Source organism: Thamnophis sirtalis, unplaced genomic scaffold, assembly GCF_051295495.1.
Source record: "Thamnophis sirtalis isolate CommonGarterSnake01/CBP01778 unplaced genomic scaffold, rThaSir2_p1.2 scaffold_7, whole genome shotgun sequence".
Classification (NCBI taxonomy): Eukaryota; Metazoa; Chordata; class Lepidosauria; order Squamata; family Natricidae; genus Thamnophis; species Thamnophis sirtalis.
The window spans coordinates 48335138-48479316 of NW_028261387.1; the positions used below are offsets into that span (position 1 = coordinate 48335138).

Sequence of the window (144179 nt, forward strand, 5' to 3'; positions counted from 1 at the left end):
AGAAAGTGCAAAGATAACCCCAGTTGTTGGATGCCATTAGCAATCCCCTGTGATATTGCCCGTTGAACAACCTCCTGCATCGCTTGGGATAACTCAGGAGCGTCCCCAGAAATAGGGCCAGTGGGAGGAGCCTCCTCCCCCATTAGGAATAAGCTTCTTCCACGTCTACCTCCTCCAGAGAGGAAATAGGAGACCTGGAGGAATGCCCTGGAAGGGTTGGGAGAAAATCCAAAATCCCCTTCGTCCGCTAGAGATGGAGAACAAGGGAATGTCTGTAGGAATTGGAAGTGGAGGTGGTTCGCTGGCTTGCACAGTTTGTGCCTGGACACTAACTGCCTTTAGAAACTGTTTCTCCAGGGCCTTCTCTCTCATTTCAGCCAACCTTTCTGCAGCTTTTGAGACTTTCTTGGCTTGGGGCTGTTTCTCTTTTGCAGGGCAGCCTGCCCTGTCCCCCTTAGCAGCAGGGTTGGGCCTGCTGCGCTTGTTAGCGGGAGGTTCAGTTTGATCCCTGGCTTCAGACACAATCTTGCTGGCCATGGCACTCTTCTAGCACAGTCACAGCTTAGTTGCAATTTTCCCAGTATATGAAATAGTTCTGGAAGTATGCCCCTTTAATTCAGTCCAAGTTCTGAGGAAAACGGGGCTTGGCAGGGATCAGTAACAGTCAGCAATATTTTTGGCGCCAAAATTGGAAGTCCCAAGGTGCTGCAGATCTGTGCTGTGATAAAGCAAGGAATGGCCCAAGAAAGCCAAACTCCCTGCAACCGCTCTCAATGGTCTTCCTGGGGAGGGGGGACCTGCCTGGAGCCCCAGAGCGAGATCCCAAATTAATAAGCCCTCCCAGTGGCGATCTGCTGTGGACAACAGGTTGCAGCAGAGCAAATGGCTTGAGAATAAAGCACGGCACTTTTTTTTCCTCTCCAAAATGGCCACCACAAGTGCACCAGGGAGCTGTCGGCAATTTGGAGAGCTAAGTAGAGCCTCGGTTCTAAAAATAGTCCACCAACAGCGATCTCGGGGGGGGGGGTCCCTAACCTATCTACCTGTCCCTAGAGCTCGCCAGCAGCCGCTGATGAGCCTCCTAGTGATGCCTCAACCACGGTGGTTGCGGAAGGCAGCTGCACTCCAAGCACCTGCTCTGCGCTTCAATTAAGGGGGAACTTTCATTCAGAGGGAGAAATAAAATTCCTAACACTTCCTAGCCTACACACTAAACATAAAAATAAGAAAAAGGGCTACACTAAACTGCTTGGAGAGTCCAACTTGTTGTTCAAGGACTGGAGCTCCCCAACTGCATCCTTTTAGGGCGACTGAGTTTTTAAAACAGAGCCTCTGTGGGAAGGAGGAGGTGTGGCTACACAAAATTTGAACTCAGTCCTTCGGCAGCAAGCTGAAGTTAACCCATGCTTGGATACTCCAAGCAGCGCTAGCTGCGTGACAACTTAGAAGGCCCGAAAAGAAAGTGCGCCAAAATGCGATTCCAAGATGGCGGCCTTTGCGCGCATGCACGCCTGAAAAAACACTGGGGCTTTTGAGGAGCCTAACAGTCCTTGCAATGGGATCCATAGCTCCCTACCTGTCCCCTCGCCCTCGCTAGCAGCCGCTAAGTGAGACCCCGGCGTGCGAAGCTGCAAGAAGAGCCGTGGGCCAGCAGCGCTCCAGGGAGCCTCCCGCGCAATCAGGAATTGAGGTAATTTAAAACGGAGCCAAATAAAGAAGAAATGAAAACTACACAACACTATCTAAGGAAAACACTCAAAATAAAATCTCTAAAATGAGCTACATTGAACTAGCATAAGGAATAGGGGGCCAGCTTGCTGCACAAGGCCTGGAACCCCAAGGAAAACGTCCTGTAGGGCGACTGAGTTTTTTGAAACTGAGCCTCTGAGGCAAGCAAGAGGCGGAGCTACAATAATCTTAAACTCAGTCCTTGGGCAGCACACTGAAGTTAACCCGTGCTTGGACACTCCAAGCAGCGCCTAGGAGAATATTCCTCTTCTTTCCTGTCCCCTTCCCATATCAACTCTCACCTTCTAAATGGCCATAGACTCACATATTTATCTTTACATCTTTTTTTTACCCTTTTGTACATTTATCCTTTTTTACAAAAAAAGAAAAAGAAAAGAAAAGAGAGGAAGATAGGCTTTAAAAAGGCTGGATCTCTCAGCAAAAAAAATAATGCGATAAAGAGAAACAAATCAGGATGAAGCAACTAATTAAAGATTTTCATAAAAGCTGAAGTTAGATGACATAATACTTTAAAATACAAAAATGTACAAAGTGTACATTGTTCCGTTACATAAAGGTCTTCTCATCTGATCAGCTATTAAGTGACATTAAAACTAAACTTTCTGAAACTGTTTCATTTTTCCCTCCAGTATTGTAACTAACATGTTTAATCTTTAAAGAACAGAAAACAAGTAAGACTTTTTTTTTTAAAAAAAATCAGTTTTTCATAGTTTTTCCAATATTTAGATATGCACCAGGTTCTGTTCTAGACAGATGAAATCAATGCAACTTTTTTCAAGATTATTAAAAAGACACTATTCAACAATTAAATCCTGAAGTAACTATTCTAATTAAATATTTATTCAGAAAAAGTCAAGGGAAAAAAACCAGAATTACATTCCACTGATTTGAACTAGAAAGGTTTAAATGGGTCTATCAAGTGCACGTTGAAGTTAAAGCTAAATGGTTAAACTAAAATATTAAGCATAATTTCAGAGAAATAATGTTCCATTGAGGAACATTGAGACAGAATTTTTTCAAACTTTCATGTAGAAGAGCCATTTTTCTCCTATTATTTATACAACCTGATTAAACTGCTCAAATGACTTTTGGACAGCAGAGTCAGGATTTATATCCTAAGACTAAGTGCATTTTCATGATCTGTCAACAAAAGGATCAAATGTCAGAGTGAAAATATGGATTAAAACCTCTACAAAAGCCTAGCAGCAAATGGCATTAGTATAGCAGAAAAAAAAGATTGATAGCTGTAAGGTTCTTCTATTTAGTAAAATCATAAAGAAGCCTTTCTTGGCTAAAGATGAAAATCTGATGCATTCTTCCAAACAGTTTTATCTATTATCATGAGAGAAGATAATGAATTTGATTTATTCATGAAGCTTTTCGCTACACACTTTAATTTAACTCTGTAACTACTCTTTTTGCTTCCTTTCTGTGAATCTTCTGGGAAGTTCAAATTCGGATACTATGAAATACAATTGTCAGCAACAGAATTAAAAAGGGAAAATGACTAAATGTAAAACTAGTTTGCAAATAGTTCTTTGTAGGCAAAGTAAGAAAGGGAGGGGGGGAGTAGATGGGATGTCAGTGCTCACCATCAAGTGCTAGTTAAGCAACAGAATTCACGGCAAAGCAAGATGTTCCCATTGTTGCCTTCTTCTCAGAAACCCCCCAATCTTAACAGGAACAAGTCATTTTATGGGAAAGTCTCTCAAACTCCTAAAATTCTTTAACACTTGATAATGAAATTAAATACTTCCATGAAATGTTTTATTAATGTAATGATCTTCTATCCAGGGTCAACATCTAAAAATTAAGGCATTACTTTAAAAATCAAGCATACCTATGTGACAGATATACAATTGCATGACAAAATTCAGGCATCATGGTCAAATGTTTCAATTAATTATTGACAGCAACTCTCACACAGCAGATTTTCAATAACATTCAAGTCTGGGAAATTTGAAATGTATTATAAAAACCTTTATCTTGCTTTCCAATAAATATTTCAAGGTTGATTTGGAGATATGTTTTAGATCATGATGTCTTCACTCACCTCACATTAACTTTAGATAGATAGATGATAGATGATAGATAGATAGATAGATAGATAGATAGATAGATAGATAGATAGATAGATAGATAGATAGATTTAGCCAAATTCATTACACACAGTATTTTTTAGTCCAGCAACTGCCACAAAAACCCCATAATAAAGCCACCCTGAACATAACAAGCTGTTGGCAAGTTTTAAATGCTTCACTTTTTCGTTCCAAATCTATTCTTTCTGGCTGTTGCCAAACAACTGAACTTTAGTTTCATCAATCCAAAGCACTTCATTCCAGAATGTTTCAGGCTTATCAAGGGTTTGTTTTGCATAGTTTAGACAATGACTTCTATGATGAGATTGGAGAAAAGTTTTCCTTCTGGCAATTCTCTCATGCACACACCACTGCTATATAAGCAAAGCTGTATTGTGACCTGGAGATAGTCCAGTATCAACTAAACCTTTTGGCACATCCTTTGCATTGATTTGGGTTTTATGTTTTGCAGATCTGATCAGTATGTGGCAGTTCTAACAGATTTTTTTAAATCTTCCAGATCTTTCTTGATTTCTACTGTTCAGGTAATTTCCATTTCTTAACAATAAAAATTGCTAACTGGCGATATAAGATTTTTAATACCATTCCTGGTCTATTTAACAGTGAATTAACTGTATTTTGATATGCTCAGACAGCCACATAGGATGGAGATGGTTATGGGCTCTTCTAAAAGACTAAGAGTTTAAAAGAGTCAGAACACTTTTTACCTGCAGAATTGGCTTTTCCTGGCAAAATAAAGCCTAACAAATCAATAATACTTCAAGCATTATCATCATTTTGCTTTCCTTTCAATTTTTTTCATATGCTGTAACAGTTACTCTATATATGTAGTTTAGTAAGGGAAATAACATGTATTGAATAATGGTACTGTATTTGTAAATTCACTGGCAAGGACCAAAAATAGAATAAAAATCTTAGTTTTCCTATGTTATGAAACTACAGTATGATACAAAAATTACAAAAATTAACATTAACTATTTTTAGTGTGGAAGAGTGATATATTTAATGTAGAAAAGTGGGAACACAACTATCCGACTTTTGCATCTGAACAATTACTGAAGACTGCAGAAGAACTCTGATGATTCAGATCCTCCAAATCCTCAGCATGTATTTTTTATATTTGAAACAAACTATTAAAGGCAAGCTTCTAAGACACACACGAAAATTTTATTCTCTTGCAAATTTCTCATTATATGAATGTAAAATATTGCTCAATAGAATAAACCCTTTGAAAAAATTATATGCTGCTAAGATAGTGTCTTAAAAGGAAATGAAAAAAGAGTCATTCTGCTTGTGTTTGAGGTATACAGAGAGTGTAGTGTTTCTTAGCATACAATCTAGGCCTAGAAACTTTTCCAAAGCATTAACATTCCTGAAATGCTACCTTATGCCAGCGTTATCCAAGTGCTAAATACAAAGAGCACATCTCTGTAAATGGTGAACATTCATTAACTTCACAAAGCTAATATGTAGAGCCTGATAATGCTAAAGTTTATATTTAAATGCATAATACTATAGTAACACAAATATTAAGAACTTCTTTCTAACTTAAAATGTTGAAAAAATTAAGGAAAGAGGCTCAAGTCCCTGTCCATTTTTCTGTCAACAGATTAATCTCCAAAACTGAAGAAATAGGATCAAATTTATTGAATGAAAAGAAGCCAACAAAAGATAGGCTGAATCTGAAAATAGGTCTGATCCAGCTGGGGACCTGGGAAAAAATGATTCTAGAAAAAACAATCTTTCAATCTGTCAACACTACGGGACAGGTATTTCGGCAGTAGTTTGAAAGATTATCAGCTCCTCTATTCTGACCCATCTCTGTCCTTCCAGAGAGGTTTTATTAAGAAGTCTGAAAGATTCCCAGAACCTATAGTATTATCTTCATGATTTCACTGCCATGTTTTAAAACAATGAAATAAGTCCAAAACCTTCAATGTTCCAGAAGCTCATCTGTAGAATTTCATTAGTAACAACTGAAAAGCATTATTTTGAACAAAATCAGATGACTTTACATCTGCAAAATTTAAATTCACAATATATATATTTTATATCATTTTCAACACAGTAATTATTTTATAATACGGTTTGGCCTAGATCAGTAGTGTCAAACTCACATCATCACAGAAGCATCACGTGACGTATTAGGACCTTTCCCCCCTTCACTAAATTAGGCGGGGGTGGGCCAGCACGTGGTGCATCCGGCCTGTAAGCCGCAAGTTTGACACCCCTGGCCTAGAGAGAGATATAGGTTTTTAACAGCTACTTAAAAGATATAATAATTGGCACATTAGTTCACCAATTTCAGGGGGAAGCACATATTAAACCTAATGTGCCACCCGAGAAAGCTTACCTATTAGTAAGCAAAAGATATTTTGCATTTAAAGTACACACAATACGTTTTCCCACTAACAAGCTCAATGATCAATCCATACTGCAAAGCAAACCATTAAGCATCTGTTGTTCAGATACATTATTAGGAAAACCTTGAACCTGCCATGGTATAAGGATTATATTGCATTTTACATTTTCTGTAAAGCACCTCTATTACAACAGTTATATAAAACCTCTTCTTTACAGAGGTTCTATTTCTAGAAAACGTGTTCATTAAGAGATTAGCAGGTTACTTCACTATAAATTCTGGAAACCAATCTGTTCTCTCTGGCCCTTCGTTAAATGATTTTAGTATTTTTAAAAAAAAATAATATTTGTTGTATCATCTTTTACTAGCTATTACTAGATTATTTATTAAACAAACATATATGGTCTCTCAATTCATACACTGTGACTCCAGGTGGCTTACATTATTAAAAATCCACAGTATAAAATACCTAAATGCCTCTCCCCAACAAAGGCACTCAACTTGAGAGAAACTCAAAATTTATTATCGTGTTCATTTTCAAGTTCTTTCTTTAAACAGATTTGCAGTTAAAAGGACTATCAATTAAAATTAATTGATACACTTATTTTTAAAATGCCAAATTTGCTCAGTCATGTGTTTCTCTACAGAATTATAAATTATCATATAACACTTAAAATCATTTCTTTCTGGAAATGCCTGCCTGTGCACAGCATTCAGTATGCACTAACTACCTACTCATGCCAACTGAAGTGCAACAGATGCTCAGTAGGAGTAAGGCATTTTTTTGTAGCGATAGCAATATTAAACATGTCCTTCCTATAAACTATGGAATTAAAAAGTTTCTGGAATTACTGATTTATTTTTCTGTTGATGAAATCAGAGTTATTTTTCTACCAATCACAATACTATTTTACCTATCTGATAGTATTAGAACTATATTTTCCTATTACAGATTTTCTATTACAGATCATTTGGTGTTTGTCAATCCTTATCCCAGTTTTGTAGTTTAATAATTATGGTGAAGAAATAATACATTCCTAGTTAATTGATAAGTGGTATTTAAAAAGTTATATTAAAACATTTTAAAGTAATGCTGCAATTTTTAGTTTATGTATATCTAAAAAACTGTTCTGGATCATATCATAGGATTATAATAAATTCTTTCCAGTGACTTAAAATTGAACATTAAATTAAGTCCTATTAAGTTCTATTTATTACTTGAAATAAATAAGACAATAAATAACACTAAGTGATTCTGCATGTCCTCAAACACTATTTTCCATTTCATTCTCTATCTAATAATTAATTAATTCTCTTTCCTTTTCAATTGTAAATATAAAATAATAAACTTAGACAATAGTAATTTTTACAATAAAAAACAACACTTGCAACCTGTAATCTATTAAGGGTCCATGCACCATATTGCACGTGCTATACACAGGAACAGAAAGCTCCTTTGTTCTCCACTATTCTGCAGTGCCATCCTGCAGATAACCTCCAAGTGAACAATCAACTTCAAGCTTCTGAATTCAACCTGTTGACACAAGCAAAGTTGCTACAGATTGCCCATGAACCTTCAAGAGGCTACGGGTAATCCTGGACTTACAACAGTTCATATTTAGTGACCATTCAAAGTTATGTTATTGAAAAATGTGACTTATGGCCATTTTTCACATGTATGATCATTGCAGCATCCCCATGGTCATGTGATCAAAATTCAGATGCTTGGAAAGTGACTCAAAAAATTTGGGCTCAATTGTGGTCATAAATTGAGGACTATCCATACTGTTCTTTCTGCTCCATTTCTCAACACAACATATATTTACTTCTGCAAATGGTATAATAGATGAATGAAATGCTATAGGGCCTTTACACAGAACTTTCAGGAAGAAAGTTCCCTCTACTATATGATAAAGTCATTATATGGTCAATGCCAAGGTGCTCTTTTTTTTCATATCCCAAAGTACAATGTGGATATAACAATACTTGATCTATTTTATAAAGTTATTTTATAGAGCAGGGGTGTCAAATTAGTGGCCTGCAGGCCGGATGCATCAGGTGTAGGCTATACCCACTGCAGTTCCATGAATGGGAAAAATGTCACAAAATGTTACATGATGACAACACGACGCAGCGAGTTTGATACCCATGTTAGAGATTAATAAGACACAGTGCTTTACAAACAATAACACACATTGAATTATATTATATACACACCACAGAATACTTTTTAATTTATAATTAAATAGTATCATTTTTCCAAACACATTCTTCTAAGAAATAGAGGGTTTTTTTAGTGAAATATTGTATGGCGCAACTGCAACATGTTGAATTCCAGTACTAATCAAATATATGAATGTATTCCTTTCAACAATCATAAAGAAAATTGGTCAAGATCATGTTCCTTTCAAATGTTTCTATTGGGAATTTCTGACCAGTCTTTTTTGACCTATTAAATCCAGAAATGTTATTTCTTGCCATCTCATGTAATATGCGCAAATGACCATGGAAGCAGGAGAGCTGTGCTAAATTTCAGATATTGTACCATATACATCTGTTTATATCAGCTTCCATTGCTATATAAGTAGTCCTCAGCTTATAACCACAATTGAGCTCAAACTTTATGCTGTTAAGTGAGACAGCTGTTAACTTTTACCTGATTTTATGAGTTTTCTTGCAGTTAAGTTAGTAACACGGTTGTTAAGTGAATCTGGCTTCCCCATTGATTCTGCTTGTCAGAAAGTTGCAAAAAGTGATCACATGAACCTGGGACACTGCAACTGTCATGAGTCATCTAAAGCAGTGGTCTCCAACCTTGGTAATTTTAAGACTTGTGGACTTCAACTCCCAGAGTTCTTCAGCCAGCAAAGCTGGCTGAGGAACTCTGGGAGTTGAAGTCCACAGGTCTTAAAGTTGCCAAGGTTGGAGACCACTGATCTAAAGCATCTGAATTTTGATCACATGAGCATGGGGATGCTGCAATGGTAGTTAAGTGTGAAAAACGGTCATAAGTCACTTTTTTCAGTGTCGTAACTCCGTAAGTTACTAAACAAACTGTTGTAAGTCAAGGACAACCTATATTTCATTCTGCAGACTTTTATCTTTTATCTAAGAAAAACTCTTATTAGTATACTAAACTCATCAACTTTCTTAACTATAAATTCAAAAATAGCTCTACTTGAAGAGAATTTATTTAGAAAGTTCTGGAAACAAAGATATAGTTTCTTTTTTCCTGTTATTCTTAAACTAAAAACCTTATTCTTACTCCATCGAAAAGTGTTTTGTTAGTGGCTATTGCTGATTTGTAACAGCTATAAGCAAGCACAACTGTACTATAAAATATTGTGCATCTGATGGAAACAATTCCTTTGATGTTTTACATAATTTTAAAAGAAGTATTCCTATTCCTCATTCAAGCAGTCTTCACCATCTTTCAATCTACCTGTGGCATGTGTGTAACCAGTAACATTTAACAATTACAGTAACAAATTAAAATGTTTTCCTCTTCAGCAGTTTTTTCTATGAATCACCCTTTCAGACTAGAACCAATTATGCAAACATATTTGGTGGAAAGTCCAGCTGAAACATATGGCTTACTGCAATCATAAATAATCATACCACATATAAAGAATCCAACCGCCTATTTCTTATTGGTGCTAAAGAGTATAATTAAATGTTAAAGAATATAAAGAAAATAATATAATTCCCTGATCAATGCACCTCCTCCCTTATTTCTTCTGGGCAGACGTGTGACATTTCTGAAGAAGGGTGTGCACTTATAAAGAAGTCCTGCTTAAATAATGTAATGTAATTAATGTAATGTAAAGCCATTACAGCATTTTAGCATTAACCCAGTTATCTCACTGTACTATAGAGGAGATCAATATCGTCTACAGTGCATGCATTCCCGCGATGAAAAAAAAGGGGGGTGGGCAAACGAAATATATACACGGTCTTTTTACACAGAGCGTCGTTTTTAGGCCAAAAAGTACTTGCACCTCCCACAAACGATTCACAAAGGGGAGAGAGCGCCAAAGGACTGTTGTGAGTCACTTCTCGCCTAGTAACAGCCGCGTGTTCTCGTACTATTAGCCGCTCGGGAACTCCGTCCGTCACGCTCTCTCAGTAACCGCAGGTGTGCATCTGCAAGAGCCCAGACGGGGAAATGGGAGCCACTAGTGAACTCGGGCCGCAGGGGCACCGGGGGACCATTCCCAGCCTCGCTTCCCGTTCGGGCCGACTAATTCTTCGGGAGCAGCCACCCTCCCAAGCCCCGCCCCTCTCCCCATCCTCAGTCGAGTACCACCCAGCGTCTCCGCCCCCCCATTTCTCCCCCTTCAGAGCCCTCCAATTCGTCACACCTCTCCTCTCTCCCTCCCTCCCCTTCATGTCGGGCGTCCCGTTCCTGCCCGAAACCAGCGCTGCCCGCCTCTTCTCCGCCCCCACCCCCACCTCGGTTTGGCAGCACCCCGGCCGTTTCTTTCCTCCGGCTCTCCCCTTTTTCCAACCTAGCCCTCCTACAAGCGCGCGGCTCACCGACCTCCTCCTCGCTCTCGTTGCGGAAGCAGAGGCAAGCCGCCCGTTTCTTGTACCCGTCCCCGTCGTAGGTTCGAGTCTGGTTGGACTTGAGCTTCATCATCTCCGGTCGGGGAAAGGGTGGGGAGGCCCACTAGGGAGGCAGCAGCGAGATGATCCGAGAAAAGGGTGTCGGCTCCGCACGCGGGTTAGGTTGGAGGGTCTCCCTGCCTGAAGGGGGCGGAGGACCCGCTATCCCAGAGAGTCTCTGCCTCCTCACACAACAGCCGAAAAGGAGGGGAAGCCCCCTCTGCACCGCTACTTGCTACAAATACTGTCGCCGTCCACCCGCCGCCTTGTTCCCGCTCTCTGCTGCTCCAGGGCTAGGACCGCAGCTTCTGCCAGCGTTTCGGCCACCGCCGCCAACGACGACGACCGCGGCGCCATCTTGGGGCATACTACGTCAACGGCGCAGAGGCAGCGGGTGGAGAAAAGCGCTGCCCGGGATTTCTTCTTCGGCGCATACTACGCAAGCAGCGTAACCGAAGATTGGGAATCACTCGCCCCTTTCCGCTTCGGACACCCGTTGCAGAGAGCGTCTCCCAACGCGAGGCTTGAGCCCAGCCGCACTACTGTAAGTCAAAGAGTGTCGAGAACACGGGGAGGGGTACCGTATGTGCTCCGCTGCCGTCGCACTCTTACGCTATCACCGTATACGAAAGCCACAGTACTGTAAGCGAGACGTCTGGCGTAGCGTTTTGCTCACGGCCTCGGGCTTAATCGCCGGGCTGCGCAAATCGCGTACAGTGAGAGGAAACAATGCCCATCTTGTGGGAGCAGCGGCACGCCAAAAGCGTAGAAAGAAAGAAGTCTTGTTGCAAGCTTCGATAAAGAGAAGGGAGGGGTAAGACGGCTTCAGATGGACAGAATAAAGGGTGTCTCCTCTAGGATGACAAGGAAAAAACGGGAATGGCGCATTTGCAGTTACTCTCAAAGAAATGTGTACTTCGTATTTCGGCCAATGACTTAATCTGTTAGCTTTCGTGGGAAATCATATTTTCCGAGCATTAAAGCTGTGAAATTTTGTCACTCATTATGTACAATGCCCCACCATGTTCGTCTTTCATCTCTTTTACCTTAAGGATATTCTGAAGCAAGTGGACCGATCATGATGAATATCATTGATAGGGCGGCATGTCTGCATAAGGGGAATTAGTTCCTTTATTTAAAAAGTTGCCTCGACTGCCCCCCCCCCCACCAAAACATATGGCCTTTCTCCTTCCTTGACATAAGCTGCTTTTCTTTCTCAGGTGACAGGAATAAGAGAAAGAAAACTTCCTTCAGAGTTGACAGGAATGGGCTCTAAACACAAGATGTCTGCCAAAAGAAAAGAAAAGCCTGTTTCCTCAGCAACAAAGTTAACCTCTGCCCTGTAAAGTTGACTGCAAGGCAACTTGCCTCCTGACTAGCACTATGAATAACATGTATAGCTGTTGTTTTATTAACCTGTAATCTGTGATAGTTTATTGTATCAAAATTTAATGAGAACTAGTATTTTACTTAGTGAGAAAGAAGCCTTATCTGACCAAAAGATAACTAGACCTTGAAAATGTTTGGCTTCTCATCCGAGAAGCGTCTTCAGTTCTGATTGGTCTGATTTGTCACTAAACCAATCCCATATACACAATATAACAGTTTGTAACCTCGCTCTTTTCAGAGTCTCCAAGGCTGCTGGAAAAACCATGTTTTAAGAGATTAATAGGTCAGTAAGGTGGGGACAAATCTTACCTCAAAAACGTTCCAGAGGATAGATGCTGTGGCAGGAAAGATCATATTCTGGTCCTGTCAGATGGAACCCATAACATGTTTCTCCTGCTAGACCTCATAGGATGGGTAGATATAACCAGGAAAAGGTAGTCACTGATCCCATACTATCTAGGGGTTTAAAGGTGGAATCCTGCATCTTGAATTGAATCTGGAAGCAAACGTAACCAATGCAATTCATGTTGCAGAGGTATAATTTGAGCAATCCTAGGGGCATGCATAATTGCCACCATATTTTGCACCAGTTAAGCTTCTAGATACTCAAATACCTGGAAGCTTAACTGGCAAGTTCCATGTAGATCACATTACAGTAGTCCATTCAGGAGGTGACCAAGGCATAAATAAATATGAGTAGAGTATCATGATCCAAGAATGGATGCAGTTGGAGCACAACACGGATCTGGACAAAGGTCTTCTAGCCACAACTGCCACATGTTCACCCAACAGCTTTATATAGATGTTAAACAGGAGTGGAAACAGTACCAACCCCTACAGGACTCCACATAATAGGGGTCAAGAGTGAGAACTCTCACACTCAATTAACACTGACTGGTATTGGTCCCATAGAAAGGAAGCGAACAAGAACATTAATACTGCCCACTCCTCCCCATACAGCTAATCTCAAAAGATACCGTGTTTGATGGTATTGAATGCCAGTGAGATATCAAGAAGAACCAGGATGGCTGGACTATTCCTATCCCGCTCATGCCAGAAATCATCCAAATGTCCAACCAATGTCATTTTCCTTCTAATGCCCAGGCTTGAATCCTGACCTAAGCGTCCAGATAATCCAATTTACCAACTGAAGACTTTGTGTGACCACCCTATTCACAACTACCAAAAGAGAGATTGGTTATTGGATGAAAATTATCCAATATGTTAGGGTGTAGCAATGACTTCTTGAGGAGGGGGCAAACTAATGCCTCCTTAAGGGGCAGAATATTTTCCTCTCTCAAGGAAGAGTTCACCAGTGCTAAAATCTAACTATGGTACATGTCATCCCCAGGCAGCCTTAACTAGCCAGGAAGAACGTGGATTTAATGAGCAGATGGTTGAATTCACATTCAGGCCGACTCTATTCAAACTGTTCCCAGATAATAGGGAAAGACTGGTCCCTGGGCATCTCAACTGGTGTCAAGACTGGTGAATACATTTAAGCAATTTTATCCAATAGATGCTCTGTAAATTCAGCTGCATGACCTTGTATTTGAACTTCCAAATCTTTTATCTAAAAGGGTTCGGGTCACACTAAATGGGGCTGCCAGGTGGTTATCTACAGACATAATAAAGAGTGGAAAAGTATTGCCATACTTGTATGGTTTTTTTTAAGTATATGGTGGGCATGCTGTGAAAGTTGCATGAACACTTGTTGGGATCTAATTTTTAAAAATTGTAAAATACAATACATTATTGTCAGCTGAGCTGAGTTCAAGAATCAAGGTCTAGGGTTAGGGTTAGTATTGGAATTTCAATTCCAAACATGAAACATACTGGCTTCAAACATGTTTCACATGATATGACAAATTGTTGAATTGGCATATAATTTTAATTGCCTGCACACCTCTATTTATTTGAAAATAAATGTGGGTGAACTACAAAACAGTTTTGAGTAATTGCTTTTGTAGTAAAAATAGAATCACATTAGAATTCTACAGAGTTTATGCTGTTGCCATGTGCACAATGCTAACTACCCCATGTACAAACACATATGCTCAATCGAGGAGTATGTTTAATGGGAGAAGATGGAAAAAGAATCTCTGAAATTTTACATATAAATCCAGTGTTGTATTTAATTGTGTGTTTTTTTCAAAATACATCTCTACTCTCTCTTTTTTATTCTGTATAAGAAAATATATCCAAACAGTTCTATCACAGAGGAATTTCCATAGTATAAACAGTTTGTTTCCCATTATGGGCCTAAATTGTACTAGACCAGGCGAACTGGTGGCCCGCAGGCCAGATACATCATGTCAGGCTACGCCCACCCCAGCTCCGCAAAGGCAAAAACATGATACGTCATGATCTGGCCGTGACACAATCGAGTTTGACACCCATGTACTAAACTATTACAAAATATCAGCAGTGAATCACTGTTAAGGGTCCTGAACTAACCATGCTGCATTTATTATTTTTAAACAAACTCTGTCTCAAAAGAGGCCTTCAAGATTAGTACTTACACCTGTTCATGGCAGGAATCCTCATACCATCCCATATAAATGGTTGTCACACATTCAAAAATCTAATTTATGGAGCACCTAGAACTCAGGAGGCAGACTATTCTGCTCTTGAATAGCTCTCTCAGATGGAAAATTTTCAAGTTTGGGTCTCCCTCTAAAGATTTCCATTCAACGGCTCCTGTCCCATCCAGGGACACTAGAGGATAAATACACAACCAGTGTACAACTGTTACTGTGTCTCCACTTAGCTTTTTATCTTTAGCATAAATGTACCCAGTTCTTAAAACCATCAGAATTTAGCTTCTAAGTTCCTCACCATCTTTATTGTGCTTCCATGGACCACATTTTCTTTTCTATCAAAAAAAATCAATGCTGCCAAGAACCATTGGACAAATTAGGAAAATTATAAAAAGGGGAAAAATGAGATGTGCGCTTGAAATTCATGAAAGAAAAATTAAAAAAATTGAAAGGATTCTGCTTGCTGGAGGTGACAAAGAAAGTGCAAAGAATTTGGGGAAAGAATTCCAACTAAGCCAAGTATGGATTCATAAATCTGGCATTTATTTTGAATCCATTTTTTTCATAATTTGCTTTTTAAATATTTTTTACCAGCCCCAATATCAAAGAAATAACACTAAAATATTCTTTGTTTGGATAAGTAAAAATATACTCAGGTTATACTTCATTAATTTAGGGGTAAGTAATTCACCCTCTTTCCTTGATTACAAGTAGTATGGAAAGTTATCTCCTTCAAGATTTGAAAGTGGGATAGGAATAGGAAATTTCTGAGATTTAAAACTTTCATTTTCATGCTTAAAAATACCAGATTTGAAAATCTGTTCCAAATGCCAAAATTCAACCTCAAAGTGTATAAATTATTTAAAATGGGGCATGGAAGGGTAAAAATTCAGTTTGTCTCTCGGTGGCCTCTGACTTCCGATTATATCTTCAATTGAGAAAATTGTGCTGCTGGAAATAAATCATTTGCTTGTTACCCATGAGTTGCCAGCTGTGAATTGCATTTCTAGCTTATTTCTGCCTAGATGTCCAGAGAAGGCTGAAATATCATTTCCGAAATGGATTGTACAAACTGAGATTCTTTTCCAAAATTAGCAGGATATTTCCAGTGCTGTATATTATTTAGGAGGAAACAGAGATAACAACATACAGGCAAAAGTACAATAATGAAGCTTTACTTGAAGATACAGAATTGATAATCCAATTTCTTGTGAATAAGCGTTATTCCATTTGAATAGCAAATAAAAATATTTTCTATTGGAATCATGAATAATATATATGAATATATAAATAACAGTATTTACTTAATACTATTAAAAATAGAGCTGCTGTTTTAACATTAGATTCAGTGATTCAATATATACCTAACTAGCCCAAAGAAATCAATACACCATCAAAGGAAAAATCCATCTGTCCAAAACAACTGTTAGCAATTATGTCAGAAAACAGACAAATGTTGATACTGTATCTGAATACAGGTAGTATTCAGGTAGTTAATATATACAGGTAGCTCTCCTTTAGCACTGCATTTAGCGACCATTCAATCATGTAAATGATGAAAAAGTCACTTAACAACCAATTCTTGCGTTTACTATCTTTGCAGGTCTATAAATCGAAAGCTGAAACATAAGGTTTCATTTGACAGATGCTTCCTCTAACAACTGAGTTGAAGATCCCAATTGTAGTCATTAAACTAGGACTACCTGTAATTGAATAATTGTCTAAAAATTACTATAACAGTTGTAGTTTTTGATTTATAATCGTTCATTTACTGGCAGTTCGAAGTTACAATAGCATTGAAAAAGGTGACTACCAACGATCACACTTACAATCATAGCAGTATCCCCATGGCCACATGACCTAAATTTGGGCCCTTGGAGACCAGCATGCATATACAATGGTTCCAGCATCCCGGGATCATGTGATCACCATTTGCAACCTTCCCAGATAGTTTCCAACAAGCAAAGTCGATGAAGGAAGCTGGATTCCTTAACAGCTGCAGTAATTTACTTAACAATACAAACAAGAAGAAAAGGTTGTAAAATTGGGTATGACTTACTTAACCACCATCTTGTTTTGCAACAGAAATGCTGGCCCCAATTATGGTTGTAAGTTGAGGACTACCTGTACTAAATTAATCTTGTTAGGAGAATGCTGTCAAGTTTTGCAATACTTAACTCCCACTCAGGCATCATCATGTTTTGTGACTAGGCAATGTATTCTTTATGATACCATATTCTGATACAACATGCAAGCTTATTATTTAGCCATTCATAATCACAACGATTAGGAAAAAAAAGTGGTTAAGCTGCAAAAGACATTAGACCACCCATGCCCTGTTGAGTCATAGAAGTACAGGTAGACCTCAACTTACGACTGCAATTGAGCCCAAAATTTATGTTACGTGATAAATTTGTTGAGTTATGCCCCATTTTATGATTTTTCTCACCAGTTAAGTGAATCACTGTTCTTAAATTAGTAACACAATTGTTAAGTGAATCTGGCTCTCCCGTTGACTTTGTCAGAAGGCTGCAAAAGGGGTCAAATGACCCTGGGGCACTGCAATTGTCAATGAGTCAATTGTTAAGTATCCAGTGTAAATCACATGACCATGGGGATATTACTATGGCCATTATGAAAAATGGCCACAAGTCCCTTTTTTCAGTGCTGTTGTAACTTCAAACTGTCACTAAATGAACTGTTGTAAGTTGAGGACTGTATTTATTTACCTAAACTCACAACCATGACCTAGGGAGGACAAAGGAGGAGTGGGAACAAGAGCAACTTTTGACTTCCTGCCAGCTTCCTCATCTGTTTCCTTGTAGGAATCTGCCAGGGGGCATCAGAAATATCCCTTCCCAGCAAACAGGTTAAGTGGTTGCTGCTGGATGGGGGAGGGAATGATTGATTGCAAGACTGGCTGGAAAATACCATGGAAAATTGAAAGGGAAGATCATGTGACTGCAGTAGCAGCCAGAACTGAAGCTGTCACAACTTCCCCAAATTTCACTCTCTTGGGAATCATGGGTCCCAGATTTGGAGGCATGCTGTACTGTAAGCTTATTTGGGGTACCTTGGTTCAAAAGTTGTTGCCCTATGCTGCACTTTCACTCAAAGGTCGTGATGGGAGTTTTGGTAGCATATAGATTATAAGCATTCAGCAGTTATTTTTAGGTTAAAATCAATTCCAGGAACTTATTTCAGCATCCAACCTTTTGGTGTGTATGCTCATGACAATGACATTTCTCCAGAAGCCACAGAAATCCTACAATGATCCTCTCCAGTGACTCAAATTTATAAAATATCTTGTAAACTAAGAGCCAATGCAGCGCTGCTTAAAAGTATAGGTACAGCAATGAGGAGATTCAAGTTTAAGCTTCCTCGTCAACCACTGAAATTCATTGGATGACTCTGAGTCGCACTCAGCTCAGCTTTTTTTTTGCTGTGCCATCAGTCAATGTTGATTCTTGGCAACTGCCTACATAGCTAGTCCCTGCAGTGTGTCCCAAGGTCACCCAGCTGGCTTCATGTCCAAGATAGAATAGAACAGTTCCCCAGTTTTTAGCCTAACATCTTAACCACACCAAACTGTCTCAAGGTACTGACTGATAAAAATTATGAAACTGAAGCCGAGATTGGATTTGCTAATTGTTTCGAATATCTAGGAATTCCTTAAGTCAGAAATAACAATTATTAGAAACAAAATGGAGTGAACTATTTTGGGTAACAATACCCAATTTAGTGCTTTTGGCTGATTTTGAAGAAATTGAAAAAAAGTACCCACAAATATTTTACAAAAGAACTTTAGGTCGGTTCCCATCTCTATTTCCCAGTAATACAGGTAGTCTTCAACTTACGATCACAATTGGACCCAGAATTGTACGACTTTTCTTGATACAATTGTTAAGTGAATCACTGCAGTTGGTAAGTTAGTAACAGTTAAATGAATCTAGTTTCCCCATTGACTTTGCTTGTTAGGTCACAAAAGGTGATCACATGATCCCTGGACACTGCAGCCATCATGAGTCAGTTGCCAAGCATCTGAATTTTGATTATGTGACCATGGGGATACTGCAATTTTCATGTGTGTGAAAAACGGTCGTGTCACTTTTTTCAATAATGTAACTTTGAACGGTCACTAAATGAACTGTTGTAAGTCAAGGACTAACTATATAGAAAAGTAAAAATCATCAGGCCAAACAATTAACACCAAGCTCTGAACAACTCTGCAAGACAAATTTTGTATCAAGCCTGGAACCTATATTTTCATTTTTCAAAAAAATAAACACCATTTATCTTATTCTAGTGTTGACTAAAAATGTATATGAATAGGTTATGCATTAATTAACCAAGGATATCACAACTATTCTTCTGGGAGGGGAAATGAATAGCTACATGGGATATTTCTAGAACTGTTGATGCTTTGTCATCATAATCATCACCTGAAGTCCAATATATGTATGTATGTTTGTATACAAAATAAAGTGTTTATGTCCATACTGTATCATAAACCACCTAAATCTCCATATCACCTGCAAGAGACTGTAAGTCCAGCCACATGCTTCATCTGGACATAAGAAGCCATTAAGCACAACGTATATATAAATTCCAGTATTAACATCATTATTATTGAACACTAGGCAGAAATTTTTCAACGGTCTACTGGTAAAACGAATAGTGAACTATGACACAGTTATGATTAACAGCTAGAATTGCGTATCAGAGATCGTTCCCAAACGTTCCATTTTCAACAGTTAAGACCTAGAACAGGAAAAGTGTAGTTATTCAGTTTTGTGACTGGGACCAGGTTTAAACCCTCTCTCAAAGGTCCGAGCTCGACCTATACCAGTATTAAGTTGCCACTCACTTGGAGGCTAACTGGCTTTATTTAGCCAGACTCTGGCACATACAGTTCTAGCAGCAGCAAAACAGCAAAAATGCAAAGTCAGCACTGCGAGCGTTCACCTCCCAGCGTGTTTTATTTAGGCAAGCCATGTCCTTCCGCCAGCACTGGCCTGGCCCAATTGTCAGCTATGCATTGGCCTGGCCAGCGGGATATCGCCCAGACATTCCTTGACCTGGAACAGCTGGTCATCACCAGGAGTTCCGAATCTCAGCAGGCTGTTTGCCTTGCGTCACCATGCCTCCCTGCTGCACAGCTGATCTTCGGCTTGCCCTCCATTGACCAGCTGGTCCCTGGCAATCGTTTGGCACACTGCTGCTGCAGCCTCTCCTGCACCCATCACCAGTGCTCCATCGCTGCAGTTTCCAGCTCTCCAACACCCCCATTCACCAGTGCTCCACCCTGCCCTAGTATGGCAAACGCTGGGCTTTAGGGTTTGACACCCTCACTTAACTATAGAGCTAACTGAATGACTTTAGACTAATCACACACTTTCTTAAGCCCATCTCACTTCACCCTGATTACTGTTCTAAGAATAAACCTAGCTGAGACCAACCTTCATGTGGGCCATCTTGGGTTCATGGGATGAAAGATGCTGCAACATACTGAAACAATAACATAAATCAAAACCCCAATGAAATGAGTCAAGGAAACCCACATTCAGGATCAGAATAAATTATACACAGAATTTGTTAATTTGTACACTATATTTCAGCAAAGATAATGACAATATCAGGACTGGTGCTATATGGCTAGGTTAGTAAGATCGGGAAATAATGGCTCCTACAAAGTCTTAATCAAATTGGAGACCTTTGCACCCATGAAAATTTGGAATGTACCTTTAAAATAGCCAACATTCCCTGTAAATCCACGTTTGGGGTATAACTCCCACATATGAAATCAAGAATTAGAACCTTGCAGCTTATAAATGCATCCACATTTCAGCATGTTAATGAAATGATTCAAGTATGCAGTGATTTTTTTCACCTTTTTATTATACACAAGATGCAAATAACAGCAACAGTTTTCTACTGAGGGGGTTGACCACGCCCACGTCCAAATCCACCTCTCTGTAAATTAAAAAGAAAACATTACAAGTTTGTTACACAATTACCTCATGAGTCAAAGAAAAAAAGAGTTGACAGAACTTAAAAATAACTAGGAACGCAGTAAAGTAGGGTAGTGAGTAACGTTTAAGTAGGGTAGTGATGCCATCATTCAAGCTATAGGGCATTTGGACAAAAAGATTCTTAAGTTAATACCCCAAGTAGAAAAACTAAAGGACAGGAGCAAAATATGTCATAGCTCAAATACTCAAAAATATTTCCTTTGAATCTCAAGTATTTCAATCATGGTGCAACTTGGTCAATAACTAGCTAAATTAAACTTACTAAAACTCCAGGTAGCCTTCATATTATGCTTGGGAAAAGAAGGCATCTAAAGAGAACCATAGCTCACAAATAAAAAGAAGCAATTCTTTATTAGTAAATATTTCATCTATTTAGTTGCCATTATTTGTATGATGAATGAAGCTCCCTAGGTATACCACATTATCATAGCTGAAACAAGCCAAACACACAAAACAATATTTTACACTTACTGGCAATTAATATTTGGCCCTTTCTACCTGTACAGATGATACTCTAAATTCTATTAAACCAAACAGTAATATTTTTCATACAACAAGATGTTTCCTCTAACGAAGATGAACACAGCTACATTCTCATGATTAATGCTTGATAGGATTTTGAATTACCTAGTCATCATGGCATGCTGTTCTTTCACTTTTATATTTAAACTACAGCATATTTTTAGCATGCATTAAACACAGTAAAATATGTCATACTTACAAATTGAAATTCAGTAGCTGACCCAGCACCAGCTTCTGCCTTTTTGTCTGCACCAGCTGATAGCAAAAAAATATTAAGGTAAGAATGTGGTATATGAAGATTTCTATTTATATGTAGATATGCCTAAAATTTATTAGGATACTAGAAGTCCAGGTACAACTTATAGTCAATTATGCAATTTTATTGCTGAAGTCAGTATATGTTCCTAACCTAGCAAGCATTCCTTTCCCTGTTTGTTAAGAACAACAAAGCTTGGATGAAAACTGTTTTCCATAATAACACTGTCCTTCTAAGCGCAAAATATTTCCAAAGCACAACAGAACAGGACAATTCTTCCTTTTGAAAAAGTTCATGGCCTATACTACGGAACATGAAAACAATGGCAAAAGCTAGTTAACTCTTCAGTTCAGCAATGAAGTTAATACTTACGAGGAGCTGCGCTTCTTCTATAGGTATCCCTATCAGCTTCTCCTCGTGTAAGACGAGCTGGACGTTCACCCTCTAAACCTAAAAAAATAAAAATGAAAAACCTCACAATTTAGTCTGAAATTGCAAAATTATCAGAATCAGATTAACAGAGTTGTATGGGACCTTGTAAGATCATCTAATCCAAACAGGACCCTACCTATACCATTTCTGACAAATGGCAGTCCAGAAATGGTATAGAGTCTCCTGCTTGGGTGGGGGGTTGGTTGAATTATGATTCAGCTTGTATTTATAATGACACTAGATTCATTACTTTTGAAGAGAGATTTTAAAAGGTATGATATCAATTGTTTGATTAATTGATTGATTAATTAATCAGTTAGATGCAAATATTTTATCTACATCTTTCATAGAAATATATATATATATATATATATATATATATATATATATACATACATACATACATACATACATACATACATACATACATATACATACATACATACATATGATTCACTTGAACAAAGTGCAAATATAATGATTCTAGGCAGTTATTTTCTCCTCACATCAACCTTATTGATCATTATTTTAAGTTGCCCAAAAGCTATTCAAAGTGAGATTACTTAAAACAAGTGGCTATAATACAAAAACCTGAAAAAAAATTATATGCACTGTACTCTGTTCACAATTATTAATAGTTCATGAGTCTTTTGAAACTGAAGCAGTACACAACTGAAATAGGATAGACAAACACTTACCTACCTACCCTAAACATTAATTGAAAGTATCACTGATATACAAATATTTTACATTTAAAAAAATACTGTTCATGTGTGTTGCTAGAATTAATGATCATGGACAGTTCTTCGAAAAAGTGAATTTTAGTATTTTCCCTAATGAACTAATTTTAAAAAATTTAGAGCCAGGGAATACAAAGCTTGGTTGTCAATGTATGTCAACATAATCAAAACCAGAAACATTCTAGACAAGAGAGCATTATTACACTAATGCAATAAACACATGCTACTTTCTTTCTAAAGCAAAGATTAGCACTATGATCAGCACCAAAAAGTTTGGTACTACAGGTAATCCTCATGTAGCAACTGCAATTGGTTCCTGCAAAATGGTCATTAAATAAAGTCTATGTGTGCGCGCGCATGTATGAGAGAGGGAGGGAGGGAGGGAGGGGGAGGGAGGGAGGGAGGGAGAGAGAGAGAGAGAGACAGAGAGACAGAGAGAGAGAGACAGAGAGAGAGAGAGAGAGAGAGAGAGAGAGAGAGAGAGAGAGAGAGAGAGAGAGAGAGAGAGAGAGAGAGAGATGCATGAAATTGTACAGAAATATATATAGGTTAAATCCAATACTCTCTTTACTGAATGTGTAGTGTAAGCATTTGTATTTTTGTTTGGGAAATAGATCTCAAGGATCATTTAAATTTTTGTCAACTATTTTACAACTTAATGCATTAAAGAATATTTTAAATTAATGATTTGTTATTATATGTTTTGAACTCTTAAGACATGCAACATAAATAGTTAAGTAAAATTAAAGGACCCTTCCAAAATATTTCTTTTCTTGGCAATAAATACCAAATCCAGAGAAGAAATCAAAATTTCACTAATAAATCAAATTATCAAAGTGAAATTCTAAATTTCCAAAGCAAAACTCACCTTTGGGCCTGGGTCTGCCTGTTTCAGGACGGCTGCGACGCAAAGTGGCAGGCACAATTTCAGGTGGTAGATGGAGATAATCCCGCAGGTACTGAATGCCCTCATTGGTCAAATACCAATAAAAATGCCTCCAGGCAAACTGTTCCTTCACGTAGCCACGAGATTTCAAGGACTAGGAAGACACACCAATTACTTGTTGCAGAAAAGAATAATGTTTCAAAGACACAATTAAACCCAACTAAGTTTCTGTCCTGAACTGTTCAACCATGCTTCTATACATCCTGCAAAATTATAAACAGGTAATACTTTCTTTCTTCTCTATATATTTAAGAATTAGAAAAATACTGCTACTTCACAAAGTGCAACTTTTTCAAACCTAAGGTCTGTTCTTAATCCCAACCAGAGCTAACAACAGAAAAGAGTATAATGTTTGCATTTTTAAAATCCCACTTCAGAAGTTTTCTCAGGATCAGCTTGCCATGGAAGATTAAGACAGTATTGTACCTCCTGGAATTATTTCTACAGTGCTACTTAAATATAAAAGCCATGCCCTATTATTAACTTTTATTTCTTAAAATGAAAGATGTAGACTAAATGCCTGTGGCAATGACAGGTATTCACAGGTATTTATTGAAGGATGGTTAAGGATATGAACTTATGCACACTTTAGTACGTAAATAATGCTATACTGGTAGCTGAGATCCTGCCAAGGTAAACTATACAATGCAAGAATGCCTAAACATATTGAAGAACACAATAGGAAAATAGGAGAAATTTCAAGGAACTAGTATTGGCAGAAAAGTGGTTTCTGTAGTCTGCAGCAAGGAATGTTTGTCCAAAAAAAGTGAAAATGGCTACATGTTAAGAGTATAATTGTGCCCACTTTGCTATGTAGAAGGAAGAACTAGGTATGTTAGAAAAAATATATAAATAAATTGAATTAAGATGTATGTGTGGTAAAATAGACAAGATATGATCAAGAAAGACTGAGTGCTGAACGAATGTGAATGTGATCAATACAAAAGTGAATTCCAGTACAAAATAAATATATTGCATTGGTTTGGCCATAAAGAGAATGACAACAGCAAAACAAATATAAGACAGATGGAAAGGCCAATAAAGTGGGGAGTTTATGAAACTTATGAGCTACTCCAAAACAGTTTAAAGAGCAAAAGAGAATATATGTACCACTGTATGGCCATAGTGGAAACAAGAGGGGTTTGCAAGGGCAGAAAGGTTTGGACTAGTATATTGAAAAGTGTTGGTGTAATCTAAACAATTGTGCCACCAAGGCAATTCAAAGATCAGTTTAACTGGCTGGTAAGATAAGCAATAGCAATAGCAGTAGACTTATATACCGCTTCATAGGGCTTTCAGCCCTCTCTAAGCATTTACCTGCATTGCTTTCATGACATGGAGGTTGGGCACATTTTTGTCTGCTAGTTCTGGATGCTTAGGCATGTGGACATCTTTCTTGGCCACCATCACACCCTCCTTAAAAAGGAGTTCATAGATTGCAATACGATTTTTCTTAGGCATCAACATCTGTGGGAAATAAAGATTTTGTTGTCACCTGCAGTCTCTTTTCCAGTTCAAAGTAGCAATAGTTGTCAAGAAACACCACACAGGTTAACTTATTGCTGTGCCAAAAACCTGAAAGGTAAAGTACATACTTGTGTATCCCAACCATTACAAAGTTAAACTTCAGAGGAAGACCACCATTAGTTTAAGATTATTTGACCAGTGGCCAGTATAATCTGCTGTGACTGGATTAGTCTCAGGAAGACCCCCGTTATGTCCCATGTTTTAACCGGAAGCAGAAATAATTACATTTCAAATCACCAACACGGAGACCTATTTTTCTCCCAACAAGTAGCAATAACTAGAGGATGGGACATGGATGGAAGTTTCAATGAAACTAGAAATGCTTGGCAGTTTCTATTCACCACAAAACATCAGGCATAATAACATGTATCTTTTATAAACTCCAGCATACACTCGCATAGGGATCAATTCTCTTTATAGTTGGCCTCTAGTGAAGTTTTCATCTTTATTCATAGCTTTTAATCATTCCGGGTGGGAAAAACCTCCACGCAAACAGGACCACACAAACTGCAGATAGGCCTACAGTATGTTCCAAAAAAGAAAAAAAAAGTTGCGATGCAGGGGACGAACTGTATTGCTAGAGCCCCACAACGTTCCCACGTTCTCTCTCCAGAAGACACGGCCTGGATTAATAAAGAGCCCGCCTTCCAAACGGCGCATCCCAATTCCACCTTTTTTTCTCGAGCCTCGATTCTCCCCGACCAATTCGAGTTCAACGAAAATAAACAACAGGGTGCCTAAGAGCGCCAAGGAAGGGTACCGGTCAGTGCAAACGTAGGATGCGGACGATGCACGGCGGATAGACTAATAAGAGTCAGGCCTTACCGTGGCGGCACTCTCAGGACGAAAGCTGGAAAAGAAAGAGCATGCGCAATACGATCTCTTCCTGCCTCGGAAGGACCCTTCTAGAGTTAAGGAGTCGGCTAGTCTACTGCCTTTCAGCAAAGCCTCTAGTACTGTAATCGAGCAAGAGCGTCAAAATTAGCTATCCTTCAGAATCTAGTTTCATTTTGATTACTTTTTAAAATTCATTTTATACTACTTTGTTTTGTTACATAATTTTATACAATGAGGAATGAATTTGCTACACATGTTGTGCATAGCCAGCTTTACAAAAGTGGTACATTTTGCTACATTGCACTTTTCTCTTTCTTTGTGTCTTATGACTACCCATATTTCTTACCCAATGGTAGTGAGACACATAATGTTTCTGACAATTGCAGGAAATATATAGCCATAATTGATAAATTGAGTTAACACAGTTTGATTTCCTGGGCTTAACCCAAAACGTGACGGGTTTGAGAAGCTCATAAACAAATTTAATAGTATTGGCTTTGGGCTTTTTTCAATTGATGCGCTCTGTGTCATGGCCCTCATCAGCTGTTCTATTTAGAATAAAACCATATTATCTGCATCTGCATAATATTTCAGGTTAAAATAGGTTTGGTTAGTTTGTGTTTGAGAAAAACAAAGGGTCATAGAATAAATTGATTCAGAGTTCTCTCTTGAGACAAAAATGACCAGACTCAAAATTATCAAATTTTGGATACATTATGCAAAGACCTGATCCCTTGTGAAATCCATAATCCTGGGAAAGAAGAAAGGAAAGAGAAGGAGCGAACAACTTTATTGTACATAATTAATGTCATACCCATGTGCAACATGAATTTGTATCTAATACTATAAGTCAGGGTTGTCAAACTCGCATCATCATGGCAGCATCAAGTGACATATCGGGACTTTCCCCCCCCTTCATTAAACTAGGCAGGGGCGGGGCAAGCACATAACACATCTGGCCCGCAGGCCACAAGTTTGACAGCCCTGTTATAAGTGTACAATACATGGAAACTATGAATGTCAACTGAGCAGTGATGGACTAAATACAAGCTGAGTTTTGACAGCTGAGGGAAGAAATAAATACATTTGCATAGGCTTGTGGTTTGGGTTAAACTTAGCATTTAAAGCCTATTACAGTTAAACATGGCCCCCTTTGCAAGCATCTCACTTTCTACCAGAGATTGTCCTTTAAACTGGTTACCAGATCTGGGCTAAAAACCTCAAGATGACAAATAGCAGCAAAAATATACAGAAAATTTTAACTGTTTGCTTATTTCTGGATATTTGTAGCCAGACTCATTATACTAAATTCAAGGCTGAGTCAACCTTGAACTGGTGAGAATCGAACTGCCAAACTGCTGACAGCTGACAGTCAGCAGAATTAGCCTGCAATACTGCATTCTAACCACTATGCCACCATGGCTAATGGTGCAATTAAGGCATTACCCAGCATATCTGTATATGCTAGACAAAAGGGTGGGGCTTTGATTTAATCTTTGCACTCATCCTGACTTTTTGACTTTTTGACACACACACACAGACACACACACTGAAGGAGGGAGAGGAAATTCAAGATTATATAAATTATAATCCTCATTGCTATCTATTCACATTTTGGCAACCCGGATCCAATACACCTAGCCTATCCCATAATAAAATCAGTATATAGTAGACCTGCGTACGTGTCATCAGAAATAGTGAAATTTGGAGCAAAGCTAGCTACAGACAACTGACAGAAGCGATCTCTCATTCCCAATTTAACACTAGGCTTTTTTTGTAAATCAAGACTAGCACCCCTTTCAAAAGATTACTAAACCCAAGTCTAAAACAGTTTAGTGCACTTCCAGATGACTACTAAACCCAGATATATAAAAAATCTGTGTAACACCTGGTCAAGTATTATGTGAGTAGTTATGGAAACCAGATTTCGATCTTAGCAGTAGTCCAAGCCAACATGATCATGGAGGACAGTGTCCAGTGATTGGATGTGAGGGGTTTGCCTGCAACAGCCTAAAAATCCAGTAGCATGAGAAATCCCCAGTCCTTAATCATGTTGCCACTGACTTCCTAAATGAGTCACCATCACAGATTGTTAAGAAACATGATTTATTTCAGAAAATGATGGAAACCCCAACTTTAAAATTAGGTAGATAAATACAACAGTAGAGTGGGTATGTGTGGAAGCCAATATCATGAAGATGTGTCAAGTAAAAACTGAGTAATCTTCATGCCATGGTTAATGAAATTTGAGGAGGAGCCGAATGGTTGGATGAGTGTACAGAAGTTAAAAACCCCAAGGAGACAACCTGCACCAGTTCTCTCTGACTTGAAGACCCAACACAAAACAGAAATAGGTAGCTTATCTTGGAGAAGGAAAAAGCAGAACAAACAATAGTTCCTGAAAAAACTAGTTATGCTATTATACTAAAAGTGGAAACCCTTCCTAAAGAGAATTGATTTGGTGATTTTACAACCTTTTTTGTGGCAGTTGTAAAGCAAATGCAGTGATTGTTAAGCACACATCCCAGTTGTTAAGTGAATCCATTTCCACAATAGGGAATTTTTTTGCTGGAAATTGGAAGTGCATGCCAGACACTGGCGAAAATGTCAAAAATCAGAATTATGTGACTGTGGAACACTGTAAATGACTGTAAATGCAAGCCAGTTGCCAAGTGCTCAAAACGCAGTCACTGATCATGGATTTATATGGCCATTAGAACATTGAAAACAGGTCATAAGTAATCAGTGGGGATGTCCATTGTAACTTTCACAGGTCACTAAGCAACCAGTCATTAAGGTGTACCTGTATTTTTCTTTCTTCCTTCTGCAGCAAACTTTTATAAAATATCATACATTAAGAAGACCACTGGGAGGCAGTATGCTTCCTAATATAACATTTTAAATGCTAGCACTTCTCACTAGGATTGGCCTCAAAATTCTTGAAAGGCAATTCTGGAAAAAAATATGATCTGTTTCAGTTACTCTACACAGTTTTGTGTCTTGCTAGTTTCATTGGGTGAAGGTGGTTGGAAGGGCCGTACATTCTTTGGAAATGATTTGGTGGCTCCGATCTCTTATAACAACTCCAGCTTACTCTCCCGATTGACTAGGCATTCTGGTTTTTGTGGGAAAGTCAATCTGCAATATTATATCTTCTGCCTATTAGGAGCCTCAGCTCCCACATTTCCTTGCTTTCACTGCTGAGACATATGACCTTGTGGATACCGATCACTATATAGGGTCCTAATTAAGAACTTCCTTGTTTTTTAGAAAATAAACATTCTGGATCTTTAGACTTTGATTTCAGAATTAATAATGAGTATTTCTGCTTACTTGTTAATTGGGCTTCTTACTATCTACCTCAAGAACTACAACATAAATGTTGCATTGTATACTACTATTATTTATCACATTTCTACAATGTCTGTCTCACCTAAGTAACTGTGGGTGGTTTAGAATAAAGACATCAAAAGTGGTATAAAAGCATAAATAAAAACAAAGATAAAACAGAAATAAGAACAAAAAATATTAAAACTAAAGCATTGTAGGAAGCCCCCCTTCTAGAAGAATGAAATATTTTGAGGAATATTAAAAAGGCAGAATATTATATTTCCCTAAATGAGAAATGGAGAAATGTTTTTAGAGATGCTAGCACTTAAGAGGTAAAGAGCTTGTTGAAAGAAGAAACCAACTGTCTAGATGGCTCTATTCATAAGCAAAGCAAATACTGCAGGCAAAAATCCATTCAAGACAGGATATTTCAAAACTCCTTGCAGTAAAGTTTGATAGCTAACAAAAGCAGAGTGATAGGATTAAAATCAGCCCCTCACCCAAGATCCAACACAGGACAAAAGTCATTAGCCACAATAGGAATTGCCCAACAGCCTTTCAGAACACAAGCTCCTTCATTGTAACATCTCAGAGCAGTCCAAACTTCAAAGTCACAGAAACCTTGGAACTGATCAACAATAAGCCAGAGGTTGACCAGATTTGCTCAGACAAACACCTAGGATTTGCATTTCCCCTTTTGCTTATAGAGCCAGCTATAACCCCTACATGACCCACATAACAGCCAATAGAATATTAAAGAACATGTTCTTGCATGGGAACAGGAAGCTCAAATACAAAGCACAAAGAAGGTATAACCCCCTCCCCTCAACTTCATTTTGTCAGCTGCATCAAAACCATAGACACTTCTGTTCATTATTAAACCATCTTCCCAATCAGCCTCCAGTTTCCAGTGTCTTTCTCCCAGCTTGGAACTGAACCAGATGGATTTTTCTTCCAACAGTATTACAAATTTTAAAAGGCTAACTGAAGTTCTTAGTCCAGTTTCTCCTATATTCTTTTAACCTGTTCTTCCTCTGTTTTAAATTTCAACAAAATTTATACATTTTAGCAATTACATGTTCATCATCAGTATACACACAATTATAATTCACATATTATCTTACTTTGCTCCATACCATAAGTCTTTGTGTCCATTTTGAACCTTTTTAATAACTGTAAATGAAAAAAAAACACTAAAAAATGTCCTGCTATTAATTGCTCTTTTGATTTAATTTTAAATCCCCCTTGTTGGTTTTCCAATAATCCCAGAACCTCAATCAGGTTTTATTTGTCTGCTATTTCTCTTCTATTAAATGTTTCTTGAGCTCAGATCCATAAAGATGTTTGGGGGCATAATTTGGTTTTATATCTGTCATACATATGACATGTCAAATGAAAATATTTTTTGAAATTCAAAATTGGGATCAAGGTGTGCAGATGGAGAACCTTCCATTTTTTGCCTGGGATCCCAGTATGACCTGGAACTCACAATATTAATACTAAGCAGCCTGCCACAGGCAAAAACTGAAGTAAAAGTCATGATTCCTAGTTTGTCTTAAAGGATTAGGAAAGGATGATGGTAGGTCAGACTGATAGGAAAGTAAAAATAATTGAGAAAAGGAGAGAGAAAGCTAGAAGATGTGGGGAGGCCACGTCCAAGGTCAGAGAAAAGATCAAGATGGCAATGGAAAAGGAATGAAACATAAAGGAAATCCCAAGAAAAGGAGAACACCCCTGATGCTTTAGCTTATTTTCTGCTTTCTCTGCAGTAATGTGTTCACCTTGTGCTGTCAGCAAGTCATTACTCAGAGCACGGCCAGGGATTGGTTGGCTAAAAATGCCTCCCTAATCTCTGGGTTGATCTTTATCCCCCCACCCCCCACCCCATCTGCTGTGACCTTCCTTCAACGTGCACAGGCTGAGAAAGAAAAGGAAGAATCTTGCCAGGCAACTGGCATCCTAGATTACAAGTGAGCCAGGCAAGGTACATTGCTGCCAACTTGACCACCCGTGGGATACTACTTTTCTGCCAACATCTGATGGTCACTGCAGCCCCTCTAGAGAGGTACATAATGAACAATCCTCTTATCCTTTTAGGGATGGCTCCATTTTATGTCATCTTGGAATTGTACTCATGTTTTGCTAGATGATCCAGAGGACATTTGTATGTAGTTTATGCTTTGTATGTTTTAGGTCAATCTGCTATGCATTTTTATGAGCATTAGGCCTATCATCTTCTATCAGGGCAAGATAGCATCAGGTAACTGCTAAACATGATTACACTTTTAAGATTCTGTTTCTTATTACTATGCTGCATTGCTCTATTTTATTCATGCTTCATGGAAAATATATTGTATGGAGGCAGTGCCACTTCACACAAAGATCTCTCTTTGGTTTCTGTAGCATAAAGTAGTCTTTTGTTTTTGAATGGTTCCACTCTCAGCAGTTCAAATTACTTGAAATGGCTATAATTTCACTATTTCCGTTTCTGTGCTGTCCTCCTAACAGGACCAAAGTGCAGGTAATTCACTGCTATCAGATGAACAGAGCAGCATCACGTATATTGAGACTTGTGGACTAAGAATAATGTTAATGGATGAATTGTGTTTGTAGCATGTTGGGAAGTAACCATCAGCCAAAGTTGTTATAACACGCTGTGTGTGGACTGCAAAGTGGCAATAGTACATTGATGGCATTATAGATGAATATGTATGTATGTGGATATATAGCATATATATTTAATGTTTGTTGAAATCCATTATAATTATTGAGTGGCAGCTCCATTGGTATAATGCTTGGATACAATATTTAGAGAACTATTTTGACTTGTCACTCTGATTTGCTCACTGTCTCCCTGGAAATAGACTACTGGCACTATCCTAAGATCAGCTGTTCCATAGCTTTAAAGCTCTGGCCCATTTATAGTACTTCAACACTATCAGCTGGAATCCTCTTGGATTTAGCTTTATACCTTTTTATATGGCCAACTATTTCTGAAGTGGAAGCCCAAAGGATTGAAAACAGATTATGGTAGAGAGAAATGGTCAGCTGCTAGATTGTTTGCCCCCATCTCCCTCAGGACAATCTTCCCAAGAGTTCTTTATATAATAAGGCTGCTCAGTCTTACTAGAGTATAATAACAGCTCTTCCATCCTGAATTTCAGTTATTTGAAAACATGTAGAGAACCTTTAACTATAATGTGCTTTAATCCAGAAAAGTAAAGTAAAATTATTGTAGTGTTCAACAGAACTATTCCTTAAATAATGTTAAATTCTACAATGTTATTGAATTTGTTTTCGTTCAGTTTGTTTCCCCTGCTAGTATTCTATGAAACATATTTTATGTTATTAAAACAAATTAAATAAAAGAAGAAAAACTCTATGTGTGTGACAAAGTATTAACAACATAATTATCCTTGAAGTTAATAATCATGATAAAAAAGTGTGGATATCAAAACAGTATGTTATTAAACAGTGCAACTCCAAAAGTGCATTACTGTATATTGATTAGAAGTCTTCTTCCTTGCTTCTTCATCAAAAATATACACATAATTCAAATGTTCACAGACAACATGTAACAAAAATCTATTGCTACAAATCAGACTTCTCTTCCAATGTTATATTTTTTAAATTAACCCCATATCTGAAATAGTTCTTGATAGACTCCAAATATATGGAAAATAGAGAAGAGTAACATATACATGCTTAACATATAGTGACTGAATCTTAATAACTATCCTACTGATTTCAATCCAAAATGTGGCAATTATAAGGCTTGTCTAGAGAAAATGAGTTAATGTTCATAGTACAAAGTTTATCCTTATTTTAATTCAGGCAGCCATCTTCAATCTTGTGCCCTAGATGGTTTGGGGATGCATCTGGCTGTAAATTCTGGAAACTGCAATCTTATCTGCAAAGCATCGTGCTAATCTGTGACAACTATACACATTTTTTAAAGAAAAAAAGTGTATTTTTCATTAGTAAATCAAAGCCAAATAAAGTTGCCTGGCACACGTCTAGAATACACTTGACTCTGTTCACTTCTAATCATGCTTTCCTTCATATCTAAACCTTAACTTTTCTAGGAACTGCTACAACCACATGCAGATCTAATTTTTATTATAGTGCCTAAGCTATGTATCTCATAATATTTGCTTTCCTTCTGGTATCAAGATGCATATAGAGGAAAGCATCTTTCCAGACAAGGCAATTTTTTTGATCAACCATACCTTACAGTTGTCCATCTCTTTTCATGAAGACAGCTGGACAACTCCAGATGCTGCAACTAAAAGCACAAATGTGTGAATTGGTGTCTGTGCAACTGATAGTTTTGTTTTCTCTATTTTGTCATGGATTAGCTTGGCATTAATTCTGTAGTCCCATATGGTGATTGCCAATCTGATTTAATGGTTGAAAATGTGCACACATATCCAGACATAAAAGAATGGATAAAACCATGTTTAATTCATTCTCTGAAATGTTTTTAGAAGTCAGTGAACAATGGGAAAAAGAAAAAAAAGGAATGTCTACTACCTCCTTAAAACCACCATATTTTGGTGGGGGATTGCAAACATTTTTCAGAGAAGTAGCCAGCTGTGTGTGAGAGGGAGCGAGGGAAGGAAGGAAGGAGAGAGGGAGAGAGGCACAGAGAGAGAATGAGTTTCAACATCTTAAACACTACAGATTTCTTTTTTTCATTACTTTTTTTTCATTTTCATAACATATAATCACATGAATACTAATACATAACCAACATCATATTGAATTATTAAATGTTTTACATCAATTCATCTTACCAACAACTCCCAAAAACCAATTATTGGCTCTTCTGCTCTCCATAAACCATATTTGTACTTTATCCATCACGTCCTACTCCCCTTCTCCTCCCCCTCCCTACCTCCTTTTTCCCTCTGTCGTCCTTCCCTTCTCTGCTTCCTCTTCCTCTCCCCTTCTCCTCTCTTCCCTTTCCACCTCTCCTTCTCTCCCCACTTTGCCCTCTCTCCTATTTCTCTCTTCTTCCCTTACCTTTCTCCTCTACTTCCCACTCTTCATCTCATTTACTTGGTGTATTTCAGCTTCTGAACGAGCTTCATTTTATGTTGATGGTATTTATAATTCCTTTTCGATATACACATTTAATTTTTCTCCTTTTTAGTAAAAAATATATATAACAGAAATATCTCTATCTCTATCTATCTATCTATCTATCTATCTATCTATCTATCTATCTATCATCTATCTATCTAGTCATTGTGCTTTTTAAAAAAAAAACAGCCACATTTTCACCGAGATGTAGCCCTGATTACAATTCCTCACTATTCTCATCATTATCTTTATATAATTATACATCCTTACATGCCCCCCATTAGTGATTCTGTCTTTTTATCTCAATAGTTTCCCATTGTAGGTATATTTCATGTTCCCTCTTCATTTTTCCATATCTTGGATTGGATTACCCTTAATTGTCTCCAGATTACAATCTTCGCTGTTCAATGTTCGTTACACTTCCCTTAATCTATTATATAAAATAACGAGTGGTAAACATATTTTGACCCATGCTTAGTTGTCCTTCTATTGTCATATTCAACCAGTTGGCAACTCAATTTAATTATCATGTTAAAAAGTTGGATCACAAACCTCTGCTTTATCACCTCCCCATATTAGTTTCATATTTATCCATATTCCTTATATTTTAACCTTTATTCAGCTATCTTTCCACTATCATATTCAACCAGTTAGCAACTCCATTTTATTATCACAGTTTAGGAATAAAGTCCTTATCTTAACTTTATATTTTCCCATTTAATCGTTTCTAATTATCTGATTTTTTCCTAGTAAGTCTTTTGTCCCGCTTCTCTGTTCCTGACTTCACCCTTTTCTTTATTTTGGCACATCCATTCTCTTCAATTTTCCCCAGGTCAAAAAAATCCCGATCTGACCATCAATATTATTTATGTTCTCAAGATTTCTTTGCCTTTTCCAGGTTTGATTTATAGTTGTGGATTAGATAAATTTTCTTACCGGTCTTTTCTGTACCCTCCTGTACATTTGCTTTGTCAAAAAAGTCAGCATCTTATCAGCCATGTTGCAGACTGCCGCTCCGACAGTTTTCATAAGGCAAATCTCCAACCTGCGAGGGACCAGTTGCCTCCCTCTGGGTCTGATGAGATGCTGCCCTTCTTCGCCCGCACCTCCAGTGGGGGTTCTGACCCAAAAAGGATCTCAGAGACGGTTTGTCAGACAGTGTTAATGTGAGGCTCTTAAGAGCCCACACCCCTCACATCTGTCCAGATGAAGAACTTCCTGTCGACTCTCTGACTAACAGATTTCTTATGATATCAACCTGCATGAAATATAATCCAACCCGTTTTAGGGAATTAGTGATTATTTTTTTCAAATAAGTATGTTAAAGTGCCATAAAAATATTTTCTTCTTTTTACTGCATCTAGCACTTAGTAACAGGCAGCTCTGCCTCCCATTTTAATTAGACCCTTAGTTCTGCTTTTATTTTTCAGGGAACAGTCTTCAACTGACATTCACACTGTGTGCTTTGTTTCAGTTAGCTAATACCAATTTTTTAAAATTAAAATGAGTAGCTGAAGCCACATGAAAACTCAGTGGAGTGAAATGGTCCATATTGTTAGGAATATAATTCTAACGGTTGGGTTGGTAATATATAAATCATGTAACAATGCTATACCTGTTTCTTTAAAGCATACTGTAAAATGTGATTGGTTGCTGTTTTCCTCAATCGGCCATAAGAGGGAGCCAGAATGACTGTTAGTTCTCTCACTGTTTGTTAGATGCTGGGCTGATCTGATCTGAGTGCCGTGAGCTATTGTAGGTTTTGCAACTGTTAGCAAACATTGATTACTGGACTGATTATGTTACTGGACTATGTTATTCGGATTATCCCTTAACTGAAAGACATTGATGACTGACTGTCTTATCCGTGTATGACTTGGACTGTTTGATGGACTCTGATACCTCTATTTCCACAAAAGTAAAAGCCTATTTAAACTGCAGTGTCTCTGTATGCTGGTTTGTGTGTTCTCCAACACAACTCTCACAACGCTTCGCTGAACGTACTTGCTCTCCCAATGGGGAGTTTACCTAACACATATTAAGTATCTTATTAATCACCTTTTTATAAATTTGGATGTTGTTATACTTTATATAACTTTATATACTTTATATGAGGGACGCAGTGGCTCAGTGGCTAAGACACTGAGCTTGTCGATCAGAAAGGTCAGCAGTGGTTCGAATCCCTAGCGCCGTATAATGGAGTGAGCTCCCATTACTTGTCCCAGCTTCTACCAACCTAGCAGTTCAAAAGCATGTAAAAATGCAAGTAGAAAAATAGGAAGCACCTTTGGTGGGAAGGTAACAGTGTTCCATGCGTCTTCGGCGTTTAGTCATGCCAGCCACATGACCACAGAGACATCTTCAGACAGCGCTGGCTCTTCGGCTTTTTAACGGAGATTAGCACCACCCCCTGGAGCCAGAAATGACTAGCACATATGTGCGAGGGGAACCTTTATCTTTATACTTTATATAATTCTAACGTCTACTTCATAATTTATATTGAGACTGCACCCTGCTCTTATGATCACCCTTATGATCATTCACTCACAGATGCTAGTTAGGTTGTTTTATAAATGTATTTTAACTTTATCTTACATTTTATTTTGTTTATTATCTATAAAGATAGGTATGTATGTATATATGTATGCATATGTATGAAAGGAGAAGTACCAGGGCCTGAGGGAGATGTGGAAAGTAGAAGCCAAAATTGTCTCAGTGGAGATAGGAACACTTGAGACTGTTACTCCTAAACTGACAGAGTAGCTCCATCACATCCCAGGAGCAATGTCAGAGCTCCCTGTCCAGAGAAGTACAGGTAGTCCTCAACTTATAACAGTTCATTTAGTGACCATTCAAAGTTACAATGACACTGAAAAAAGTGACTTATAATCATTTTTCACACAGCATCCCCATGGTCATTTGATTTACATTTGGATGCTTGGCAACTGGTTCATATTTATGACATATTTTGCAGTGTCTTGGGGTCATCTGATCCCCTTTTACAACCTTCTGACAAGCAAAATCAATGGGGAAGCTAGATTCACTTTGCAACCAGGTTAATAATTTAACAACGGCAGTGATTCACTTAAGAAATGTGGCAAGAAAAGTCATAAAATTGAGCAAAACTCGCTTAACAAATTTCTCCCTTAGTAACATAAATTTGGGGCTCAATTGTAGTCCTAAGTTGAGGGCTACCTCTATAGTTTAGAAACAGCTAAGATTCTGTGCAGAACCCTCAAACTTCCAGGCCTCTAGTACAGGTTTGGAGATTGGTAGGAAGAAAATAGAAGTGTGATTGTTCTTATCTTTAAAAAAAACTTGTCATTCTTAGGATTTGGGATTTGTTTGTTTTTACAATGTCAAGCAATTTTGCATGTGATTAAGGCTTCAGTTAAAACTTCCTTCTTCAAATAACAAAGTTATTAAACATCATTTATGGAAAGGGGAAATTTCATTATTTGGGGAAAGGAGAAAACCAAAATAAGCAACGATCACACATAGAGAATTTCCAAATTACAATCAATAAAGTCAATTTAACTTATTTAGCTACTTATTTTTGCTTTTAATACCTAGAATAATGGGGAAAAGTCTGTGAGAATGCAACTTAGCCTATTAGGAAATCATAGACTGAGAATAATCTTGCAAATGGCATGTTGCTAAGCACCTGAATCTAGAGGTCATGTGATTGTCATATGTGACTTTCCTAGCTGACTTTTAACAAACAAAGTAAATGGGGTAAGCTGGATTTACTTAATGGACATATGATTCACTTAACAACTATAGTAATTCATTTAACCATAGCAAAAAAAGTTGTAAAACCTTTTAGGCAACTCACTGTCAGGAAAAAAAAGACCAACTTCACCCTTGGAAATCCAATTAAACTGATTTATTGCTAAACAGCCTATGCACAGGAATCTTCTCAACTACAGTTAGCATATGCTTGGAGTTAGATAAGGGTCCATTGAATTCAAGGGGGTTAGACATGATCCACTTGTGGTACTCTAGGATGATCCTCTTTTAATTCCTCTGTAAGTTTTGTCACTCCTTCTCCTACTCTCACTGAACAACTGCCTTACTTAGCAATGGAAATTCTGATCCCAACTGTGAACATATGATAGATCTGAGGTTAGGGAATAATGCCAATAAGGTTGTTTGGATCATTCCCTGCAAACACTGGTCCAGCCAACTTCAGTGGGCAATGTCAGTTTGGCAAGACATCTCTTAAATTTCCTCTATTTCTGAAGATACAAAAGAGGACTATAGATGTATCATTGTATTTTATAACGTGGCATTTTAAAATATCATTCTTCTATTGTTGAAGAGAAAAAGAAGAAAGAGTAAAAAAGGACAAAATAACCTTGCTATCTGTTTTTTGTCGGATTTCAGAATGCTGGCTATACTTAGCACTTTTCTCAAAGGGCAATAGTTAGCATTGTTTGGAGAAGCATAAAAACAGCTCAAAGAAGAGGAATAAGAAATCTCAATACAGACAGATAAAGCTTAATCTGGCTATTAATGTTCTTGCAATACTTTATAAGGAAAATATAACTGGAGTAAAATAATTAATCTATGACTGCTGGGGCAGAATGAAAGCATAATTTGGAAAATCTTTGCCATTGTCACAATTACTGAGAATAGCCATCCATATATCACCCTTTTATGTCAATGTGGCCATTTGCCAAACATCTTGCAGCCATATCTTTGAAGAAAAGGAACCAATATAAACACTTCAGCCACTTCTACATAAATATTTGACTAATCTGTTGTTATAAATCTTTGACAAAACTTCTGCAACTAAACTCAATAATCTGAGTCTGAGTAAAGTATGGAGAAGGGAATGGCTGTGTCAGACTCCACAAGTCTATGTGCACAAGAACCACTTTTTAAATATCTATGAAACAAGATGAGCAAATTAAAGAGTTGGGAATTGGGTGGGAATGGTTCTGGTTTAATATTAACTTTTAGAAGAAGCTCTGATCAATCTTGTGCAAAATTTGCAGCACAAGCTTTCACAGGCAAAAAGTCTTTCATTCAGATTTTAGACCTAGCATGAGACACACCCTTTGTTTTTAACACACCAAGATTTATTCCCTCCCTCTCTGAAAAATAAGATTCACTTCAAAGAAAGCCAAGAGATGTTGTACATTTCATTAGATGTTGTTTAATGTTTAATGTTTATTTCATTTATATGCCACCCTTTTCCCCCCCGAAGGGGGACTCAGGGCGGCTCACAACTCAAACCAGGGAAGGGGGGATACAGACAAATTAACAACAACACAAAAACAATACATGATTTAAAAGCACACAACAATCATACCATGTCTTGGAAGTAGAAAGTAATCTCCTCTGGCAAATACTTACTCATTCCCACTCGTTGTGATGACATAGGTGCCAGCAGGGCAATTGCAGAGCACAGCTGTTCCAGTCTTCAGCATAGCCCACCTCTCCCAGTCTTGTATATGCAGTCTTATAACCTGGCCTCCAACAAGGCTAGCCACTACCTACACAATCCTAACAGCACTGCTAGCAAGCTAAAATATAAAGTCTTCATTAAAATACCAAATTGCTAGAATAAAGCATAAAGATTACATCATAGTTAGTTATGTAATACAAATAAATAGTTCAAAGTTCAGTTTCAGATAAAGGTCATCATTTTCATCCTTACCCTCCTAATTCTATTATTATTAAGTCAGAGGTTTCTCATGTACTTGTGTTTACAAAGCAAAAACTGGCAGGGAAATGCAGGGAGAAGGGACAAGATCAGAGAAGATGGGACGGGTCTCAAATAAATATTTTGTTTTTGGACCTCTTAGCCTTTCTGTGGATGGTGTCATACAGCCCCAATAAAAGGAAATTAGCAGTTATATTTCTGATAAATTACTTGTTTCCGATATTGTTTTTCTTCTTGAATTTTAAAATGATAAAGCTCAAGCTTGTGGTATTGCAGGTTCAACAATGTCAAACTAAAATAATCATTCCGGAGTAAAAAGAGAGATTCCTAACTAAAGGCAATCAAAGAAAGCATTTGGGACAGAAGCATCTAATCTACAGTTTTCATGGTTGTCAGAAACCTGTAATTCTGTTCTTAAGTACAAAGTTGGAAATAATTCTAATTAATTGAATAATCTGTGGAGAATACTGTAGGGTGAAAACAGGGTTGAATCCTTGTGACATTATAGATTGTGCTCAGGATGAAAAGAGCATAGGAAACAACACTGATGTTTTTTAAATAGTTAAATGCTTGTTTCAAGCGTTTCTATCTTGAAATGAATATTTATCTTCTGATGAAAAGGTTCCCTGAGCAGTTTATATAAGGTCAATCAATATAAGCTGGTCCCACTAGCAGGTTACCACTTGAAAGGTGTAACTGCAAAGGAAAAAGGGCTAAAGAAGGAACAGAAAAAATAAACGCAGGCAGTTAAGAGTCTTAAAGTTACACAAATAAATTTTAAATGTATAAAAATAAGTGGAATTAAGAAAGTACATTTTCCTACTTCTGCTTGGGAAAGAAGACCAGCAAAAATATCTTCCAGAATGCTTTCTATTACAAAGCATTCAAAGGAAGGATTGCCTATATTTTTTTTGATCTTTTTCAGTCTAATGTTGAATTATATGCCTGTCCTATTTTTATGATACATAAACTTGTGTCCAAACTTTTTCCATTTAGGAATTACAGCACTTTAAAGAATGAACAATTAAAATTACAAACATACAGTAATTATGAATTATGTATGCAGTATGTGAACATGGCTTAGCAATTATACCAGTTAAATAAGGAGTTGGTAGTTATTTTTACTAGACAGACATAATGTGTGTGAGGGGGGGGCGGTAAATGGCTTATCAGCACATCAGGGAAAGTCCACCCTAAAGAATTTTTAAACTGAAGACTTGCAGGCCTTTGCAATACTGTCTGGACTTTCTCCTGCCTTTCTCACAAATGCCAAACAGATGAAAAATGCAAGTGTGATCTCTTCAGCAGAGTTTTATGCACCGTGACATAAATGATTCTATGTACCATCCTGGGAGGTCTCTTGAATTGGACCCCAACAAAATTAACAAGGCTGAGATCTTGGGAAAATAACAAGGCCCTTTTCCTGGCCTCACAAACAGTATCTTCTCACAAAGTATCATGCAGCTTGCCAGCAAACTGAACCCTTCATGTCAGGGTCCATGCCCCTACCCAGTAAAGGTTTCCGGAAGAAGCCTGAAGGTTTGGAAATTAGCAAACAAAAGCCAGATTGTTTTTTGTGGAACTGAACTGGGGTTTTGTCGGCACCTGCACAATGCCGTAGCCTTTCACAATGATTCCCTTTCTGAGCAAGCAACTGCAGAGGGTCCAATTATTCTGTACTTCTAATTCAAGGCACAGATAGCCAAGCATTTGTATTCCCCAGGAAGTGGAAAAGGGGTTTTGGGATCAGCAGCTTCTTGAGTCACATCCTTATTCAAGTGAAAGTAGCAATGGGAGGTCCAGAATCAGCAGTCAAGATCTGCTAGCTTTAAAGATGAAGCAAAGTTGTAGGTAACTTTGGGAGCAGATAGGTGAGGAAGTATCTTATGTGGTACAGCCAAGCTAAAGTGAATGCCCAGGGAGATCAGAAGAAATAGAAGTAGGCAGGAAGCATCAAGGGAATAATGCAGTTGGAAAGAAAGCTTTCCTCATCTAATACCCTTCAGATAAGTTGGACTACAATTCCCAACATTCTTGATGTGGTAATCTCTACTTCAGAGGTCTTCAAATTTGGTAACTTTAAGACTTGTGGACTTCAACTCCCAGAATTCATAGCTGGCTGGAGAATTCTGGGAGTTGAAGTCCACACACATCTTAAAGTTGCCAAGTTTGGGAACCTCTGAAGTAGAGAACCCCTGCTCTACTTCAACATATCTGTACGGAGATTGTTTTAAAGTATAGGCCCTGGGAGTATGTACGTTATACTACTTGGACCTTTATATGGGCAGTAGAAGGGTTTTTTTTTAATTGCACTGGATGTCGTCTTGGCTCCTGTGCAATTGGCTTAGCCATAACTGCAATAGTGCTTGTACCAGTGTGCCAAAGTCCCATTGCTTTGGCTCTGGATCAAGGATATGAGACTTTACAGGAGATAATTTTTATATACTGCTGTTATAAAAGTGCATCATACCAATACTGTTTGGAAGAATGGGGCATCTGTGTAGAAAGAGGATTTCTATGGAAAGAAACCATAGTTCCCAATTATACAAACATACCTTTATGGATACATGTATGTGTGAGATTTTACACACGCACATGGACACAAAATGTACCATCGATTGCTGTTTTCTACTTCAAGCGACCACATAGAAAGATATTCTCTACGACGATCTATACCCACAATAGTATGTGAAAAAGCTTTTCAGAAATGGGGTAAAGAGAAACTGCCTGGGGAACAATCAGATGAGAGAGTACAGCTCACAGCGACCTAATGGGCAGTGAAGGAGGATGAGAAGAGACCCTCCCTAGTTTCTCAGGCTGTAAAGGAAACAGTGGGAGATTTGTACTTTTAGATTTGCAAGATGGTTAATGTAGCCTTACAATACAGTAGAAGTAACCCATCTGGTCAGTTTCCTACCTGGTATTCCTGGGAAGGCAGACAATTCTAACTTGGTTTTTCAGGTTTTCCAATGGTGTACTCATCACCACTGCAACTGAGTACATCACCCTTGCTGTTGATCATACTCTTTCCTGGGATTAAACCCTTTTTTCAGAGAAAATTTCCCTTTTCACATAATGTATCCAAAGTAGGGTAATCTGAAACACAAAGAAAAATAATAGCAGTTTAGAAAGGCAGTGAATCCAAATGTAAGAATGGCAGAGAAAGTCTTTTCCTCTGTAACAATTTTTCCATTCAGAAGAATCCCTTTAATATGTTTTTCCATGAAGAGAAACAGGGTTTGGTTAGTGACTCTGGGAAGAAAACAAACTGGCTCAGAGAACTTGATAGCCATGTGGATACTTTTTGGCTTAAATTCCAAGAGTACTTGGGTTGATTTTTATTTAAAAAGTATGTTGGAGGGAAACCTTTCTCAATCTGTGGGGTTTCCCTTCATTGCTTGTGCCTCAGTTTGGTCACCAAGTATGGTTTATCCAAGTAAGGTGAACAAGGCATTGTCTTGCATTTCATCTTGGGATACTTGTGGAATTTGAGAGGTAGTTCGACTTTTCCACATGATGAATAGACCCACCCCTTCCTGGTTTCTTCCACAGTTGAATGGGGCATGTATGGCCCACTCAGCTAAAGAAGAATTTATTTAGGAAGTAATAAATGCCTTTGATGCTTCCTTCCTTGAAGGAAACTGTAATATGCTCTCTCTTGAAGAAACTATTTTAGTTCTGGTATTTTGCATAACATTTGCTTTTCGGGGAAATCTGTTGAGAAAAGGGAAGGAGATTCAATTAGAAACAAACTAATAGCTGGATACCCATGCTTTGCTACGAAACTATGTGATCTGGCTTGATAAATCGACACTTACAGTTTGAATATTAATGAGTAGTTACCATTGGCCTCTCCTCTCCCTCAGGCTGGCCCCATTGATCCTCTCCTATCCCCTTCTCTCCCTCAGGCTTGCCCCATTGTTTAAACTCCCAGCCAGCAGGCCGGATGAGTCATGCTCTGGTCACACCCATGCCCAAGTGGCAGTTGGAACAGAGTTCTTTTCAGGTGGGAGGGAGTAGAATGCCTAATTCCTTAGCATCAGAGCGTGTTAATAATAATATAAGAAATACTAATGATCTGATGGTAATTTCAAAAAATCCTTTCTTGGTGAGCACTTAGAAGGCAAGAAGAACATATGTGCCAAATTTCAAGTTTGTAGGCTTTACAGTTCTGGAGATTTTATGACATTGCATGAGTGGTATTTCACTTATATATATATAGATTTGAAGAGAACAAATTATATAGATTTCTTTCAAACAGGGTTCAACTCTAGTCTTAGGACATTGAACTTTGGCCACTCTAGTCAATAATCTTTGTCTTGATTTGAATGGGGAAGTCCATTAATCTCTTGGCAGCTTTTGTTAATGCTGGTCACGATACTCCTTGATTACCAGCAAGGTTTGGGAGTAAAGAGCACCATATTATGTCAATGATCATGGGGGAATAGTGGTCAAATCCTTCGGTTCTCCAAAATGAGATATCACAAGACTTACCATCTTGTTATTTAACACCTAGATGGAGTTTCTGGGAAAAGTCATCAATTAGTTAGGGATGAGATGTCATCAATATGCTGATGACACTCTTAGGGTCTGAATAGGGACCATTGCTTTTAATTGTTGACATATTCTGTATTCATTGGGTCATCTGCACTATCTAGAATCAGCCCAAATGGGTGATCAATAAATTTTGTTCTTAAATAAATACATCTGACAGATACGAGTAAAGCAATGTTAATGTGGCTTGTAGTTTATAGCTGAAACTTTAATTCTAAGTGTCCTACCTTAGAAGAAAATTCCATTAATTTTACTGGGAATATCTTTAAACTGACAAACTGAAAGTATGGATCTTTTCAGGCCTAAGAAAAGGTTCGTATACTATTTTATAAATCATATACATGATTAAAAATATGGATCCTTCTCCCATTCTTGTTTGTAACCTAAGGCCTTACATTCAAGGAAAACAAACCTAGATGGAAATGGGTGGAAATAATACAAATGGACAGAAATATTACACTTGCAAAGTCAATGTGATGATACAGAAGAATTATCTGTGGTGCACAACAAAGCTATTTTTTGCATTTTCATATGCAACAACATTTTGACCTGGACCTGAGAGTGCTAAGTGTAAATGAGAATGAAACCACATGCTGTGAAATTTAAAGAACTTTCTCTCAATTATGACTTTTAATAGGAAAGACTGTTTTCATTAACACATCTATATGACACCTAAATAATGGGGCACTTATCCACACTAGGTATTTACAGATGTTCTGTTCCCCGGGATTTTTAATAACAAAACCTCCACTCAGATCTGCTTCAAAATTACTAATTTTATAGACCTAGAAAAATAGTCCACATCGGAAATCAAAACCAACACATTCAAGTTAAGTTTATCTAAGAAATTCAGCAGTTGCAATCACAACAGAAGCCCCTCATTATTTATGACCTTTGAGCATAAGAAAGCATCACTTACTTATATCTATTAATTCATCAATAAATTAAACTGGCACAAGGAACTGTGTAGCAAATGCGCACACAGAACTTATGCAGTGCCTGTATTATACAATTACATTACCAAAGCAGTTCTTTTCCTCTTTCCCAGTTACCTGAGAAATAGAACATTCTGTTAACGTCCCTTCTCCTCCCCTCCATGTTTTTTTTTGTCTTCCTGCTTAAAGCACAGTGGCTTATCTGAAATGAAAAATCCAAGGAAAACCTCTGAGATTTTTTAGAAAGGTTTTTGATTAAAATAATAGGTAGGCAAGATGTGCCACAAGAATGAAGGAAGAGGACACCAGATGTAAGAAATTACAGAAGGAGTTTTTAATTAGCAAAGGTACAAAGCAATGGAAGGCAGATGGTGACAATATTTTTCAAATTCCTGCCTCGGGAAATATAAATATATATATATTTGTATTTTCACAGCCTCTCCTGCTAAACTAGGAATCTGGAAAACAAGGAGATAGAGGAAGACTGAATACCCCATTGTGCTTCATTAGGAAGACAAATGAACTCTTTAGAAGAAAGATGAGACTTTACCTTAGACAGAGCAAGAGAGGAAGCCACAAGGGATATGGTGTATGTTCTTAAAGCAACTTGATCTTAGTGCTTGTGAAAATAACCCTCCTTAAGAGAACTGCATCATTACTGCAGCTGATTCTAAGGGCAAGTTTTATAGCTCTGCCTGATAATGACATTAGATCTGTAATCTCACTTAGCTAACTGAAAGAAAAGGGTGAGAATATTTGTCAGATGTTCCCTTAGAACAAAAATGCTTTTTGCTCACTTTCTAATTTGTAGAAAAGCTGTAACCTTTAGAGAAGATGCCATCATAGTTGTCAAATTCTAGGCTGACCTTCCCATTTTTGTAGCATCATAGTGCAATGGAGAAAGGATAGCTAGCTCAGGAATTATGGAATGCATTGAAACAGCTTTTCTAGCATAGAGTTTTTAAAACTTGAATAAATTGTTTCCAAGATGTCTTTTTGTCATCTTAAATAATTTTAACTTATTGTATTTGCTCTTCTATACAAGCAGAAAAGTATGTCACCAGTGAACAGGTTCAAGTAACAATTAATGATAACTTTGGCTTGGATGCAGGAACTCAAATTCAAATCTTCAAATTTATGTGTTATTGGATGAATTCCATGCCAGCACTTATAATACTTTGTGGTTTGTTTCAAAGGGACAGGGAAAACAATGATAGGCAAATTGTGTGATAAGGTGAGTAAAAAGACAATGGACAGAAATAGTCATAGTTAGGAGTGGAAATAAAGGAATACAAAGAAAGGCAGTTCCACAACTGGTGGCAATAGTTATTATAAAATAAACATGATTAATCTGAACCACAACAATCACTCCAAAATAAAGAAAATATAAGCTTTTGTGGTGCATATCACACTGATAGCTGAAAGTGATGAAAGGAAGAAAAGTGGTAAATAAATTAATAAAATAAATAATCAAATACAAATCAGGATTTAAAAAAACTAGATAAAGTAGTTCTTCACATTAATATCTATGTGAAACCAAAGGAATGTCTGTACCAGTTGCAAAACACTAACTCAAATCAAACACCTGATGATGTGCTAGAGCAGGGTTGTCAAACTTGCGGCTCACAGGATGGATGTGTTATGTGCTGATCACGCTCACCCCATTTTAGAGAAAGGGGGAAAAGTCCTGATACATCACGTGATGACAACATGATGGCATGAGTTTGACACCCCTCTCCTAAAGCATTCTTATTGGGAAAGGGGCTGGGCAGATTGTTTTATCATATTTTATTTCTGCTGTTTGCTTTAAATAAATGAATTCATTTGTACAGCTGAAGAGCACTTGGCCTTTAATAATCATACATACATACATACATACATACATACATACATACATACATACATACATATATATATGTGTGTGTAATAATGTTATATTTGTGCTGATAAATAAATAAAGGGAGACTAGTATAGATCTATTTCAAGCTATTTAGCTCTCATCAGCTAGCCATACCCTTGCTGGGAATCGAACCTGTGCTCTATTGCCTCTTAGGCAGATGTGTTAACCATTGAGCTACAGAGCTTGACTCCTTATCAGCCAGGCCAGGGTGAAAGGTATATATTTAAAGTCACAACCCCTGGTATGCCCAAATATGGGAGGAAGGTCACACTTCCATTCTCTGTCCTTCGGCTCGTCACAAGAGACCATCAGAGAATGGAAGTGTGACCTTCCTCCCATATTTGAAATAGATCTATACTAGTCTCCCTTTATTTATTTATCAGCACAAATATAACAAATGTAACAAAAAGGCAACAGTAAAAAATATTGGGTTTCTGTCTGGATGGTCTCTTGTGACGAGCCGAAGGACAGAGAATGGAAGTGTGACCTTCCTCCCATATTTGGGCATACCAGGGGTTGTGACTTTAAATATATATATATATACACACACACACACACATATATACATACATACATACATACATACATACATACATACATACATACATACATACATACAGCTAGCCCCTGACCATAGTTGGAACAGGAATTTTGATCTCTAAGCAATGACCAAACCCAATTTTACAACTATTTTTACCCCAGTTGTTAAGCAAATCCAGCTTCTCTAAGTGACTTTGCCTGTCAGGTATCACCTACAAATCGCAATCAAAAATGCTGAAATCATCATAAATATGGGCCAGTTGCAAGATGCCTAAATTGCAACCACATGATTATGGGGATGATAAGATAGTGTAATTGAGAAGATGGGTTGTAAATAACTTTTTCTAAGGCCATCATAACTTTGAAATGAACTGTTGTAAGTCAAGATTTACCTGTACTATATTTTTAGAAGAAATCTTTATTGAGTGCAATGAAACATACTTTAAGTACACACATATAGCTTTGTAGCAATTTAAGAATAAAAGCATAAGAATCTTATAAAACAAATGATTAAGTGGACCTGTGAAAACAAGTATGGTTTTAAAAGCCAAGGCCTGAATCCCACATCTTGATTCATATCTGTAATTAGAAAAAAAGAATTTCATTAAGTTCCCTAACATTTCCAAGTTCATTTGATTAAATCCCATTGGGTACTTCTTGTGGGGTTAGGTTACATCAAATAATATAAATTCACCATAAAGATTGTATAGCTATATCATTATTATTTGGTTACTGACTCCTGTAACTGAAAAGGAAGAGGCTATATTTTCATTAATCTACTGAATTAGCATCTATTTTGCACATCATTCTCCAAGGACAGCAGCTATTATCCTCACAAATACAGAAAAGAAATTGAAATAGTTAGCATACTGTACACAAATAGCAACAAGTTGACACAAACCTATAGTATTTCCATCTGACAAATTGTTTTATCTGTTTTCCCTTCAGAAAGAACTTTCAGAGGAATTTTTGCACATTTTTTGCACTTGCAGAAGATATCTGGAAGGTTCTGTTCAGCTTCCAATTCTACTTCAATCAGGCAATCCCTCTGACTGGTTTCACCAATGAAAGCAAATATATGTGTCCCAGGATAATGTTGCAAGGTCCAATCCGACTTGGTCACCAGAACAAGAGGTTTAGTCTTCTGAGTTTCAGACTCATGCTGGGGATGCCCTCCAGCATGAGTCCGAAAGCTTGCAAGACTAAACTTCTGACTTGTTTATCCCCCCCCCCAAAAAAAATCTTGGATTGTGGGTTTCTGCAGGAGTATCTGAGAAAGGGCAACAGTTCTATAGAAAAGTAAATAGAAAACTTAAGGAACAATGTTGGAAATGCTTTAGGGTACAATTTTGTGTCTCTGAGTATCATGGTTGTCCATTATGATGTCCCCTGCCTGTGACACTCTTCTTTGGGAGATAAATATTTTCCCATTTCCAATAATGCAAGTATCTCTGTCTCTTCTGCTGTGGTACTATCGTGCCCAACTATGAGCAGCAGCGAGATGTTTCATACCATTGCTTTTTTGGGGATGTCAACTAGACTCTAATTTAATTCCTTCTTATTTTGCAGGAAATTATTTTTGTGGCCTAGAATTTTGTAGGTGCCTTAAGCCTGTCTGGACCACTGCTAAGAGACCCCACGATCTTCACTTTTCTTAAACTATCTGCAAAGAGGATCCTTGAGGGTGCCTAGGAACCAACCTGATTGTGAGGCTGGGGGGGGGGGGAGAAGAGGGAGGTCGACCCTCCTTTTACAGTCTTGTGGAGGAAGCGTCCTTGGCAATTTGGAGCTTGGATGCGTTGGTACCCATCTGAAACGGAAACGTGGGGAAAAGGGTAGGCCGGGACGAGTAAGACCAATCTGACCCCTCAGACGCTTAGTCCCCGGAGAATAAAAGCAGGTGCTCTCGGTTGGCGGAACCGGGACGGGGTCCTTGCAGGTCATTCGGAGGAAGCATCGTACACGTGTCCCAGGCCTCCCTGTAGTCACGCGCCCACGCGCGTGTCACGAGATCGCGGTGGTGGGGGGAGGAGGGGAAAATCCTCGGGAGAGGATTCGAACGGGCTGCCTGCTGCAGCCGCCGCCGCCACCACCACCCGCGAGCCGGTAAGCCTTTGCTTAGGCGAGTCCCTTCCCGGGCCTAGACGGGGGCTCGGATGTCCGCGTGCACGCGCGCTGGGATAGCGGGCGGGGGCGATGTCCCCGCAGGCAGGATGCGCTGAGCATTACCTAGTTGCCATAGAAACCAGCCAAAAAAAAAAAGAGGTTGGCGGCCGGCCGGTGGCTAGAAGGAGGGTGGGAGAGGGGAGCGATTTGCCTGCAGTCTTTGCGAAGCAACAGCTTTAGCCGCAGCTTCGCCGGAAGAAACCGACGGCCCCGCTAGAGCGCTTGAGAGCGGGGAGTGGAGAGGGGGCGAGCGGGGAGTGGAGGGGGGCGGACGGAAAAGAAACCAACACCGCCTCGGGTCTGACTCCTCGGGCTCTCTCTCGAAGAGAGGGGGGACGGTCTCGCTGTGCCTCCCACTCTAAGGACCGGCCGGGCAGAGCCACGCAGGTAAGCCCTCCTCCCTCCTTCCTTCCCTCCCTCCCCGGCGAAAAAAGAAACGCAGCAAAGGACGTGCCTGGGGCGGACCTTCGGCATCTTCTCTCGCGTCCGTCCGTCCCCCCCCCCTGCTCCCGGTGGATTGAGGCTGGAAAAGAGGGAGCCAAAGTCTGGCTGTTTCTGGATGCCGTGTAGGTATACGGGCACGTCTGAGAGGCAGTCGGGGTCTCCTGGAGCTGGCATTAGTGGGGAACTTGTTGGGCTTGTGGCTTTCTGGCTTCCGATCATTGCATCGTTATTGTTGTTCATGCTACCAGTAGTATTGCTACTGATATTATTTATTACCCCGTTCCCCCTGGCATTTCACTTGGCCTGGGCTGCATCCCGCAATGGGCAGGTGCGTTGCCCTGACTGGACTGGACTGAAATGAGTTCGGGCTACACCGCTCTCGCCTGATGAGGAAGGAGAGGCGAGCGTGTGGCCGAACAGTTGTTTCTTTCCACCTCACATGTAGACTTTGATGGATTGAGTCGATCGCTGCAGAATTGACCCTCCATGGGGCAATCAGGCAAACGCTATCACTCCCCCCACTCCCCGGCTGTTTTGCAACTGTGGTGACGCATTGAGACTGACCTTTCAGGCTTTAGGTGTTTGCACCATTCTCTCTTAAGAAGAAACTGCATTGCTTTTTTATGGTGGTGGTGATGTTTTTTAAAAATGATTGGTTGGTTTTCGTTTAAGAAAGGTTGTTGGGCTGTTTGATGTGTCTCATCACCATGAAAGGGAGGGCATTCCATTTAGCTTTTTTTGTTGTTCAAAGAATAGTATAACTATTGGGGGGGGGGGCAGAACATCTTGCCTCTTTTCATCTGCCTTCCAACCTCCCTTTTGAAATTGCTATTACCAGAGCAGTCAATTAAAATTAGCAGCAGGGGAAATCAAGGCTTCTATCTATCATTTGAGTGTTATTTTAGGGATCTGCAATACTTCCATTATTAATCTAGGGTTAGAGTTAGGAATTTGGAAGTCAGCATGGACATAGAACCAAGCAAGATCAGTGGAGGCCTAGGGCGCAGGGAATGCCAAAATCTTTTTAGCTAAGCTATATTTCTTGCTTCACAGAGTACTGAACCTTATCCAGCAAGATGCCCTCCAGGTGTCTTAGAATTGCAGCTCCTAAAATTCCATGCTGGCTAGGAATTTTGCCAACTGCAATACTAATGCATCTGGTGGGCACTAGGTTGGGAACGTCTAGTGTAAAATGAATGGTTCGGTTAGAGAAAAACCTATGGGTAAACATCAGAGCTGTCCTTTTTCTCATAAACAACAATCTGGGATTGTGATTAAATGTGCCCTGTGATTAAAAAAAGGCTTTAAAATATAGACTTGATTTAAAGGAACAAGCCAAAATAAAAAAAGATGAACTGTGTCTCAGATTATGTAGCATTCTTAGATATATAATCTGAAACCAAGATCACTTGTCTTTCCTTATGCTTTCTTGCAGTTTGATTCATGCAGGGCTATTAGGAATGTCTTGAAATCATGTTTCTGAAATTATAACAACATATAGGTTTTATACTAATGATGATCAAAATGTGACCATTAGGGCATGATGTGACAACCATAGGCAGAGAGCTAATACAGCAACAATATGTTGAGATGATTGTGTGCTCAAATGGCAATATAAATGGATCTCTTTGAACCCCAGTGGTTTTTTTCAGTTGCATTATTTTTCTGGATTTTTGAGCTACAATCTTGAAATACCATTTTCTAAACATCACTGATGCACCTAATGCAGTCAGCGAATCTTAATCCTTTGCTCCTTTATAAAAACTTCAAAAAAAAATTAGAAATCAGGATTATTTGAACTGATATATTGTCCTTAATACATTACACACACTCCATTTTGAACTTAATGTTGTCTGACTTTGCCTGCAGCCCTGACTACATTCTATCCAGTAACCAGATCTCTTCTTGGGCTTCTTGTCTTCATACTCTCATAAATACATTTATTTAACATTAGCTTGCTTCCCCCTGCCCCACACGACAATTGTCTTCCTCCAAACATCATTTTACAAGTCCTTACACAACAGAAAAAACTAAGTGATGTCAGTACAAATTAGGACTTGTCAATAGGATTTCTTTGGCAGAAGTGGCACCCTGAAACAGCTCTTTGCATCAATTCTGTATTTGAATAAAGGCCAACAGATTCAGCATTCTGCTTCATCAGTTGTTAATGAAATCAGCTGAAGATATCAAGATATTTCAGAAATTTATCTTTGCCATGACTGTAAGCACCCCCAGGCAGGGATGTGCTGTACATAAAATAGAATGAAGTGAATGAAGTTCAGTAATGAAAATATTTTAGGGATCTATGTGGTGAGATGATAAATATTTAGAATGTCATTCTAGTTTTCTCAAAGTGGAGAAGAAGAATACTGTATATACCAGAATACAAATAATGAGGAAAATGGAGGTGTTTTCCTTTCCAAATACTGCATTAGGGCATGTCCAAATATAGGTTCCAGGGAGATTGCAATGTTTTATCTCTGTCATAATGTGGCTAAAGGAGGATTGATAATCAGTTATGTGTTGTGAGGATAAGTGGGCATCTGAGGTCTTGTCATGAAAGAACAAATGTAATAGCTACAGTACATATGCTTCTGAAATCATTACATTGTCCTATACCCATCAGGTTTCGCTGACTAAGAAAAATCTCTCAATCTGGCAATTGTTTTGTTGTTTACTTTAGGCAATATAGTCATCTAATGGTGATTTTTAAAAAAATCAGTCTGACTCAAAATTGGTAAACAATACTGGTTTTTGCAAGTTTTCATCTTTGCTTCATACCCCAGAAGGAATGAGAATGCATCAATAAAGGAAATAAAAGATAGCAGGAAATATATGGAGATTTTATTAGAATAATTTTGCATCCAAAATGCTGAAAAGAAAAAGGGGAAAAAAAGGTTAGCTTAAAGCAATCAGCATTTTCCCCTATATGTAAGGATAAATAAAAATTGATGGTCAAGAAATAAGAAATCACAAAAAGTTAGATCATTTGAAAAGCAGAAACTATGATTATATAATACTGTATAATGCATAGTGTTGCCCAGAATTATAAAATATTGGGGTGGCCTATAAATCTCATAAACAAATACCCTTATTGAAAAGAATATGGTATTGACATATTTTCAGGTTATTTATATTTTCTCTTTTATAATGTACATGGCAAAGGTCCAATGACTGCCAAGTAATACAAGAGACCTTGAGATATTAAATTATGATCATCCATTTTGAATGGATAGCTTCCTTAACCTATGATGATTTTAGTGGCCAGTTGCACAATGAAATATAAACTTTAAACAACCCACAGCTTTTTCTATTGTGATCACTTCTTAACCCGTGTTTGTGTTTGTGTGTGTGTGTATGTATGTATATATTTGAATAAGGGTATTTATTTTATTGTACCGTTATGATTAATTACAAATTAAACTTTCATTTTATATATCAACTGAAAGCATTCACATATATAGTTTGGTTGTAATCCTTTCAACAATTCTGTTAAGGAGGTCGGGAATAGGTTATCACATTGTGTTACACTCGATTTGTTTTAACCATAGTTTGTTGACTAAGCTACAAATTCTATGTTTATTGAAAGCATAAGCCATGGCTATTATTATAGAAATCAGGTTATGATTTCATGATAGTTATTTTCCTACATAATAAAGATCTTGCGACCAAGGCTGAAAAAGAGCAACCTGCTTTAAGATTACAGAAATCAACCATGAACTACATGAATCATTGCACAATCTTTAACTATGGTGGTGTATCTTCTCTTAAGAAGAATCATAACTGATTCGAGGACAAAACATTTTGGTGCCTGAGGTAAAAGAGCAAATAATACCCTCACCAAATGTCAGTGAGAATGCATAGTATACAAAATAAATCTTCACTAATAAAGTTGCTATGTTAGGTACAAGATAATTTGAATAATAATGACTAAACAGGTTGTGTGAATTCTCAAACTCTCCACTTCTCATATAACTTTTTAAATATATATTTTGATACAAAAGCTTACAGAAGTTCAGTAGGACATTTGGTTCTCTATTGGACTTTGCTGTTTGTATCTGTATAACATTTTTGCTCATGAATTATTGAGGCAAAGATGTGCTGGTATGTAGAAATATGGGTTATGCTTGCTGTTTATTACAAATAGCGGTAAAAAGCATTAGACTTTTCTTGGCACAGCATGTGAATTAACCTTTGTTCAGAACTGTAGTACACAGAAATACATATACAGGACCAAGCATAGAAGTTGCTGATGCTTAAAAGCAAATTGGCTCGGATATCTTATTTCACTCGCTAGCTTAATAGGGGCTGAAGCAGGAAATTTGGTGTTGCATGGCACCAAAAATACAAGTGTGGGGGCTTATGCATATTGCCTGGTGGTCCTCTTGTCAGAACAGGCTGGCAACCATTTCTAAAGAGAATTAGGTGGCAGATAAATTAATAAATTAATCCTTTATTAATCCCTCACATGTCAATGTTTTGGGGGGGGCACACCTTTCTATTATCTCAAGTACTCCTTCTGTTTTGGATATCTTACCTCAGTTTGTTGCAGGCTAACCTAAATACTTCACTGGTGACTTCTCAGAGGCAAAGGCAAGAAGCAGGGGTGAAATTCAGCAGGTTCTGACAGGTTCTGGAGAACCGGTAGTTGAAATTTTGAGTAGTTCGGAGAACAGGCAAATACCACCTCTGACTGGCCCCAGAGTGGGGTGGGAATGGAGATTTTGCAGTATCATTCCCCTACCACGCCCATCAAGCCACGCCGACAGAACCGGTAGTAAAAAAAAATGAATTTAAACACTGGCAAGAAGTCCCTTCAATTGAGTCACTGCTTACAATATCTCTGTTACATTTTGGATCTACTCTTACCAAGAAGAGTAACCAAGCTCTAGTAGTACAATAGTTATAATGCTTACTACAGGTAGTCCTGGACTTATAACCACAATTGATCCCAAAATTTCTGTTGTTAAGTGAAACATTTATTAAGTGAGTTTTGCCTCAATTTATGACCTTTCTTGCCACAGTTGTTAACTGAATCACTGCAGTTGATAAGTTAATAACATGGTTGTTAAGTGAATCTGGCTTCCCCATTGATTTTGCTCATCAAAAGGTTGTGAAAGATGGTCATATGACCTTGGGACACAGCAATGGTCATAAGTATGAACCAGTTGTCAAGCATCTGAATTTTGATCACATGATCATGGGGCTGCTACAAAGGTTGTGTGAAAAATTGTCATAGGTCACTTTTTTCAGTGCCATTGTGCCTTTGAATAGTCACTAAATAAACTATTGTAAGGTGAGGACTTCCTGTATAATGCTTTGTAAAAAGAAGGCTGTTTATCTGAAACTTGGCAGAAATATTATTTACCAGTCTGTGGCTGGAAAAGGAATAAATAAGCTTAAAATAAGCAAACAAACACAGGAAAAAGTAGGAAATTCAGAGAAAGAAATCTAGTAATTTTTAAAAACTGCCAGTTTTTAAACCAACAGATTACCATTTACAAGGCAAATACTATTATCATTTATTCTGTTATTTAGTATTCATAATAAATCTGCAAAATACATTAGAAAGCATAAGGGTACTAAGAAGGTGTTTTTAAAGTGCTTGCTATGTCTACATGAAAGTGCATTTAATACCTTAAGGTTGTGTACATAAATCCAATTAAATTATTGTTATGTTACATTGTGTTGTTATGTTATGTTGCTATGTTTAGTGTGCCAATTAATATATTAGCATTGCTTTCCTGGAAATAAAGATGGGAAGGTACATCGGGTGAATTGTCCAATGGGAGGGCTTAGTCGCCTGCTATAGCAATAGCAATAGAATTTAGACTTGTATACCATTCCATAGAGCTTTACAGCACTCTCTGGATGGTTTACAGTGTCAGCATATTGCCACCAAAAATCTAGATCCTCATTTTACTGACCTCGGAAGGATGGAAGGCTGACTCAACCTGCTATCTGGGATGATACCTGCAAATTGTTCTGTGGAGAACTTTTTTTATTTTTCTTTAAAAAAAAAAAACACAAATATGTCATCATTTGTCAATCATTAAGACATTGAAGTACAATTTTTTTTTGTTGTGTATACCCCTCCCTCCCTCCACCCCCCCATCCCCCCTCCTCCTTCCCCCCCCCGACTTCCCAGAACCCATACACGGTATGGATTTTTAACTAACACAGTCTAAAATCTATTGAGAAAAAAGAAATAAAGAAATTAATGACATTCTAGATTGAACTTAGCTTCTTCTTACTGAACTGACTTTTAACAGTTTAAATCATTTCTGATCTTAAGCATAGGCTAACTGGAATTTCTTAGTCCCGTATTTATTTTGTATATAGTCAATCCATTTTTTCCAGTCTCGTTTATATCTCTCATTTGAATGATCTTTGAGATATGCCGATATTTTAGCCATTTCAGCTAAGTTTGTTACTTTCAATGTCCATTCTTGGATTGTAGGCAAGTCTTCCTTCTTCCAATATTGCGCCACCAACAGTCTTGCTGCAGTTATCAGGTGCAGAATCAAATTGGTCTCTACCACTGTAAAATCAGTACATATACCTAGTAAAAATAACTGAGGAATAAACTTTATCCTTCTTTTAAAAACATTTTGCATGACCCACCATATTTTTATCCAAAATGCCTTAACCTTTTGGCAGGTCCACCATATATGATAATATGTAGCATCGAGAGAACCACACCTCCAACATTTAGGCTGTACATTCGGATACATAGAAGCCAACTTTTTAGGATCTAAATGCCCTCTGTAGAACATCTTGTAAAAATTTTCTCTCAGATTTTGAGCTTGTGTAAATTTCACATTTCTTACCCAAATTCTTTCCCATGTATCCAACATTATTGGTTCCTCAATATTTTGAGCCCATTTTATCATACAATCTTTAACTAATTCTGTTTCCGAATCCATCTGTATTAATACATTATATATCCTCTTTATATGCATTAAGCTTTGATCTCTTATTTGTTTAAACAGATTATCCTCAACTTGAATAAAACCAATTTTTTGATCTATTTTCCACCTAGCCTGTAATTGCCCATACTGGAACCATGTTTGAACTACCTTCTCCTCTTTTAATACCTCTAAAGATTTTAATTGTAATACCCCCCTTTCCGAGGTAAGAAGCTGTCTGTAAGTAAATCTGTCCTGTTTTTGTGCTGTATTCATATTTTCAATTGCATGTCTAGGAATTGCCCACATGGGTATCTTGTCATTTAATTTATATTGGTATTTCTTCCAAACCCGCAATAAAGCATTTCTTAAAATATGACTTTTAAAGTTCTTATCCAATTTTTTGTTGAATAACAGGTAAGCGTGCCAACCAAATACCAGATCGTGTCCCTCAATGTTCAATATTCTATCATTGGTTAAATGAATCCAATCACTAATTACAGATAATGCCACTGCATCATAATAGAGTTTTAAATTAGGTAGTTTCAGTCCTCCTCTCTCACGTACATCTTGCATTATTTTCATCTTTACCCTCGGCTTCTTTCCTGCCCACACAAATTTGTTGATACCCTTCTGCCATTCTAAAAGGTTCGCATCTTTTTTAAGTATAGGTAACATTTGGAAAAGAAATAAAAATTTTGGTAAAATGTTCATTTTCACTGTCGCTATCCTGCCCAGCAAAGATAAGTGCAATTTCTCCCATTTTTTCATCTCTGTCTGTATGCTATGCCAAAGTGGTTCATAATTATGCTTATATAACTTCCCATTTGAAGTTAAAATGTTAACTCCAAGATATTTGACTTTTTTAACTACCTCACATCCTAGCATCACTCCTAATTCTTCCTTTTGTTTAATATTCATATTTATAGCTAATGTTTTGGTTTTTCCTAAGTTTATTTTAAAGCCAGACACTTGACCATATTGATTAATCGTATTCATTAAAACCATACTGGATTCCTGCGGTTGTTCCAATATTATGACCAAATCATCCGCAAAAGCGCGGACTCTATATTCTTGCTGCCTAATCTTGATCCCTTTTAAACCATCCAAGCCCCGTATTTTATTCAACAATACTTCCAAAGTTATAATAAACAATAATGGGGACAAAGGACAACCCTGTCTTGTACCTTTTCCAATTTGAATAGAGTCTGTTAAACTTCCATTGACTATGATTTGTGCTGTTTGCTGTTGGTATATTGCTTTAATTGACTGTAAAAAATTATCTCCTATCTGCATTTTTTGCAATATCTTCAGCAGAAATTGCCAGTTAACTCGATCAAAGGCCTTCTCAGCATCCAAAAATATAAACGCAGCAGGGATCTGGTTGTTCTTTCCCAAATATTCTAATGCATTAATAATTAATCTGACATTACTTTTCATCTGTCTCCCTTGTATAAAACCTGTTTGGTCCGTATGTATCAATTGTTGAATGACCAACATTAACCTATTTGCTAATATTTTAGTAAAAATTTTATAATCTACATTCAGTAATGAAATGGGTCTATAATTTTTGGGTTGAGTAGTATCTTGATCTTCTTTGGGTATCAAAGATATAAACGCTGTCTTCCAAGATGGAGGGACTTTACCTTCCGTTTGAATCATATTAAATAATTCTCTAAGAGGTTCTACCATTTCTAACTGTAAGTTTTTATAGTAAACCGCTGTCACGCCATCTGTACCTGGTGCTTTCCCTGGCTTTAATTGCTTAATTACCTGCAGGATTTCCCCCGAGGTTATTGGTTGATTCAATTTTTGCCTGTGTTCTTCTCTAACTGAAGGTATTTTCTCCTTGTCTAAATATTTGTCTATGTCTAAACCATTAATTTTATCCCCTTTATACAGTTCTGTAAAAAATTCCCAGAAAGCCTTTTGAATCTCTTCCTGTTGGAACACCTCCTTCCCTCTGTAAATCAGTTTAGGTATATTTCGAGTTTTCCTTTTTTTCCTAATCTGATAAGCTAACCATCTGCCAGGTTTGTTTGCATTACAAAAAGTATTGTGTTTTGCATATAATAAATTAGTAGCTACCTGGTCAGAGATCAACATGTCAAATTGAGATTTTAATATGTTAATAGTTTCCTTAACCTTTGTATCGTCTGGTTTCCTTGTTAACTCCAGCTCTTTTCTCTTAATTTCCTCTTCCAGTTCTGTTCGTTTTAACCCTTGCTTATTTCTATGTGTTTTATTTATATTCATCAAAACTCCTCTCATATACGCTTTGCTTGCATCCCATACAAATTCCATAGATGTACCCTTATTCATATTCAAAACAAAATATTCAGATAGTAATTTTTTACAATCATTAATATAGTTTTCATATCTAAATAAATTTTCATTCAGTCTCCAAAACCTTCTTGCCTGCACTACCCTTCCCAACTCCATCCAAACTGGGTTATGGTCCGAAAGGACTCTAGCTGCAATCTTTGTTTTCTTGACCCTAGAAAGCAAATCATTAGTGGTTAGAATAAAATCAATCCTTGAAAGGGATTGATGCCTGTCCGAGAAGAAAGTGAAGTCATATTCCTCTGCATTTCTTTCTCGCCAGATATCTCTCAATTCAAAATCATCCATAATGTCAAAGAAGGATTTGGGTAACTTTGCTCGCATCTTGGTATTTAGGCGGGAAATCTTCTTATCTCTCTTAGTGTCTATCACTCCATTCCAGTCACCCAATAGTATACAGGAACTATAGTCCCACTGTACTAATTTAGCATGAAGATTTGTATAGAATCTATCTTGCTGTTGATTGGGTGCATAAATTCCCAAAAGTAATGTCTTTTTCCCTTCTAAGATTAAGTCTAAAGCAATATATCTTCCGAAGGGATCTGCTTCTATTAATTCAGCTTTCATATCTTTTCTTAAGTATACAACTATACCATTCTTCTTTTCCATAGCAGAAGCTGCAAAATGTTGACCAAGTTTTGAGTTGATCAAATATTTTTGATCAGTTGACTTGATATGAGTTTCTTGCAAACAAATTACATCGTTCTTAAACTGTTTAAGATAATGAAATATTTTCTTCCTCTTCTGTGGAGAGTTCAGTCCGTTGACATTCCATGTTAAAATCTTAGTTGTCATCTTTGGTTGGTTGAAGCATTTTTAGAGCTTCCTGCACGGCCTGTTTAACCTTAGGTTTAGCTCCTCCCACTGCTTCCAGATTTGTTGTTGTAGTTCCTTGATCGATGGCCGATGATTGTTGATACTGTTGCTTCTTAGCTTGTTTCTCCATACGTCTAGTAGTCATGCGGCTAGGTCTTGGTTCCATAGCACCTTGCACTTCTAGAGAAGAGAGATGCTCCATCTTGTCTGGTGGTTGTGTAGTTTGCTGTCTATCCTGTCCTTCTTGTGGTCTTTCTCTAGGTCCAGATGGTGCAGGGTGTCCGGCCTTCAATATATTATAATAAAAATCTCGGGCTTTCCATACAGAGTTGAGGCGGTACCTTTGCTTATCAAATGTAAATATGATGCCGAATGGTGCATCCCATCTATACTGTATCTGACGGACTTCCTGGGAGGAGCTTACTGGTGGGGGCAGCAAAAAATCAGCTGCCTCCGAATTCCTGGCTACGTACCTGTTTAGAGGATCTTCCATCTGACGTCTTATCAGGTTTTCTTATCCTTCAGGCAAGAGGGAAAGAAGAAACTGTTTTGCTGGCAAATGCTCTTCGATTTTTGCAGCTTTTGTGCTTGCAAGGAAAGGGGGGCTAGCCCAAGGCAGAACGGCTGTCCGTGTTGGGAACTTCAAACTGCCTTGTGCAGGACAAAGTAGGTCTCTCCCACTCTGCTCTAAGTTTTGTTTGATTTAATCTTATCACGAGCTGAATCCGTTTACTGCGAGGACAATAATTGCTTATCAACATTTTAGCTTCTTCTCTTTTTCTCCTCCGAAAAATTATTTACTCAGAGGCTTTTAAAATGGCGCCGAGCAGGCTGGTTTCTCCGGTAATAACGAACACTTTTTGCTAATTCTCACAAGACTTCAAAAGAATTCAAAACAAAAGAGATAGCTTATCAAATGTTTTGGTTTCACAATAGAAGAATTTTACTCCTTCATTAACTTTGCTTATTTGGAAGTTAAATGGTGATGAATCTGTTGAACGGTCTTGTTACAATGTTTACTCACTGAAAGTTTTGCCAAGCCTTAAACTTCAAAATAAAAGCCTCTTTACTTAAAGCTGCATATTTAGGCGATAGAGTTTTATTAACTGCAGGCAGACAAATTTTGAAATGGCCTCAAAACCAAATATTAACTTGAAGTCGTCACCCTCTACTTCCAGGGGCACATCCTCAGTGCCTGGCACAAAGCTGCAGCCTCCGCTTCCTACGCCCCCTGCTGGGGATGTGTTAACGAAAGAATTTTTTCTGAGTAATCTAAGCGAGGCTCTTAATGCACAGACAATTAAAATGGAAGATAAATTTAGAGATAATAGAGAGGAGAGAAAAGAGGAAATAAAAGAAATGAAAGAAGAAATTAAAAGTGAAATTAAAAGTGAAATAAAAGGACTTAAACAGGAGTTGTATGAGAAATTTGAGGCTAAGGTTGATAAAATTAGAGACGACATGCTGAGTCTTGTAACTGTATTAACAGAACATATTTCTGGAGTGGAAGATACTCTAGAGGTTCTTAATGATGCCAATGCTAACTTGACATTGAAAACAGAGGTGGTGGAACAAAAAGTGGAAAATGCTGAAAAAGAAATTATTATGATACAGTACCGACAAATGGAGCTCGCATTAAGAGTAAGGGGGCTGCGTGAGGAGAAACAGGAGAACCTGAAACAGATCCTATCGGAAGCTTTTGACCGCCTGATGGGAAGACCAGGGACCAACCAAGGCTGGCAAATTGACAAAGCTTACCGCGTTAACTCCTGGCTGGCAAAGCAGAAGCAGCTTCCTCGAGACATCGTTATATATTTTACTACAAGAGAGTTCAGAAATATGGTACTGCAAGCGTCTTATAACACTAAGCTTCAAATTGGCGGTCAAGACCTGGCTGTTTTGAAAGAGATACCACCTCAAATGTTAAGAGCCAGAAGAGACTACGCTTTTTTGGTCGAAGATACCTGCAAATTGTTGACACAGCATTTTAACCTGGACAATTTAAGCAGTTAATGCAAATATGTCATTAGAATGTTTCAGAATGATTTTTTTAAAAATGCACTTCCAGAATGTGATTCTTGATATGATGTTTAAACATGTAATACATGTTGTAAATATTTTGATCAACAAGAATTTGGCTTCAATTTTTGCTCAGAAAGGATCAAAATTAGTTGATTTTGAGTTGATCACTATGTCTCAGCCTAATTTATCTCAAAGAATTATAGTCAAAATAAAAAAAATGGAGCATTGCTTTTGAGTAGAGATTGCCTGATTTTAAAAAGTGACAACATCAGTTTAAGATCATCTAGTGGTGATTAATCATGAGCAAAAATGTAACCTATATCTTACGTTCCTCCACATACCCATGATTTAGAGGGCAAAAAACTAAAGAAGGCAGCTTTTGGCTTAATGTTTTTTATACACATGCAATTTTTTTTTAATGTTGATTAGATAGGATCCATGTCAAATTCCGCAGGACTTCATATAAATAACGTCTAATGCAATGAAGGGAAAGAAAATATCTCAAGACATTCAGATGCAGAAGAGTTAATCAAATCTAAACCTGCCAGTCTAGATAGTGGGCAGAACCAGCAAAGTCTAGTGAGACTCAAACGCAGCAGGAAGGTTTCCATTTTTCTCTGATGAATTTTAAAAAGGGATGGAGCTAGCTCTATTTTTCCTTTTGCTGTTGTTGTTGTTTCCTTTCTATCATGGGAATACAGCATCTCAGTTTGACTCCAGCCAGGTAAGAGTACGTTATTACCCTAGAAGAAGGTGGGAGAATCAAAAGAAGTTAGAGAGGAGAGAGAAGAGAGGAGAGGAGGAGAGGGAATGAATCTCTTTGTGTAATGTAGTAGTTGGAAGATTAGCTACAAAATGGATTCATATTTTTTCTCTTCCTTTTCTCCCACTGCTTTGAATTTTCAGTTCGGTCCTTAGTCGTAATTTACCCTATATAATAAACCACTGGAATCTGCTTCTGAAATCAGCAATCCTATTCTGGCAGGGAGACAGAATACAATCTATCCTAGCCACTTTGTTCATTGAAATAAGGCTAGTAGGCTGAATAAAGGTAAAGAGAGGGATACATAATTCAGATGAACACAAATTGGTTTTATTTGCAGATGACATTCTTCTGTTTATTTTTAAGCCTCACACTACTGTCTAGTGTTGATCAAAAGATAAATGCCTAGCAGGTTACTGTACTAACTGATCCAAATCAGTTGCCTATAGGTGAAAGTTTGTTATCCATCCCTTTAAGGAATATCAATTCTGATTTCTATCGAATCCATTAAATATCTAAGTATGTGTATACTAAAGGATCTAACTCTTTTAGCAACATGTAATGCATAGTCAGATTTCTTCAGATATTGATAGATGGGAGTCATTAAACCTTATCCTTTGGGGAAAGGTGAATCCTTCCAAAATGAATATTATTCCCAGTTTAATTAATATTCTGTGAGGAATTCCAGTTTATATATCTGGCAAAGATTTCCAGAACATACATTGTTTAAAAATTTTCTATGGGATTATTTAATTCCAATAATTTATTTACAGAAAATGCAATTGCAATTAATGAAAGAAGATTCAGCTTTCCAAATCTCGATTTATAACATCATGTTTACCTATTGTTAATTTTTAAATATTGATGCCCAGCAGTTGGTGTTAATGTTCTGATTTGGGCAACTTTGGAATGGATGCAGAGCAGTAGGATCTAAATATATTACAACTCCATATGTTTGGAAACAAATACTTCACTTAAGAAACTATGAAATTGAACTTCTAATGAAAAAAGGTTTCTCATGCTAAAATGACTTTATAGAATGGATATATATTTGATATATATAGAATGGATATATATTTGATATGTCTGCCACAGTGGTAGGTTCTTTTTTTTTGAAAATTTTTATTTTATTTTAATTGAACAAAAACACAAAAAAAGAATCATCCTTCATTACATCTTGTAGAAAGTGTGTCAATTGGTTACAGATAAATTTCGTGCATTTCTTCCACAGTCATTACTTATAGTTCATATTAGATTATACACTTTAAATCAAAAATCTTTGTATATCTTACTATCAGTGTACCACAATTCTCATTTGACTACAATTATTTGAACATGCTTTTACCTCAAATCATTCATACTTAAAGACATAACCACATAATGGCATTCATTAACTATTCCAAAAAATCCTCCAATAACATTACACCTTTATAACATCTTTATTTTAAATAAAAGTCAATTAATAAAGTTTCTAAACCTTCCCCCCTTTTATCCAACTCACTGTTTAGAATTTATATCCAAGTTACTTTTGCCAATACCATAGCATGTATATATTGTTAAACAATGACCATTAACATTTCCTTGTTATTATTATAATTGGCTTAAAATCATTTACTTTTTATGTCCCATCTCCTCTCGTCAGACCCCCCCCTCCCAAAAAAACCCTTACACCTTTATAACAAGATCTAAATAAAAATTTGTTAATAAAATTTTATAGGTCTTTTTCCCAAGTCACAATTTGCAATTTACATCCAAATTTATTTTACTAGCTTACCATACATGTGTATATCATTAAGTTGTATCCATTATCATTTCTTTATTGTTATTATAGTTAATTGTTAGCGAATAAACATTTGATAATAATCTAAAACAATCTAAGAGTTACAAATTCCCACTTATTAATCACCAAAATCAACTAATTTTTTATTATCAACTTTCATTATCAACCTGTATCTTTCCAGTAACAAAACAGTCTTATCTCTCTTGCCAATTGTGATGTCAGTCTTCTTTTTATCTCCTTTATAAGGTTTTTATAGACTTCTCTCCACAGTTTGTTGTTTGAAGGGTCTCTCAGATAATCTCGTTGCCCACCAGTTGCTACTAAAATTAGCTTGTCTTTGGTTGTCAATCTTGCTTCTGAAAAATAATTCTCTTCTTATGTTTATCATCATTAGTATTTTTTTTCTTCTGTGTCCTGGAATCTGGGGTAGAGCTCCAATTTGTTGAATTCCCTTTTCCATATTCCCTTCTTTCCACTTTCACCCACATTTGCTCCATTAATAAATTCTTCTATTGTCTTATCTTTATCTTCTATATCTTCATTCTCCCCTTTAATTTTGGGGGTTCCAACCCCATCATCTTTTGCTGTGAGGAAGACTATCTTTCCAACTTCTTCTCAATTCTCCCATATCCTTCCAATAGATTTTGAATTCTAGCCAAGATATTTTGGAATTTTAAGGTTTCCTCATCTGAATATTGATCCATGTTTCCAAAACAGAAGAAAGAAAGGAAAATAACTAATAGCCAGTGCTACTCTAGCCTTCCAGGCCTCTTTTATTTTTTATTTTAGATTGACTTGAACACAAGTTCTTTTATGATCTTCAAAGGAGAAGGGTTCTGTTTCCCCCACCTTTCTTTCCCCTACCAAAATAGTTCTCAGAGGCACCTGTCAAAACAATTCGTGCCCCTGGCTCTTTATCAGTTTCTGTAAACAAGTTGCAAACCCTTCAGCTATAAAGTTAGTGAAATCAAATAAGGAAAGAAAAGAGATATGTTGTTTCAAAAACCCCAGCCTCCGACCTCCAAGTGGCAGTGTGCTAATTTTTCACCTTCTAATATTTATCTCTGGCTTATAGGAAAAAAAGTTCTTTAGGTTTCTTTTAGTGAGATTTAATAACAAGTAATAGGAAGAATTATTAAAATAAGAATCCAGAAGTCAAAAAATAAAGCAACAAAAAGCAGAAGAAAAAAAAAATCAATCCGTTCACTTTAAGAGGAAAAATGAAAAACTTTGCGAGCACTTCAATCCACAAAGAATAGTTACAAAGAAAAAAAACTTTCCACAGCAATCCAATTAGGGTTATTTTTGCTGCTCAGTTCTTTTGCTTAAGGATCTAATTTGGCTTTAAAGAAAAATTTGGGCAGTCTTTAGCAAAATAGAAAAAATACTTCACCAGATGGACTCACTTTCTCTTTTCACTTCCTTCCTTCTGAAGCGTCCCAATTTCATCAGCCTGGGGGCTGCCTGTTTACCGGCGGCTTGAACCACTTCCCTTGGGTCAATCAGGGACTTTGCGATGTCCCTTAGACCAGCAAAGCTTTGTATTCCTGATCACCATCTCTATGTGATGGTTTATGTCTCAATGGACCGTCCAATGGCAAAAGTGTCAATGGCGGTCTCGGAGTATCGAGACCGCACATTGTGACATTTCAACGTGGCTCCTCCTTCTCTACAGAGGTGGGTTCTGGGCAGTACCATACTGGAACAGTGTTCCAGTGGGTCCACCTACCGGCCTGCGTTCCTTACTTCTTTTTGAGGGAAACAGGCTAATTGCGCACATGCGCACACCGTACGGTGCCTGTGCGACCTCGCCAAGCAGCTGGGGCATGGCAGGGTGGTCATATGCACACGTGTGCACAGCGCGCAAGCCCCGAGGTAGATATCTGGCCCCATCGCAGCGTGCCGGTTGCAACGGGATCCAGAACCCACTACTGGTCTGCCACCTTGCATTATTTGTTAAATTAATAAAGGTGGGATGCAAATACCTAAACAAATAGGGAAACCCAACTTTAACAATTGAGAAAAATATGATGATATTTTTAAAAAGGAGGAAATGGGGATATTGACCTTAAATCAACTATTAAATGATAAGGATGAATTTTTATCACATTCTATGCTAAGAGATGAATATAATCTATTCAATATAACCCAGTGCCAACATTACAGTTACAACATTTGCTAACTACATTGCTTTGACCAGCAGCATTTTCAGAAGTAAATTGAATTCTACAAACATAAAGGATTCTTAGCAGAATTTAAAACTATTTTTCCATCCTATCAGAAAATGCTATTTATATCGGTAATAAAATCTGTAGCCCATGTTTCATGGGTGTGGCCATATTTTCTGGAGTGAGAGACAGGAGGCTCCAGTAGATGGTATTAACATGCCCAATTGGCCCAATTGGCCACGAGACTGGGATGAAGCTGAAGCCCCACCTCTGTGCTCCACCCTTTACTTCCAGTTTCATCTCAGTCCGACCAAAAAATGAGACCTATTATATTTTTTCTCCTGTATTTTTACCATTCCTAGACCCTCCTTGAAATTGCATCCTCCTTTGGAATTGCTCTCTCCTTCTGCCAGTAAGTTGCCTGGCTGGGGCATTCTATTTCTGGCCTCGAGGGACACTATTTGCCTTGCTAAAGGCTTGGAAGGCTCTGTTGCCATTACGGTGAGCTGTTTGAAGCCGCGCCAGCCATATGGCGGCAGCTCTGGTCCCTGAGCGATCGGGAGGCTTGAGGGCTCAGAATTTCCAGCTCCACGGCCTCTCGTGCTCTAAATTGATTGCGGGAGGGTAATCACATTCTGGTCCTCACCTGCTACAGCAGGTCATTGCAGATCGTTAGTTCCCCGCCCATGAGACTTGGCTTTGGTAGGTCCCATCCACTGGAGTCTCCTGTCCCTCACTCCAGAAAATGGCAGTTGGTCTTATCTGAACTACTATTTTCGGGGCTGGGACAGGAGGCTCCAGTTCCCACCCTAAGGTAGTTAGTCTAGCCGGGGTGGTGGGAGTTCTCCTTTGTGCCTTGTTTTCAGGTCTCAGGGGAGCTCGCTTCGATGAAACTGGAAGTAAAGGGTGTAGCACAGAGGTGTGGCTTCTGCTTCATCCCAGTCTCGTGGCCAATTGGGCGTGTTAATACCATCCACTGGAGTCTCCTGTCCCAGCCCCGAAAATAGCAGTTCAGGTAAGGCCAACTGCCAATTCATTTTCCAGATTTGTCTACTAGCTAAATACTTGTTTATTAATTTTGTAGATGTTTAAATAATATATATGCTTTGGCTTTTGACTTTTGACATTTAAACAAAAAAATATAAAATGTTGTTTTATAACTACAGTATAAGAAGCTGTGTCACAGAACAAGGAAGCCACACAGAAAGAGGCTACAGCTTAAAAGCATTTGCATGAAAAAATGGTCTAAGCAATTAACAAAACAGAGCTTATCAGCAAGAGTTATTTTATTTTAAAATGAATCCTTAGAGGTCCTGGTGTGCAATGTAATATTAAAATACATTTAATTTTAATGTGCTTGTGCTGAAGTCAGAGAAGAAAAATACTTCAATTTTCCAGACATTGGAGAAGCATCAAACAGAAATAGAAAGTAGATATTCAAAGAATCAACATGAAAATGTAAACCAATGAACAAGCCCTTCAGATCCAAGCATCAGAATCTGAATATTTGTATTACAAAAAAAAGATATTTTAAGAATCCCCAGCCTCTTGCTTGTTGAATCAGCTCTGATATAATATTAAAGGTTATGACAATAACTATAATTTTACTCTGAATTTGGCAAGAAGCTTTTTCCAGGTTATACTGAAATCTGAATTTATTCATGATTAAAAGACAATTACTTCTGCAGAATAAATGTACCCACTGCTTTCCTCATTAATATTCTGTCAGTTAAGGTTGGGCATTTGTAATGCAACCAAACTGCATCAAGCATGTATGCACAATAATAATTTAGAACTCTTTTGAGTGATTTTTATTCTGTTAGAAAATTTATGTTTAATGTATCTGATATACTTTGGAGGGTATGATTGATATAATCTAATTAACTAATCTTGAAATCAGTGGATAGTGAGGAATCTCTTGGTTGTTATTACTAGGATTAAAGGCTTGTAGAGCCCTCAACACCAGTGAATGAAATATATATGGGGATGACTTATTTATTTTTATCCTTTTTTATAAATAGCTCAATGCAGCAAATGTATATAAAGTCCTTTCTCTTTCTAATTTTTGCACAACAACTCTGTGAAGTAGGTTGGTTTGAGAGAGAGGGACTGACCCAAAGTCACTCAACCTGCTTGGATGTGTATAGTCTCATACTATATACAGTAAGCGGTCTTCCCTTTGCTAGATATGATGCATCTTTAATTTGACTCAGAATGGCTTTTCCTATAATCTGAAATTGCTCAATTGCAGTTCTCCTGATCATATAATAAGTTCAAGGACCGCATTATTCAGTGGTTTAGAGAAGGTCCAGTGTATTTTCTTTACTTTATTTTGCAGTTGAAGTTCAGGATAAAGTAGGATGAATATCTTCATGTATCTGTTAAAGCAAATTAGTTTCTTTGTGCTGCCATTTCAATAATAATTCAGCTATTTAGATAAATATCCACTACTTCAGAATTGTGGAAGTCAACAAAACCATATGGCTGTAAAATCTGTTAATATCAATGCCAAAGCCACATTTTGCTCAAATCCAGGCTCACTCTGGGATTAATAGTCTGGCAATCTCACCCTCACCTTCCTTAAAACTTCCTATGTTTTGGGAAAACATACTGGTGGTTAGGTATTAAAGAGGGGCAGGGTGACAAATCTAGTGACACACTACAGGGGAGTGACCTTTTAGTTGTCTTCTCCTCCGTCTTTGTTAGCTTCCTAGGCAAACCAAACAGGAAGTATGACCACATAATCTAATTCTACTTTATTGCCAGGCTACACTGGCTGAATCTTGCAAGTCTGGACAGAAACCACAAATCTTTCACTGTCACTTTTAACAGTCTTATACATAGGATGGGTCTTTTTTAAAGTTTCTTCACCCGCTAAGTAGTTGCAAGCTCCTCCTCCTTTTATCTTATCATTTTCTAGGCAGAAACTCTTCCCTTCTTCCCTTAAGGTCATTTCCACATGGCATTACACTCTTCCAACTGGAACTTCCCATTCAAGAAAGAGCAGAATAACTGTGAAACAGTATCTTCCACTCTTAATTCTTCTAAGGAGCCCAGGAGAATGGCATCAAAGACTAAATGGCATTATGTCTTAAATTTTCATCTCATGCTCAGAACTAAACCCCAAAATTGTCCAGATAATCTACTTCATTAAGGATGATCTGTAGTTTGAGATACCACTTTTTCAACAACTTTCTCTAAGAAGAAATGCTGCCTTTGAGGACCACTCAGAAACTTTAGGTGATGAAGAATGCAGCAGAATGAGCAAAGATAAGCATGCCTCAGTGTGTCTATGTGACACCATTGTTTTGCACATTCCATTGGTTATCCTTATGCTTCCAGATCTGATTCAAGGAGCTGGCTATGACCTATAAAGCCATCCATGGCATAGGAATCAGTTATCCGAGGAATTGCCTGTCTCCTGTGGTGTCTGCCTGGCAGGTACCATCTGCCAAGGTTTGCTTGTTCCCAGTTCCTTTTACTAAACAATGACATCTATCAGAACCCACACAGTGCTTCCCCTGTAGCTTCTGGAAGGAGGTTCCCTTGAGATCTACATGCTCCCATCCTGATGTTGTTCCAGAAGGCTTTCAAAACCTGGCTGTTCTCCCAGGCCCTGTGCTATGATGATTAGGGTTTGTTGGATGTGTGGCATGTGTTGGTTTTATCAGCCAGATATGCCATCTTGTTCTCCATCTTATTCTGTTTTGCATTGCGTTTTATCTTGATCATTTGATGAGCCACTCAGAATCAATCTGAAGCCAGCAAGCACCTAAAGGGAATCAAATCAATAAAAGAAAGAAAGAGAAGATTGAAGGTTCCTGTAGACATTTATTGTGTCTTAATTATTTCAACAAAAAGGGACTCTTCTGGAGTGAGATTGCCCCTCCTCTTTAAAGGTATTCCCCCGGAGAGGCCCTCGTAGGAGGTAAAGGAAGCAGGCGGGGCCTGAATCAAGCCTGCAAGTGGTGGAGCTCCTACCACTGATCACTCAATCCACTTCCTCAGAACTAAGAATGTTTATGAGCTATACTAATTCTGTGTAAAAACTCATACAATTAACATAGCTCCTAAACATCTCTCAATTTAAACATTATATCCTGCTATAAGCTTAATATTGGTCTGGTATATCTGAGATACCAACTTTGGCTTGTAGTTACTCATGAAATCAAAATCGCAATTTGCAGGTTAGATGACAAACTATGACTTTTAACAAAGGATACTATAATTGTTTCCTCATCCAGGGAGCACTACCTCAAGTGACTTAAATATAAAGGTAACTAGAGATGAAAGGCAAAGTCTAAATCATAGTTTTCCTACATATATTTGAAAATTCAGGCGATGTTTTAATGTAATGCCTGAACAGTCACTAATGAGAATAGAGCTGGCTTTAAAAAGTGCATTTGATTTTCTTGCTATTTGGTCAACTGAGCACCTGATTTTTTATACTATTCTGTGTTCATGGCAATTTTCCAAGACCCTGGGAGTTTACAGTGTGGAGAATATCAATTTGAAATCAATGACCATATGCAAATATAGAGTTTTTATTCAATAGAAATGATTAACTAAAGATTAGTTTTTAAACTCCCTACAAAATTCACATGGAATGTTGATGCGTATTACTTGCCAAAGAATAAAAGGTTTAAACATTTTGGGCATTTTGTCAAAAGTTAAATATTATTTTCTTAGTTTAAAAACAATTAGGAATTGCAAAGTTAACAAATTTCCATAGAACAGAGATCCCTTCCCGCATTCTTTTGAGCCATGTTGCAATACAGTACAGGTAGTTCTCAAGGTATGACAGTTCACTTAACAACAGTTCAGAGTTATGACATCCCTACTAAAAGTACATACAACTGGTCCCAAAGTTACATATGTTGCCACATCACAGCAGTTGTTCACCCTTATAACTGACCACAGAGATACTACAACATGTTCCCTGCTTATTTTCCTCCCATCCTGCCCTGCCGGGTCTCTGCAGGCACTGGGCCAGCTTTGTTAGCCCACCACATTTGCCATTCTCCTCCTCACCCCTTACCGAGTACCTTTGGAAGATCTTCAAAGTTCAAGATGTCAGTGCAAAGCTGCTTTCCTTAGATCTTGCATTTGTACATACACTTCTGTCTGCTTTGGAAAAGTGTTTTTGCAGGAAGGATGGAAGCGTATGAAAGAATGTGAGATCTATCATGTTCCTGCAGGCATTGTTTCTTCCCAATCTGGGCAACCCCACTTGTGCCATCTGCATATTTTCAGCAACAGTCCCTAAACAGCCAAAATAGCAGCGCTGTTGCTGGGGATACCTGAGCCCTCAGAGTGGGCCAGATCAAAGCAGCTGCTGGGCATCACGGCTACAAGTCCCACACTTGCCTCCTGCGCTGCTTTGGGTGCCAGAGCCCTTGTCCATCTAGGCGGAGAAGCATTGGCCCGGCCCCTTCTCTTCTCCGCCTAGCCCCAGCCTCTCGCACAAATGGGCATGACTGTGCTCCACCACTTGTTGGAGCACCAAATCCATTGAAGTACACCTGGCAAGTGAGGGGCGCAGGGCAGCCGGCACACCAAGTTCTCCAGTTCCGCAGTGGGGAGATCCAGGTGAGTTCAGCACTCCAGTAAGTGGCTGGGCAGAGATCAATGGCCACTGAATTCCATTGAAATGAAAGAACAAAACTCTTTGTAGAATTCAGTAGCAATTACTGTAGCTGTCCGTGCATGCTACAGTTACATCTGTTATTAGCTACAAAAAATGGAAAACAGCATTTGAAGAAGCTGCCACTATGTTCTCAACCAAGTGCAATATGGTACATTGTAATCTTAGACAAATCAGATCTTGAAAAATTCTGTATAATGAACACTACTCAACATTCCATATTTTGTTATTTTAGAAAAAATGGACCCTATAGACTCTAAACCTAGCTCTGAAATATAATTTGACATTGAGACATATTGAGCATTCCTTTGTTCATTGACCTTTCCCATGAGTGACATAATTTGAAGCAAAACCATCAACATTATACTATTCCCCACTTACATAAAATAGCTACTTTATTTCATTATGTATCTTTAACCTGTGAATAACTGGAATGCAAATAATTCCAGATAACTTCAAAGAATCCAGAGGTACTCATGCCTTAATCAAACCACTAAATTTTAAAAGAGGACATGGTTATTATGTGCCTTCAAGGCAGAGTTATCTTGTTTCTGAAACATTTTTGTTCATGTTTAAGCAATTTTAAAAGATGCAACTTTTCTTTTTCCAAATTTTAATTTTCATCAAAAAAATGGTTCAAATGGTATCCCTTTAGACATTCAATAAATTCTTAAATTTTATTTGGGAATATATTTTTCTTCCAACCAGCAGAATGATTTCTCACTGTTCCTTAAATCAAGAAACTAGTTCTCCGTTTGTTTTGCTGCAGCAAGCTGCACTTTGCCCTTAGCAAAGCCCCAAGTCTACTAGAATGTCAGTAACTGTTAAATTCAGCTCATTTGAGATCAGAACTTAGATGAATGAAAACAAACATTATATTATGCCAAAATGATGTCTCCTGGTGAAGCTCTTGCAATTGCCTTAAGGACCTCAAGTACAGAACTGGAATGACTAAGTGCTAGGATTTTCATCCTCCATTGCTTCCCTCTTGCAAAGCATCTCTTGTCTATCTCTCTCATATACCCTGACACCCCCAGAATGGATGACTCATACTATATGCAAAAAAAAGGCAAATTAAAGGTCTTATTGTGATGGAGATTTTGCTTTCTTTCTGTTGAAACTGAACTTAGAGACACAATCATATCTTCAGGCAAGAATGTAAGATGGGCTTTTAAATCATGGGGAGCTAAAAGAGCAGCATCCCCAAGCAGGCACTTCTTAATCCTCAACCACAATTCCTTTAAGAAGCATTTCCTGTTGATAAATCAGGCTTAATTTGCTGAAAGAGCTGGTTTTCAATTTTCTTTCAAGGGGGAAGAAAAATGCAGTGAAATTTTCTGGGATGAAATGTGTCACTTTTGCATTTTATTCAAAAGGTGATCAGGGTGTGCAAATATCCCTCAGTTATGTATTTCACAGTCCAAACTAAGCTTTCATTGGATGTGTGAGGTAAGTTTTCAGGTACCATTAGGAAAGTGGAGCAGATATCACAAACAGGAGAAAAAAACATAGCAAGAAGGTATTTTTCTGTCATAAAATAATGGCTGGTTTGGGGTACTATAGCAGTGAATTATGGAAAATAGATATTCTTTCCCTATTTTAGTGTATATATTAGGTATGAGTTCCACATGTTAAAAAAACTATGGATCATAGGAATGTTGGTTCTAGATTAAATAAATTTTATTGATAAGAAAGTTGAATGGAAAACTAATGAGAAAATTGTACTTTTTATACTTCAATTAAACAAGATTACAGTACAATCATTCTAAATGTAAAAAATGCCATCTTGGTTCAAATTAGCTCAACCTAAGTACATACACAGAGATTACACTGATATCATTGTGTTTCCTAAATAGCATTTTTTCTCTTGATGCTAGAGGCCCTCTAGTAGCTAACAAGAAAAGGCCTGTGACTTTAGTGCAGCTGAGCTTACCTGTACTTCAACATCTCTGATTTCATCAACCCCCTGAGGATATTGAGCGGTATGGGAATCCTACCCTATTTGGGAAGCCTACCCTATATTTAACTAAAGCCCTGGGGGTCATAAATATTTTTGACCTGCCAGAGAAATCAAGGCAGGGGGAAAGGTTGCGTCATTCCAACACAGCTGCATAATCATTCCTCCCAGCTGCCTTTTCATCATTTGAGAGTGAAGAAGGAATTCATAAAAAAGAGCATGGAGCCTTCTGTCTCCCCTGTGAGCTTTCTTGAAGAGATGCCATCTAGCATCCTACTCAAAGCTGTATACTCAAAGCATTTCAAGAATGCAAAGCCAGAGGTGGGTTCCTATTGGTTCGGACTGGTTCAGCTGAACCGGTAGTGGTTTTCCAGCCTGGGTCACCAGAACCAGCAGTGACCCAGGCTTGCCACGCCTCTGAACCGGTTCCCCAGTCAGGGTAGCATGTTTTTTTCCCTTTTTTAAATGTTATGTGCATGCACAGATCTATTTTTGGGCAACTGTGACCTTGCATGGAGCTCGCGTCTGGCGCATGCATGAGTGAAGCGAGCTTGCACGTGCAAAATTGTGTGTGCACTGAACTGGCAGTGATGCCAGCAGGAACCCATCCCTGTGCAAATCTCAGTTTAAGACAGTGGTGAGTTATGACCAGTACGCCCTGGTACGGGTGTACCGGTGCCTGCTGGGAGCACCAGGTACCATTCTGGTATGGTGCTCCGGAGGGCCCGCCCGCCCGCACTCCTTACCAGTATTTGAAGTTTTGGGCTTCCGCTCACATGTACGGAGCGTACAGCGCCTGCGCGACTCTCCGCCAAGCAGCTAGAGCGTCACGGAGGCGTCATGGGCAGTAAGTACGCATGTGCGCGCTGTGTGTGTTCATGTGGTGGGCACCCGGTGCCGTTGCACCGTACCGGTTGCACTGGGATCCAGAACCCACCATTGGTTTAGGACTGCATATAGGTGAAAGTGGAAACAATAAGGTGCAAGTTGCATTTTTGCTGAGAGAAGAGGAAAGTCTGCCACCCCAACTCATAAAATTCATGACTCTTAAGTTCAGAATGAAAGCTAAGATTTTTGTCTGTTGCAGCTGTGCTTTGGGGCTTTAGTTGCTTTTTGTCAGGGCTTTTTGCAGGGCTTTCTGATTATGCTTCATCCCTGCTTCCAGAAAGGAAGACACTAGTGTTGAAATTTTTAGTACATGATAATAGTTGAACCATTGCAGGCTACTATTAAATTAACACTTCGCCTTCATTCTGTGAACTGACTTTGGATTTTTTCAAACTCCTCAGTTATGATTTTAGAGATAGAAGAGGTTTTCTGATTTTGAAAAAACCCACCATATTCCATATATGAAGGAGGATGGAAGGGGTGAGACCATACTGGCTAGCAATTCTAAGCATTTTAAATACAACATACTGGAGGGTGCTTAATATAGAAAACAATATATATCTCTTCATGCCCCAGTGATCATGCTAGGAACTTCTGGATGTGATTCTGGTGTTTCTTTTGTGCATGCAAGCCTGTTTTGGATTATAAAAGGACATGTGCCTTCTCAAAGTACTGTGCATTTATTCTATAGGATATTGATTGGGTGATACAATATTTCCTGCAATAGGACAGTTCATGCCTGCTCTGTCAGTTCTATATCCAAACAGATCAATTCTGAAGTTCTCAGTCAGCACTGGACACTTTGTCAATAGTCTTTCCCTGTTGAGGAGGGTAATTGATGGACTTGATTATACAAAGGTCTATATTATGCATAGCAAAAAGAAGAAAGTGAAATGTAACCCATTTTGGAAAGAATGAATCAGCATGGAGCAGACTTTCACCCCTTATAATATCTTTCTAGAAGCTAAGGATTTTCCATCTCTACCACTAGTCCCAAGTTAGAGATTTAAAATCTTATGGAATCTACTGCCATTTCCTTCATAACAATGCAAGAATCTTTTCAATATCTACTGTCCATCTTCAGACTGCTGTTTCCTATCAGGTCAATCAACTTTATTTAGGTTGATTTGAGAGCACTAAGCATTTCTAAGGTGGGAGGAAGTGGGGGCAGAAGAAGAAGGGGGCTACAGAGAATGAGGTCCCTGGATGGAGTCACCGAAGCAGTAGGCGTGAGCTTAAATGGACTCCAGAGGATGGTAGAGGACAGAAAGGCCTGGAGAAACATTGTCAATGGGGTCACGATGGGTCAGACACGACTTCACAACTAACAACAAAGGATTTCTTTTTGTGCATGGCACGACATAACCGCGAACATCAAAAGCGCGCCGACAATACCGCGGCGCTAAAACCGCAATGTCAAAAGCACACCGACAACAGCGCGCTGACAACAGCGCGCCGACAGAAGCGCGATTTAACTTAAGGTAAGGTTTAGGGTTAAGTTTAGGGTTAGGTTAAGGGTTAGGTTTAGGGTTAGGTTTAGGGTTATTTTTAGGGTTATGTTACAGCACGCTTCTGTCGGCGCGCTGTTGTCGCGCGGTTTTGACGGTGTCGTTTTTGTCACCGCGCTTTAGTCACACGCGCTTTAGTCTACCGCGGTTTTGTGGTGGAACCCTTTTTGTGTTAGAGAGATATGAACAATGCTGGGCATATTCTGACACAAAAGTCTACACATCATAGAATAAAATGAGGGACCTGTATTCCTCTATATGCATCTATTGCAGAATATATATGAGGGGGAAAAACAAGATTGCTAGCAACAGCTAGTAATTGAGGAAAGATGGGCGGCCTATAAATTTTATAATTAAATAAATAGTTTGGACATGTGTTTTAAAAGATACTTTTGAAGATAGTACTGTAGAGTGATTTACACATGCATGTAGCTATATGACATGATAACTGAAGAGGACTGAGCATATGCAGTTGTACAAAGGATAGCTCATGTCATTGGTAGGCTAAATTTTAAAAGATCTTCAAAGGAAGACTAATGCTTAGAGAGAGAAGGGGAGTTGGCAGCATTGTAATTTCCCTAAAAGGCTACATTTATGAATACATTATCATCCTTCCATATTCTTAAAACTAGGTTTGCATACCTTCATAACTTTACTGTAAGTCTATTACCTAAGTTCAAATAGAGTAATTTAATCCACCTTCTTCTTTTTTCTTTTTTTTTGTTAAAATGTTTTTATTTTCCATTTTTCATTTTCATACAGTCACATATATACTGTGCATAACCGGGGCCATACAACATTAAACAATAATCACAGCAGTTCCTCTTGTCAGCAATACCCCCAGAAATATAAATAAAATAAAACTCAAACTCAAATAGAAACCCAATATACCTCTTCCACTCTCCATACACCTCTTTCTTCCGCCCCCCTCCAACTTACTATCTTCCCTCCATCATTCCCCTCTACCCTACTTCCCCTCCCCCTCTACCACTCCTCTCTCCCAGTCCACTCCCTCCCTTCCTTCTCACCCTCCCTCCCATCCTCTCTCCCGCCCTCTCTACCCCTCTTCCTTCTATCCCACTCCTCCTCCCCTTGGTGTATTAATCCACCTTCTTATGTATAGTTTGAAGTGCTAAATAAATATGTGGGCATTTATAAGTTCTACAATATTGCTTACAGTTTTCTAAAACATTCTTGCTTCTAAACAGCCTTTGACTTATTACTTGATGACTCAAATGAATGTGTGAACATTCAGTTGCAAATTAGTGCACTTACGGTGATCCCAGGTAGTACAAAATAACAAATACTAGTTTCTGATTTGTGATGCAATTTTCTTGCCATTGTATCACCTGATAATGTAGCCACTGAGATAGAAATCTAGGAAGTCACATTTGCTGTTGATCTATACTTTACAAGATTCAAAATAAGGACTGTTTTGTTACAAGTATTAAATGCAACTTTTCAAGTGGTGAAACATCTACGTAAAGCAAAATTAATCCCGATAGGAACCCACTTGGTATTTAAAAAGAGAAGAGTCACTTAGCTATATGCATGGCGCCATTTCCACATGGAACTTTGTTGTCTTTACTTACATTGGTATCTTGTCCCTTTGATTGTCCCATTATTGTTCTTCTTAGGCAACAATGATGATTTATTTCCACCTTAGCTATGACACAACATAAATTGGAAATGTTTCCAATTTCCCAGCTTGAGCTCTGTAGAATGGTGAGATGACCCATTTTCCTATTGGCAGGAATATCCCAATCCTACCTCCTGGGTTGTCTCTCCCCCCCCCCACACACACACTTTTTTAGCATTATTGTTCTATTTTGAGGACTGGCATCTTTCATTGAGTAGTGGGATGATGATGCAGAAGATTGTCAGCTTTTATCATCACCGCAACTGCATTAATCCTCATATAGGCCACAACAGTGTGGACTGTTGTCTGCTTCAGTGCCATTGTTTCTAATTGGTCAGTTGGAGAGAGCCCTGAGGATTCTTAATGCTTCAAGGTCAGCTGCAATGAGAATAAATGCAAGTCACTTTCAGATGGTTTCTGTAGATTTACTGAGTGAAACTATTGGTAATATAGAGTCCCTGAGCTTAACTAGCTTTTTGGAATTGCCCCAGCATTACTTTACATGAATTAGAACCTATGAATATACTGGTATCTATACTGGGGATGGCTTGTCCATATCTACAATAGCAAGTTGATGAAAGCTGTAATCCAATCTTGGCACTACTAGTGACTACCTTGTATCTTCCCTCTCTCTATAAAGAAAGGATAGCTTGTCCTAGTTGATGCCTACATTGAAATGATCCATCTATATGGGCAAAGACAAGCACTTCTTGCAAATATGCAGATAAAAAGAAAATCACATTCCACTCACAATGATTTCATTCTAATTGTCTTCTTTGATACTCTTCTGATAAAAGACACTAAGTTGAGGCTGTGGATCAATATGTTCTGTGCAAACTCTCATATGCTTATTTAGATGTTTTTTTTACTATTGTTTCTCTTTTGGCTCTGTATCTAAAAAGGCAACATTGTAAGGTAACAGATTTTGGAAGGGGCAAAAAAAAAAGGCTTGTAAAGTTCAAACAAAGCCAGTACAAAATTTGTTAGTTCATCAAAAACAAACGCACAGCTTTCGTGGAAGAACATTGAGAATTTTCTGTAATAAGATGAACTGTCCAGGGGCATACATGGGTGGGCCTCCTAAGATGTCTACCTAAACATTCATTCATGCACAGATGGTTAAAAACACATATGCAGCTGATGTTTATTTGAATTGATGGTCTATGTTTCTCAGGCGGATGAGACATTGTAGGCAATGTTCCTTGCCAGCTTGTCCTTAAGGGGAACATGGCCCAAGCTCTGTCAAATCACAGCAGGACAGCAGTTACCGCTGGAGGAGAGCTGCTGGGTTCCTCTGCAGGGAGGCAGTAGCAGCAATTGTTTCAAAAGAACCTTGACAAAGCAAATAGGCCACTGTGGTCAGGAGCTGGGTCCAGCAGCATAAACAAAAATGCATGACATCATCACTTGAGAGGCCAATCTGTCTGGATTGCTTTCCTTTCCTCTTGTAACACAACTCAGGAGATGTCACTGTCATAAAGCATGTTTCACAACCTATTTTTTTAGATTGTAAACTAGAGGGAACAGGGTAGCTGTTTTAATTGTATCAACCATTCTGGAAAACTTAGTGGGCAATTGCAACAGGTGTAAATTTGGTGGATTGATAGATTGATGGGTACTCAAACAGATGTTTAAGTAAGTGTAGGTTGACATATTGATTACATTCCATCCTGAACAGAGATGATAATGGGATAGGTCAGTGATGGTGAACCTTTTAGACACTGAGTGCCCAAACTGCACATGCGTGTATGCCCAAGCTGAAAGGTGCACATGCACGTGCATGTGTGGATATGTGCATGTGTGGATACCCATGTGCATGGACATGCGCACAGATATGTGCAGCAGAGACTCAAACACCAGCTGACCAGCAGGAGGCGGGGTATCCCAACACCAGCAGCACAGCAAGAGGTAAGATCTTTTTCTTTCGTGAGCTTCTGTTTCGTTGTTTTCAGGGGAACAGAAGCTCACAAAAGAAACACCACAGAGATCTGACTTGGGGCAACGGCACGCGTGCCAGCAGAGAGGGCTCTGTATGCCATCTCTGGCACGAGTGCCATAGGTTTGCATCACGGGGATAGGTAATCTGGTGATGTCCAAACATTTTGCCTAATACTGTACAATTAACTCTGCAAGAGTGTGAAGCTTATAGAAGATAATATTTATAGGTCAGGGTTGAACTGTGGGGTCCTTAGTGCTCTCTGAACTTGGTGGTTTTCTGGCAGATGTTTCATTACCAAACTTGATAGCATCTTCAGTACCAGCAGGGAGTGAGGTTTGCTCTTTTTTTTCTTTTTTAATTTTTCTTGTAGCTTGCCCTGTCAATGTTAGTGAAAGCAGTGGTTCCTTGATTAGGCTGTTGTTTACTGTTACCTTGTTTGTCTGCATTGGTTGTTTCTTGATTGGGATATTGTTTACTTCTTGATTGTTGGTTTAGTGTTAATTGGTGTTAATCTCTGCTTCTTTTGATGTTGATTGCTGGTGGGGACATGTTTTGTACTTTTTGTTGCCCTTTCCGCTTTTTGTCTTTTCTGAGTGGTATGCAGATGTTGTTTATCTCTATATGACTATTGATGCTGATTCGTCTGAGTGCCAGGATTCCAGGAATTCTCTGGTGTTTTTTGAACTTGGCTTGACATAGGATATTCACAATTTCTCAGTTGAAACTATGGTTGAATCTATCTATGTGAAATTAAGGCATTTTCATCAAAAGAAAGCTTAAGAAAGCACCATGTTTAAAGCTTTCCTGGCTTCTTGTGTGTAAGAGAACTTCCCATTGACCAGAGGTAGTATTTAGCAAGATTCTGACCAGTTCTGGAGAATCAGTAGCAGAAATTTTGAATAGTTCGGAGAACCGGTAAATACCACCTCTGACTGTCCCCATCCCCATCTATTCTCTACCTCCAGAGTCCCAGCTGATCAGGAGGAAATGGGGATTTTGCAGTAACCTTCCCCTCAAATGCCCACCAAGCCACGCCCACCAAGTCATGCCCACAAAACCAGTAGTAAAAATTTTTGAATCCCACCACTGTCATTGACCTTTTCTGCTATCATTGCTAAAGAAAAGCACTGATCTTTAAAACTTGTTGGAAAGTAAATTTCTCCTTGAAAATTTTGGTGAAATCCTCTACCATTTCTGTACTAAAAAAATGTTGGAAAATATTGAATATCTCTTGTGCCCCACAGGTCACAAGAGACTTTGGTCTCCAAGTCTAAATAGGATAGAAGATCCCCGGAAATCTCAGAATTATAAAGTAGACTGGGAAGTTGAAAGATCCATAAAAGAAAGCAATAGAAAATCACTTCTATAGTGCAAAGAATATTATATGGACATGATTCAGGAGTTTAGCAGGAGTTAAGGGAGGCCTTAACATACTGTTTTTCAAACTTGGCAATTTTAAGATATGTGGTCTTCAGCTCTCAGAAAAGGTTTTCAGCTGTATTTATAATGTGTCCTCCCACATTAGGACATGATTTATTGATTATTGATTAACACAGCTGTCAATGAGTATAACCTTGTACACAGGACAAATCCTGCAGTAGTGTTACATCACTGCTACTGCCAGTTGACTACTGCATGTGCAGTACTTAAAAATGCTTATGTGCAGACGCAAAAAACAAGATGGCAGCGCCTATAGTGCTGCCGATAGAACCAGTTCGGGGGTGTGGTAGACCGAGTTACTACCTACTCATCCGAACTGGTTCGAACCGGTAGGAACCCACCTCTGGTTTTGAGGAAGGACAGCTATGTTAAAATTATTTTGAGAGCCAATTCCAAGTATTTCAGGCAGTAAGGGAACAGTGATTCAGTCCTAGCTTTCTGTGCAAGGAAGTATGTGGCATTTTCCCTGGCATTAAGCCAAGGGATTTCTGGTAAAGTGAAATATGCTGGGCAGTAAATTACCCAAATAATTCTCATGCTGAGTGAGGAAAAAAAGAAAATTTGTGTTGAAGCATACAGTACTTTCACTTGTAGGTACAGTATTGTTAGTATTCATGAATTAGAATTCTTTCTGCTTCCTATTACACAGTGGCATCACGACTTTTCTAGCAGCCATTTCTACAAGATAAAAAGAGCATGGTAACATTTAAGATAATTTATTACTATTTAAATATTTTCGTTCAAACTATTGATTTCATTATTTTGTTGTGTATTTTGCTATGTGTTTTTGATCAAAAACAGAAAAAAGATACATAAGATGCTAATGTATTGAACAAGATCAGTGTTGTTTTATGACCATGCTAGCTGACAATGATAAGGTCGAGGACAGTTCTTGGGGAAGGTCTTATTGTTCCTTTCTGTCCTGCAGTAATGTCAGGTTTTTTGGCAGCATAGCTTTTCTTCCTTTCTCCTGTCCTGCTGATGATAAAGGCACGTATTCCATGACTTTCTAAAATGCCACCTATTCTCTGCAAGCAGTTGACACTTTCAGCAAATGTTTATTGATTAGAAAAGTGTTTCAGCACATCTTTGCCAGAACTAGCTTCCCTTGTCCACTTGCCAGGTAAGATAGTTCCATTTGCTACTATCCAGCAAAAGTACTTTTTTAATGCATGCTTTATCACAGCAAAAAAATAAAATAAAAATGTAAGTATTGTTTTGCATCATGAACAAAAGCTGCAGTGTCTGTAACCCTTGCTACAGCACTTTTATAGGTGTTACAAAAGGAAAAAAGCTATCTGTGATTGCCAAATGTGTATTAATTTATACCAGCAATTAAAGTACTGAGTCACACTTTGAATATACATGCATATCTTTCTCACACATTTTGTGAATCAAAACTGATAATCAGTTGAATATTAAAATTCAGTAAGAATGACAACACTAATTCCACAGTGACTGACAAGAAAGTGTGTGTGTGTGTGTGTGTGTGTGTGTGTGTGTGAGAGAGAGAGAGAGAGAGAGAGAGAGAGAGAGAGAGAGAGAGATATGGGGGGGGAGAGAGAATGTATCCAATAATACTGTCTCCCTTGTTGAAAAAAGAGAAAGAAATAAGAGCTAGGAATATGAATTCAGTTTTATAATTTTAAAAATATAATAGATGTTATATTTTTTAAAATATACTATTTCCTGATTTTTAAAATAATTCGAGAATTAGTTTGATCTTGAACAGGTGGCGCCACGCAAGAATTCAAACAATTTTAGCATTCTAGGCAAAACTCATTCATTTGCAGCTACCAGTATATGATAAAAACCATATGATTTGGAATCTGAGCCAGGATAAAGGTAGAGTCCAATGACCACCATCACTTATGGCATAAATCAGTGTTTCTCAACCTTGGCAAGTTGAAGATGTGTGGGCTTCAACTCCCAGAATTCTCCAGCCAGCTATTGACTGGGAAATTTTGGGACTTGAAATCTACACATCTTTAACTCACCGAGAAAAACTGGCATAAATGGCCAACATGGAATGCTTAGGTGTTTAGGGATTCCAACATATTTGAATAGCATCAGGTATGATAAAGCTGTTATAAACAATATTTTTCTGCGCCAGCAACCTATATTTCTTTGTCAAGTTTTATAATCAATATTGGTCAGAAAGCTGAAATCATAATTTTTCATTTTAAGCCTTTCATTAGAACATTTCATTTTCTGTTTGACTCCACTAATAAAAGAGACTTTAAGAAACAACTATATGAAAACCAGAGGGACGTGATGACTCAGTAGGTAAGACACTGAACTTGTCAATCCGAAAGGTCAACAGTTTGGCGGTTCGAATCCCTAGTGCCACGTAACGGAGTGAGCTCCCATTACTTATCTCAGCTTCTGCCAACCTAGCAGTTTGAAAGCATGTAAAAATGCAAGTAAAAAAAAATAGGAGCCACCTTTGGTGGGAAGATAACAGGGTTCTATGTGTTTAGTCATGCCAGCCACGTGAACTTCGGACAGTGCTGGCTCTTCAGCTTTGAAACCACGGAGATGAGCACCACGCCCTAGAGTTGGGAACTACTAGCACATATGTGCGAGGGGAACCTTTACCTTATATAAAAATTGAAATTAAAATATAAAACAAATATTCAAATTTAATGACAAATAACCATGATTTGCTAGAAACAGGAACTAATTACATGGTAATTGGGATGGAGGAAATGGGCAGAAAAGAAGATGAGACTTTGTTTCAGTAGTGTCCTAACCACAAACTGGATAAGTTGATGCAAAACATTTAGCCTGGGAAGCACCTTCAGAAAGAACCTTCTATAAACCAGGATAATAGCTGATACAATAGCAACAGCATAGCTTTTAGGAAAACATGATTAGACATGACAATAGATAAGATTTTATCATACCCTAGGATCTGACACACACCCCTTCAGAAGAACTGACAAGATTTTCCATTAACTAGATACACTCCGTGCAAAGTAAAGACATTGATGGGGCTAGGGAATGCTAAGTAGTTTATTTTATTTTTCTTTAGTGTGGATTAGATTTAGAGTTTTTAATTTGTTTTTGTTACTGCAAGACCTGGGGTAGCTCAAAGTAGAGAATGAGTTTCATTTTTTATCTTCAATGTTTCTGAATTGCCAGAAATAAAGTCATTTTATTTTCAAACTGCTAGATAGACATCAGAATGCAGAAATGCTGATAAACTAGGCCCTGGAATGCAAGAATCAGTCACCCAGGTCATAGTTGTCCTAAAGGTTATACCTTTTAGACATGTATAAATTAAGATGAAGTATCTGTGTTCCTTTAGATTTGGATAGATATAACCATGATGGTGAACCTATGGCACGCATGCCACAGGTGGCACGCAGAGCCATTTATCAGGGCACACAAGGCTTTGCCCTGTCAGCTGGCCAACATGCATGTGTGCACTGGCCAGCTGAGTTCAGCCTTTAAAGGCATTTTTCACTCTCCCCAGGCTCCAGAGGCTTTATAGGAGCCTGTGGAGGGCGAAAAGAGCCTCCCCACCTCCCTAGGGGCCCTCCGGAGGCTTCAGGAGCTTCCCTGAAGCCTCCAGAGCACAAAAAAATGGCCCTATGGGCAAACTGGAAGTTTGGGAACGGACTTCCTGTTTGCTTGTAGGGTTGGTTTAAGCCCTCCGGAAGCTTCAGGGACCTTCAGGCTTCCCTGAAGCCTCCGGAGGACTAAAAATGATAGTCCTAATCAAATGAAGTGATTTCCAGTTTGCTCGTAGGGTTGTTTTTTGCCCTCCAGAGGCTTCAGGGAAGCCACTTGAAGGTCCCTGAAGCCTCCGGAGGGCCTCGGGGGAGGGGGAGTGGGGGAGGCTGTTTTCATCCTTCCCAGGTTCCTCTAAAGCCTCTGGAGTCTGGGGAGAGCACAAAAAGCATGCAAAAAATGGGGGGGGAGCGCCTCTCATGCACGCATGCATACTTGGGGGTTGCACATTGCATTATGGGTGTGGCACGCCCATGCACGACCCCCCCCTGCGCTTCCCCCTTATGGCATACGAGCCAAAAAAGGTTCGCCATCGCTGGGCTATAACATCTTTGACAATTACAGTTGTTTCATAGTAATGAAAAATAGAACTTAACAGGGTTGCGGGATAACAGAGGTCCAGTTTCTAATAAAATATACCCGTTCATATTTTTCTGTGTTTAGAATGTCCAAAATTAATATATTTGCTGCAATCACGTTTTGAACAGTGAATATTTGCTCTGAGAGCTACTAATGGAATAGATAAGGAAAGTACATATGCCCAAGACAAATAATTCTTGGTTTCATAATTGGAAGGGGGTCAAAGAAACTGTATATGCTTTTAGAAGATTTAAACAAAACAGCATTCATATATTAGGTGAGATTGTAGCTTGACTATATTTCTTTTATAAAATATAATTGATTTGATTGGCAAATGCACTAAACCATAAATCTTGGTTTACAAATGAAGTGAGATGAATCAATACAATAGACTGAACCAAACACAAATTAGCCACATTTTATTTTAGTGTGTTGTATGATGGAAGGAAGTGCGACAATTCAACAACCCAAAAGTGAGAGGGACAGAGGCCCCAACCATCTAAGATACTGAGTTCTTGGAGATTACATGAGCCAATCGCACTTAGATTTATATATCGCTTTACAGTGCTTTACAACTCTCTCAAAGCTGTTTACAGAGTCAGCATATTGCCCTCAATAATTTGAGTCCTCATTTTACCTACCTAAGAAGGATGAAAGGCTGATTCAACCTTGAGCCTGGTGAGATTTGAAATGCCAAATTGTAGGCAGTTGGCAGTCAGCAGAAATAACCTGCAGTACTGCACTCTAACCACTGCACTACCATGGCTCAATGCTGATGAGGTGATTTACAATTCCCAGTAAAGCATCAGTGGTCATTGAATCTGAATTTGTTTTCTCAGCCCATGTCTAAAGGCTCTTATCATTTGGGCATATTTAAAAAATACACATGTTGCACTGTCACGTAGTTTAAATGCAAATCGGCAGCTAAAAAATAATGAACTAAAATAATATAGTCAAGAGTAGCTGCTGCAGCTCCCCAGCAAAGGCCACCTCTAATGCCCCTATTAAAAATTCCTGCTACTCTAATTAATGTCAAACTCTTGGGTCTCCCTGACATTTTCATTTCAGATTATGATGTCTCTGAGTTGCATTTTGTGGGAACTTAAACAATGGCCACTAGAACCAAAAGAATGGTGATATTGAGGACATTGTTACTAATCAGCAAATATACCTGCCAAGCACTGTGTCCCCTCCATTACCCCATTGGTGGAGTGGCCCTACATTGTGTTTAATTCTCCTTGGAACTTGGTTAGAACTTGGTATTATTTTTCTAATTTGGCTCAGGCACAGCACTAATTAAAGAACTGAAGGAAGGAACGCGCAACCTGTGAGAGTGTCTATTTTTAATGTGCCAGAATTAAAATAGAAAACATGATTTCATGATTCATAGCACTCTACATTTCTAATAAGTATATGGCCAGCCCTATTCTGGGTTCAGATTAATTATATTTGAAAACTGTTTCTCAATTTTATATATATCCATATTAGGACAAATGAGTGAAGGTGCACTATTGTTTGCTTTTATTCTTATCCTAATGCTCATTTATTCTGTCTCATGCATACTTTTACATATTTGCAGGTGCATTCATCCTGTGATGTGTATAATCTAAGGTACTGGGTTGCACATGGTATCAACTCTTTTTTTTTTACTGCTAAAATAAAACCTCTGATTAAAATCCTAAAAAGTTGGTGTTGCCGTTTCTTGCCATTTTGAGAGTAAACACATAAAAATGGTCAAATAAATAAATCAAATATATATTTACAGATGAAAGGAAAAGACCTAGAAATCACCTCCCAAGCCAAGAGAAACACAAAATTTTGACTTACCTAGATGAAGAACATGATCTCATCCAATCTACATTATAACCCACTTAAATTGCAAGCCTTAACCACTAAAAGGTTGCTCAGCTGTGCTGTAGTGTTAATAGTTATGATTACAGCAGATTCTACCCATTCCCTCTCCAGTTGCTATGTACCAATCTCTAGCCCAGTAGTTGTCTTGAAGTCTTGAAGAAATGTTATGATTTAAATCTTGAATCAAGTCTTGGGGGACCATGGCCACAAAAGGTATTTAAAGGGGTCCATCCTGAAGAAAAGATAGAGAGCCACTGCTATAGCCCATAACCAAGACAGTGGAAAAAGTCTTTGGTGTATTGAGTTTGATCACATTGTTTCAATAGGAATCTTTACTTCTGTTTTATATCTATTTTATCTCCAACCTTTCCATTGATCTCTTATTCCTCCTTCAGATCTGGTTTCTCCTGTGTTCTTACACAGAATTCTTTTATTCCATATGGTAGCTCATCATCATCATCATTCTAGTGTAGTTTCAATGGGAAGAATAATCTGGTGCTGTACATCTAGTAGATATGCCTTGTTTTCTTAGTTTGGATAATTAGTTTACTCAGTAATTAGCTTACTTGGTGACATAAACAGACACAAACACACTGTGGTCTCATTGCTTTTCTGTGTCTGTTTACAGCTCTGATATTGCTGCCATTTCATACCTACCTAGGAAATCAGAGATTTATAGGAACAATTATGGAGGATAGGATTCATATGAAAAGTGACAGTGATTTTTCTCTTTTGAGAATTCCTTATGGAGGCAGGCTATAGCAGGTCTTCCTCATATGGAAGAATGATACTTAAATTAAGTCTCATCTTCCCCGTTAGATGACAATTGTAATAGATGGGTAATAACATTTAAGAACTGGCAATAAATCAGTTCATTCAGTCTAGTTGAAGTGTATGAGGAATTCCTCAGGCCCTCTATGACCATGATCTATTATTATACACAGTGAACATGATAAAGGCCAAGAACAGTGGGCCTATAATTAAAAATCAGGCCATTTACTTTTGCTCTGTTGCCAAAACCATAGCAAAGTAATATTGCAGCTTTAATGCCTGTCATGCTATCCGGATTTTGCTTTTGGTGATACTAATAAGGAAGTGCATAGATTCAGGAAGACTGGTATATTAGTACTTATGCAAGCAGCTTCTTGACTTCTTTTTCACAGGAATATCACTATCAACCCTTCACTGGTTTATTAGCCAGTGGGTGTATTTTTCTGCATGGTTAATACATAATTGGGGACATGGATTATAGTGTATGTTAGTTGCTATACTTGCCATCATGATTAGGCATATACTATTTTAGGTATGCATGTTTCTTTACTTCATTTATATTCCTGAGAGCTACATGCTTTCTGCTCTGTATCTACCTACAATGTATATTGCTATGTCTGAGTATGCACATGTGTACTGCCAGGTGTGTTGCTCTCTCAATACATTTATGTATTTGCACATGGTTGTGACAACATATGAGGAATGCAGTCAGACATTTATTTTCAAGAGTGGCCTGGACTGTAGGTTTCTGATAACAGCAAATTCCCTGGAGGTGCAATTAGTTCCTCTGCAGTGAGCTTTTGTGACGATGTCAGAAGCTCTCATAACCATTTCAGCACAGAATCCAGTATCAGTTGAGCCTGCCAAATAAAAATCATCCCCCTTCTGCCCATGATTAAACTTCCGGAACTCCTGTTCCAAAGCAAGAGGAGCAGAAGTATTTGGGTTAATGAATTAATTTGGGTAATGGGTTCATCTCTTTCTTAAAGCAACCATTCTTGGCTGACTTAAGATATATTCTATCTAGTCTTCATTTCTAAACTGTTAGGTCAGTATAAATGAATTCTTGTCAACTCCCAGCTAAATTGCATAATAACCTTAAGGGTCTTCTAAGACTGCAGATAACAATCAGTGCCATAGGCACATTGCCAAGGCTCTAGGATTTGAATGTGTCTGTGTCACTTTCCAAGGGCTGCAGTTAAGCAATTCGTCTCATCTTTGTTCACTTCCTAGGATTTGTGCTTGTGTCATTTTGAATTCTGACAAATGGCTGATTTTGGGACCAAGAACATTTTGTAGCATGGATCGTATAACAATATAAAACTGAATCAGATTTCACATGATGTTGAAACAATATCTTTCACCAGTGAGGAAATGAAAAGGCGTGATATATGGAATCGATTCATACATGCAAAATCCATGTTCCCACCAATAGATAATATGGCATTTCTTAGCATGAAATATTTTCCCAGCGGAGGGTTTTTATATTGATAACAGTGTACTGATCTGGCATCTGTGGCATTTATTATATGCAGTCCATTCCTATTGCAAATGGAGATTCTCTTTATATTTCCTCACATAATATTGTGGTTATGGTGGAAGTCATCTGATTTGATATTTTTAAGAGCCGAGGTGGCGCAATGGTTAGAGTGCAGTACTGCAGGCCACTTCAGCTGACTGCTAACTGCAGTTCGGCGGTTCAAATCTCACCGGCTCAAAGGTTGACTCAGCCTTCCATCCTTCCGAGGTGGGTAAAATGAGGACTCAGACTGTGGAGGGTAATATGCTGACTCTGTAAACCACTTAGAGAGGGCTGAAAGCCCTATGAAGCGGTGTACAAGTCAAACTGCTATTGCCATTTCTATTGCTATTGCTATTGTATACAAAATAGAAACTAAGATTCAGTAGAGGCAAGAAATCCTGTGTTTTAATACAGTGGTTGGTGTTCAGAGGAAGAACAAATACACTTTCCCACAGTTTTCTTCTGCCTAATAGAAGGATCTGTGCTTTCTCTTAATCAGTCTTTCCTTTCATTGCCTTATCCTATGCATGGATGGGAGCATAGTCTTCCCATAAGATCAAGTTGCAGTTACTATAAAAACATCAAATTTAGGGCATTTGTAATCAAACATATTGAGATGAATTATGCAGGGGTCCAAGTTGGGGGAGGCTGGCCTAGAGCCAGGTTAAGTCCACCTTTCTTTCAGGATGACAGGAAATGTATGTGTTTATCTAAATAAATATTGATCATGCACAATGTTTGCCCAGCTCACCATCATCTGGAAAAGCTGTCTATACAGTAACAGGGATGGATTCTAGATGAATGATTAGCATAATTTTCTATATCTGAACACCCATATATCAGAATGGGTTTTAAAGGATTAATGGCATGGTGAAAAGAAATGTGTATTGTTTACGTAGAGATGGGAGGACAAGGAGGGTTAAATCTATCATTGTCTCTTTTTATTATTATTGAGAGCATTTTTTTAAATTCCAAATTGATTTGCTGCCTGAATTTAATTTGCTGCAGATAGAGATTGGACAAGCATTCTGGGACTGCAGAGAAAAAGGCAGATAATTCAGGCACAACAGAAAAGAGGGCAGGATTTGGTTATCTAAGAGAGAGAGAGTAATGTTGCTTTTCCCTATCTGGTTCTCTTCATTTTTCTCCTTTTCCATCTATCATCAACACTATAACCATAAACCTCTCATGTTTTGTCATTCAGTTGCAACCCTTATTCTCCGCTAAAACATCTGTTAAATATGCTGGATAGGGATGGTATTAAGGGAAGGCTGGCTTCTGCTATGATTATTATCCAAGTGAGGATGATTTGGAAGTGGCAGTATTACATGACAGCTACTTCAAAAAAGCTTGTTTTAACAGAATCTCTGATCTCACCTGAATAACAAGGGTTTAACTGAACATATGTTGGCCTTAACTCATGTAAATTGAAGGTTAAAACCAAACAACATAAAAAAATAAACTTGGCCGGGTTTTTTGCTTCTCTGCTATGTGTGATTTTTATCTTGGAGAAGCTGAAACTGATGGAGAAGCTGATGCTGATTCCAGGATTCTTCCTGGAAGAAAAGTAATTATCTCTTTTCCCTCCATGCATGATGTGTTCAATAATCTACTAGGTTAGCCTACTGAAATATATTCTGCTGCACACCGTCATTGGCTGAGGTTGTCTATGGCATATTATGGCATATTATGTAATGCAGGTCATATTTATGGCTTAGAATGAGGGTGGGCCATTTGCATCTCCAGAGTTAAACATGCCTCTGGAAACTAATCAAGAAGAGAAGCAACCTGGGATTGAGGAGAAATTTCCTAACAGTGAGGACAGTTAACCAGTGGAACAGTTTGCCTTCGGATGTTGTGGGTGCTGTTTCAGACCGGTTCAGGCGAACCGGTAGCTCTGATGATCAGGTGGAAGCAAACCAGTTCGCTCCAGCGATCAGGTGGGCCTGCCCTGCGTTTTACTGTTCTCAGCTGATTTGCGAGGCAGACCAGATTGCCATGTCTCAGCTGTCTTACTCCCCCAGCAGTAACGTGGAAGGTACGTTTTCTTAAAACTGTGCACATTTGCGCAAAGGGCGCGATCACCGAACTGGTTGTCAAACCGGCAGGATCCCACCACTGGCTTCCTCACTGGAGGTTTTTAAGAAGAGACTGGACAGTCGCTTGTCTGAAATAGTATAGGATCTTCTTTGAGCAGGGGGCTGGACTAGAAGACCTCCGTCTCTTCCAACTCTAATCCCCATTGTCAGTGGAGACAGCAGTCATGAATGGGTTAACTCTGTTATCATCCAATGGGACTGAGTCTGAAGATTTCCATATCCCACCTTCTTCACTGGCCTCATATTAAAAATACCAAAAAAATTAACTTTCACTGGCCTTCTCCCTTGGCTTCTTTTAATTTAGATCGGGCAAGCTCAGGGAAGCCCTAAGAGCCAGAGGAGCCTTGCAGAGTTGAGGGCTTTGCTGTTGGGTAGTTTCTGTCTCCCCCCCCACACACCCAACCTCCCTCTATTTTCGATCATTTGGAGAGGGTGAGTACCAGAGGCGTTGGAGAGCCCAGGTGAACGGCATCGTGGGGGCGTGTCCCTGCAACTCAGGCTTAGCTCTGTGCGGCTTTTAGAACTGCCGGTGGAGCTTTCTTCTGGCAGCCGCCATTTTAAGTGCTTTACGGTTGCGGCCGCCATTTTGTTTTGGCATGAAAAGCACCCGGACATGGGGGATGTTGGCAGGTGTCCCCTTCGGTGTCAGAGTCCTGGTGAACTCTGCCATCGGTATCCTTCAGGCCTGCAGATGAGTGCGGCCCTGGGAAGCCTCCCTGCACCTCTGCAGACAAGTTTCCTGAGGCTACTGTGCAGCTTAAGTTGGTTAGTTCCGCAGTGGAGCTTCAGCCACCTGCCACCACAGCTGGACCCCAGGTGAGCCAGCGACTGTTGCCTGCGGGTGGAGAACTCCAGCACCAGGCATCTGCAAGACCAGGTAAGTATGGCTGCATCACGAGGGTCTTTGGGGGAGGTGATTTCCACTCTCCCCCCTCTGGAGGAGGCTGTTGCTGGGCCTTTGGGGGCCCCACCCACTAGGAAGAGGGCTGTCCCCCTCCCATAGCTGGGCATTCCAAGAAGGCCTCTAAGGCAACACAATTGGCAGAGGAGATGAGACAGTGGGCCCTGGATCATGAATTTGCCAGGGCACAGAAGGAAGTTGAACAATGTGCCTCCCAACTTACTGTGCAGGCCCTAATTCATTCTCAGCCCCCTGAAGAGGCTTCTGTAACCCCTGATCCTCTTCTGCCCCCAGATCTGCCTCCAGACAGTGGGGAGGAGGGTTCCCTTTCAGAACAAGAGGAATGTGAGGTCACCTCTGATTCCCCCAGGAGCAGTCCTTGCCAGGCTGTGACGGCCATCCCCTCCATTGGGATCCAGCCAGGGTCTCAGCCCGACATGGCTGCCATTATTTTGGAGGCTATTCGCCAAGGTATAGAGGCTGGGCTGATGCAGGCCTCTCTCTCAGGCCTCTGGCCACAGCAAGTCATTGTGGGGGAAGAAGAAGAAGAAGAAGAGGAAGAAGAGGAAGAAGAGGAGGAGGAAGAAGAAGAAGAAAAAAAGTTTTTCTGCAAGGGCTCAATCTGAACCAGAGCATCCCCCCAGATCCCCTAGTCAGTCATCTTCTTCAGGGGAGGATGAGTACAGCCAAAGGGGTTTGGAGATGTCTGCTGACCAAGGTCTCGAGCCTGACCAGCCTGCCTTTGTGAGGCTCTTTAAGCCGGTTCTCTTTAAGTCACTCCTGTTTAAGTCATGCAGAGTAACTGCCTTAGATGAGTCTCTGGTGCCTCCGGCCCCAGGGGGCAATACTGTTCCATTACTTCTGGAACTAGAAGTCCCCAAAGAGGTGATGCCAGACCCTAAGTTATTCCTAGATGTAGTTCAGCATCAGTGGGCCTCCCCTGGGTCAGGCCCATTTCCCAACTCTAATGATAAAAGGTTTTACAACGTTGGGCCCAAGTTGAATAAAGCGCTAGAGGTCCCCACGGTTGATGCACCAATTGTGGCCATTTTGGCTGCATCTGCAGTCACAAGTAGTCCGGCAGAGTCCTTCCGTCCTGAGGTTAAGAGGGCGGAACAGGCACTGGTTAAGGGTCACCAATCAGCTGCATGGGCCATCAAGGCCTCTACTGCTTCTTCTTTCTTTGGTAGAGCAGCTCTCAAATGGCTTAAGAGGTTGCAGCATAGGATCCCTACAAACGATTCTAGGACACATCAGGACTTTAATAAGATAAAGGCTGCTATGGAGTTTGTGGCAGATGCCTCACTTAACGCCTCTCAATTCACGTCCAATTCCATGGCTGCCTCCATTGCCACAAGGCGTCTACTTTGATTGAGGCAGTGGCAGGCTGATGCTAAACACATGTGGAGCCTTGCATTAGTCCCCTATTCAGGTCATCAGCTCTTTAGTCCTCCCATGGAGCTGCTGTTAGTGGAATCCAAAGACAAAAAGAAAGTCTTACCTTCCCAGTTTAAGAAATCTGACAAGAAATCTTCTATCTCTTACAGGAGGTTGCCCTTTAATGGTGATGGAGGAGGCTTTTCCTCCCCTCACTCCCAATGTCAGTTCAGCCCACCTCAGAACCAGCGACCCCAACAGGACACATCAAATAAAGGGGGTCAGCGTTATCAGGCCGGAGGATCCTTCCAAGGTGGGGCTAACCGTCCCTACCAGCGTCAGAAATTACTGCCTAATGACGTTTTCCATCGGGGGCCGATTGGCCTTTTTTTGCCCACCGATGGGAGGCAATACCTTAGACGCTTGGGTCAGGGAGACGGTGTCAAACAGCCTCTCCCTCGAGTTTCTCTCCTATCCCCTGAGGTTTTTTGGAACATGCCTGGTGTCTTGGGGTGTGGGCTGAAGGCCTTTGTTGGAACAAGCAATTCAATTCCTCCTGGACCACCAGGCAATTCCAGCTGTTCCAGTAGATCAGAGGAGACAGGGGTTTTATTCCCTTCTGTTCATAGTTCTGAAAGCCATTCTTGACCTAAAATGATTGAACCACCACATGGCGTATCAGCACTTCAAGTTGTGACCATTGCACACTACCATGGGAAGTGTCCAGAGGGACAACTTCCTCACCTGAGTGGATCCGATTCCTTACCAGGTGAGGCAGGACCTTCAGCTGGTCCTCCAGCTATTAAGAGACCATGGATTTTCCATCAACCTGGACAAAAGTCACATCTCTCCCACCATCTGGATTCTCCATCTGGGGGCAATCATAGATGCCAGGGGGGAAAGGTCTGCCTTTCACAGGAATGCCTGACCAGTCTGAGATCGATGACGTCATACGTCATGAAGCGACGACAGGTGTTGCTGGTTGTGCTCTCTCTACTGCTGGAGAGGATGGTGTCCTACTTCCACATCATGCCATGGGCGAGACTGCACAGCCGGCTACTCCAGTGCTTCCTCCTTCACCATCAGTGGGCAGACAGAGTCTGCTCGTCTGTGAGGGTGGTCCTGATGTTGGCAGTGCGCGATTCTATGAGATGGTAGATATCATCAGCGAATTAACAGGGGGCCTTGTTCCTAGAGCTGGCCCAGATCACAGTGACTACAGGTGCCAGCCTGTCGGGTTGGGGTGCGCACCTTCAATCAGACATCGCCGAGGGTCTCTGGTCCCCGTCAGACAGCCAACACAGCAGGGTGGCCTGATGGCCTTCTCTACACATTTTCTCCCATTCCTCTCATTCAGTGGGTGGTGCGGAAGATGCTAGGGGAGGAAGCTGAGCTCATCCTTCTTGCTCTGGCCTGACCGTGCCACCCCTGGTTTGTATACCTGAAGGCAGTGGCCCCGTCTTGTCATCTGCCATTGTCGCCGGATGTCCTCAGGCAAGGAACTCTTCTTCATTTGGATAAAGTTGACCACTTGGCAATTGAGCAGCATGGCTTGATTGGGACATTTGTCTCCTCAGGTGGTGGCAACGATTCAAGCGTCTCATTGTCCGTCCATGATCTGTATTTATGATGCAACCTGGAAAGCGTTTTTCTTGTCATGTGCAGGCAAGAACATGTCAGCAGCCCGAGCGCCATTACATCATGTATTGGACTTTCTACAAGAGGGCTTGGACAAGGGCCTATCGCCCAACATGCTGTGATGCCAAGTGGCGGTCCTCTCATCCATCTTGACTTACAGGGACTTTACATCCTTATCACAAAATCCCTTGATTCATCATTTTTTGTGAGGAGCTTTGAATCTACAGCAGTCCATAATTCATTGCTATCCAATCTGGGACCTTCCCAAGGTCCTCCTGACATTGACAGGTTCTCCTTTTGAACCACTGGATGACACCTGCCTGAGATACCTGTCCTTTAAAGTTTTATTCCTCGTAGCCATTACATCGGCCAGGAAGGTTTCTGAGTTGGTGGCACTATCAGTGCGCTAGAACTTGTATGTGTTTCATAATGACAGGGTGGTCTTGAGACTTGACCCCTTCTTTGTGCCTAAGGTCAACATATGTTTCCATAGGGCACAGGAGCTGGTGCTCTCGAACTTTTGTCCATCTCCTACCCACAGACTTGAAAGACAGTGGCATAAACTAGACATGAGATGGGCCCTTTGGATTTACATTCACTGCAATTCATTGATATGATGCACAGAGGCGTTGTTTGTGTCTTACCAACCGACTTCCTTGGAACTTAAAACATTGTCCGCTACACTGTATTGGTGGATCAAGCCTGCATTACTAAGCCATACGAATTGCAACTGCAGTTGGTTCCAGATCGTATCTTGGCATACTCGACAAGGAGTACAGTGATTTCAGCTACCTGGGCCACTGATGGCTCTCTTGAGGAAGTTTGTCATGTGGTCACCTGGGCATCCCCGTCGCCATTCATCTGCCACTACAAAATTGACACTTACGCATCGGCGGATGCAGCTTTTGGCAGACGGGTTCTGCAGCGGTTGCGTGAGCCAAGGTGGCGCAGTGGTTAAATGCAGCACTGCAGGCTACTGCTAGATCAGCAGGTCAGCGGTTCAAATCTCACCGGCTCAGGGTTGACTCAGCCTTCCATCCTTCCGAGGTGGGTAAAATGAGGACCCAGATTGTTGGGGGCAATATGCTGACTCTCTGTAAACCGCTTAGAGAGGCCTGAAAGGCCTATGAAGCGGTATATAAGTCTACTGCTATTGCTATTGCTATAAGTGAGGCTCAAGAAATTTCGGCCCAGTCGCAGGCCCACCCGTAGCGACAGTACTAGCTTTCGTATGTCCCATTCATGACTGCTGTCTCCACCAACAATGGAGATTGGGCGTTGGTTTACCTGATATGCTCAATCTCTGGGAAGGTGCAGACAGCAGTCATCCCCACCCTATGAAGAGGTCCGGTCCGACAGTTGGAGGAGTTCTTCGGTGATACCATAGCACGTCAGTCTGCGGATCACATTCATCATAAAAGCTGGTGAGGCCAGTGAAGAAGGCGGGATATGCAAATCTTCAGACTCAATCCCATTGGATGATAACAGAGTTAACCCATTCATGACTGCTGTCTCCACCTTCCCAGAGATTGAGCATATCAGGTAAGCCAACACCCATTCTGATTCTGATCTTGGAGCTCTCATTATCCAGAGCTTCTCCAAGGTGGTCAGGATCAAAGTTTCAACAAGTTTGCCTTGTTTGATAGTTTGCCTTAAGAGAATGAAAGTAACAATATCAATCCAATAAAATAAGGGAAAAATAAAGAAATTGCCCAAGTTAGATCTATTCTTCCTAGAAGCAAAATAAACCCATCTAAATCCTCCTGAAACTCCCAAAATATAACCAAATATTTTGGACATGTCATTCGAATGACATGATGTCATCTGCCTTAGTCTCTGGCTATAAAAATGTTCTTTACCTTATTTATCAAGCCACTGTAAAACAAATTATGAATTAATGCAAATGGAGAATTCAGCTACACACACACACACAAACACACACACACACCTATACTGCAGGCAAAATCTTCTTTCAATATCAGCCTAATCAAATTTGTTGCATTCAATTGAGTTTAAAATTGTTCATAATGTGCTGAAAAAATCTGGGTAACTACAAAACAATATGAAAAAGATACCGAATGCTTCACGTGTTTGCATCCCACATCCAGCATTCCTATTTGTCTTGAACTATAAGAAATATTCTAATCTTCTCCAATTAGCAAACTCTAATTACAATTTGATTGTATCATTTTGAATTTAAGACAATTTCAACATTCTGTAGGAATTTTAATGTTAAGGAAAAGATTTCCCTGAGAATACTTTGCAATGAAATTGAAATTGCTCAAAAGCCTGGCAAAGGGCCAATTCTAGTAAGTTTTCCCAGCAATTTTCTTGTTTGTGTCATGTGACCTGCTACTGAAGATATCACAAAATATTTATGGAGTATTGAAAGCTAATAAAAGTGCACAGCAGTTCTATTTAGGAATCTTGCTTACACTGTGTATATTTCTGTCATGTACAATTATTTTTTGTAACTGCTGAAATATCTTCTCTTTATGAAGTGTTTCTTATTTAGCAGATGTTTTCAGAAAATCAGAACAAGTTCTTCAGGTTTTACTTTTAAGCTTTACAATCTGACATGGTGGCATGTAATTAATTATGCCTGGGAACTGTAGAAATGCAGAAAGACCTTATGTCCCTAGATTTGTCTCCTGCTGAGAGAAAATGATTGAAAAGGGGGATGTGATGGATAAATAAAAAAAATATTTCAGAACATGGTGCTGTTTAAGACAAAAGGTGGAAGGTTCACATAAATGGGAAGATAATAGAAAACCATGTGTCTCCCAGAAGGCCTCTGCTTGTTTCCAGGTAATGTTTCTCTTACATATTTGTGTTGTTTCCTTGCAGCGCATGAGGTCTGGTCCTGTTGGCAGAGCGGCTGACCCCTTGGTGATAAATAACCAGGGCCGCAAACAATGTCAACTTCCTGTGATGAGTCTGTGGCATCCGTTGAAGAAGTAACTGACAGCTTCTGGGAGGTAAGGACTTCTCCTTGGCATGATAGAAATGTTCATGATTGGCTGACCTAGGAGTGATTTGACTTAGTAAGAGCCAGCCAAATGCAAAAGAGTTTTTTTACCCCTGAGGATGCTGAGGTCACTTCAAAAAGTAAATATGTTTAGAAAGCTTCCATGAGAAGGTTCCAAGATTCTATGAGATTTTTTAATATTTCTTCCCCTGATATCAGAGCAGTGTAACTTCCACAGAAAAAAAAAATCTAAAGTCCTTGCCTGTTTCCTCCAGAAGCTTTCTAGAGAAGTCCTTGCTGATATCAGAACTAGAGGAGATGCCAAAAAAAAGCTGTTTCAGGACAACTTTTTGACTTCTGTCTGATCAGCATGTTAAATATGATATTCAAGAAGCTGGCATTAATAAATTACTTTTCTTTGTAGTGAGAAAGAGATCTCATAAACAGATACTTTAAAATGATTCAGGAAAACAGTTCATCAGATCATCAGGCTACAAACATTTATCTGCCCTGCTGAGGTTTAAAGTGGGTTAAATATACCCTGTTTTCCTGAAAATAAGACCTAACAGGAAAATAAGTCCTAGAATGATTTTTCAGGATGTTTGTAATATAAGGCCTACCCCCAAAATAAGATCCAGTTAAGATTGTCAGCCAGATGGATGCATTTAGTACCGTATTTCCCTATAAATAATACCTACCCAGAAATAAGCCCTAATCCATCTCTTGGAACAAAAATTAATATGACCCAGTCTTATTTTTGGGGAAACATGGTACCAAAGCCTTTGATAGTAGAGTATTTCTCAAATGAAAGTTGACTTGCACCATCAGCATCCAGGTGTTGGCATACAATTGTTTCTTTTTAAAACAGATGTTCCAAAACTACATATTCAGTCCACTGAAATATATGTCAAAATGACAAACATCATTATTGAGAAGGATTTTAGAAATTGTATTATGACAACAATAACAATTTTTATCTATGGCCATTAATTTATGAAATACTTTCATAGGATTTCTATCTTAAAAGATAATATACTTTAATAATTATAATAAATTAGTGATAAATAATTTTGCTGGTCAAAAAGGAGAGCATATTCACCATTTAGGGAGCGGGATGTTGTAAATTTAGGCTTACTAAAAGTTACCATATTTTGGGGGTATAAGATGCACCTTTTTCTCTCAAAAAAGAGGGTGAAAATCTGGGTGCATCTTATACACTGAATACAGCATTTTTTTGCCTCCCAAAACCCCGTCCCTTTGCAAAAATGGTTGTGCTTAGCCTTTAGGAGGCTTCCAGAATGCTCCTGAGGAGGGCAAAAATGAGCAAAAAATGGGCTGTTTCTTGCTCGTTTTTGCCCCAGCCCCCAGGAGCATTCTATAAGCCGCCTAAAGGTACTGCATGCCCTTTTTTGACAAAAAACGGGGCCGTTTTTGCAAAAAACAGGGCGTTTTAAGGTCTGCAGAGTGCAAAACCTTTTTTTTAATTTGACTCTTCAAAATCTTGGTGTGTCTTATATTCCAGTACATCTTATATTCCCAAAAATACAGTATGTTGTAGTTGCTAAAAAATAAGCACATTGGCTTTGCTCTCATTCTTAGTCATCCTAATTTGCCAGGTAGCCAAACCTATTTGGCTGGTTTAAAATACAACAATGTCATATTCATGGAATGATTTCTGATAAAGTGGAATCATAGTGATGAAAGAGCAAAAAGTTAAGGCTAATTAGATGAGAATGGCACAGTGACAGATTGCATAATCATTGTGAGCACATACATTCCCCTCCTATTTTTCAGGAGAGGAATCAGGAAATGTATTCTTTATCTCCAAATATGCCTTTCATGCTGAAAAGGGAATTGTTAAAATTTAGCACTGCACTATGGCAGAGCTCTAAGTCATTACAATAATTGCAAAATGTCCCAGAGCTGTATCAGCTGGCAGATTCTGAGGCTCTTCCTTATAAGCCTTCTGATTCCTTCCCAGTATTTGTGCAAATGCAGCAAATTTATCAAGTATTGTTGTTTGAAAGAAAGAATCAGACTCAGAATTTTCTATAAAGAGGCAGAGGTATACCCATGGCAATCACATTTTCAAGAGTTTTCCCCTCTTTCAAAATCAAATGCCCCCTTTTCTCCCCCACCTTTCCTGTTCCCCAGCCTCTGGTGCATATGCTTCCTGCAGGGTACATTTTCCCCTTCCCTGATGCCCTGAGCCAACATGGCCTCCAGGATGATTCCTGGAACTACAGCCAGTCACTTATTCCAGGCAACTATTCATGTGTCTGCCAGGTGGGGAATTATAAGCGGACAGTGAAGCGGATTGATGATGGATATCGGCTTTGCAATGATCTGATGAACTGTGTCCATGAACGGGCCAAGATTGAGAAGGCGTATGCTCAGCAGCTGGTTGATTGGGCCAAGAGGTGGAGGCAACTGATAGAAAAAGGTATTTCTAAGTCTTTCCTTGTAATAACGTAGAAGAGTAGGCTGGGAGCTTTTTCAAAGGCAAAAGGGGGACGGAATTACAATCTGCACAACTATATTGGTTTAATCTGGACAATATTGGGAGAGGGAGACCCCAAGGAGTTTTTTCTTCAGTTACTTTCATTTACTTTAAAAGGAAAGCATGGCTGTTCATAAATTGCTGTTATCCTATATTTGAAATTTCCAAGTTTCCTTAAAGGCAGTTTTGTGGGCCTTTCTAGACAATTACTTCTTAATTTTGACAGGTGTAACTTCCAGATAAAAGTGTGTCCAAGACTATTGCAATAAAAAAAATCAAATTTAAAAATAGTATGTGCACTAATATATTTATTAAGCCATTCAATAAAAATGAGCCAGAGCACCACTAAAAGTTCATAAGTTTTGCGTGGTAAATATTGCACTTCAATTAAATGCATGCTTATTAAGAAGCTAATGCAGTTCAGTGGAACCTCCTTGCACTATATATATATATATATATAGTGTGTGTGTGTGTGTGTTTGTTTTGTTTTTATTTGTGCTGATAAATAAATAAAGGGAGACTAGTATAGATCTATATATATAATCTTCTTGTAAATATATTGCAGTTCATATCCAATACCAGTGGGGTATCCTATTCTACATGATGAAGGCATAATGAAAGGGAGCAGGGTTACAGGCATTTATTTTGTTCAGGTGATTGAATATGTATGAGCAAACTGGTGTCTTCCAAGCTTTTACACCTTTAACACCGATCAGATCTGACCGCATGATCGATGGCAAGGGGCTATGTATTTTCTAATCCAAAACATCTGGAGGGCAGCAGGTTGCCAATGTTAGCTTCATAAACAACAGGCTCTTGCAATTGCTTTGAGGACTGAGGAACTGAGTCTTGGGAAGAGTGAGTATTTAACCATCTGCCATTACCACTGCTTCAGTTTTCAAAGCAGCCATGATGTTGTTCATTAACACAAAATAAACTCCCTAAAGATTTGATCCTCCACTTCATGATTTTTAGAGTGGCTCTCATGATTACTGATTTAAATATCAGTATGAGTAGATGGGAATCATGTAAAGCAACTGGATTTTTTACAATGACAAACAATGATCACAAAGTGTGCAACTAGGATGTCTGAGAGGCTGTGAGTGGCTCCCTTAGGCTTCATTACTGTGGGCTTCTCAGCTCTCTCAACAATTCATTTGTTAGTAAAATAGAACAGTCTCTCAACCTTTGAGTGCATTATAGGAGCATTCAGTCTGTACAGAAAAAAAATGGGCTGTTATTTCAGGATGCTGAGCCATTATCCCACCTTTACTGGTGATGTTTTTGCATAGGTCCCCAGTATGGCAGTTTGGAAAAGGCATGGATGGCTATAATGACAGAGGCAGACAAAGTCAGCGAGCTACACCAAGAAGTTAAGAATAGCCTACTGAATGATGATTTTGAAAAGGTGAAGAACTGGCAGAAGGATGCTTTCCACAAACAGATCATGGGAGGCTTCAAGGAGGCCAAGGAAGCAGAAGACGGTTTTCGGAAAGCACAGAAACCCTGGGCTAAGAAGATGAAGGAGGTAGGAAGGAGTGGAGAAGAGAAGATAACAAAGGATCCCCTAACCCCAGTTTATTTTACAGAGGAAAGAAATCCATCAGTTTTCCTGGACAGAGGTTGAGATGGTCTTTCTTTCATTCATTGACAACCACTTTCCCAACCTGATATTTTCCAGTTGAGATAAAACTTGCCATTGCCAGAATGACTGGATTTTGGGAGCTACAATGCTAATTTGTTTGCAGAACTCTATACATTTTGGGAGCCAGAAAATTAGCATGATCAAAACAGGTCTGTTGATTCTTAAGATAACCATGGCAAGATAATATGAAAACATGGAAAGGAAACACCAGTGTTGGCCCATGATCTATATAACCTCTTTCTTTGTGGTTTAGATCAGGAGCTTTCAAAATTTTGCAGGTTGCAGAACCTAACAGTAAAGGAAAAAACAGGATTTCCTGGAATTTCTGACCAAGAGGCAAAGTTCTAGTTCAGTGTTTCTCATCCTTGGTTATTGGAGTCCTTGCAGTTTATAGTTTATAGAAAATTGGCTGCATTCAATTGAACCTTATTCCCCACTCTCCAATCTTTCATAGAACCCCATCAGCCTCTTGTGTAATCATAGGACATCATGGAACACATCCATGAAAACTGTTAGTTAGATTATGCCCTTAGATTCTATATGAAGTAATACCCATGCTCTACATGAAGATTACAAATGATAAAAGCTCTCTCAAGTTGAGCTCAGTAGTTAAAAATGCAGCCCTGCAGTTTTGTTAGGAATGGTACAAATATAATAGGCTATGATATTTTCCCAAAATGTGGGTGTTCTTTTTTTTTTTTAAAAAAAACTAATTTATAGCCCTGGAATTCCCAGTGATTCCCCCATCCAAGTATAAATTAAGGCTAACCTTAATTAGCTTCTGAGATCAACCAGGGGTGACTGGCTGCTGCTCTTGCTGAGGTGATATACCTACAGAAGTAATATTTATCACTATCTATGAACTGCATGGCTCAGTTCATGGCTATAAGCTACATGTTTAACTTCTCAACTTCTACACATTTTTAAATTCAAAACTTGCATAGTTGCTAAGAAAACTTTGAAATACAGTACCTCAATATATTAAAACATACAAACTAAGTCATGTATTTTGCCCAGTTTATGGTGATAGCAGTTTAGGATTCCTTATTTCATAATACAGTTGTTCTTAAATTATTTTATTTATTTTGTATCATCCAGATGATTTGATCTGCAATTCCCACAATCTCCAGCAAAAATCACCTCAGGTCATAGATTTCATTAAGGAAATTTGAGAATTTCTATTGGGAAGGAATTGCCTGTTGGATGCTAGAACATTAGTTATATGGCAGGCCAAAGATAACTTATGCTGACCCTCTGAAATAATTTGTGTGGGTTCTTTCTCTTGTCTCTCAAACTAGCTGGAAACAGCCAAGAAAGTATATCACTTGGCATGCAAAGAGGAGAAACTTGCTATGACCAGGGAAGCTAATAGCAAAGCAGAGCAATCTATTACTCCAGACCAGCAGAAGAAGCTTCAAGACAAAGTGGAAAAATGCAAGCAAGATGTACAAAAGGTAGGAAGGCCATCTACTGAAATAACTCGGAAAGTTAATGCACATCCTTTTATATGAACAACAGCAGTCCAGCCCAGTCTTCTATGTACACTTTCACATAAAGAAATATATAACTCTGCACACAGGAAAAAAGTCATCTTCATGTTTAGATATAGATAGAGTTGTAAGCATACATACCAAGTGCATATATTTCTGTCTGTAGACAAGATATATTGATGACCTCAGAAAGTGCAGCGCATGGTTTTAAATTGTTGCAATTGTTTATTTTTATGTATTATGTAAAGTCCAATAATTACTTTCCATATCCGCTGCTATTCCTTCATTTTTGAATCTGAAAGGACAAAATCTGTACAGTCTATTCAATGACACTGTCACAAGTTCACACATGGTGACTGCATTTTCTAAATTTAACTTGGAACTTTGTTTCTTATTTGTATAACAAGTTCCAGGAACAATATTAAAGCATGCTTCCAATAGAGATGGCTGCAATTGGCATTAATTGCACCTGAGATTAATCTTATTTCAGTGCTGATATGGAATAAACTCACAATTGAAATCCTTATGCAATCTTATTTGGGATTATGCCTTATTTTATTTATTACTTCTATGGATAATCTATAAATAATGTCAATCAATGTTATATTTAAAAGAGCAAAATTATACATGTCTACCTACCCAGAAGATCTTATATGGATAGGATTGAGCAGTGGCCTTACTCAGGGAAACTTAACTGCATCCCTTTGTTTCTTGGACAGGCTCTGGAGAAATATGAGAAAATAGTGGAGGAGGTGAATAAGGGCACTCCACAGTACATGGAAAGCATGGAGCAGGTCTTTGAGCAATGCCAGCAGTTTGAAGAGAAGAGGCTTAATTTCCTAAAAGAGGTGCTGTTAGATATCAAGCGACACCTGAACCTGGCAGAAAACAGCAGGTAGATTGTTTATTATTATTATTATGTGGTTAATCTTTGGTGAGATTCACAGCCTTTGGGGCTGGTTGGTAGCTCAACAGCTCAAGTCCTAACCAAGGACCTAGGAACTGTTAAGATAATGTCGGAGGATATAAGTTGTTCCACGTAGGGTGGTTTTTTGTAGAGTCAGAATGTTCAAGTCAGGTAAATTTAGAATTTTCAAATAGCGAGGTAGCCCTTTAGGTATTGCTCCAAGGGCTCCAATTAAAATTGGGACAACACATGATTTCTTTTTCCACAGTCGTTCAACCTCAAATTGCAGGTCCCGGTATTTTGTGATTTTTTTCTTCCTGTTTATCTTCAATTTGTACATCATCAGGTATTGCAATGTCAAGGAACCATACTTTTTTCTTTTCAATTATTGATGGTGTTAAAAGTCTTGTCGCAGGATGGAAGCTGTTCTAAACAAAGCTGCTTTATGCCATTGACTGATGGCGAATTTGTCAATGCCGATGATGTTCCAAGTGGTGCTCCAGTTGTTTTGGGATTTCCCCCAAGGTGCCTTTTGCTATTGGTACTACTCTTTCTTCCTTTGGCCTCAGTCATTCTATTTCTATTTGCAAGTCTTTGTGTTGTTGTTGTTGTTGTTGTTGTTATTGTTGTTATTCTGCTTTTTATAAAAACATAAAAACTGAAGCAGCCAAGTCAGAAATCTCTCTGGTGATTTTTGTAATACAGATGTTCCTTTACTGGGCACTTGGTGCCATCCTGAAGTTCTGTTTGCTTTTCCTTCAATTTAGTAATGTCTATATGAGAGCTGTTTGTATGCACTTTAACATCACTTGCTAAATATGAGGAAAATTGTCCTCAAAGTGATGCAAGACAATCCAATTTATCTTGGATTCTCTAAATAAACTACTGTCCATAGGTTTGGCTTCCATCTCAGTTTACAATATAATTTGATAAAGAAATCAAGGTTTTCTTGTGTTGGATGACTTCAAGAAGGAGATAGAATGCCAACCATTAGAAATATTTTAGCTCTGGATTTTCTGCCTTGACAGAAAATTAGATTAATATTCCTCTCCAACTAGAATTCTGTAATAGACACAGGTAGGAAAAATGACTAGTGTTATAAACAAGATTATCTTTACTTTGCAACTTTCTGCTAAAAATGAAGTGGTCCATGAAAATATCTCCCTTACCTTAGATTGACCACATTCTGGAATACTAGGACCCAGCAAATGAAACCTAGATTACAACATTGGTCTTAAGCAGTTCCAAGGGTTGCAAAAGAATTTAAAAATGAAGATTGTATCATTTCAGACTTGGATGTGGAATTTGTAAAACTTATTGAGAAGAAAATAACACTTCTAGTAGAAATCTAGCATAGTCATTTTCTACTTGAAGAGGTTTAACATAAACAATTTTTGTAAAAGATTATAATAGTAGCAACTTTTAAATTAAAGATTAAAAGGTGCAAAAAAATAAAAATAGAAAATGAAAAAGTAATATAGCAAAGAAAAAAGAAATATATACAGAACTAACTTTCCACTTTAAGTATAAACAATTTTAGTACTTTATCACTTTCACTTAAAACACAACAAATATTTTTTCTCCCCATATCCCGTATCTATAAACAAATTCATAAAGCATTATAATTTCAGTCCGGGTGTCAGCAAAGATTTATTAAAGACCAGAAATAATAACATATCTATTTTAACCTTAAGCAAATTAACTTTATAGCCCACCATTTTACTTCTAACAATCTTAATCTTTATTGCATTTAATAGTTTTGTAATCCTGTTTTTAGTTAAACCTTGTCCCTTCTCATAAGATCCTTCAAAATTTTAACAATCTTCTTTTGTAAATACATGATAGGAAAAATTTTCAGGTCACTCTTTTGGTTTATTGTTTGCCTTTGAATTATTAAAACTGGTTTTTTCTGTATATCTAGTGTAAGATCTTTTTCCTTGTTTCTTGTAGCCTGTTATACTTTCAAATCAGTCTCAGTCTTGTCAGGTAAAACTTGACTGTGACATCTTTCATACAGTCTATCCATGGAGGCAGATGTCTTTGTTGAAACTATTAATATTAACTTCGGAGTCCATTTTACAAAAATATCCTTCATTATGTCCAATGTTAGAATATTTTGCTCCGTTCTGTAATTATATTTTGTGTTCTTCTCCTTTAACTGTAATTTTTAGTTCTCTCTTGTGTCTAATTTTAAAAATCTTTCTTTAATATGTCTTTTTAATGCAAAACAAAAGCATTTTCCCATAGGAAGGGCTCTTTATCATTAATTCCAAAATTTTATTTAAAACCTATCTGGATCCTTAATGCATTTGTAACTTTCTTAAATAAAAGCCATAATAACCGTTATTAAGGGTCCAGATAGGTTTTAAATAAAATTTTGGATTTTAATAACTGTTTTTCCCCTTCCCCAATTAAGTTAATAACAGAATAACAGAGTTGGAAGGGACCTTTGAGATCTTCTAGTCCACGGGTGGCAAACTCAATCACGTCATGGGCCGGATTGTGATGTATCACAATGTTTTTTGCCTTTGCAGAGCCGGGGTGGGTGTGGCTTGCACGTGATGTATCCAGCCACCAGTTTGACAGGCCTGTTCTAGTCCAACCCACTGGTCAAGAAGGAAGCCCTATATCCATGATAGTGAACTGTTGTGACTCAGCAGAAGTTTGCTGTGAGTTGAGTCGGGATGCAGGAATAACAATGCAGCTGGGGCTCGTTAGTGTGGTCTTCTGAAGATAAAAGGACTTTCCTTTTAAGTCTGTCTGACTGTCATCTGTTAACGAGCGGAGAAGGGGGGGACAGAACAGATTGACTTCTGCCAAAACAAGCCTCCATTTGATTAACTATGGAGCAATTAATTGCTGAAAATAGGCAAATGGCTCAACAGATATCGGTGCAAAAACCCCCGGGCCAAGGAGGAAGTGCCCAGTAGCCATGCCAGATAAATATGATTGGAGTCTGGCCATGTTTGCTGTGTTTCTGGGACAATGCCAGCTGTTCCTGAGTCTGAGACCGGAGTACTTTCCCACTGACCGGACAAAGGTGGGATTCATTATCAGTTTGCTCTCAGGCACAGCTGCCCGTTGGGCTACCCCCTTGTTAACTCAGCCGAGCTCTTTGTTGGATGACTTCCAGGGCTTTTGTCAGTACTTTAAATGGATGTTTGAAGATCCTATCAAGGGGGAAACCTCAGCTAGAAGTCTGAAGTCACTGCAGCAGGGTAGTGGTTCATTGCAGGACTATGTTAGTGAATTCAGGCTGCGTAGCCAGGATTCAACGTGGAATGAACCAGCTCTAATGGACACGTTCCAGGATGGTTTGTCAGAGGGTGGACAGGCCACCGACGTTCAATGCGTTGGTCCATTTGTGCCTCTGGATAGACACCTGGCTGCAGAGGCGAAGGCCTCGCCGTGCATTCCAGGAGACCACCAGCATGCCGGTTCAGCAAGGGACTGCAGTGGACTGGGAGGAGCCAATGGAGTTGGGTGCTGTCAGACCTAGAGTGTCACATACTGAGATGGACAGACGATGTGCTGAGGGATTGTGCTTCTACTGTGGGGATCTTCAACACCTGGCAGGGAGTTGCCCCAAGAAGAACAGAAGGGTTGTGCGGACTGCAGCCATTCCTCAGCAACGCACTATTATATCGGACCACCAGCACGTGTGTGCGGCCGTGATATCCCGTTCGCACAAGGTAGCGTGCATTCAGGGGGTGTGGAATCCCAGGGCGAATGCCCTGCCTAGTAAAGTAGAGAACTCTGACCCTGCGAACTCGCTTCCACCTCGGACTATTCTACCCGTTGCATCCTGCGCTGCCACTTGTCATCCCGTGAGCATGAAGTCTCTGATACGGGATGCACAGCGGGGTGACGACTGGGTGGAGCGACGAAAGGCAGAAGTAGGGCCGGCGTCCCCATGGACTTTGGAAGGGGATCTTTTGAAGCATTGGGTCCAGCTCTTATGTTCCTGCAGGGCACATCCATCGACGGGTGCTCTCGCAGGTTCATGGTGCTCCTGCATCGAGACATTGGGGGTTTTTCAGGACATTGCGGCTGGCGTCCCGTCAATTTTGGTGGTCCCATCTGAGAAATGACATGTGGAGGTGCGTGGAGTCATGTGCCCAGTGCCAATGGGCCAGGTCTGCAAGGAGGGCTCCGCCAAGATTCCAGCCTTTGTCGACTCCGGTCCCTGCAGCACTGGACTTCGTTTCTAGGTTCCCGGTGGGGTACCAGTGTCTTGGACTGTGTTCGGTGGAGGCCGTCACCAACCCTTCTGGGCCGCACCCCGATCGTTGGAACCGGGGGAAGGGCCCTGCGGGAGGGGAGTGTGTGGTGGCTCGGCAGGAGTCGGTGGAGCTGCCGCCAGACTCCGACGGCGAGGGGTCATATGAGTTGGCCTTGGAGGAGATGGAGGACCCTGGACAGGGTGTTAGGGCTCGGCCGGAGCTGTTAGAGCGGCCGCCAGACTCCGACAGTACGGGTGCTGGTGGGTCGGCCATGGAGAGGGTGGAGGACCCTGGACAGGATGTTAGGGCTCGGCCGAAGCTGTTAGAGCTGCTCAACCTCCGACAGTAAGGGGGCTGGTGGGTTGGCCTTGCAGAGGGTGGAGGACCCTGGACGGGGTGTCGACGCCTTGAAGGGCAGAAGGAGACATGGTGGCCACCGGATACATAGGGAGTTCCGGCTCAAAGGGACTATTCCTGCAGAGGTTTGGGACTCATGAAAAAGGCACCACAGGAAATGAGTGCGGGCCATCTTGTGGACAAGCCATTCCGACCGCATCCAGACCATCGGAACCCGGGGAAAGGGCCCTGCGGTGGGGGATAGTGTTGTTACTCAGCAGAAGTTTGCTGTGAGTTGAGTCGGGATGCAGGAATAACAATGCAGCTGGGCCTCGTTAGTGTGGTCTTCTGAAGATGAAAGGACTGATGGTGCCATGCCCTGGTTGCAGAAGTCAACGTTCATCATTCATCAGTCGTGGTTTGTTTGTGAGAGACACTTGGATAAGTGATTTGTTTTCTGTAACCCTGATTCAATGGGACACTTGGAGAAGTGATTTGCTTTGTAAGAGAACTTTGTTTTCGCATTCTGTTATCTTCTTACCAGAGACTTTATTTATGTTTATTTTTGGGCTCGCAGCCAGTGTGAGCCGAGGCTGATAAAGTTCTTTCCTTTTAAGTCTGTCTGACTGTCGTCTGTTAACGAGCGGAGAAGGGGGGAGAGAACAGTGAACTATGGCATGTGGAGCCATATTTGCTGGCACACCAGTGGTCAGCTCCAGCACACAAGCATGCACTGGCTAGCTGCTTTCAGGGGGGCAGGAGAGGCCATTTTCACCCTCTCCAGGCTTCAAGAAAGTCTCTGGAGGCTGGGGAGGGTGAAAAACAGGCTCGCCCTCTCCAGGATTCAAGAAAGCCTCTGGAGGCTGGGGAGGGTGAAAAACAGGCTCAACGGGCCAACTGGAAGTTCATTCCTGAACTTCTGGTTGGCCAGTTGGGACTGTTTTTCGCCTTCCCGAGGTTTCAGGAAAGCCTCCGGAGCCTGGGGGGATCATGTGTGCATGTGCAGGAGCACATGCACTAAAATAAACCCTCCCCGAAAATATTGCAAAACAGCAGCAGCCATGAGGTGACCATGCTCACCATCTGCCGCACCCCAAAAATAATAAGGCCTCCCCGAAAATAAGGCCAAGCGCTTATTTTGGGGGGTCAAAAGAAAATAAGACCTTGTCTTGTTTTCAGAGAAACACTGTAGTTAATTTTTTTCTTTCACTAAGGATTGAAAGAAACTCATCTAGTGCTGTCAGACTTGTCAATTCAAAGATTTCTAATAGCTGACAAGTAGTTAACAAGCAATTTTTGAAAGTGTTTAGAAAAGGAAGTGTGCTTTTAAAGATGCCAACTATGAGCAAGATTTATTTATTAATCAAATTTAAATGGCTGCTCACCTCATGGAAAATGACTAAGAGCTGATGGATATTCCCAGACCTCTAAACCTATCAGACACCACCACTATTTTATTGTCTCCTCCTGAGGAGCAACTGTCTGGAGTATTTGTGGGTGATCTCAAATCCTTTCCTTTTCTGGAGAGGTTTGAAGAGCTGGTCTACTCACCAACTATTCATTCTTTACTGGAGTAGTTTTGCTGCATTTTGCAATGCCTCACTCCAACCCCTTTTTCCTAATCAAAATTCCACCCACCACATGCAGAAAGAAACTGTGGCATCTAATACAGGGACTTTTAACAAAGTCTTTCTCTGAACTACTTTTATTTGGATTGTGGCTGGAATAACAAGCCAGCTTTGGACAGTTACTCCATCTTCTCTGTAATCTAATGTCTATGTGAGGGGGGAAGGGAATAACAGTCTCCCATAATAAAATATGGGAACCACAGAAGTGGAAGTTGATTTTGTTAGCAGCTGTGTAAAACTTCATGAATGAAACAAAGTGGTTCCCCATTCAAAGTCTGGTCTGGAGGCATCTTTAAAATAAGAAACTGCAGTGTTGGGCACATTCAGTGTGCTGCTAGCACCACCTTGAGCTTTATTAGAACAAGTTGAGTTATCAGTTTTCCTTTTTTTAATGAAGATTCTACAGAGATTTTTGGACTCTCCTATTGTCTGAGATGTTTTTGTGATACACTCTGTAATCCAACAAAATGTAAGGGGTGCTATCATAAATTATATACATATAGACTATATGTCTCACAATCTTATTATTGTCTGCTATGCAGTATAAAGCTTTTAAATATTTCAGAAATTTTTTCTAATCTTAAGTAGAACTTTTTCCATGCCAAACCATTTGCAGAGCCATCAACATTTTCTGCCCTTTCCTCATTAACAGATTTCTCTTGGAAAAAAGTGCTGGGAGAAATAATGGAAGAAGATAGAAGGGCGATATATTCTGGAACCCATGTAAAATGTGTTCATAGAAAGTAAATGGAATTTAAATGGGGTAGAATGAATGGCAAAAAATAAAAATATAATTCACTAAAATCCTATGAATATGGCAAGGCATAATCAATGCCATAATATTCTCATTTAAAGGTTCTCTGCTGTCAAGTTTCTTTGTCTAATGTGTCTAAATGGTGGTTTCTTACTTCAATCCTGTGTTTATTACTTTATCTATTTCTAATGTGCAGCTATTCTAAAGTTTACCGTGAGCTGGAGCAGACCATTCGTATGGCCGATGCACAAGAAGACCTTCGGTGGTTCCGCAATACCAGTGGCCCCGGGATGCCTATGAACTGGCCTCAGTTAGAAGTAAGAAGCTGTTGCAGGATGATGCCTCCAAGGAAGGCTGCACTGCCAAACTGTAGGTTATAGATCCATGGCTATTAGTCATGATGGATATCTGGAGCTTCAGGGTTGAGGGAGCCATGGTCCATGTGCCTAGAAAAACTAGTACATAAAGACCTTAGCCTCTCCTGATGCTGCTCCCTGCAGTGGAATTCTGCCTCTCTGAACACTGAGCGTCTATGTCCTACTTCTGGTTTTACCAGAACCACAGGGCAAACCACTGCAAGAAGTAGAATGTGTTTATTGTGTTCTTAAGACTGGAGCTGAGTCATAGTGCAGTTGAAGCATTGGAAACGGAGGCTTTGAGATTAGGTATATGTTTTTTTTTCATCTGCAGGAATGGAATCCAGATGCATCACAAACAATAAACCGAAGAGAGAAACCAAAAAAGAATGAGGGAGGCAACACACCCAATGCCAGTGGAGCTGGGGAAGCAACATCACAGGCAGGAGATCGTGGCAGGTAAACATATGAGATGTTTCCAGTTTGAGTCTCTCAAGATAGAATGTTTAGAATAGACTTGGATATCATGCACCACCAGTGACGTGTGGTGAGGTTTATGGCTGGTGAGGCAAAAAGAAAGAAAGCGGCTTTTGGCCACTGTAAAAAAAAAAGGCTTTTGGCCGCTCCGGCGCTATGTCTGACATAGAAGCGGGACATCCACTTCTATGTCGGACATAGCACCAGAGCGGCCAAAAGCCTCTTTTTTGACAGCGGCCAAAAGCGCCAGAACGACCAAAAGCCGCTTTCAAGAAAGAAAGAAAGTGCCAGCTCACCAGCAGAGACGGGTAAAGGACCCGCCTCTGCTGGCAGGTTTCCCCAACACAGAGAAAGAAAGCTGGCGGGCTGCCCTCCCTGTCTCTCCTTTCCTCTGAGTGAGGAAAAGCACACACACACAGAAATTACTTACAAATTACAATTACTTACAAATTACATTGATTTTGAATTCCTCCCCCTGCCTCCGACCCACATACCTTTTCCAGCTGTTTCACAAAGGATTTCAACGCTGCTCTTGTCTGCCATGATGAAAATGTAAAAATATAAAAGGAAAAAGGCAAGAGCTGCTGAGGTCAGGCTGGGTTAGCTGCTGCCAGAGTCCCCAATGGATGACTCTGCTTAACTGTTTAAAAAAGCCTCTTTAAAAAACGCCCTCTAGAGGAGGAGGCAAAAGAACCACATGCCTCATCTACATAAGGAATTTTTCGGCTTTCAACCCTTGCTTAACTCTGCTTGAGTGATCATAAAGTCAGACTAAATGCACGTGGTTCTCCCGCCTCCTCCTGTAGAGGGCACTTTTTAAGAGGCTTTTTTAAACAGTTAAGCACTAAGCAGAGTCATCCACTGTGACTCTGGCAGCAACTACCTCAGACTTTTTCCTTTTAATCTTTTTTCTTTTCATGATGACAGTGGCGAGGCTCTGCCTCCCCTGCCTCCCCTGACTGCATGTCACTGTGCACCACAGTCTCACTATCTCCAGTTACCCCACAGAGTTAGATATAACAGATATTTATGCAGTATTATCCTTTCTTATGATGCTGTGTCCATTACCAGTGTCAGCAGTTATGAACGTAGCCAAGCCTACACTACAGAGTGGTCAGATGATGAGGGTGGCAACACTTACAACTCCAATGAAGCCAATGGCGGTGCCAATTCCTTTGAAGAAGAACCAGCTGGGAAAGGTGTCCGTGTACGAGCTCTGTATGATTATGATGGACAAGAGCAGGATGAGCTGAGTTTCAAAGCAGGTATGCATTTGCAACTTTTTGAAATAGCCATGTCATTTTGGGGGATCATCTGACCTCTACAAAATGCAGCAGTATAATCCAGAGCACTTTGCAGTCCTAAGAAAACTTTATATTTTGTTTTTAATAAAAAGGAAGTATTTTGAAGTCACAGTATGAAGGTACACTACGTATATTCTTTTCCCACTGATTATTTTCTCATACAAAATCACACACTCTCTTGCTTTTTCCCCACATAAGTTTTACATAAACATGACTCAACAGAGTCAGTATAGGAAAACACTGTTTGGAAATAGGATGAAATCAGTTAGAGAGGAGATATTAAATCGATAGCGTGCTCCCAATTTGTAATTTATCATTATTTTCCTAGGTGATGAATTAACCAAATTAGGTGAAGAAGACGAACAAGGGTGGTGCAAAGGACGTCTGGACACCGGGCAACTTGGTCTTTATCCAGCTAACTATGTGGAGTCTATCTAATTCTGTCATGTTCTCCTTGTGCTGCCAGAATTCAACCCTCTCCAGTCCACCATCTGTCTATATACCAGTCAAGTAGCCATCTTGCTCTATAGTCATTCACTCAGCACAGTTAGAGTTCCAAACATATTTTCCAATCAATCTCTTATTTTTTTAATTACATCTCTAAAAAGTATTTTGTGGTAGCTCTACTATTTTAGTTTCTTAAAGAAATGAGATATGAAACGTCAACCCTGTCACTGGAGGGCTAGTCTTGTAAATGAAAGCCAATACTTCAAGCCTTTAAAGCCTAACCAATAAGGCTTCTGGTTGGTTGGATTTTAATTATAAAATGTAGCTAAGAAACATTCCAAATGGCTTATTCTTTCTAACATTTAAGCTCTAGGGAAAATAGAATTCACTCTCATTGAAAAAAATGAATCAAACAAAAATAAGGAGACAGAAAATATAGTTTTTTTATTTTGTTTATTTTTCTGATCCCTCTACAATATATTTCTTACCTATTTCTATTCTAAAGACAAAAGACAAAATATATTTGTTCTTTCCAAGAAGTCCCAAACAGCATTTTTTGCTGTAATAGTCTACATTGATCATCCAGCAATCATCTAGAACAGTTGCATTAACTGAACGATATGGCCTGTCTGGTATGTTATTAATTAAAAGATTTGTTCCATACCAATTTCCTCAATGCCACTAAAATATGTGGCTTGTTGTTCTTCTGAGTTTAGACAGGGTTGTGGAAACTGAGGTACACCCAGTAAAACTCAAGACAACTGGCTTCTTTCTCTCATCTTCTTTTGAGGAATTGAACTGCATTCCTGGGGACATGAGTGGATGTATCCCTTTTTAAATGCAAAGATTAATCAGAAAATTCTCTTATTTCCAGGCTGAGAACAGGACTTAAAAGGAGATGCAAAATTATGAAAACTAATTACCATTTATACACTTAAACACCAGGAAAAGGAGTGCACTGATTGTGAATTGGTATTTTAAAAAACTATTGAAGGAAACACCTGTATGTTCTTGAGCAGTGGAAAATGAGTCTAATTAGGTACCTTTTTAAATTTAAACACAAAGAGGCTTTATTAGAAAAATATGCAAGTGATAGCAAGGTAACCTTTCAAGTGAGTATCAAGAGAACAATATGTATGTGAGGACAAAAGCAGGCAAAAAGCAACTTGAAATTAGCAGTTTCAGAAACTAATAGTAGAAAGGGATAAACGGAGCACACAGAAAATTCCTATCTATCTTATTGCCCCTTGCAATTGTAGGTCATGAGATTTACAGAGCCAGTGCAATTGAAGTCACTGTTCCAACACCCTTTTCACCAATTCATTCAGCAAGCCACAACTTCCATCTACCCGTATCAATCTTTGGGCAAAGGCTTTGTAGGTCATCTGCCACATTTCTTTTAATGGGCAATATTTCAATGTCCCTTTTACTGTGTATCTTGTACATAATATACTCTATGTGCTTCATTCTAATGTACTCTTCCCCATTAGGAAGAACTGACAACACCTATAGTTGTTATTATTGTCTTTGACTCATAATCTCAAAGTCTTTTAATAGTTCAGTCTTTTGGCATGATTGTGCTTCTGATACATATCTGCTTCTGGGGACAACAGAATAACAACTGCCCAGCTCATTTGAAGAACAGCCACCCATTTAAGATTTACAACCTGTTTTGTGTTCTGCCAAGTCTTCCTTCCCCGGTCCCTCAAAAGAAGGTGACTGCTCAGCATAAATGTCTTCCTTGATTTCTCCATGCAGAAATACAAACTTTACACTAAGGTGATGCACCTGCATATTCCCAGCTGTTGCTATACTGAGCAGTGTTTATATTGAAGTGTTATGGCAGAAGTAGCACCATAGTCTTCACCTGTTAATCTTTTGAAATGACCAAGGTCAAGAAACAGAAGCAGCACAGATTTGTTTATTGTAGTAAAGTAAAATAGCAGCATCTTGCAAGCCTGTCAACATTTCTCTCCACCATATTTTATGCCAGACAAAATCAAGATGTAATTATTTTGAATTATTTTCTCACAGTTGAGTACATTTTCTCCCCCTGCAGCAGTTCCCTGCTCTCTTCCCAACAGCAGATCTACATTTTTTTCCATACCATATTTTTAATATATCCTTTTGCCTTATGGCCTTATAGTGCTGGGCATCCACTTCTGCATTGCATTGGATCTTGAAAACCATTTTCATCCCATTATTTTCTTTCCTTGCAGATCATTCAAAGAGTTCCCAAGTATTCCTTTGAAATATTTTCATTTCTTTTTTTGCAGGGTTTTTTCATTGTTTAGATTTGTTAGCAAACGCTTAATGTCTTTCCAAGAACAAGACTCTTGTATTAGTTCCTTTTTGGTTATGTAGGAAAATCTTCAGGGTGGATTTTTTTTTCCTGGATCTTTCTGAACATCACAGCTGCAAATGATTCAGTTTTTGTTTCTGGATATGATGTGCCATTGAATAAATAGCACAATGAAGACTTATTGAAGCAAATAGATTCAAGTTGAGTGTCCGGGTTCAAGGTGCATTCTGAACATTAAAATAAGTCATGCTACATGTTTGTGTAAGGGACATATTACTTGTCCCAGCTTCTGCCAACCTAGCAGTTCGAAAGCATGTAAAAATGCAAATAGAAAAATAGGAACTAACTTTGGTGGGAAGGTAACAGCGTTCCATCCTCCTTCGGCATTTAGTCATGCCAGCCACATAACCACAGAGACATCTTCGGACAGTGCTGGCTCTTCAGCTTTGAAACAGAGATGAGCACCTGCCCCTAGAGTCGGGAACGACTAGCACATATGTGCGAGGGGAAACTTTACCTTTACTTTAGATGTTTGTGTGGAGAGATGTATGATTCTCTATCCCTGCAGTATTGCAACATGCCTTCACCACATCTATTACGGAATTTGGCCCTTTGATTCATTGGTTTAGACTTTAAAACCAAATACTCTAATATTATAATAGGCTGGCAAATTTACCCTAGTTTGTGCTTCTTTCCATGCTACAGTTCATGGGGCCTATTTATGGTCTTATTATACTGTGTTTTTGAGAGGCGGCAGTGGTAACTTCTTCCACTGCTTCCACACATTCTGATAGAGAGAGGTTCCCTGAAGATGGGCTCCAGCACAAAAAAAGTGAAAGCTCGGAGGACAAAATCTCTGATCCCAGTGGCTGACCCAGATTGGATCTTGCAACATTATGCTGGGACACATATATTCACCTTTGTTCATAACTTCTTCCATGCAGAAATTATTTGCCAGTCCTGAATCTTGCAGTATGAACTTCATTTATGTAAGAGAAAGGTTATCTCTTACCCATGCCTTGTGTTCTGGCATTTAAAACATAATAATCTCATGTAATTCTTTGTTCATTCAAGCACTTTTTTATGTTACCCGCCATGTATTCAGTCACATTATTTGTGTGTAGAACTTAGAGCTTTCTGTCAAATTTGTTGCTTACTAAAGACACATAAATGTATCTTAAAGTCTTTTCATAAACTGAGCAAGTAGTTAGTTATAAAGGTAAAGTAAGTTGTTTATAAACATGAATATGTATTTGTTTCTGCCTATCGTCATTACTTTATTGACCTATAATTATTGTCTGGGCCAGTTCCAGGAACTGCCTCATCAATTTTACTTTCAGGGGAATTTCAATTGAGCTGCATGTGGTTGCATTCTCAATCCTTTTGCTAAATACTCAAATTTCTGAAAAGCATCTGGATTCTTATATCTCTTTCTTCTGGGCCATAGGCTTAAACAGGTTATGTGACTGCATCATTTGGCTGCTTTTGCCTTAGCCACAGCACTATCTATTTCAAACAATGCATTTTCTAGGAGGGTGCCTTTCATCATTCTCCATTTTGACACACACACACACACACACACACACACACACACACACACACACAAGTGGCCTTTAAATTTTACTTCACACTGTTCCTGTATCATAGGCTTTAATGAGAGCAGACTGGATTCCAAAACCAGCTGTACAGAAAAGCATGCAAATCTTATAAATAACTAAAGAAATAAATCCAGGCCAAACAACACACTTTGAATTGTAACACTAGTTTGCATTCCTTTATTCAGGCCACAGGACAATCTTGCTAATCTCTCCTTATTGAAAGGAATTTTTGTCCTTCTACTAAACAACCAATGTGTGACAAATACAATACATCTTTCGTTTTCTTAAATAAGTTTGCATGTTGCACAAGAATGCACAGACTTATCTTCTGATGGAGAATGAGACTTTTCTGTTATTTTTATCATTTTATTATTAATAGTCCATTTCCTCTGTGCTGTAGTGAGTCATGCACTTGAGAATATTGTTGTCAGATACGTTTTCCTTGTTTGGTCTTGCTAGGACAACAGGCTTGCAAATAACCCAAGCCATTATATATGAAGTATCGCCTCCTTTGCAGTTGGTTTTGTAAGAAGTCTTGACATTTGACACTTTTCTGTTAGTGTTACACTCAGAATCTTGCAGGTGATAAATTATAAAGTTAAAATTTGCCTTGTCTGTCCTCTCATCAGCCATAACTCTGACAGGGACTATAGTCTCCCACTTCCTGGAAGGAAGATTACGATCAGAATAATTGACATTTCCAGCTTGCTACACATTTTTTATCTCTCAACTTGTCTGGTCATTTCTGACATCTCATCCATATGCAGATTTATAGCTCACCCTTCCCTGAGCTGCTTATTGCAGAGTCTTGCAAAAAGATCTTCATTTGAAATTGCATATCTTTTATCATTTATTAATACAACTGAACATCTGAATCAGTTTTCTAGTTTTCAGTAGGATCACTCATTGACAGCTGAATCATTCCAGCTGCTCTGCCATTTTACAGCCTCCTGCAGTCTTTGATCATACTCTTCATTTATGGGTTAGGGTCCAGGACAAAGGCAGTCACTTTCTACTAGAGAAGTATTTTCATCCGGCTTTTTCATAGCTTGAAACATCCCTACCTCTACTCTATAAGCCATCGGCTTCTCTTTCTAGTCTTTGTTACGGGTGCTCACAATGACTCACACTTTATATCTTTCATTAAATTTTTTGCTCACTGCTCTGGGCCCATAACCCTGATAGACAGAAGTGATTTGTTTAATCCTGGAGAATGGGGTGAATAAGTCTAGAGAAGCAGCTACTTTCTTTAGTCAAGAATCAAAAGAAGACTTGTGTAAAATAAAGGCAGGCAGGAAGGAACCTGAGATAAGCAACCTCACAGGTAAAGAACAGAGTAAGAGGAACAGAGGGATAGGGGAATCCCTAATTATCTACTAGGCAGGTTGTGAGGTAGTGAGAATCAGTGCAACTGAAATTGACTAAGCATATGATATAGTAAATTAGAGAAAGAAGCAGTACTGAGTGCCCGAAACTGTGATGGGAGAATGCATATCTTACATCATCTGGAGCAGGAGAACTCCTGTCTTATATAAGGCATGATCAAAGGAGAGTATAGCTGATAATGCAGTATGACAGCATTGAAGATATTCATAAGCTGGCATGGGCTAGTAATAGCAGTATTAGTATCAGACAAAGGTGTCTCAAAAATAATGGGAAGAAGAAGCCAGTTAGATTTCGGTGCACATGTGCTATGAGCTAAAAATACATAACTTTTGAACAAAGTTCCAGAACAAGGAATGCTTAAGTTTCTCTAAGTTCAAAACTAAGAAATAGCAGAAAAGTGAAGAATTCAGTAAAAATGTTTTTAAAATGAGATTCTATGTCCCATTCCCAGCAATATTGGCAAGTTCGCTTGGAAGAATTTTCCAAAGGAACAACGTTCTATTTTTAAAATATAATTGAGAATGTTACCTAGCATTGTTCAGTCATTCAGGAAATCTGCCTGATAATAGCAGATACATGCTGAACTATCCTATCCTGGAATTCATAATTTTGGATTGTAGAGATATCAGTGGATAGTTATTGATTATATAATTAAATGCAGAAACTCAGTCCTGAATAATCTGTGATAAAGGTATAAGTGCTTAAATTTCTCTAAGTTCAAAATTATTCCTTATATGATGAGAGAGAGAGAGAGAGAGAGAGAGGGAGGGAGGGAGGGAGAGAGGGAGGGAGGGAGAGAGAGAGAGAGAGAGAGAGAGAGAGAGAGAGAGAGAGAGAGAGAGAGAGAGACTTTCCAATACCTCAAATTTCAATGACAGGACAATCTATAAGTATACAGTAAAGAGTAAATAAAATTTGCATACAACAAAAAGCAAACTTCATCCTTCTGTTGAGCAACATATAGTTGCCAAAACATTGTGATGAGAAATTATAACACTTACTGCAATAAGATTTGTAAATGGATTTGCTATTGCAGAGGGACCAATGCCTCGCTAAAAAAATGCTCTCAATTCCAAGTCAGCTACTAAGGAAGGTTATGGACTAAGGCAATAAGGAATATTGTAGATGATTCTAATTTGAAGTCATTAATTTCATTATATTCTATAACATGATGATAAATTCTTCTTCTTAAGGACAACATTACATAATGAATGCTAGTCTAAGTTAACTAGTCCCACAAAATGGGGAACCAAAACTTACTGAAGTTGTATCTATCAGTAGCAGTATCAATCTAAGAATGGGAACATTTCTGTTCAAAGAAAATATATACAAAAAGAGTTTTGCTGTGAATTAAATCCTTTTGTTCACATAGTGATTATTTTGGGTATAATGTAAACAGAATATCAATTCTATTAAAAATCATTTCATCCAAAGAGAAACAAAAGAGTTGTTTAGTGGTGCTATTTGTGGATTAAGAAACAGTTATTTAAAACCTACCATAGGTGGCTCTTCTAATATTGAGTTAAAATTTACATCAGCTTTGACCGTTTGATCTCCTGGTTAGGTCTAATAAGATTCCAAATCTTGACTTTGATGAAGTAAGCTTTGAAAATATTTATGTATCCTAGAAAATCATATGTGAAAGCATTCTTTAAAAGCTATTTATTCTGAACTGCATTTATTCATCTAATGTTGTCAGGTTTTAGTGTTTTTTATTTAAATGATTGGAGAAATAGAAATTCTTTTTCTCTAGCCCCTTATATAAATGGTGCATATCACCTGTGTCCTGCACTGGATGGGTTTATCCAATCATTGGTTAATGAAATTTATATATTTTTTATTATTACATTAATTGCTTTGTATAATCTTTCCATTAACTTATCTACATCTTCACTCCATCTTTCTATTTTCCAGGAGACCTTTTTAATGACTGGTTACAGGCTATAATATTTTTAGATTAGATTCATCCTTATTAGAATACACAAGACTGATTAATGTATGTTACAGTATTTAGTTTATGTTCCCTTTTCCATGCACCCCATCCCTAGGTCTTTCCTTGGATACTAGTTGTCAACCTCTGCTTCTTTGTAAACATCTATTGTCCTGCTTCCTCTGAAGTTGGTTTATTTTCTGAAGTACTGGACCCAATGGCCAGGGTTGCTCCTGAATAAGTCATGTGGCATACTGGATAATGTAAACAAGATATTAATGACCTCCAACTGTTTTATTTTATTTTGTTAGATTAAGATATTTTTGATGAATGCTGTTCTTTCAGCAGTACACCTGCTTTGCGTACATTGATAGTGTAATTTGAAAAAAAGAGTTATATAGATATATATACATATATATACGCATGCATACACACGGTAAAGAAGTATCTGTGTAAATGTGCATGTGTGTGTATATATATATATGCATACATAATATGTATATATAATTATTGTGTATACAAAAATGACTGATCTATGTAAATGTATGAATTTTGATTCTTGTTTGACTTTGTCTTCTTACCATCTTCTGATGTAGCTGTATGTTTACAAGCTGAGCTTTATCATTTGGTATGATCAGGCCACTGGAATCAACTGGGGCCAAAGGGAACATGAGGATAAACATACTGTCTAGACTGTATCCAAGTAATGTGGAATTTCCTTCTTAAAATGATTTTTGCTCAATCTTGAAATTTGAAAGTCTAGTCCAGACTTGATACTCAGATGTGTTGAACAGTTGGTTTACATGGTTCACATTGTGACCAATTTAATTGTTCTTTTCCTCAGGGTATTTTCAGTGGACTTCAGTCTGGTATTAGGCATCACTTTTCAAATCGTGTTGCTGGGTATAGATGCACTGGATTGGGGGTTAAAAAAGAGAAAAGATGCAGGTTGAAGGGAATTAAAATGAGAGGAAGCAGAATTTACGATAAACCTTGCAATATGAAGGAAAAAATATCCCAGTGAAAGTAACCCTCTCTACTGCCAATGCCATTGTACCACCAAAGTACCAAATATGTCCCAAGAAAATCTACCTTCCTTGGCCAGAAATTAAACTGGAGAGTGTTGGTATTCTTATGCTGCTCCTGGAATGGTACTTCTCTTAATTTTCAGACTGTCCGTGGTATGTAGATGCGACGGTACAGGACTACAAACATATATGTATGTTCACTGTGTGGGTGGGTGTACATGGAGGCAGGCTTCTAAAGACACTGACCTATGTGATATGCTGCTTGCTCAATGGTTGATTGAGAGCTTGTAGTTAAACTTGTAACAAGTCAATCCAGGTCCTTTGCAGGGTTGTTTTTATGTTGGGGTGAAGACCCTAACACATGTAGCTTTTGCCCACAGCTTCCCTTCCATTATGTAATTCCCTAATAGAAACACAGTTTCCATCACTTAACTTTTGTGGCTAAACAGTGGATTTTTGGTGATATGGTTCCCCTTTTTTGTCCCAATAAGGGACACAATGGATGCTCTATAAATTTGTTCCCATTTTCCCCAGTATTTCTCAACTCCGCCCAAATCTGCATTTATTTGTCCCATCCATTTCAGTGACCTCAACATGTCACTGGCCATGGTCTTAATGTTCTTGCAGGTCAGAGGTTATATGAAAAAAAATCAAAATGTATCCCACAGAAAAGTTTGTTTTGCCCTCTCATAAAACAAGTGTCTTGTATTATGCATAATGGCTACCATAATGGAAATGTTTACAGGAATCTATGGTATGTATTCACTATGTGACTCCAGGTCTTTAAGATAAGTGCCAGGCCCAAGAAGAGATTGTGGGTTTTGGTTGATTAAAGCCTACTAGATTTAGAGCGGAGCACTTCAAGTTAGAAGAACGTGTTACTGTCAACAAGCTACATACATTCTCAATTTCAACAACTTTAAGGTATATGCATTTCAACTCCCCAAATTTTGCAGCCATCTTAAAAGTTGTTGAGATTGAGGAACAGTGTATTAGGAGATGGAGAGTAACATTCTGTGTCACGCCAGTCTGCCTCTTCTTCCATAAAGAGCAAAAACTATACTTAAAAAATACAATAATAAAAGGATTATTTTATTCATGCATAGTGTGTCTTGCCTTGTTACTTTTTTGGGAAAGGATCAACCATCATTATGTTATTGTCAAGATACAACAGAGAATTGTGCTCCTACACTTGTTCCTCTGTGTAGAAGTGGGAATTCTTACATAACTGAGATGGTTAGTCCACATTTAATATATGGGAAAATGTTTGTCCAAATTCCCAATTTCTTGTGGCTATTAAAAATTAGAGGAAACTTCAACTGCCTCTTGTTATTCTCCTTTGAGAAAGCAGGCAAAATGTATGCTAACTCATTTCTCCTTTGGGGGTGGGAGGGAGGAAAGAGCTTATATTTATGGTTGCTATTGTTATTTGAAAACATTTGAAGAACTTTGAGGCAAATCAATGATTTGGTGCATGTCTCAGTTTATAGCAATAACACTTAGACTTACATATTGCTTCATGGTGCTTTACAGCCCTCTCTAAGCAATTTACCGAGTCAGCATATTGCCCCATTTTGGGTCTTCATTTTACCGATCTCGAAAGGATGGAAGACTGAGTCAATCTTGAGCCGATCAGTATCTAACTGCTGGCAGTCGGCAGAGTTAACCTGCAATATTGCATTCTAACCACTGCGTCACCATGGCTCATCATTTGATTAATCTAAGTCTAAATCATTAGCAAATATTCTATAGTTACATTTATGCATGCACACACATTTCAAGAGATGGCATTATTTTCTTACAGCGGACCAATTTCAAGAGTTATACTCCATTAATAAGATCAGTAATAACTTAGTCCACTAGATATTCAACCAAAGCTTTCTAAAAGTCAAAGTCCTTATTGTTAAAGGAAATCCAGACAAAGGATACACATGTGTTCTGGAAACGTATCTGCAATTTAGAAACAAGTATTCTAGTTGCCTCAGTCCCTATGAATTAAAAAAAATCTGGAAAATATTGTGCAAGTTGACTAGTAGTTTGGAAGATATAGATAGGTTTCCTGCTAGGTGAACTGAATTTCCGTTGGCCATTATGTCTGAACAAATCTTTCAGCATGGCAATTATTCCCTACAAATGTTTTCTTCTGTTGCGTTATTGCCAGATAAGTAACTATCCAGTCCATCCCAAAGGTGCTTTTCCACCTTTGGAAGTTGAAGAAGCTTCTTGGATGAGAAGCAAAATGTCTTCAAAGAAAAGCCAGAAGTTGCCTTTTCAAAAAGCACCTTTGGGATAACCATGACCTGGATGATTGAGAATCTCCATAGACTTTATACCAGGGGTCCTCAAACTTTTTAAACCAGGCCAATTCATGGTCCTTCAGACTGTTGAGAGGCCAGACCAGCTGGATGGGCATGGCTAGGAGGTTATCTGAGTGGGTAGGCGTGACCAATATACAGTCCATTAAACAATGCACACAAATTAAACTTAATTAATTTGTTTTGGTCCTGGGGGGGTTTTATTTGCTTTTGTTTGCATGTTGCTCTTTTTGTTGACTTTTCTTTTTACTAGATCATTTTTTCAGTTGTTTAGGAGTCTGGTGGTCCACTTAAGGAAACTCAGTTTTGCAGCAATTCTTCTCAGCCCCAAGGAGCTTACAATCAACAAGTCTCTGTCTGTGTCTGTCTGTCGGTTTCTCTCTCTCTTTCTTTCTCTCTCTCTCTCTCTCTCCCCCTCCCTCTCTCTTTCTCTCACTCTTTCCCCCCTCTCTTTCTATCACTCTCTTTCTCTCTATGTGTCTCACTCTGTGTCTCTTGTCCCTCTCTCTTTCCCTCCTTCTCTCTTTCTCTCTCCCTCCCTCTCCCTCTCCCTCTCTCTCTCCTGGAGATGGGGGAGGTCAAAAACAGGGTACGTGGCTGCTCTGGCAGAGCCTCCATGTGACCTGTATATGGCCTGCAGAGTTCTACTGGAGGCAGGGGAGGCCAAAAACTCCTGTGTGTCCCTTTTTATCTCCCCTGCCTCTAGAAGCACTCTGCAGGCCAAAAATGGGCTAAAACAGGCTTATTTTGGGGAGTGGGCTACCTCCTACTCTGCAGGCCAAAAATATTGGCCTTACCTTCCAGTTCCAGCCCATGGGGCTCGCAAAGGTAAGTCCTGCACGGAGTCGAAGGGTGGGGGCAGAGGGCGGGCGGGGCAATGTCGGCAGGGCAGGCGACATGGTCCTTGATGAAAGCCTTGATTGATAGCTTTGGTAGGCCATATGCGGCCTGTGGGCTGTAGTTTGAAGATTCCTGCATTATACAGAGCATCCATTGCCTCTATAGATCACACATGCATCCATGAAAACATTACTAATATCAATCATTTATCATCATCAAAGTCGGGATCAGTTACTCTCACTCACCTTACAGAGGGTTTTTTTTGGGGGGGAGAAGTATCGTGTGTATTCACCACCTTGAGTTATTTATAAAAATGATAAAGGCAGAACATAAATGAATAAAATATCAATTACTTCAGCAGAAGAAAAGCCACAAGATTCAGTTACTTTTGATGTTTATCCTACTCTCCAGCAGCTAATTTGTATGTCAGATGATTGTCTCCTATTATTCACAAACTGCTGCATGAGTGATCTTCTTGGTTGTATGTTGCTGTTTTACAAACAGAAGTAGAATCAGACTTGTAGAATCTCCTTATTTTGGAAATAGAATAATTATAAGGGAATTTGTGTATTTTTTTAACCTCCAAAGAGAGGTTAAACAATCCTCCAAATATGTATTTCTCATTAAAAAGGAAGAAAAAGTCTAAAATTGAGATCCGATTTAAGGTAGACTAATAACTTTACAACTATCCTTCACTCTAAGCCAAAAATGAATATGTCCAAGAGCCAAGATCAATGGAAGTTGCCCAGCATTTTGAGTGCCATGTCTTCCCCACCTGTCCTCTCTATGGGAATGCAGAGATCAAAACTGGTTGCATAAATGGAACTGACTATCTCACTGTAGTATAGCCTTTATTGTCATTGTACATCATGTATACAACAAAATTGGTTAGACAATTAGACATTGGAGGCATAAACTAGCTTTTGATCTACTTGATCTTGGATAAGTGTAGGACAAACCAGATATGGATTTTTGTGTAAACTGATATTCTCACACTGAAAAGAAAGATTATCAAAGAGCTATGGTGGTGCAATGGTTAGAATGCAGTATTGCAGCTAACTCTACCCACAGTCTGGAGTTCAATTCTAACTGGCTCAAGGTTGATTCAGACGTGCATCCTTCTGAACTCTGTAAAACGAGTACCCAGGTTGTTGGGGTCAATATATTGACCCTATAAACCACTTTGAGAGCCCTAGAGCGGGCTACAAAGCACTATGTAGCAGTATGTAAATCTAAATGCTATTGTTAAATTCTTGAACTGTTTCTGCAACTTATGTTTATGATCGCCCCCTTTTTTAATCACAGTTTATATTTGGCTGTAAGGTGCTGAATCCTGATCTTGTAGGAAAAATTAAAGAGAATCTTGCAAATTTGATGTACATTCTCACAGTTACAATCTTAGTGAGCATTCCTTTGATTAATAAACTAGTCCAGTGCTGAAAGAGGCAGATCAAGAACAAAAATAGGATGAGTGTACGTGTGTCGTGTAAAAGTTATGAGCTTAGGCTGAACCCAGTTTGTTGATAAGGAACTAGCAGTAGAAAAGCAAAATTCTATTCACCTTCCTCAAGGGACTCACATGCCATTATTCATCTCTACCTGTTTTGGGCTTCGGAATCAGCACTTGGAGAAAATGACATCATTGTGGGACAATCATAGCCTGTCTTTGTCTAAAGTGACAAATTGCAATTACATAAGCATAAGTATCTTTAAGTTTTAATGCCTTTTTCTGATTTAATAAAGAACCTGAATAGGTAGGGGGGGGGAATAAGACAAATGACAACTTTCAAAGTATTTCTACTAATGAAAGAGTTGAGCAATCTGGTATAGAAACATATAGAATCTCTTATCTTGGAGGGTTTTTAAAAAAATCAAATCCACTCAGGTTTATTTTTCAGTAGACCTACATAGTTACACCTCAGTACTGAATCCTGGCCTGAAACTAGACTTGAATGGATCTAGATCGAGGGTCCCCAACCCCTGGGCTGCAGCCCACTGCCCTTCACAACCAGGCCATAGGAGTGGGTGAGCACATATGCATAGCTCCATTTGTGCAAGCAGTGGACCCACATGATCTCCACTTGTGTAAATGGAGCTGCATGCACTCCACAGTCTGGTTCCTAAGGGCTCATGGCCAGCAGTGAGCCACAGCCTGGGGGTTAGGACCCCTGCCTTGATATGCCCATGTAACACCTTAGTTTTGCCCATATAACAGGTTTTCAACATACCGTGATTGCCAGTTTGCGTCTGGGTATGGTTTAAAATGTTGGTCATTCCCTATAAAGGCATAAGACCTGTTAACCTGAGGGACTGCTTATTTCCCATAGTATCTGCCCAATTAATTCAATCGGGCAGGGTTGGCACCCTCCAGTTTCCATCAATTAAACAATGCCATCTGTCTGAGTAGAGCCAGATGGCTCTCACTCTGCTGGTGTCTCAAAAGGTGTTGGAGACTTGCGTCTTCATTTAGGCTTTTGGCAAGCATACCTAAAGTTCCCCTTTGATTTGTGTCTCTGTATGTTTCTTTTCAATTCAGGCAAATCTTTTTGTCAGCCTTGCTACCTGTTCATGTTTGCCTATTGTTGCTTTTTCTCGTCTTTTTAATGTTTTTATTTGTAATTATCCAGAGTCACTGGAGGTCATATAAAATTAAATAATATCTGATCTGGCACCTTAAGAAAGGACTTATTTTAATTCCAAAGAATATTCACTTCAATTTAATTATGTTAAAGATATTGCTCATTGTACATACATACATCCTGCAACAATATGCTCAACAAATCTAAAATCTTATATGCTGTGCATGAAATGGATATTCCTCTTGGTGGCAGCACCTAGCCAACATTGGCTAATTTTGAAAATATAAGAATGATTACAAGGTACTTGGTAAGTAAGTCCTGATTAATACTTGTATAAGAGATCACCAGGAAACACTGGAACTGTAAGCTAGACTGTCTTTTTCCATTCCGTTGTTGTTGTCGTCGTCATCATCTTCGTCTAAGGCAAATCTCTTCTAAATTGTTTCCAATAAAAATGTACAGACATGTCCATGAGGTTGCCAGGAACCAAATTCAGCATGGAGATTTGATCTTACCTTAAGTCAAATGTGAAGTCTTAAGGAGCTTCTACGTTTAACAACTTTATGTATGTCATAATCTTTGTGCTAGTATGTATGGGAGCTAGTATGTAGGTATGGGATTCAATTTGCTAATCTGTATGTATAAGATTTTTAGATGAAGTGGCTTTTTTTGTAAAAGAATAATATGTCAACTTTTTCTGAAAGCAGATATGAGTAAAGTTTCCTTGAAGTTTCGGTCATAAGTCCTTTACCTCTAAATATTGTGTCAGTTTGACATGATTTAGCACCCACTCTCTTATAATTTTCGCAGCCCAGACAATTTCTACCTGCATACATTTCTCTCTTAATTTTCAATGGCAGTGTAAGATTAACATGCAAAATGATAGTCACAATGACTTTACTTTCAATCATCAGCCAAAATTTGTCATTGCTGATTTCATAAAGGCACGTGGTTGGGCCATAATTTGTAATTCTCAATCTAACTGCTGTACTATCAACATAATTTCAGGAAGTGCCTCCAAGAGAATTTATCTGATTTGGGATAATTATCATACTCCGGCACAGGCATCCAGGTGCTGTCTATACCCCAAAACAACCTGTATGATTGCCAGGACCGTGTTCAGGCAGCTGGAGGGGGAGGGGCTGTGTGCCTTCTTCAGTGTTTCCCAGATGCTCAGCTAGTTGGCCGCCTCAGGCAGGCAGGTGCCAAATTGTTCTTGTTTTGGGTCAGCCTGAGCTCCAGCAAGGAGCTGCTGTGTACAATCTATTGTCTTTCCCCTCAAGAAAGGTTTGTTCACACACTGAGAATGGGTGACTCTGTCCTTCTATTAACAATACCCAAAACAGTAACTACTTTCATTCACTGCATATATAGAAAACTAATCAAGTTCTTTAATATCAAACCTGGAAAAGACTTTCTGGCCTACTCCGTTGAATTAAAGTACAATTTTGCATTCTCCTAACAAACATAAACGCAATACACCGGACCAGCTGATTTTAAACTATTGACACACCATTATACTGAATTCCAAATCATGACTCTCAGGTTTTCTCCAACGTGATATATCAAAAGCCTGGCTGTTGTGCTAAGAACAGGAGGAAAAAAAACAGACTAGAAAATCATTGGAAGGATAGTCCCCAAGCTTGTTGATAGTACAAAAAGGGACTGCTGAGATTTCCGCTTGTTACACAGAAAGAAAAGGAAAGTTAAAGAGCATAGGAATTTTAAAGTAGGTCAGAAGATTGCTACCAGTGACGTGCGGTGAGGTTTATGGCTGATGAGGCACTGATGTCATCACAATCTTTTTATTTAAATGCCTTTGTAATACAGGGGGTTTTAATAAAAGGATCCGCACTGTTCTGTCCCGTCCTTGCGCATTTTGAAGGGGTGGCGGGAAAGAGCGTATCGCCGAGGATCATATGCGGTGACCACCAGCGGCCAACAGCAACAACAAAAAGATATTTTTGTGGGGGAGCAAGGAGCCAAGGAGTTCCTTGTTGTGTTTTCCACAAGGGACGACAGTCCCTCTGGGGGGGGGGGGAAGAGAGAGATGATGATGATGATGACAATTAAGTATCAAAAGCCTTTTGAGTTTGACAATATAATACGTTATCCAAAATTATAAATAATCTTATTTTCAGATGCATTTTTTTTGCCATCTCTGTTATTTTCTTTTTAAAAAATCAGACTTGCTTCCAATTTGTGCCTTCTGGCAAACTACAATTTTCTTGGCAAGAGATCTAGCTTGCCTTTGCTTTCATCATAGGTCGGAGAAAGTTAGTTTGTTTCTTTCTTTCTTTCTTTCTTTCTTTCTTTCTTTCTTTCTTTCTTTCTTTCCCCATGATTTGTTTCCCTCTCTTTTCTCTCTCTCTCATTCTCCCCCTTCAGCTCTCTTTCATTTCTCTCTCCCTCTCCCCGTTCTCTCTCTAATTTGTTTCCCTCTCTTTTCCCTCTCTCTCATTCTCTCCTTCCAGCTCTCTCTCTCCCCCCCTTTTTCTTTTCATCTCTTCCTTGCACGTGCAAGCAAAATACTTTTCTGGGCTGGGATCACGGTGGTGGAGCAACTCCTTCCCCTGCCGCCACTGAGAAGTGAATACCTGGCTGCGTTGTGGAGAAGAGCCACGCTGTGTAGGAGACTCCTTAGCGAGCCATGGTCCCATTCCCCTCTTTCCTGAGCCAACATGAAGGGGACCACGGCATGCGCTGAACTGAGTCTAGCGCTAAGGAGTCTCCTGCACAGCCTGGCTCTTCTCCGCAGTGCAGCCAGGTATTCACTTCTCACTGGCGGCAGCGGAAGGTGTGGCTGTCCCCGCTGCCGTGATCCTGGGGTATTTTGCTTGCACGGGCAAGAAAGGGATGAAAGGGAAAAGGGGAGAAAGAGAGATAGATAGAGAGAAATGAAAGAGAGCTGGAAGGAGAGAATGGGAGAGAGGGAACAGAGAGGGAAACAAATCAGGGCTAAAATCACCCGCATCCTCCCTCCCTTCCTTTCCACAACCTTCCCCTGAAAGCTTTTTCCCAAATAATACCAGCAGCCATTTCATCTCCACCAAAGTAGATACATACACACACATGTGTGTGCCACACACACACACATATACACACGCAAATCAAACAATAAAATAAAATAAAATAAAAAATGGCAGAAATGGAGAAAGAAATGAGACCTCCAGAAAATAAAAGAAGCAGGAAGCCGGCTCATCCCGTAAAAAGGGAAATCAATGAAGCGATGAAGGTACGTCTCTACACTCCCCCTTTATTATCACTGTATCGCAAGCGAGAAGGGAAGAAAAAGGGAAGAGGGGTAGCGGTGGTACCGTTGAGTCACAGAAGGAACGAGCGCCCTCTACTATGAGGCAGGAGAACTGTGTGCCTCACCTACCTCAGGACTTTTTAGGCTTTTAAGCCTCACTTAACTCTGCTTGAGCAATCATAGATGAGACAAGCAGTTCTCCTGCCTCATAGTAGAGGACACTTTTTTTAGAGACTTATTTAAACAATTAAGCAGAGACATCCACAGTGAGGCAGCAGCTAGCTAGCCTCACCTCAGCACTTGCCTTTTTCCTTTTACCTTTTTTTTTCCTTTTCATGATGAGTGCGGTGAGGCTGTGCCTCACCTGACTGCACGCCACTGATTGCTACGCAATTTTGTAATTGCCCAGTATTAATTTACAAAGCTGCAAACAATGTTACATTGCTCCTTTGATCTCAAATAGTCTTCAAATTATTAGAATGGAGAAGAGGTAGACTCTACAGCATCAGTATTCTTTTTCCTTTTCCATCAAATTCCTACCTTCTCTGGATTCCCATACCATGCAGCTGGAAATATTTAGATTTTTTTTTTCTTTTCAAGGGGAAAAAAAAACTACAAAACCACAAAGCCTAGAATGAAATCTGAATGGCCCAGTTCATTTCCTTTTTGCCATTTTACTTAAACAGTAAATGTTTATTTGTTTTCCTGTGTCCCAGAAACAATTAGGGTACACAGGAATATCTACAGTTCACCAGCCAAATCCAATGGCCTTTGTCAATAGTTGCTTTTAGCTCCATCAACATTGCAGAGGATAAAGGATGCTGTTTTCAGAAGTCCTCCAGCCCAGAAAGGAGTCAATTATTCTGAATTTGTTCTCTTTGCTCTGCTTTTCAGACAGGGTGTACAAATTGGTAGACCAGCCTTTGTGAGATATCTGGTTTCCTTATGATCCCTTTCTTATAATACTGCCGAATTGAGCGGCTCAGCTTGTCGTAGTTCATGGCAGGCCGGTTCTTCCGGATTCCCCATAGCCGAGCCACCTGGGCAGAATCTTCAATCTTAAATATACCTAGACAGTAAATACGAGAAACAAAAATCCATTTATGTTGGCCATACCTGCCCTACCATCTTAGCGCTATTATACTTTGAATCAGAGGAATTATTAACAGAAAAGATAATAAAAAGAGGAATAAATGTTTGCAAGGAACCATAAAAAAGCAAACAAAAAATATATTTGGAGAAGCAAAATCTAAAGCACTATATTTTTAATGTTATTTATTATTGGATTTATAGCTTTGTTTATTGTTTATTCCAATCCTCAAATCAGCTAATACATTAGAAAATGCAGTGTATAAATCATAGCAATGTTCATATAATTCAAATCTAAATCTAAATTAAAACTGATCAGTAAAAAACATGGGAATCCTGACAAACCCATCCCATTGCTATTATACATATTGAGAGTAGCATTGGTCCTTCACAATTGAGAGCGGCCTGAATAAATTGCCTATTTGGGAGCTCTGATGGACACTTCTGGGCACTCTATTTCCCTCCTACCAGTTTTTCCCTTAAGTTTGCCCTTGGTGTTCTATGTCTTTCTCTCCCTCTTTTCCAGTTTTGGTAAGCTGTAGTGCAAACTAACCAAAGTTCTTAATATCTCAAAAAGAGAGCTGGAACAAGTGCAGCTTAAGCCCACAAAGAGGGTTCCCCTCCCCCCAGAATTTCCTGAGTGGGAGAGGTTCACAATTTCAAGCTATGGGGGGCTTTTGGAAGTTTGGAGGTGGCCGAAAGGGTAAAATGGATTTTCTGACACACTGAAGACACCAATCTCACACATGAAATTCCTCCCAACCTCAACTTTGTTTTGCCCCGGGCAGCGGTGTAATCCTCTGAAGTCTGCTACCGGTTCGGTGAGTCTACTACCGAGTGTGCACTTTGCACGCATGCGTGCCTGAGGCGTACCCACACAGCACTAAAAGAGGAACGTTTGAAGCCTTCCAGGTCTGCAAAGGTAAGTAGAACAGCGAGAGGGGTGGAATCCGCTGTACCATGCAATTTAGATTAGCTACAAAGCAGGAAATCCAATGATTCTAGCTAATATAAATCATGCATCACAGCTGATCATCACCGAGCTGATCGTCGGAAATCAGTTTGCCCAAACCAGCAGCATTTTTTACTACCAGTTCAGGCGAACTGGTCTGAACTGGTAGCATTTCACCCCTGCCTTTGGGGAATGTATGGAGTTTTTATATTTCAGAAGGCAGAGGTGGGCTCCTAATGGTTCAGACCGGTTGGGCCCAATAGGTAGTAATTTGGCCTGCCACATCCCCAAACTCGTTCTATTGGTAGCCCCGTAAGTGGCGCCATCTTGGTTTTTTGCTTCTGAGTGAACCGACAGTAGCAGAAGCCAGAATCAATCCCTGTCAGAAGGTAGAAAAGGACTTTCCCAGCTGTGGAGTCTTGGACTATCCAAATAAAGAATTTTCCTCCCATTTTCAGTATTAAATCAATATCACTGACCTTTTTCCTTATTGAGCCAACGAATGAAGCGACCATAGTTATGAGGCTTCAGCAAAAGCTCTTTCAAAAACTGCCATAGGTGAATGGGCTGGCCTGAGCAAGATGAATCGACCTCACTGTCTGTCCAGTTCTCTTCATTGCCTATAGTAAGGAAACACCCATCCAAATTAATTTTTAGAAAGCAATGTACTTTTTATTAGAAAAAGCAAGTTACTTTAGGCAGGAACAATAGCAGTGTCACCTAGCTTAACATTTTCTATTGCTAGAGAAAGTAGACTCGAGTAGCTTAATACCTATTGCATAGAGCTATTCTTGAATCCTCAGTTACTTGTATGAACCAAGCAGCTAAAGTTCCAAGAAAAATCAGTTATCAGGAACATGTTGAGCCTTCAGATTACAATATATTTTCTGTATATAAGCATTTGCCACATCAGTATTAATGCCCTACTTATTTCTAAGGCAATCAACAACTGTAATAGTCTAATTGGTCTAGAATGAAACCACCTAAAAGTCTTCCTTCATCATATGATCATCACACTGATTGAACACACTGGAAATATTCTTCTTTGTATTCCATCCAAAAAAATCAGATTTTTCTATGTCCAAGATTCAAAAAGAGAATCTCCTTATTCTTATATCTGGACTACAGTAAACGTTCATGTGGTAGGTACACCATTATGCCCTTTTTTTTTACAGTTTTCCACCAGTCCCCATAAATTTCCTTTTTTTTTCAGCAAGCTTTTAGCCTTGCAAATTTCTAATTTCATTTTGTGACATTTGCTTTTTTAAGCAATTGTTGTTGAAATATTTTAGTTTGCTCTGTTATCTTGTTGTTTCATTCTTTAAATCCCAAAGGAATACTAGCTCTGATTGAAGAGAAAATTACATTTCCCCACTCATTTCAAACATGGTACATTCCCCCGCTCTCCCTCTCCTCTCCCTCCCTCCCTCCCTCTTTTTCTCTCTCATTTCTCTATCTTTTTATCTCTCCATGTCTCTTTCTGCTACACTGTAAAATAATATATATAATAATGTAAAACCCACATACTAAAGGTGCATATTTCAGTCAATAACTGTCTGGTCTTAAAAGGACTGTACATTTTCATCTTTTGATCTAACAGTATCCAGACAATAAGCAGAACTAGAAGGCAACTGCTTCTACTGCAGAAATTGAAATCATATAGAATAGAATTCTTTATTGGCCAAGTGTGATTGGACACACAAGGAATTAGTCTCTAGTGCATAAACTCTCAATGTACATGCAAGCAATAAGTGATAAATCATGATCATGATATTATGTCATGTGCTTGTAATAAAGCAACATTTGGATTCTTGAATACATTTTTTATGCATTCCTATAGTTTCTTAGCTTTTTGACATTTCTATATCACTAAAGTATTTTTATTATTATAATAATTGATAATATAAAATAAAATCTATTTTATTTTTATTGTTAGCAACAGTTAGCTCACCACAGTAATGCAGCTCCCCGGGAGCAGTTTTTTCTTTCATCCAGGCAGCTGGAAAGCAAACATAACATGAAAAGTTAATCTAATGGATTCTGACAGGCTGAATTTCCCCACTTTTCCCCATTCTTGAGGTCCCTTCAACAGTGCTTAAAGAAAGCCAATAGCTCATATAACTGGAAAGGCTGCAAAGGCCAAAACCTTACTCTGTAGCACACTCACCATTCTACCTCAAACTGAGTAGCACCAAACTGTTACAAAGATCTGCTGAAGCATGAGGCTGAACACTGGGACAATATCCCAAAAAAATAGCACAAGCAAAATGCTAATGATTTGTTTTCTTGTTTTCCAGCAGTAGTTTGGAAGTACCAAAATCCCTCTATTGCTCTTACTACCAAAGTAGCTTTTGAAGAATTTGTTCATTGTTTGTTTCCCAATTCTCTTATTAAGTACCTGACTTCCAAATGTCCAGATGAGCATGCAAAACATCACCACACGATGGAGAACGTTGACGGAACCCTTCTTCTGTCATGTCACACAGCTCCTTCCCAGACAAGTCTTGGAATGATTTTCCAATCTGGGGCAATCGGTATTGGTGTTCTGTCCATAAGATCCACTTCTGGACATTTCCTGGACTCCAGTCTGCAGGGTCTACAAAAATATCCCAATGTATATATAAATATATTTATATTCTAGAGAGTGTGCACATTGCTTCACTCATAATTCATCTTTAGAGCAAATGTTCTAAGAAAATATTCCAGGTGACCATCATTGTAAATGCCTCCACTTTTTGATACTTTCATAGTTCTGATACGTCAGCCAACATACAGTTATCATATCAATGTCTTCTGCTAAGGTTTTAAAGCAGTATTTAAAATGTTAAGCAGTAATAAATCTATCACTGGAATTGCCAAACAACAGTCAATAACATCCAAACAATCTCCTGAAGAATAGTGCACATTGGCTATGGCAATAGGTCTGGTGTCAGCATCCTACATTAACAAGGACAATCTGGGGCTGATAAGGGCTGATGATAGCAGCCATGTTAGTCTTTATTTTTCTTGTTTTCAGAAATGTTCTAATAATTGAAGAGGTAAAACAAGCAGGTTGGCTTTTGTGTAGACAGTTTGCTTTTATATTTGTGTTGGCAGCATTTAGATCCTGCCTACAGTGTACTGGGAACATTTGCCTGGCAAAAAAAAAAACCCACACTGCAGCTGGAAGAACTAGAAGAGAAGTCTGATATGCTATGCTATCCAACTTCATCGCAACTGAAGTTCATGAACTGTAATTTCCTCTATATTGATTGAATTAGAAAGGGCACTGTCCTCCTTTAGTATGCAACATTTGGAAACCTCAACCTAAATGAAAAACTTCTTGTCACCACCTCAGATGACCAACTCTTAAGAGTTCCTCAAGTTTGGATACGGTATCGTTAAATTGACCAATCTAAAATCTAGGCTGAAGCCTACTTTGCTTTCAAAACGAAATCTTCAATTCTGAGTAGAGTAGATCATTAGATCAAAGCACCACCCAGCACTTTTGCCGATGCTATTTCTTCTTTGTTTATATTAACTTTGCCCCTCCATTATGGCCTTTATGAAGAATGCAACATCCTGCATGATCCAAAAGCTGATCAGTATCAGACTGGTCAGTAATCAGAAGAGGCAATCATCAGGTAAAATGTCCCTTGGCTCCCTTACCCTGAAATAAAGTGAGAGGAATCCCAACCTCCAATGGTCTCTCATCCTGATATTCCAGTATTGAAGGGTTGGTGTACTATAATGTGTTCTAAAATAAGAAATTTCACTGGTCATGCCTAGGACAGGAGTTGGATGCTCATTAAGTACCCATAGATGCATCCAAATGCATATATGTAAACGAAGCATTTGGTACCTGGAAATGATGAATAAAGTGAACAAAGCATTGTTCACTTTATTGTTTCATTAATTCATGGCATGGTTTAAGGTGTATGACAGGGCTCTATTCTCCTCTAGATATTTCTGGTCTTCAAGTTCTATTATTCACAGCCATCATGATTGAGGGTCCAGCGCTATCTAGACAATTCCAAAGCTGGTTGCACCCTTCCATAGTTTGACTCAATTCATCCAAATGTTAACTGCTTTTCCTTTAGCTCCTGGCAGCATGGCAGCATGGTTAATGATGAATTATAATAGGATCACACCTGAAAAAAGACTCAGCTTTTGAGAAAGGCTTGTTTCAAATTTCTAAAACTTATCCAAACAAAGAATGCAAACCGCATCTTGTGTTTTAATATTTTTCCACTTCCTGGTCCTAACACTCAGCCAGGTTTTGCCCTTTCTAATCAGAGCTCTGCCATTTCTCCTAAAACAGTATTGAGTACTGCTTGAGAAGTCTAATAGAGATTTCTGTTATATGCAAATCGTATTTAAATGAAAAATCCATTGACAGTCTTTGTAACACAACAGCCAATATGTTTGTTTCTTTGCTCCAACTATGTCAAATCTTTTTATTTCCAAAATACTTGAGCTTTGATAACCAGCCTACATAACAAGTAAATAAATAAGGTTGAAAGTTTATTTGATCCTCACACGCATCAACTCCACTTATACTGGGGCTTACATTCCTAATGTCAGGACAAAAGGCATATTAATAAAGACTTTTCTAACAGGCTAATGAATATATTATGGTATAAGTTAACTTGTTTACTCCATCAAATGCATTTTGTGATTCATAGTATCTTATACAATAACAAAATGGTTAGTCTTTAAGGTGCCACAAAATGTTTCATTATTTTTGCTGGAAAGAAAACAACATGATAGTCTGAAAGGAGTTTGAAACCCACCAACGACAGGCAAAGAATATTGCCAGTTGTTGGCAAATGACACAACAGCCTTACTAGTTTTGCAATGTAAGGTTATGCCTCTACATATACAGTTTTTATTTTGTGGGCTAAGCAGTGCCAAATATAAGAAGAATAGGCCTGTGGTACTCACCAGCGGCAATGTTGAGCAGCTTGCAAGCTGTTTCAATGTCCTTGAGCACTTCACCCACCACCATTGTCTGCACCTGCTCCAAGGAGTGCTCCTCAAGGTGAAGGCTAGCCTGATAATCCATCTCAGAGGTAAGGCTCAATCCTTGACTGTCAATGATAGGGCACTGCTCAGGTTCCTTACGCACTTCCGTCCTGCTTCCTTGATGGTTGTGTTGTTGAGTTTCACCCAAACTCTTTGGGACCCAATTGCTGTCATCTGGGTAGAGCATATTAAAGTACTGCAGGCAATAGGTGGGAAGGGTTTGCTCAGGTGTAGCAGGGGGACTTGGGCTGTCAAGGGACTGCCAGCTTGGGCTGTCAGGAGCTTGAGCAAGAGGTAGCTTCTCCAGGCCAGAAAAGAGTACAGGATCCTGCAGGGTGACCCGACCATGCGGCAGAGCAACTACACCTTGGCCAGCACTGCCCATCACTCTGTGCAAGTTTTCCTCCAGATCTACCATCAAAGGAGAGAGAAGAAAAGAAGGGGGGTGGAAACATATGCCTCAGTCAGAAGGGATGGTTTGATAATAATTTCTGCATTTCTGCCCAGTGATCAGGCACAATGGAGGAAAGCTAAGCCTGTTAAAGGAAAAGAAACCACCAAAGAGTTATTCTATGGTCAAAGAGACCCCTTGATGAAAACAGGTTAAATAGCTCTTCAAGGGCCCAGGCAACTCTTCCCTTCTGGGTCACTGGGTAATAAGAGGGCAAGGGAAGGAATCATGATAGGAAGGGGAAAAGCAAAGGCAGGAAAGAACACAACTGGGGATAAATTTCTGGAGAATGAAGTAAGTCTCTCTCTCTCTAGTTTCCAAAGGGCAAAGGCTAAGAAAGGAAGACGGCTGTAAAACTCATACTAATAGTTCTTGCGTGGAATAGAAAATCAAAGATGAGTAAATATGAAATTGGGGCTCCATATAAACATTCAGAGATGGGGTGGGAGTCTTTATGCATATACTGTATGTGAATAAATGGGGAGAGCAATGCAATAAATAAACATTGATGCATATCGTTATTCATTAATCACCTTCACCTTCATTATTCACAGGTTTATCCCTTGTAAAGTGATAGCTTCAAAGAAAGACCAGATTGTTTTTAAAGAACAATATTTCACATCTGCAGAAATGTTGATAGCCCATACCACAAGTGCATTTACTGTTATTATCTCCCCCCCCCCATATGATTGTATAAAATGTCATTAGTCTCTGGATTTCTTTCTTTAAATCATACATAACCCAGGACTTTACAAGAGCACAGACAATGTGAAAGGAAATGCCACTGCACTGTCACTCTTAGACTTTTCAGAATGACAGATGTGAAAGGAAATTTGGAGATCTTCTAGTCTAACCCCCTACTCAAGTAGAAGATCCTATACCTTTTCAGATAAATAGCTTGTCCAATCTCTTATAAAAAACCTCCAGTGATGGAGGCAAATGCTTCACCTTTTCTGTGTCCAAGGCAACAGAGAAAGGTTTCTCCTTTATTCAGATGAAAGGCAATTCCAACTTACATGAATGTAGTATTTGCAGAAGTTAAATTGACCAACATCTAAAACTATGACTAAAATGTTGAGGGTGGCACACAAATTTAAGGCAAGGCAATTGTTGATCTCTCAGATATTATACAGAATTTCTCACTTCTTCTTTTGGCTAGGTGTTTTTTCTCCCAGTTTGTTTAATGGGAAAAACTGGAGATAAAATATCAATGAGTATCATTTACTAAAGATTATATTAGCTTATAACAAATACATTATATTTGTCCTAACCCAAGCAACACCCCCACCCGGCTATTTGTTTTTGGTGACATTCTCATAGACATTAGGTTTAAGCTGAGCCTAAACTTCAGAATATTTGCATTTACCATCCCCATTGAGTCAGAATAATTCCAGTTCAGTGTGTGTATTATGAATCAGGCAGAGTTTCACACAATTAGTTGGATGCACACTAGAAACCACTGTAAGCTTTAATATTCACCATCCTTCGCCCCACACCATCCAAACTAACACATATAGCTTGGATTTATCTTTAAATGAAATTAACCAAGATTACAATACCAACATTCTGTTGAAATAGCAGGTTGGGCATCACCACCATGAGTCCACTATCCTGAAAATATTTTCACAAATATTTTTGGGTAGGCAATGCACTGTCTTTTAATATTCTAGATACACAACTGACTCAATGCAAAAGCAAAGAGATGTGATGCAGCCAACTTCATCTTTGATCTGTTACACTCTGAAATCATATTATTTCAACTTGTCTTCATTTTAATCTTTCATCCTTTCCATCTTTCTTTGGTGCTGGAAAGTGGCCTGGGCTCAGCAGAGTGGTAGATGAACTTGCTGGATTTTCATGACAACCTTTGCAGCTGTCATGAACCAAACAGAAAGCCCGAGAGCTTAAAGTGTGTTGGGTGGGAATGACAGGAGAGGGGAGGCAGTCCCTCTGAAATGAGAGTGCAGTTAAAAGGCTGCTGTTGGGGACATCATGCTGGAAAGTAGAAGCTCAAGTAGGTGGCTCACAAACACCTTCTTTCCATAGGTATTTTTCTAACGCTACATAGAAGCTCAAACTGAATAAATGATTCCCTTCCCACCACTCACCCATCCAATATTTTGGAACACCACATATCCCAGAAATACCTTGCTGATCTCAAAACTGAACTGGGTTAACACTTGGGTAGGAGACCATGAATAAAGTGCAGAATTATAACCTAGTCCAGAAAATCAAGAGTAAATTCCTTCCACATGTTTACTTAAAAAACTTTGTGGATGAATCCTTGTCGTCATCAAGAATTGAGCTCGAACTGGAATGTAGTCATTCTAGTTAATTAACAAAGGGTGAACATAGCAGTAAGCAAAGCAAAGGTAATCTACCCAGTGGTGTGGAGGAGTCAAAAAAGTCAAGACTCTAGTTGTTGCCATATTATAAAAACCTTGCATTTTGGTGCATGCGCCAATGCTGAACAGAGAAGGCTTTGATGCAGTGGCCGTAGCCCCTCTCTTGATCTTTCTGATCCCTTCCATATATGCCACTGAAAGTACATGTACATTTCAAATTCCATGCTTCTGGTCTCCAGTAGTCCAGGCCCTTGGCAACAATCCAATACAAACGGACTAGTGTGCATTAGAAAGCTTGTTTCATTCTCTCTACACGAATGCAAGTACAAAACATTTAGCTGTGAGTAAGACAGTTAATTCAATAAGAAATAGTTCTAAAAAGACCTGTATAGAAATACCCTGACATTATACTAGCTAAAGTTAGCACATTCAGTCAATACTTGGAACACAGTGTAGTTTTGTTTTCTACGGTTGCATATTATCTGACTATGATAATTAACCCATGAAATCAATATTCACAGCCTACCTAAAATGTACGGTAATTGTTTTTAATGAAATGGATTATCTGATTAACCTTTAAAATCAGAATTATGTTGAGGAAATAAAAAGTAATAGTAGACTACAATGAAGAAGCTACTGTTTTAAAAATTATCACAGCTGTAGATCTTTAGACGTCTGGATCTTCTTGAGAACATTGTACTGAATAAGAACAGCCTAACCTCTGCAAAGCACATTCTCTGTTTCTTCACTGCACAAGAAGTGCAAGTTAGTTACAACATGGACAAAGATTTTTAATTACCAGGCATTTCAAACACATCAATTGAAAATCAAGAGCAGATGCTCAAAGAGGGGTACAGTTCAGTGGCACAGGCAGAGAATATTGACCTTTGGAGAATTCTCAGTGAAAATACAGCTCGACTTATGACCACAATGGAGCCCAGAATTTTTGTTGCTAAGTGAGAAATTTGTTAATTGAGTTTTGCTCCATTTTAGGACTTTTCTTGCCACATTTGTTAAATTAATCACTGCAATTGTTAAATTAGTAACATGGTTGTTAAGTGAATCTGGATTTCCCATTGACTTTGCTTGTCAGAAGGTCGCAAAATATAATCACAGAACCCCAGAACACTGCAACGGTCATAAATCGTCCAGAATGCAGCCGCGCGAGCGATCGTGGGTGCACCTCGGTACACCCACATTACACCTATCCTCCGCGAGCTGCACTGGTTACCGATCAGTCTCCGGATACGCTTCAAGGTGCTAGTCGTCACTTATAAAGCCCTTCATGGTATTGGACCTGGGTACTTGAGAGACCGCCTGCTGCCAATTACCTCCCAAA

General features: G+C 39.1%; 5 protein-coding genes and 2 long non-coding RNA genes across 11 annotated transcripts in view; 3 read left to right on the forward strand and 4 right to left on the reverse strand.

Moving 5' to 3' along the window:
- Positions 1-11348, reverse strand: part of NUDT3 (nudix hydrolase 3) — a 44035-nt gene extending 32687 nt beyond the window's left edge. The window contains exon 1 of the mRNA XM_014062988.2: positions 10751-11348. Within this exon, the coding sequence (XP_013918463.1) occupies positions 10751-10849 (99 nt within the window). The 5' untranslated portion in view covers positions 10850-11348. The remainder of the gene's footprint in view (positions 1-10750) is intronic.
- LOC148044643 (uncharacterized) lies at positions 11222-14149 on the forward strand. The gene is made up of 2 exons (XR_015697314.1): positions 11222-11359; positions 12036-14149. It is a non-coding gene; the product is annotated as an uncharacterized LOC148044643 (long non-coding RNA).
- A 6418-nt stretch (positions 14150-20567) lies between these two features.
- RPS10 (ribosomal protein S10) lies at positions 20568-26092 on the reverse strand. Its single transcript, XM_087719936.1, has 6 exons — positions 26025-26092; positions 24990-25139; positions 23595-23766; positions 21927-22004; positions 21498-21553; positions 20568-20717 (listed from the first exon to the last, which is right to left on the reverse strand). Exons 2-6 carry the CDS (start codon positions 25137-25139, stop codon positions 20676-20678), a joined length of 498 nt encoding a protein of 165 aa, XP_087576062.1. The 5' UTR covers positions 26025-26092; the 3' UTR covers positions 20568-20675.
- A 13726-nt stretch (positions 26093-39818) lies between these two features.
- Positions 39819-49734, reverse strand: LOC148044644 (uncharacterized). Its single transcript, XR_015697313.1, has 5 exons — positions 48953-49734; positions 48572-48630; positions 45729-45813; positions 43040-43218; positions 39819-39982 (listed from the first exon to the last, which is right to left on the reverse strand). It is a non-coding gene; the product is annotated as an uncharacterized LOC148044644 (long non-coding RNA).
- A 388-nt stretch (positions 49735-50122) lies between these two features.
- On the forward strand, positions 50123-117235 carry PACSIN1 (protein kinase C and casein kinase substrate in neurons 1). 3 transcript variants are annotated; one of them, XM_087719935.1, is made up of 10 exons: positions 50123-50157; positions 99581-99711; positions 101988-102144; positions 103494-103729; positions 105145-105300; positions 106056-106231; positions 113381-113501; positions 113875-113999; positions 115089-115282; positions 115650-117235. In XM_087719935.1, exons 2-10 carry the CDS (start codon positions 99649-99651, stop codon positions 115757-115759), a joined length of 1338 nt encoding a protein of 445 aa, XP_087576061.1. In that variant the 5' UTR covers positions 50123-50157; positions 99581-99648; the 3' UTR covers positions 115760-117235. The 3 variants fall into 3 exon arrangements, with proteins under 3 accessions (XP_087576061.1, XP_013907233.1, XP_013907234.1); XM_014051758.2 differs by lacking the exon at positions 50123-50157 and adding an exon at positions 50437-50604; XM_014051759.2 differs by lacking the exon at positions 50123-50157 and adding an exon at positions 50714-50783.
- Positions 92717-95089, forward strand: LOC148044645 (uncharacterized). Its single transcript, XM_087720770.1, has 4 exons — positions 92717-92756; positions 93548-93694; positions 94013-94189; positions 94389-95089. The coding sequence occupies exons 1-4, from the start codon at positions 92717-92719 to the stop codon at positions 95087-95089; spliced, it is 1065 nt and encodes a 354-aa protein (XP_087576896.1).
- Positions 117236-131115: 13880 nt separating the features above from the next.
- Positions 131116-144179, reverse strand: part of SPDEF (SAM pointed domain containing ETS transcription factor) — a 27000-nt gene continuing 13936 nt past the window's right edge. For all 3 annotated transcript variants that reach the window (XM_014051756.2, XM_014051755.2, XM_087719937.1), the window contains exons 2-6: positions 139964-140455; positions 137439-137636; positions 136992-137039; positions 135520-135660; positions 131116-134068 (exon numbers count right to left, since the gene is read on the reverse strand). In XM_014051756.2, the coding sequence (XP_013907231.2) occupies positions 133890-134068; positions 135520-135660; positions 136992-137039; positions 137439-137636; positions 139964-140429 (1032 nt within the window). In that variant the 5' untranslated portion in view covers positions 140430-140455 and the 3' untranslated portion in view covers positions 131116-133889. The remainder of the gene's footprint in view (positions 134069-135519; positions 135661-136991; positions 137040-137438; positions 137637-139963; positions 140456-144179) is intronic.

Coding starts and splice junctions, on each gene's coding strand:
- RPS10 (XM_087719936.1), bottom strand. CDS start 25,139: ATGTTGATGCCTAAGAAAAATCGTATTGCAATCTATGAACTCCTTTTT. Junction 22,005..23,594: donor AGGCAGACCCAGGCCCAAAG/GTGAGTTTTGCT, acceptor TTATTTTTTTAG/GTTTAGAGGGTGAACGTCCA. Junction 21,554..21,926: donor TAGAAGAAGCGCAGCTCCTC/GTAAGTATTAAC, acceptor TTTTGCTATCAG/CTGGTGCAGACAAAAAGGCA.
- PACSIN1 (XM_087719935.1), top strand. CDS start 99,649: ATGTCAACTTCCTGTGATGAGTCTGTGGCATCCGTTGAAGAAGTAACT. Junction 105,301..106,055: donor GCAAGCAAGATGTACAAAAG/GTAGGAAGGCCA, acceptor TTTCTTGGACAG/GCTCTGGAGAAATATGAGAA. Junction 114,000..115,088: donor CAGGCAGGAGATCGTGGCAG/GTAAACATATGA, acceptor GTCCATTACCAG/TGTCAGCAGTTATGAACGTA.
- LOC148044645 (XM_087720770.1), top strand. CDS start 92,717: ATGTCTCAGCTGTCTTACTCCCCCAGCAGTAACGTGGAAG. Junction 92,757..93,547: donor CCCCAGCAGTAACGTGGAAG/GTACGTTTTCTT, acceptor GCACCTCTGCAG/ACAAGTTTCCTGAGGCTACT. Junction 94,190..94,388: donor TTTGGAGGCTATTCGCCAAG/GTATAGAGGCTG, acceptor CATCTTCTTCAG/GGGAGGATGAGTACAGCCAA.